We start from the raw sequence: 144,179 nt of genomic DNA, 5'->3' as shown, positions 1-144,179 counted from the left end.
CCCCCTCCCCCCAGCGCCTTGAGACCCTTGCGGGTAAGTAGCACGCTTTACAAGTTGATTGATTGATTGATTGATTGACCACAGCTAATGAATATCTGCCCAACAGCAGGACATTTACCTTCATGTGGAAACAACAGTCCACATTTGTACCACGTTTTCTTTTTCTATGGCGGCATCACCTTGTATTCCTTAGCCTTGAATTTTTACAAATGTTTCATGCTCATGACAGACGCACTTTGGGTGCCTCTGTCCTCCATCCCAGTTGCTTGATGATCAGCATGCTCTTCTACAGCAGCCTTGAGGACTTGTTCTGAGCTCAGAGATTTTTACAGCATTCCTCGCCAAAAGGAATCTGACAGTAATCCATCAATTACTCTGAGGCGGGTAGCTGACCATCATTAAATTAATTGACTTTACAGTGCTTCACCAGAACATCCAGTTTCTCAAAAAACTAATTGATGGTTTCGGCTCCTCTCTGATGTTCTTGACTAATTATGTATATTTCATAATCTACATTTGCTCCACTAGCACAAACCGACCCTCTTTCTGGAGCCACTCTGCAGCACATTGTGGCATGATGATTATTTAATTTTTTCACTAAGTAGATAAACTTTGTATTCTACTTGTCCATGAAACCAGAAAATTATGTGCTATTTGGTCGACATTGTGCTTAAATGTTTCTTCACAACCACCTAGCTAATCTGCTTCACAGCACATGAATTTCCGTTTGGCTAGTACTGAACCATGGCTGTGCGCTGCTTTCGTAACCTGGTTGCATCAGTAGTTAGTGTTCTTAATCCGTATAGCATATGGCATTAATTTGCGTAATGGCACAGTACCTTTTGTTTGCACCCATTTCGTTCAGTTCCAGGCCATCAACAAGTAGATATTCACCATTTGCTTTGTTTATTTTCAAGCGTTTTACACAGGCTTTGTACTGAGACTCCACCGATACCGGCGTTGATTCTGCACTTTGACTACGGCACATGTGGTATGAACAAGCCCTTTGCTGTACCATGGCAAACTCTCTGGAAAAGTGCTTTCATGTATGGGTTTCATATTCACTATCTCAACACCAGTTGTAGCATCCTACCAGCCCAGGTTCAAACCAATAAACTCTCCACATGGGAGGAGAGTTGTTGCAAACTTCTTTATTCTGCTGCCTGTAAGTCAGAACTGTAGTTTCTAACCCTACCTTCAACTCATCCCTCCAACGCTTATGTCACAGGCCTACAGTGTACAGTAGAAACTAAAAGAGTTCCAGGGTTGAACAATTGTTACTTACCTGTAAACAGGTTGTTCTCCAGTATTGGTGTCTTTCATAGATTCACATGCTTGAATATTCCCCGTCGTCGAAGTGGAAGTCCCACAGTAAATAAAATAGCAATAATGCTAAATATAATAATATATATAATAAATATATGTACATATAATACATGGTAAAGAATAGAAAACATATTAGGAATCTCAAAAAAAAAAACATTCTTACATAGGAATGCATGGTAAAGAGAAAAAACTACTGTAACACATTAGTGTCATTATGTTAGTCCAAATTACAGCCAATCAGGCGTCAGCACCCTCTAGAACCTTCTCCTCAGAAGCTCAAGCCCTCAGATTTTCGTAGCATAAGTAATAAAGAGCGCATTAGGAGAAGAGAGCCTCTGAGGGGAGGAGGGTGGGTCGCATGTGAATCTATGAAAAACACCAATACTGGAGAACCACCTGTTTACAGGTAAGTAATAATTGTTCTTCTCCAGTATTAGGGGTGTCTTTCATAGATTCACATGCTTGAATAGAATAGAAAGCAGTAACCTCCGAGAACTGAGATTGCAAGGTAAATAAATGGAAGAAACTAAGACAGTATCAGAATAATACAGTCATGTAACATCATAGCAATCACAGTAAAACATCAAGGAGGGGGGAACAGAGGCTCACCTTATTGAAACAGACGGCGAAGCACTGCCTGTCCCACAGCGGTATCTGCTTTATTGATGGCCTCCAAACAGTAATGCTTGGTGAAAGTGTGCCTGCTGGACCATGTCGCTGCACGGCAAATCTGATGAAGAGGCACGCCAGCAAACAAGGTGGTGGATGAAGACATCACCCTCGTAGAATGAGCCCTCACTGAAGACTGCAATGGTTTACCAGCTCGTTGGTGGCAGAAGGCAATGGCTGAGGAAAGCCATCGAGCAATGGTTGGCTTGAAAACAGGATGTCCCTTACAGAAACGTCCGTAGGCGATGAACAGCTGGTCGGAATTGCGGAAGGAGGCAGTTCTGGCGACATAAAATTTAAGGCATCGTTTGATGTCCAAAGAAGGCAAGCGCTGCTTCGCCGGAGACTTTGAGTCCGGAAAGAAAGTTTTAAGGAACACAGGCTCATTCAAATGAAAGTCTGTCGGTACTTTAGGTAGGAAAGAGGGGTTGGTGCAGAGTGCCACTCTGTTAGGCCTGATCTGAAGGTAAGGAGGCTTGATAGTGAAAGCGTGCAGGTCGCTCACGCGACGAGATGAGGTCAAAGCCAAAAGAAGCGCAACCTTCCAAGTGAGGAATTTGATATCTGATTTATGGATATGCTCAAATGGTGACTTCATAAGTTGGGATAGTACAACATTGAGGTGCCACGATGGAGGAGGGCGCCGAACAGGTGGGAACTTGCGGAAAAGACCTTTGAAGAATTGTCGTATGATTCTGGACGAGCAGAGGGAAGAAGAGCCATCATGTCTGAAGCGAGATATAGCAGCTTAGAAGACTCTCAGGGTAGAATGAGAGAGTCCTGACTGAGCAAGGCTTAAGAAGAATGGAAGAAGCTGCTCTGGAGTGGAATGAATGGGATGGACATTGGCTGAGACACACAAATGGCAGAATCTCTTCCACTTCAGTTTATAAGTTTTGATGGTAGATGGAGCCCTAGCTTGAGCCAGGATGTCTCTGCATTCCTGAGATAAGTTCAAATCTGCTAATTCAAGGTATTCAGGTTCCATGCCCACAATTGCAGCGTGGAGGGGTCCGGATGGCACACTAGGCCTCTGTCCATTGATAGTAGGTCTGGACGAGGGCGCAGAGGAATGGGCTCGCACTGGGACAAAAGAAGCAGTTCTGAAAACCATGCCTGCCTGGGCCAATGAGGTGCGATCAGCAGGATGTGGCAAGGTTGCCTCCGCATCTTCCACAGCACCCGCGGTATTAATGGAATCGGCGGAAAAGCGTAAGCGAATAGATCGCACCAGTCTATCAAAAGGGCATTCCCGCACGACCCGGGGTGGGGATGCCAACTTGCATAAGATGGGCATTTCCGATTCTCCGGTGTTGCAAAGAGGTCTAGATCTGGGTGACCCCACTGGTGAAAGACAAGATCTAGAGTGGGCTGATGTAGTTCCCATTCATGCATTGAGGAAGTGGACCTGCTTAGAGAGTCCGCCAAAATGTTGGACACGCCCGGAAGGTGGACGGCTGTCAGGGTGATCTGGTGGCGGAGAGCCCAATCCTAGATCGCCTGGGCCAAGTGAGACAGATGAGGAGACTTGGTTCCCCCCTGTTTGTTCACGTAGTGCATACTTTTGGTATTGTCCGTTTGGATTAGCACTGACTCCCAGTGAACTACCGGGAGGAATGACTTGAGCGCTAGGAAGATCGCCATCAACTCCAGCCTGTTGATATGCCACTTGCGCTGGGGCGGAGTCCACTTGCCCTTGATGGATAGGCCCTGGAGATGAGCGCCCCACCCCTCCAGGGAGGGGTCTGTCGTCAGCGTGAGATCTGGTGCATGAACGAGAAAGGACGTTCCCATTTCCAGATTTGAAAGTTGCGCCCACCAAAGCAAGCTCTTTCTCATGCGGGGTGTCACTGCGACAAGGTCGTTGAAGGACCCGGAGACCTGACGCCATTGTAAGTCCAGTTCTTCCTGAATGAGACGGGCGCGCAACCTGTAATTTGGGATCAGTGCGATGCATGATGAAGCCATTCCCAAGAATGACTTTAACGTCCGAACAGAAATGGACTGTTTTCTTCGAATGAGGGTGACCAGACGAAGGATCTTGTGACGTCGCTCGTGGGAGACGAACGCTTTGGAGAGCTTCGTATCTAGGATCGCTCCCAGGAAGGATCTGGTCTGCAGAGGTGCAAACTGCGACTTTTCGACGTCATGTAATCCTCGTTGGATAGAAGACGAAGGATTTCCTGTAGCGTCAGCATGAGGAACGATTGGGACTTTAGGAACTGGTTGAGAGCCCTCTGATCCAGAATGGCTCACCAATCCCCGGTCTTCTTGAGTATGAGGAAGAATCGAGAGTAAAACCCCTCTCCTCTTTGATGTTTCGGAACCACTTCGAAAGCACCTTTTAACACAAGAAGACGAACCTTATGGTAAAGCTCCTCGAGGTGCATAGGAGGCGGGCCACGAGGAGGCGTGCACGGAGGAATCTCTACAAACTCTAGGGTATGACCCCATCGTACAATGTCCAACACCCAGTGGTCCGAGGTGATCGAAGACCACTGAGAGTAAAACAGAGAGATTCGACCTCCAACATTTTGATGGGAAAAGTCATTGGCGTTTAGAGGTGGATCCCCGGTAAGAGGACTTTCCTCTGTAAGGCCTCTGTAAGGCCTGGAGGACTGCTGGCGAGATTGCTGAGTGGGCGTGTAACGTTGGCCGCTCTGATTGTATGAGCGGTATTGCTGCCCACCTCGAACGTTGGAAGAAGTGCCGCGTCCGCGCGCACCTCGAAAGGACTGCTTCCGAAATTGCAACGTGCCCAAAGACTTTGCCGTGTCGGTGTCCTTCTCAATGGACTCCAGGGCCTCATCAATATGAGAACCGAATAGTGACTCCCCATCATAGGGCATTTCCAGTATTCTGGATTGGACTTCCTGCCGGAAGGATGTGGATTTTAGCCAACCTTGTCGTCGGAGTGGAGCCGCACTTGCAAGCAGACGGAATCCTGTATTAGCCACATCGACTGCACAGTCGATCATTTTTTCTGATGTTCTCTGTCCATCTCGAAGGATCTGTAGAGCGTCCGCCTTGGAAGCATCAGGTATGAGTTCTCTGAGATCTGAAATGTCTGACCACATTTGTCTGTCATAGCGTCCCAAGATGGCTAAGGCATTGGCTGCCCGGACAGATGTGGAAGCCATCGTTGAGAACTTGCGGCAAATAGCATCCAGACGTCAACCCTCTCTATCCGGAGGGGCTGTGGTAGGAGCCGCTGGGTTTCGGGCTCAACGCTGTGCGGCCTGAGTCACTACCGAGTCCGGTTTGGGGTGAGAAAGCAGGCAAGCCGGAGACCCAATCGGGGCCTTCTACTTTTTCTCAAGGCGCAGTATTTGTGCAGGCAAGGAGTTTGGAGCAGTCATGAGCTTAATTCCTTCCTTCCAAACAAAATCGATGATGGGAATCGTGTGGGTTTGTTTATAAGGTTTGTCTTTAAAATTATAAAGAAAACAATCCTCCTCACGTTGTGATCTTGGTAATTTAAAGTGCAGAGCTGCTTTATCCATTAAAAGATGGAAACTGGCGATATCCACAGGAGGTGAATCTCCAAAGTTTCATGGCTGACGTGAGGGCGTCTGTGCCCGATAATCATCCCAGTCCGCCATATCCGGGTCACCTGCCTCATCCGAATTGTCGGGGACTTCTCCGTCCTCACGCTCCGGAACCGCCTCATCATCCGCATCCTGTGGATAGACTGTGGTATGGATCCTTACAGAAGTTTGGATCTGAGATGAAGTTGCAGGTGGTAACACAAGTGGCCGAGAAGGTGGAGGCAGTGCCACGGCAGCTGGCTATGGCGCCGGTGTACTCTGCAGCGTAGCTGGGAAATGGCGGTTATAATCATCCAGCATATGTTGGAGATTTGAGATCAAAGTTAAAGGAATGGTGGCATAGGGACTTGAACCAGCTGTTCCTCAGACTGAGACTGTTGATCACCGTCACCTTCGTCTGAATCCGAGTCTTGACACTTAATTATTAAGTGAGATGGAATTTGTGCCGCTCCAAAAGTATCCCCTTCTTGTTCTGAGTCAGTGTCAGGCTCAGATGTAGTGGCAAACAATGGAGAAGGTGGTTGCGGATCAGGATCAGAGAGCTGGTGAAAGGGAATCTTGTCGCGACGATGAGAAGATTCTGAAGTCTTCATAGGTACTAACGGCAGCGAGGCAAAGGAAGTCGGTGCCGCCGTCGATAACGCCGATGATACTGGCTTGCTCGTCGACGAAGATGGTTTTGGAGAAATCATAGTTGACGGTACGGCCGTCGACGGAACCGTCGTTGGGGCCACCGTCGACGGTCGATCAGCTGAAGACGAGGCCGTCGACGAAGCAATCGTCGACGGGATGGTCGTCGACGCCAGTGTAGCCTCCGTAGATGGAGTCTTCGTCGATGAGGCTTTGTTTGACGTTGTCTTCGTCGACGAGTCTTTGGTCGACGGTATCTTCGTAGACGAGTTCTTAGTCGACGGAGTCGTCGTCAACGACGAGGACTTCTTGAAGACTTTCATCAACAAAGATTCTTTCTTCTTCGTTGACGAGGAAATGGGAATCGTCGACGGAACTGGCTTGGAAGGCAAGGCTACCCTCGTCGACGTGGAAGCTGTCGACGAGATCGTTGTCGAAGAAGAAAAAGCTGATGTGGTAGTCAGCGTCGTCGTCAAGGATGTAGCCAATGCTGTTCTCGTCGTCGGAGCACTCGTCGTCGCTCCCGTCGACGGCGGAACTTTAAGAGGCATGGAAACACCTCGAGAGGCAGCTGAAGACGCCTGAGAGCCAGGTCTCGTGGGCGTAAAAGTGGTAGGAGTGGCTGAAGACGCCACTGAAGCTAGAGGCAAGGCCAACTTCATCTTTTTGAGGAAAAGAGATGGAACATCCTGTAAATTACCACGTTTAGATGATGCTGAAGAAAGTCCAGAATGAAAACTTTCTGCGTCTGACAGGGCTGAATCCTTGTCTTTTAGATGTTGAAGCCAAAGGAAGAGGCGGCCTTCCCTGTCCTTCTGAGTCTTAGTAGAAAAAGTTCTACAGAACTTGCAGCCGCTAGCCTCATGATCAGGGAATAAACAGTATATACACTTCTGATGGGGGTCCTTTTCAAAAAGGCGCAGCTTCCCACAAGAAGAGAAGGGTCTAAATAAAGACTTCTTACTTTACATGGTGTGAAAAAACACTGGAAATAGATGAGTAGAAGTGAAAACTGAGCAGAGCTCAGGGAGACTCCCTTCCCACGACGTGCGGTAGAAAATCTAAGGGCTTGAGCTTCTGAGGAGAAGGTTCTAGAGGGTGCTGACGCCTGATTGGCTGTAATTTGGACTAACATAATGACACTAATGTGTTACAGTAGTTTTTTCTCTTTACCATGCATTCCTATGTAAGAATGTTATTTTTTTTAGATTCCTATTATGTTTTCTATTCTTTACCATGTATTATATGTACATATATTTATTATATATATTATTATATTTAGCATTATTGCTATATTATTTTACCGTGGGACTCCCACTTCGACAACGGGGAATAGTCAAGCATGTGAATCTATAAAAGACACCCCTAATACTGGAGAACTTTTAGTAACAAGACACTAAACAGGTCACTTGTTTCTCAGAACTAATTCTCAAACTGTGTTTCTTCACTTGAGGTCACTGCTGAATCTTTTCCACTCACACCTGAACTTGTGCTTTGATCGACATCAGCAACTTGTCTTACTACGAACCACCTCCCTTTGAGAGTCCTTGAGACCTGTATTTTCAGCTTGACTTTTTCAAGAACTGGAACTTCAGTCTCTATTTCTTATTGTTGCTCTTGACTCCGCAGCAGTGTTTTTGTATTAATTTTCAATTTTCTAATTTTCAATCTGCATATTTTCAATCTGATGACTTGAACTTTCACCAGAATCTTCTTCTGCCCCACTCGTGATCCTCACTGCAAACTTGAGATCGTCACTTTGTATCTGTGGTTGTTGTCACCAATTCTTCATCTGCAATCTTCACTTTCTTTGTGTGGGCTGAATGGATCCATGGTATGATACCAGCATAGTTGACAGAAGGGTTAGTCATAAGTATGACTTAATATGTCCCTTTCCACTGTGGGTCCAAGCAGTTTTTGCAGACATGTTCCTTCACCAGGACTCAGTCACTTGGTTGGAGACTTGGCATTGAACTTCTGTTGCTGATGGTGTAGCCAAATTCAGCTGATGAGAGTCAGATTTCACCACAATAGTCAGACCTCTACAGTAAGCGAATATGATTTCATGAATTATTGTAATAGGTGCTGCTGATTGAATGTACCATCAGCAGCTCCTTTTTGTTTGGAGTACTTCTAATGATCATGAGAACAAGAGAAAGAATATAGTGCTGTGTGTAAAGTTTTTGAGACACACACCATGGCAAGCCTTAACTGAATAGTGTCATTCATCTTATTAACTACACCTGATGCTTCTGGTCAATAATGGCAGTAGAACCTCGCTCAATTTGTAAGGTTATTAATAGTAATATTAGGACCTCATTTTTAAAGTGAGTTCCTTGATTTGTCTCAGTAGAAGTAGACATGCCAACCCTCAGTTTTAATTCCCTCAACAAGATTTTGTCTACAGTCATACTGTTGCTTCTTCTGGTTGAATAGGCCTCAACCCATTTAGGAAACAAACAAAACAATCACAAGAATATATCTGAGTCCATTGTAGATAGGTATCTCAATGAAAGCTGCTTGAAGTCTAATAAATGGTCCATCTGATTTGCCTATGTGATTCATAATAATGAATGTGTGTTTGCCTTGGTTAACCCTCTCACAAGTAATGCATCTTTTTACACAAATGTTCTGCTAAACTTCTGATGTTTGAGTTTTATCAGTAATTTTGAAAGATCCTCAACATATTGTCTCTCCCTATGTTAGTTTGTATGTGAATGAATATGGCCATGCTCTGCAGCATTGCATCTATAAGAGCATATTGATAATCTGAACTTACTCAAACATCATTATAATCTTTCTTTCAACCTGCAGTTTCCCATTTTTTCGTTTTATCTTCTGGCCCCTCCTTTTGCAACTTTCTGAGTTAACATTGCCTAGATTGGTTTCAACAAAATACAATTCATATTATCTTCATCACCAACTTTTGTATCAGCATCACACTGTTCTAGTTCTTGTTGTAAGGGCACGGTATTTCACAACCTGATTGGTATAGTGGTTACCAATGGAGACCATTGATATCACTTGATTTATGAGAAATACACTTTACAACAAATATTGCTCTAGTTTGGTGTATGCCTTCTAACTAATTTAGAATGTATTCTCCATTGCATATAGGAGTAGCGGAGGACGCCATGAAGGCCCTTTGTGAATACAATTGCCCAAAGTCCTTGTCTCACTCCAAATCCATATTGGCTTTCTGTGTAAATCGTCATACTATGCTGAAATTATGATTCATCAATTTCATAAATGGAAGCAACGCGTAGGTGGCTCTTAGTATTTATTGATGGTCTCAGACACAAACCATTCCCAGAGTCAGATCAGCCATTACAAGAAAAACATATGTAATGTGTGGTCTTGGTTTTGTACAGATCTCTGCTGCATTGATAAAATTGTGATCAGAATTTTCATCATAATCTTTATCATTGTTTGGGATCTTTTGCAATGTTGCAGGGTTTAATGTGTTGCACCTTCTTATTAGGATATTCTCAGGTACCAGTATTGTTTGTTCATACTTTGTAATGTGGAAGTTTGTCAGATGCAGGGTCTGTGTACAAATCAGGGAAAAACTGATTGAATGAGGAGCTAACTCAATTATTGTATAGCCCATAACAATTCCTTCACTTTGTTCTATTGCCAGGCAAACAGCCACTACATACTTTAGTCAAGCAGGGAGAGCTACTGCTACTGGATCTAATGTAACAGAGAATTGAGCACCAGTCTGCTTTACCTCACCATGCTTTTGAAATAGGACTGAGAGCAAACCCTTCTTTTTCGTAGCAGAGGATGTGGGTCTTGTTAAAACTTTCTGTCACTGGTGCCATTGCATTGTGACATAAGCCTGTTCTATTATATGCCATTTTTCACATGCGATATTTGGCTTGCAATGCAGATATATGTGCTATTCTAAACCCTGCTTACCTCTTTAACACACTCTGTTCATGTGACAATATTCACAATCAGTAGGTAGCCCATACTTTCTCTGAGCAGAATTGCCAGAGTTGTTCTCCAGGAATGATCTTTTGGATGATGTACAATAGCAGCCATTAAAACTTTGTATTGGGTTCTTTTGGAACACTAGATGCTGCCAACTCTATTTCTGCCCCACTTGTAAATTAATCAAGCTGGGCAACTGGGATAAAGAAGTCTTATGTCACTATCTTCCTGCTGCTTGTCTCTGGTATCCTAGCACAATATTGACTTTTAAGTATAAACTTGCCAACATATGGTGTCTAGAATATGACTTATCACAATTGTGTGAATGTAAGTATGTATACGTAAGTATAAATATATCATTTTTAATTCGACTTTGAAATACCTTGATAGCATATATCATCAAAGTATGTAGATACAGAGTTACGGATAGTAAATATATACTCACCTATATGCAAGATGGTATTGTGACATACATTAATTTCGCTGCATTCATAATGGAAAGGACTGTGCTCCAGAATGTTATGTTTGCTCCCATTATGATTTCTGTAAGGGCTCACGAGGGCAACATTTATAGTGTTCGTATTGAAGTAACTTACAAAGCAGGACCAATGCCGGTACACTAGATGGTGTTTCATAGTAATTTAGGCTTTGCATTCTTTATTGCAGCATTCGTTTGTTTGCTTGTTGCATGTTTCATATCTCAGAGTATTTTTGCTGTTTCGTTGGTCTGTATGATATACGTCTTTGTGAGTTCTTATCAAAGTACAAGCAAACACTGAAGGGTATGTGAAATGATCAAAATAATGTTAGTATCATCAAAATAATGTTAGTACATACATAAAGCAGATTAAGAGTTGGAGGCTAAGGAGATAGAAGTGAAGAGTGAAGTGGGCAAGGCACTGGGCCAGGAACTACTGCTTCAATGCAGAAAACCTTCACATTAGCCCTTGAACTAGCCCCTGGTGCATTTTATTTATTTTTGAATTATCCAGGGACTACAAATGACATATGCTCAGAGAATTCACATTTTTCTGATGCCTCCGATATGTAGCACTGAACCAACCTTCCTTTCTGAGAAGGTATGCTGCAGAAGAGAGGGAGACCCTAAGATACATTATATTTCAGCTGGAATGCTCCGTCCATCATCTCCTGAAGTAGTGTGGCTCACTGGTTAGAGGCGGCAGACCCGAGAGCAGAGGACGGCCCGGGACCAGGGTTCGATTCCCGGTGCGGCAGGTTTCTAGACCAGGGTCAGCGGACTCGATAATTCTCTCACCTCGGTGCCCACTCTGATCAGCGATCACACTCGGCAACTCTGGGCATTAGCTTGCCTCATCTTCACTAACGGCCCCACCAGACCGCCGGGGATGCCTGGTCTCACCCTGGAGATACCCATTAAGGGACCATCTCTCAGGGAAGCCAGGAAGGGTTTCTCAGCGGTCGAAGCGCCTTGGGACCCTACGGGTAAGTAGTGCGCTATATAAATGCCTATACATTTACATCCTTGTGTTTGCTCTGCTAAGATTATAACCATCAAGCAACATTGAGGCAAAATAGTCACACCCTCGGTTCGCTGCAGTACTTCAGAGGAGGACTGAAAAATGATGATGAAAGTGGATAATGTAAGGGCGGGCACTTATGGAGACCACATGTTAAAGTATTTATCCATAGTTTCACCAAAGTTATTCCAAAGCAAATACGTATTTAACATGAATAAATGTAATTACCAAATGCTGATGAGTGATGTGTAATTTATTGCAAAGTGTTTTAGGAATAAACTAAAAAATCAATTCTCAGACAGATAAGAAAAAAGTGTTGTAAGTTTATCTGTTACCAGGTGTGGTAAAGGAATATGTGTACTGTGTGATATAAATATAATGTCCTAAAAATTATCTACAAAACTATCCTCCCATTGGAGATAATAGCGTGCACATTTGTTTGCTGTACTACAATATGCACCACATGGTCAGCAAATATGTTTATACCCATCAGGCATTTTAGTTAGCATAAAAAGGTTGTCACCATGGGTCAAAATTGGGTCATTTCCTATAGTTCACTAGTATTCAGCTGTGCAATGAAAACTAATCAGGACTTTGCTGCACATCATCCACAGGCGAAACCAGGCAACCCAGTCAACTCCACCATCTCAATTCTCCCAAAAAATATTTGACTTTTTAGGAGGGTATATGTTAATTATTTATGTTTTCTTTGAATACATATCAACTGCTAATCCACATTATCGAATGGTTTGTTTTCTCGTGGGAGGAATCCAAGTGTGCAAGATTGCAAAGTGTTTATTCATCAGGGTAGCATTCAGCTTGTAAGAGCCCTCAGTGATTCTGTTCACGCTGTCTCTGCTGTGAGAACTCGCAGTGTCTGTCGGTTAAACCTCACACAGTGTTTTCCGGGGGACGTGATGTTTCTGCTGGTGTCAAGGTCAGACTGGCTACTTCTAGTAGCATGTTGTTTATGGTCGTTTAAGCAGCTCCTGCACCTGGAACTACAACCTGTTAATGCCATCCTTGAAGGCCCTAGCATGATGGTCCTCACATTCAGGTGCTTGCCCTCCACCCCAGGCATGACCAGATGGTATACCTCCTCTCTGACGTGACCACTGTACCCCACAGGGATGCTGCACTAAACTTCTGCTCGAGATTTAAGCAGATGCCCATTTCTGGAGTCCTGTCGTGGCCTTTGGCATTAACAAAATCCCATAGATTGAGGTACAATACTTCCTCCACCCAGTGCCTATCTCTCCGAACACCATGAAGTAATTCAGCCGCATTTATAACTTCCAAAGTCCCCCCTATGGCTAGAAACTGTTTTGAAAAAAGTCCAGTGCAAAGTGGTGGGTGGCAAAAGCAGAATTCCAATTTCACTACCGGTTGATGAGAGTCTGTTGCCACCCTAATTTAACTATCAACTAGGCTTCATAACAAGATTCTTAAAAATACGATGTGAAAGTTAGGTCAAATAAAGTTACTGTTGAATATATCACTTGTTTTATTAGCCCAAGAACAGTTTTGTTGGAAGAAAAGGGTCTCCATTTTAATTAATAAATGCTTACGACTATTTACCTGAAGCCTATTGGAAGGAAGCCATGCCATAAAATAGTGAAAGAGCTGCAGAAGTCTTTAAGAATTTTTGTCATCTGCTGAAATTCATAGAGCTACGGAAACCATGCCACTTAATGTACAAACTTGAATTCTGGAATCCAAGAAGCTCACTTTAATCGCTTGCAGCACAATAAATTGCAAAATCGCTAACTTATTTTAATAATCGGTTGCCTTTTTCATACTTCACTTATTAAAAGACGTGTTTTTGATTTTCTCTCATAGGCGGATGAAAACCGACACTCTTCACGTTTATGAAAGCTCTAACCTATATGGCTATATTTTTAGTTTTGATCAAATACTCATTTATAAATTGTCTCCTTTGCTTCTATGCGTGCTTTGGGATGTGATCGCAACTCAATGATTGGCAAAAGCAGCTCCCTAATTCCTGTTATAGGATTCTGTGATATATTTCACGATTACAATAAAAAAAAGCGATGGGGAACAGCAGGACAGTTTTGATCACTGGGACACAGAGAGCCAGAAGTGAAAATGGATTTGCTGCGCCTTCCTTTTGGGTGAACATCACTAGAAAATATAGCAATTTAGCCATTTTAAGTGGAACACACTTTTCTCGCCTGGTGAGTCTTTTAACACCCCATGGGGCATATTACCAACAACTAGCGATAATTTTTGTCTCTAACTTGTTTAGAGACAAAAATTATCGCCGCACATCGGCGATTTTTATCGCAGATAAACCTTGCTATTAACAAGGTTTATCGCAAATGCGATAAAAAACGGCCGAAATGCATGAATATCGCTGAAAAGTCAGCGATATTCATGCATTATCGAGCAAATGCTCTTAGCCATGTTATCCACCTCCCATTGGATAACATGGCTAAGAACTGCTCAGGGCAGGTGTTAGCTTTTGGAGATATTCCCGCTTAGCGCGAATATCTCCAAATGTTGGTAATAGGAGATAGCGATGTTAGCGACTGTTTTCAGTCTCTAACATCTCGGCACGCCCACTTTGCATCTCATTAGTGATAAATATCACTGACATGCAAAGTGGGGCCCAAGATGGTCGCTATCTCCTACTAGCTGTCGCTAACTGGTGTTAGCGACAGCTTGGTAATAGGGAGATAATTTTATCTCCGCTTTCTTGGCTTTTAAAGCCAAAAAAGCGGAGATAAACCCCCTTGATAATATGCCCCCATGTTCTTAGCAGCCAGCTTGCGAAGACAAAAAATAAAGCAAGTGTGTGCCCAGGCCTTGCCCATGGTGCACTAAAACAGACATGAGTCTTTGATTAAGCTATTCCCAATGCAATGTTGATTGGCTCATCATCAGCCTCACACTTCCACTAGACTGAACTCATTGGTGCAGTGTCATGGGACGTGGGGAAGACCTGCTGTGATCAGAAGATGTGACGGTCATTAGCGAAACAAGGAACATTATACAGGGCAATTTAAAGAAGGAACATTATGCAGGACAATTCAAATATGCATTATTAGATTGCAAGGTTGGTCTTTTATGTTTTTTCATCGAAATATGTAGCCCTGTTATGGTTTGTGCTGTGATTTAAAAGGAAAAATCAAGAGCAATGTGAGCAATGTAGGTATTCATTTTTAGGTTTCGACTAGGCAGAGCTCCGAGACATCAAGTAATCCGTATAGCGAGAGTAATCTAGCCTGCTGCTTGCCTGCAGCTTGCAATAGGATTTTTTATGCGTCACTCAGATTTCACTCAGTATCCGGCCTCCCTATTGGTTGCTGCTCTGATTCATCACTTCCGTTTTCTTCCTTTTTTATCGAAAGCAGCACCCACCAACTACAGTTTTATTGCGCTTTATGTGTTTATGTCTATGTGCGGGGACTACTTTCCTTCATCATGTGTTTCGCTGCCTAAGAGCCACACATGCTTATCATCCTCTCCCATCCTTTCCCCAGTGATGTTTTCTGCGCCTTTTGTGCTCCAGTCCTCCCAGCACATTGCACGCGCGCGCACACACACACACCCACACACACACACACACACACACACACACACACACACACAGTAAGCAGCACTGCAGGTGCCGCTGCTTTGCCCAGTAATCATGTGCACAGGAACTAATCAAATATTCAGTGTACGTGACAATGTGCAGCAGTCCTATTTACGGACTTCCAAACAATATACATAGCGAGCATGGGTAAATATTTAACGTTACAAAAACAAAAAACAAAAGCAGTACATGCACTAGTACAGTTTGTGACAACGTGATCATTCAACTACTGGACCCTTGGTTAACCAATGTGTTTTTATGTTTATACAACCCATGTGAAAGTGGTAAGTAAATGTGCATCCAGGTTGATGCCGGTACCTCTAATTTCTCTCTGGTATTGATTCCTGATGGGGTAGAGAAGAGTCTCTTAGTGCTTACAAGTCACGCGAGGCAAGGCTTCATAATTATTAATATCATATACTGCGTATCATCTAAAGAAACATACGTGTATAAGAACTAGTCCTACCTCGTGGAAGTTTGCTTAGTGCTGTGTATGTCCACACAATCCTCACAATGAGTGTTTCAAATTTCAGTTTCTAATAATAGAGAATTCATATGCAATCCAATATCCAAATGACGAGTTTTGTGTAAAAATAAAATGCATATTGTTGTAATCACAGTCGCTTCCCATAAGCAATCTCATATCCAAATGACGAGTTTATTCTAAAATTAAATGCACAGGGTTGTAATAGTTCAACATGAGTAAATATTCAGGCCTCATGATCTGGACAGGCCAGGAATACTTACTCAAAGAGTTTTTTGACTACCTGAATGAGAATGATTTGAACATTAGATTCGCCACTAACTATAGCTCAACTACAATAGTCTTCTTGGACGTTGAACTATACACAAAAGAAGATAGGATCTTAAGTAGGATGTATCGGAAGCCTACTTCATGCAATGCAGTTTTGCATGCTAAAAGTGCCCACCCAAGACGCCAGATCAGAGCTTTCCCCTTTGGGGAAATGATTAGGGCAAGAAGAAACTGCAGTGAGAATCAACATTTTGTGGACTGCCTCAAAGATATGGAAGGAAGATTCCTCCTGAGAGGATACTGCAAACGAGTTGTTCAAGCTGCCTTAGAATGAGCATTGAGCATAGACCGTACATCCACCTTGAAACCGATGAGAAGAAAAGCTGTAAGCACAGAGCAAATTAGAGTCATTGCTAGCTATATCCCAGTGAGCAATGTACTACGTCAAAGTCTAAATAAACATTGGCACATCCTAAGATTGGATAAGGCTCTAGAGAGTTCCATTGGAGTGCAGCCTCAGATCACATATCGCAGCGGAAAAACACTAGGCACATTATTAAACCCAAGTTATCCTGTGAAGAAACCAGAAACATGGCTAGATCAACACTCTAGGGGCTTCTTTAAATGTGGGCATTGTGTGGTCTGCAAATGTGCCAAGGACAAGACAAGAAATTTTCAAATGGTTAATGGCAAAAATATGGCATATTGACCAACATTACTTGCAGTACCAAATACGTTGTATATGTGATTGAATGCAAATGTTGTAAGATATATGTGGGAAGTGCAATACGAATGCTCCAAGAATGTATTGGTGAAAATTTGAGGGCTGTAAAGCAAAATGATATCAGGTACCCAAATAGTGGAGCATGTGCATAACTGCACTGCCCAACATTACAGTAAGAGCTTTAAGTTCTTTGGGATTGAACATGTTAAAATTGATCCATGAGGAGGTAATAGGGAACTCATGCTGAGGAGGTGCGAGGCAAGGTGGATTATGCGTCTGAGAGCCATAGAGAACGGCATTCATTTTGACCAGGAGTTACAATATTTCTTAGGAGACTGAAATATGTACATGTTACTATATGAAGGGTGACTGTGCAAGTTGAGAGTATGTGATCGTGCACCCCTTATGGATGAGGAATTTACCAATTTATGGTTTTTTTACTTCCTTTTTCCTTTTAATATTGGACCGCATGTAGTTAACTCTAATATGGAGATTGAAATAATACATAGTGGTAGTATAGTTTTCCGTATGCATATTAGATCTAGGACAGTTTCCATGTCGTCATTTGAGCACACAGCCGTTAGGATGGACTAAGTATTAATCCTTTCATAAATAGTTCTATTTCATCAATCTTTTTCGACGGTGCACTTATATGGTGGCAATTATGTTATTATTAACTAAGTATTAATCCTTTAAAAAATAGTTCTATTATAGTAATCTGTATCGCCTATGCGCTCATACGGAGACACTTATTTATTCATTTAAAATCTAATGATATGTGGTCAAATATGCTTTGGGCTCAGCAATGGCGAAAGGATCGCTTAAATAAGTGGATTGTTGGGTACACAACTATCAGAGGCTTATAACCTTATTAGCACAACAGTTATACACTTTACTAGTCTAAAATGGCACCCAAACTCAGGTTGGTTAGTCAGTCTTCTAGTAATCTGCGGCTTACTTCATTACCACGAACCCAGAAGACTAAGGTGCATGCCTGTACTCGGGTGCATGGTAGAGAGATACGACCGAAAGGTGTTTTTCTCAGAATCGGTTGAGGTAAGAGGGCTGCAGGTTCTCGATTCGGCACTAACTCTACGCTAGCTCAATAAGGGTTATTTTCTAATTCCCTCTTTGCCCTTACTTTAACAGCTAGCCAAGGCTACTTAATAACGCTGCGATATTGACATAAATAAATCTGTGGAGAGTCTGGTTTGACTTAGACGAGTTGGACATGGAGAGGAGTGAATTATTTTGGGATTATTGACTTCATTGTCTTTTGGAGGTAAGAGGAGATTCTGACTTGTTATATCAGTTTTGTCTTGGACTGCTCCTGAACTTTACTTTGGTCGGTTGACTATATTATAAACACTTATGGGATGTGACTGTGATTACAACACTGTGCTTTTAATTTTAGAATAAACTCGTCATTTGGATAAAATATTGCTTATGGGAAGCAACTGTGATTACAACATTATGCATTTTATTTTTAGACAAAACTCTTCATTTGGATATTGGATTGAATATGAATGCTATATTATTAGAAGCTGAAATTTGAACTACTCATTGTGAGGATTGTGTGGACATACACAGCACTAAGCCAGCCTCCACAATGTAGGACTAGTTCTTATACACATATGTTTATTCAGATGATAAGCAGTATATGATATTAATAATTATGAAGCCTTGTCTCGCGTGACTTGTGAGCACTAAGAGACTCTCCTCTACCCCCTCAGGAATCAATACCAGAGAGAAATTTGAGGTACAGACATCAACCTGGATGCACATTTACTTACCACTTTCACATGGGTTGTATAAACATAAAAACACATTGGTTAACCAAGGGTGCAGTAGTTGAATGACCACGCTCTCACAAACTGTACTACATGTTAAAGGACCGCATATTCTGCTTTTGTTTTTTGTTTTTGTAACATTAACTATTTACCCATGCTTGGCAATATATATTGTTTGGAAGTCCGTAAATAGGACTGCTGCACTTTGGAACGTACACTGATTATTCGATTAGTTCCTTTGCACATGGTTGCAATATTGTGGGCTCTATTGGCACTACAGTGCCATTGTGTGTAACTAAAGTGTACAATCTGTATTATTTCCAGCCCTGACGAAGCCGTAGGGAAACCCTACCACGGCGAAACGCGTTGGCACTAGGGGATTGGAGTGTGGTGAAAATAAAGAAAAGAACAACAAGAGCCCCTCAGATATTCTTTGCGGATTTCTTCCTATATTAATGAAATAAGACATTGACTGTTCTTTGTGTGCTCCAAGGAGTAGTGTGCAAATGTTTTCAATCCCTGATTGAATTTAGGGTTGAAGGGTGTTCTCTTCCCTGCTTTTTTCCTGGATGCACCAAACTGATCTATTTTTCTAGAATTATATTAGGTGATATCGACTATATGAGCACCCTTGTATCCCATACACCCAAAAGCTCTGCTCATGACCATCAAGACTTTTTTGATTTTCTTTTTGGCACCACACTGTTTATTGCGAGCCTCCAGTCAGGGTTGGTCCCGGGCTATGGCGTGGCATCCAGTTGCTGATACTTGCATATTCTGTTTATTGTCTTCCCTCCACCTCTGATCTTCTCACACCAGCGAGAGTGTGAGGCTCGCCTGGCTGGTGTGACACAGGCTCCGGGTCACAAGTTCTTGGCTGTGCTGGCTTACAGTGGTAATAATATTAGTAATGTGGTGTTGTGTCATTTGCAACATATCCCACAAACTGACTGACTTTATGGCTACAGAGTGGCAACCGAGCTGGAGGGAACCCAGAAGGATGTAAAATTGGGCACGCCACGATCGACACAAAGCTCTGATCTACAAGCTACACAGATCTGTGCTACGTGCTCTTAACTCCCTAAGTTATCTAATCAGAATGCACCATTCAATATGTTATCTGCCATTGTGCCCGATACAGTGCCAATCAAATAAATGTTGAGGGGGCAGGGACATGTGCACACAGTCGCTGCCCTTATTCCCTTCCCCCCTTTCTTTGTCCCTCTATCCTCCTTCCCTAAACCTGCGTCGGACAAACATCTTGCCACATTTTCAACTCTGTCCCACAGCAGCTTTGGGGAAAGCAACTGTCTGCAGCTATTTCCCTGGAAGCTAAACCTTTGCATCCAAAATACAATAAGGGCTGGTAAATAGTGACCTGTCCCCTCTCAGCCCAAACCAATCTCCTGGCTTGCGCACAGTCACACATAGTGCCTGCGGCAGAGGGGGCTGTCCTCCTACATCACATTCATCACATTGCATATCCGCTTTGTAATTGGAGTTGTGTGCTCTCCTCTAATGGGGAGTGTATAAGCTTTCCATCTGACTCCGTGAACCATGCACTCAGCGTGTGAAAATGTGACAATATGTTAAGTGTGTACTCAGACCACCACAACGTAGAAATGTGTATTCACTTTGTCGTAATACATAGTTTGTGTTTTCCCCTGCCCATAACATGACCAAGCATTTGCAATGCAATAGGTCTCGCATTTACACGAGTTTGAGCTATTGACATTGTATGCCTTTTCTTTTTATTTTAGGCATTGTCATGTACAATGTCAATAGCTCAAACTCGCGTAAATGCGAGACCTATTGCATTGCAAATGCTTGTTATCTTTCCAGTTGCCTGTTTCTTAAATACAAATTGCCACAGGATGGGCGTGAAACAGTCTGATGCGATGGACAGCACCATGCCTGGTGAGGATTGTGCCCTGTCCAACAGCCAGCATGTTTTTTGGCACCAACACATTTGACATCACATAAACAGTGCATAATTTGAGCAGGTGCTTTCAGGTGCTCAGCACCGGCGCTTCTTTCAAAGGGCTGGGGCTACAATTTCTGGTCCTGCAGGTGGTGGTCTCAAAATTAAGTGCCCAATTTAAAATAAAAAGAACCACATACCTTGCATGGTGACGGGCTGCTATGTTTTCATAGGGAGGCATACATCTGTTCAGGCAGGCATGATTGTGTATCATCACTTCAGTGGTTATGTCATCACGCCTGTCATGAATCTGAGAAGTCATCACTAACGAATGGCTTGCATTCTATTCCCCGAGTCTGCTGCACCCTGCCACTGCCACTGCCTGGGCCTAAGCCTCCCATTGGATAATTGTAGTGGGGGCCTGCAGCCCTGCATTGCTACTATCCTCTATGTGCTTGATGTGGCTGTGGCCCACCACAACTTTTGTGCTCTATGGTGTCACCTGCAGTTTCTGTGCGCTGCCTCCAAGCATGCTAATTGCTGAGTGTGCTTTTGCCCAGTAGGTACAACAGCCATACTCACGTCTCACAGGCATTGCAGCATTGCGGCTGGGGGCAGTACTTGTGCTGTAGCAGGCAGGGTCACAGCAAGCTGAGCAGTGGATGCCTATGCCGTTGTCATAACTGGACCAAACTAATTACAGGCACCACTAGCAGTGCCATGACCTGCTGTGCTCAAGCAGCCTCCTGACCTGCAACAAATCCAGTCAGACCGCACTGATTAATAGGTTCAAAAAAATCATTTTAATTTGGTGTACATTTTGTTTTCGCACTCATCTGTTGGTGTTGGTAAAGAAGTAAAACGCATGTCTTATGGGACAGACAGCACACACAGCATGGTTACAGGATAGAGACTGAGGTAGTGCGGGTGTTGAAAGTTGGACACACTAGAGGTAGAAGTGAGCTGTAGCCACCTTGGCAGCATTTTCAGCCCCGGCACTTCATTTTTTACAAATTAAACACTGCACATAAACGATTCATATCTTTCATTACAGGTGCCACTTAAACACTAACAAAAAAAATCAGGAGTTAAAATTGTTACAGCACATTTGCCACCTAAACTCAAACAAAAAAAACCTTGAGAGAAAACAGAAAGGAACAAGAAAACAACCGATTTCATATACAACCATTTAACTCACAGCTACCCAACCAAACAAAACTTTGTTTTTTTTATCATCACACCTTTGTAAAATTACAGGACAATCATTTCCCTTTGTATGCTTCATTGGAACAATTAAAGTTATGATCAAATGTCTGTGTCATAACTCTGGATTTGTCATTCTGATCGACCATTTATTCATCACAGACTAATATCAACCTTTCCATCCAGTCAGACCACCCACACACACTATCAGATTCCTTTAATTACATGTTTTCAATCAAGACTTTTCATCTTTTATTTACACTTCATCGTCCTGCACTTGAGTTGCATCATTATGGCTTAAAAACTCTAAGCCTCTCACTCTCACCAGCCTAACCAGTGCACTTCTCTTTCATTGACCCACGTGAAACTTAAATTGCATTGGATTCACAATATATGCTGTTTTTCATCAGCACACATATTAAGTTCTCATAGACTTACTTTTCACATCTATCTTCTGTGAAGTTCTAATTTTCAAGCCCAGGGCTTGTATTACAGGTATGGCTTGATGCCCTGTTCTGCGGCAACAACCTTTATCTAAGTGTACTTGGTGCAGACCATGATAGTACACCATATCACAAACAAATGAGCTGTTCCCAACACAGGTATGAATGTATGCCTTCACTGGCCATAGCACATTATTGAATAGCTGCCCTTCTCTTTGAAGTCATAAGTGTAGCTTTCAATATGCAGGCCGCAACACAACATGCAATATAAAGAGTGTCAGATATCCCATGTCAGGCAGGTTCAATGAGTGACTGCATCCACCTACCAGGGGTCCCTGGCGCCCCCTTTTACACCTTTGGTACATAGTCAGTACTCCTTATGTCTCCTTCTTTTTCAATGCACCTGTGCCTGTAATATGGCATGAGCGCAAAGGCAAAGGATTCACTCATTTGGATGGAGCCACATCTCTACAAATGAGAGAATGTCTTCTTAAGGTTGCTCTGATTACACATTTAACACCAGCATGAACTGTATTTCCGAAGAGGCCATGCTTAATACCAATATCATCAAGGAGTTTATCAGATCCAAACATGAGATCACGGACATCCCACCCTACCAAGACCTCTGCAACAACCTCAGTGTCTTTTTCCACCACAAGAGCAGGCAGATCTATGACAGCTTCAACAACCAAGACCCTCCCACCAAGCCCGACACCACCGCCCCCAACCGCTCTGCACCCCAACAAATCTTCCTCAACGGGACCCCACTCACCACAAACAACACTCGCAAGACCATAAAGAGCATCCTATCTGGAGCCCCCGCGGATCCATGAAAACTCCACCACCATTGCCCCTGAACTCTACTGCACAATCATCTTCTCCATCAATGCTGCCACCTTCCCCGATGACTGAAAACAAGCAGAGATGAACCATCTACTGAAGAAACCACCCGCCGACCCGATTGACCTCATGAACTTCAGACGCATCTCCATGCTCCACTTCCCAGCCAAGGTCATTGAGAAGGCAATCATCGCGAGAAGTGTGGCTCAAGTGGTTGGAGCGGCAGACCCTGATGCAGAGGTCTGGTCTGGACCAGGGTTCAATTCCCCGCCTCGGCGGGTCTTGGGCTCAAATTTCCCCAGACCTGACAATTCTCGCCTCGGTGCCTATTCCAATCATGGAGTCCCACTCTGTAACTCTGGGCAATAGCTTGCTTAATCTCCACAACGGCCCCTCGCAGCGGGATGCCTGGCTTTCACCTTGGGGATGCCCAGTAATGGGTTATCTCGCAGGGGAATACCAGGACGGGTTCCCTAAGCAAGCGCTGGGACGCTTTCGGGCAGCCATGCGCTCTACAAATCAAATTTCATTTCATTTCATCGCACAACTCTCCGAGTTCATTGAAGCAAACCAAGTCCTGGACATCTCCCAATCTGGTTTAAAAAGCAACCACAGCACAGAGACCGCAATTCTGGCCACCACCAACGACATCTGCTCTCTCCGCCATCAGAGCAAACCTACAGGCCTCATCCTTTTGGACCTCTCGGCCACTTCAGACAGCATCTCCCACCGCACCCTAACCTGACTCCACAGTGCCGGCATCCGTGACAAGGCCCTGGACTGGATACACTCCTTCCTCAACCTGTCGAACACAGCAAGTCAGACTACCTCTGTTCCTCGCTGAACCCATGGAGATCAGGTGCAGAGTACACCAGGGCTTCTATCTGAGCCCCACCCTCTTCAACATCTACATGGCCCCTCCCATAGCCATCAGCAGGAACTATGGACTCAACATCATTTCCTACGCCAACAACACACAACTGATCCTCTCCCTCACCAATGAACCCACAACTGCCAGAAACAACTTCCACAGTGGAATGAAGGCCTTTGCCACCAGGATGAAAAACAGTTGCCTCAAACTTAACTCAGACAAGACCGAAGTCCTCAACCCGGGACCCACCCCCTCAGAATGGGACGACTCCTGGTGGCCGTCCGCATGGAGAACCCCATCCAGCCCCACGGACCACGCTTGAGGCCCTAATTTGGATGTCGGGTGGATTTGCCTTCGACCAACATTGCTGCCATTTCGGAACCGACTGACCTTTGGTCGGTAGTCCAAAACAGCAATTACGATGCAACCACACATGGCGCGATTGCAAACCCCATTTCCCTATGAGCGGTTGTGTGGCAGTCGGATATCGTCCGCAGCAAAATCTTACATTGAGAAATCGGAGTCACTGTAAATCACTGAACCGTGTGGAAGGCACCTCACCATAGGCGCCCTCCTGGCCCCCAAGTGGAAGGCTAGGGGCCCCCAAAGTCGCTGTCTGACAGGCCTTCCATGTCGGAAAGCCCAATATGGAAAGCCTGTCAGAAACTAACATCATAATCCCAATGGCAGAAACGCCGTCCCTAAGGGATTATGTTGCGGTTCCGACTAACTGGCGGGCTATTTGATCCCATCGGAAGCCAGCTAGATTAAATAGCCGGATTAAATTCTGACTGCTGTAATCATAATACAGCAGTCGGAATTCAAACCAAGGATGTTGTTCAGAATGTCTCTGACCTGCAGTTGAAGGCTTTCCGACCAAAATCAAAATTAGGGGTTAAGGGTCAATTAATAATGAAAGAAGTTGAAGCACTTGCCCTGAGAATTTTAATCAGCTGGTTCTATTCTAACCAGACCCCTGGCATGGACCTATCACTCATCAACTATAGGTTCCAATACCGAGATCACAATGGCATCTCTTTGATTTAATATATACATTTTTTATTGAAGATAAGTTTCAAAGCGACCACTGTCAACATGTTGTCAAGCTCACTATTAATTGCTTCACGTACAAGGTCACACATAATCTGCCTGGCAATTTGGAGCTAGTCAATCTCAAGAGGAACCGATGGATCAAATATACAATTGACTACATTGAAAGAACTGCAGTACACATCTTACAATGGTCAAACAAGTTTGATCAATCCACGATTGCTAACTGGAACATTTTGTGACCACTCTTCTAGATTTTTATTCTTAGAGCAGCCGCCTCAAGCAATATAAGACATGACTTTGCTCCAGCATGCAAAAAATGAATTGCCTCTCCCTGACTACTATGGCCACTAAAATAAGCTGAACAGAGCCATGACTTTATTGAGACAAGCCGAAAATGATCATTCTAGGTTGGAAAAATTACAACACTTAAAAAAGATGTATAAAAAGCATCTGTGGAAGGTCAGAAATTTCTCAGAACAGGCGTTTTGGGTGATGTCTCTTTTCCTCAGTAGGAAAACAAATTCTAGGGACTATTGGAGAATGTTAAATGGCTTAAACGGAGCCCCAAATATGACAACTCAACTATATCAGAATAAAGCTGGACACATCCTTTAAACACTGTTTTTTGTCCTACGAAAGATAATAACTCACTAATAGTAACAGGAATCAAAGGGGTTTCTTCTGCACTTATAAATTCTTAAGCTTCAGAACCCGCCATTTTGAATGACAGGCTATTTTTCACTGAAGAGCAAGTTCTAAAAGAGATACAAGAGGGTTGGCGCAAGGGCGTTTCAGGTCCAAATGGCATCCTGCAGGCACAGGCTAACGCAAAGTCCTCAGTTTTCAACAGTGTCATAGAGCTCCAAGCAATCCCCAACTCCTGGAGAGGATTATTGATTACCACTATTTACAAAGGAGACAACAGGCAGCAAACAGAAAGTATATACTAATTACCTGCTTTAATAATAATATGCAGCAACAATTGGTTCTGTGGGGTAGGTTATATTTCTTTAACTAAAGCATTAGTTACTAACAAACATTCTTTGTAGGCATCGCAAATCAATCAGCCTTGGTACAGACAAAATATTGTAGGACACCAACGAGATAGAGTTTAGAATTACGGTATATTATCAATCATATATAGTAAAGTGATGTCCAAATTAACAGATCACAGAACCACACAGGACTGTTAAGAGACATATACAATAATTAAAAGAAAAAAACACTGCCAAAAAATAGGGGTACATAAAATTGCAGACTTAAACACAGTTTACATATACAATTATACGACGACTACATAAACGATTCTTTGTGAGGGTATTCCAAAGAAACAGATGACTGTACAAGCAGATGTCCTTTTTACTTTAGAAATGGAAATAGCTTGGCAGGTTAAGGGAGTACCGGTAACTTTCATCAACGTTTCAACCCTTTATGTGTGTAATTCACAAACATCACTCCAGGTCTTCATCAGGACTGAGCCAATAAAACAGACTGTATGTAACAAAACATGTTGGTGTCAGTTGGCGAAAACTAGTCAAAAAAGGAGTTGCACAGTAACTCCATGTGTGTCTCACCTGTGATAATGGTGAGAAGTAGCCCCTACTGTTGATATCTATATCTGACAATTATTGTGGTGTCGGGAAATACTAATAGGGCTCAAGTTATTCTGGCCTAAATGCGGAGAAAAGGGGAAAAAGAGGGAGGAGATCACTCAATCCGGAGTGGATTAGCAATATATCATTACAAGTGCTCAGTCCAGCAATCTACCAGGGTTGTGTAATAAATGCACTCATGAATTAGCTCTTAGTAGGCATTGACTCCTCTGAAATCCAGCTAGGATTCGCTGTGGGAAAATGGTTACATAGTCATTGTAATGGCCATGCAGGCCACACATCGATAAGGCACTGACCAGAAGATTAAAAACACTAGTGGTTAAAAATGCAGGTGCAAAAGCTATATTTATACGAATAATAATTATTATTTTAGTGCAATGCTGAAAGAGTAAAGTCAATCAACAAAAACATCAAAAAGCTCTCCAAGCCGGGAGTGAGAGAATCGCCGCTCCTGCAACACCAAAGAAACTGCAAGCTGCCAGGTGAAGGAGATGCGTAGTACATAAAGAATGTGCAGTATCCGCATGCACATCTCAAGCGTGGATCGCGAGGCAGGCGTCCATTGCCCTGGAAACCACACGGCAGCTTCAACCACGTAGGAAACTGAGGTGCTCAGCAAAGGTGTAAACTTGTAACACCTATGCCGATGGTTTGACGTCTGTTTGCTGAAATATGTGGTTATAGTGTAAGTATATTCTAAGCATAACAGGCTAGTTGGCAGCTTGCTTTGAAATAAAATCGAGGGCAAAATCTAGGATAAAGCACTCACCAATTACATGGATGCTAAATGCGCACTTCAAATGATTACCATTGTGTTATTTCATAGTTAAATACACGATAATCCAAATAGTGTTATTAGGATAATAGTTGACCACACGCGTAACATGTCTACAGCTGAGCAACCAATAGGTATAACAATGTGCGTCAACACCTGTATTGTACAAAACATATGTCAAAAGAAGTGTTAAGGGTATAGTCCCACGTTGGAATACAAGTCTACATTCTGCACTAATGTTGGCTGAATTCAAACTGTGTTATTTACATATTAACTACTGGTGGTCGCCAGTAGGTAGTTATAGTTAGGACCTAGTTTACATAGGAAATCCACAACATTCTATTTGGAATAACTTTGGCGCCGGTGGACAGAATCTTCATGAATTTCTCCAAGAAAATGGCCTGCTCGGTTCCGCTCCTTCCCTGAAAGTTTGGGGATGATTCGTCAAGCGGGGGCTGATATAAAAGGGGGGTCCATAAATGTGTTTTCCCATTGCAATTTTCCATAGGACCTTTAGCCAGGGCTACAGCCTGAACGGCTTAACGGAATTACACGAAATTTGACAGAGAGGTAGAGTTTGGTTTGCAGATTGTGATTTTTGTTAAATGGTGTAAATGTGTTCAGTAGTTTCTGAGAAAAATCATAGCAATATCTAGAGACGGGGTGCAGCACGCGTACGGAAATTCGTTCAATTACGAGCGCGAGCTGCATGCTGATTGGCTGTGAACTGTCTGTCAACACTCGAAACCAGGAAGTGTTGGTGGCCATCTTGTGCTTCGGTAGAACCGAGTAAGACGAAAACAGAAAAGAAAGTTGAGAAATAAGGGAAGGGGGTAGGCTACAAACATTTTGATCCTTTACGCTTGCTCCGGGGGGTTGTACATGGATGTTTCGGCTCTATTTTTCTTTTTTTTTTAAAGATAAATCGCGGAGTACGCGTACGGAAATACGTAGAATTACGAGCAGGAGCTGCATGCTGATTGGTTGTGTACTGTCTGTAAACACTCGATACCAGGAAGTGTTGGCAGCCATCTTGTTCATCGCTAGAAGCGAGTCTCAAGAAAACAGTAAACAAAGTTGAGAAATAAGTAAAGGGGCAGGGTTGAACCATCCTGACCCTGTAGACTTTGTTAGGAGTTAGGTTTAGAATTTTTAGGTTATTTTTTTTAATTTTATTTTGAATAGAAAAATTGCGGAGTACGTGTATTTATGTGCACGAGCGTCATGCTGATTGGTTGTCGATACTGCAAACCAGGAAGTGTTGGCAGCCGTGTTGTTGGTCGCTAGAACCGAGTCAGAAGAAAACAGTTTTAAAAAAAACAAAAGGCGAGAAATAAGGAAAGGGGGCATGGTAGAAACATCCTGATGCTGTAGGCTTGCTCAGGGGTCGTTCATGGATTTTTATGCTCTACATATTTTTTTTATTTGCAATGGAAAAATTGCGGTGTACGTGGACATGCAATCACGAGTTGCATGTTGATTGGCTGTCAACGCTTCAAAGTAGGACGTGTTAGCAGGCATGTTTTAATAAGTGTGGCCGAGGGAGAGTATGCCCCGGGGTCCGGCACCTTCCTGGGGCAGTAATCTTTAAAATAGGGTGGCTGTGAGGGCACGGATCTCCTAGCTCCAGGGGTTACCACTTTTCGGGGCTTTTTAATGTAGGGAGGGGGTAGCGCTGATTCCGTCCTGGAGCTCTTGATTGTTCTGGGGACCACCATGTCTCAGGGCCGACTCCTGCAGTGTCCCGGGGTGTGTACCCCCGGGACACTGCTGTTTGGTATGGTAGGGCGGGAGCATCGCGTTTCCCACTTTAGCACAGGAAACCAGTTTCCTATTTGAAAGGGAGAGCAAGTTAAGCTGCTGTGTCTTTCAAGTAGGAATTACATTGCATTTCGTTAGAGTGCAGCATATAAACAGCTCTCTCTGAGAAAGCAATGCCGGCTCTCGAAGGATGCGGGGAGAAGGCTGGGACCGAGTGGGCATTGGTGTTCCCCACATGGTTCCTAATGATATTTTTTGAATCCCGGGGAATGGGTTCATTTGCAGCTCCTTAAACATTTGTTATATAGATTTTGCTAAATTCTTTTTTGTGTTGAGGAACAGAGTATTCGTCCAGTGACTTTTTCATGTAGGTATGTTTTTTCTTTTTCTTTACTTGTATTCCGTTTTATTTAGAGTATGTTTCTACGTCTCTTTAGAATGAGTTCCACAGCGTACCGTCTGTGGCAGTGTTGTTTGTTGTTTGCCTCCCTCCACCCTAATTGACAATGTAATGGGGGCACTGCTGTTGTCTCTGTTTTAATTTTGCAAAACAGTAGGTAGGATAAATAAAGCACTTGACACAATGTAGAGTGACAGTATTTATTGTATTTAATTTTGCAATGTTTTTCAAATAGAATATACTCATGTACAAAATATTGTTTTATTTGAAAAATAAATATTTCATATAATTTTTTTTATCACCACATGAGCTGATATTATAGTTAAGATAAAAAGAAGTGTTTATGTACAAGGAGCTACAACAGAAGGAATTCAGTATGGAAAATCAACAACAGAATTTGAGCACATTTTCGAAATTAATAACAGTGTCATAGAAGAGCTGAACATACTTTTAACAAGTAGCAAGAATGAAGAGGAAGATATAAATGCTGGAGGTATTAGCTGTGTTTTCCTAGATTAAAGGTTAGATGTTGATTTTCTGGAAGAATTACATGACATTAAGTATGATCATATGAGTTTTGAAATTGATAATGAGGTATATGAAATACATGCTGAAATTATTTTAGGTCTATTAAGTTATGAGATGTTATAAGAATACATTTATTAAAATGGCTGCAAGTGTGCAAATTACCCAGTGCCTTTAGCCGGGGAAGTAGTTACAACAAAGAGGCTCGATGCAGGTCCTTGACGTTCAATCAGACTGTGATATTGAAGAATAATTGATATTACCAGTCAAGAAAGGCAGAAAGTGTTCAATTTAAGCATTGCTTTCGGCTGAGGTAGTTTATACTAATTAGAAGATAATGTGAAGAAAGTAATGTTGAGCATAGTGATGCTCCTGATCCATGCATTTTATTAGGTTGATAGACTGTTCCTCGTAAGAGAAAACTTCATCACAATAAATGCAAAGAATGTTAATTTAACCGAAATGGGGATTAATTTGTGGGTGTGGATTGCTTGCTGAATATGCTGCTGCAGCAATTGCTGCGCTTGGTGCCGCAGTAGGTGGGTTCTCTCTGTAAATGAAAAGGACATTTTTCAGTGTTAGGCTCCATACGAATATTAGCCTGAAATGGATGGACACATTTAATAAGAATGGACTCATAGGTATTTAAATCCATCAGTTCAGAAGGAATTATTACGAAGTCTACATTATTATGCACAGCACTAGGAGGCATTTTGTTCTTCTCTAATTTGTGATAAAAATATTTAGACATATGCTGATTAGAATGCAATTCGAAACAATTCTGTGACAAATATGTTGCGAAATGTGTTGTCATTATTGTTTTCCTTTTTAAATACAGATGAACAGTACTGGTTTGATTTTTATAACGAGTTTGTTGAAAACAAATGGAAGAATAATTTGGTGTTTTGGTGTTAGTGAAATTACCTACAACTTTGTAGTATGTTGCTCACAATTATCTACAGTACAACATTGTACATTCTGTTCCACATTTTCTTTTAATAATATCTCAGTTTCTACACGGTTTTCCTGAGGACCAAAGTAACTAAGCTGAATTTCTTCAGAGACATTTGTTACATCTGATACAGATGCACTGGAAAAGAGTACTGTTCAATTTTTTTTAACATTAATGCTGGCATTTTTGCGTAATACAATGTTCTGTTTAATTTTCTGATTTGAGTATGATGAACTGGTAACATTCTGAATTGGTGAAAAACACTTTGGCATACTTTTTTTTAGAAAGATAAGGCAGGGAATGACTTTGCAAACCAGAATTTTCTCTCTCTCTGCAAGAGTCTAGTGCGTGCCATATCTTAATCTTTTGTTTAACACTTTTGTTATACTTAGGTAAAAAGTTGCAATAAATTTTTTTATAGATTCTTCACATAAATACTACTACAATTGGAAGTGTTCCCTGGAGTTTTAAAATATGTCCCTAAAAGATCCTCAGGTAACACTTCTTTTGCATTTCTAGTAACTATTTTGTGTTTCACAATAGCACAACCATTTCTAACTTCATAGGTACGAATACTAGTGTCATCTGTATGCAAATCATTACTCTGAAGATAACTTGTCATTAAAAAAAGGCTTAGAACTTGATCTATTGTTCCATTCTCCTAAGAAAAATGCCTAAAAATGATGTGTTAGTTTCTCTTTTCAATTTACTTTTGGCCTTCATCAAAGGGATCGATGAATGCAATTTTGTCACAGTTAATAGATTGTGTGGACACAGTACAATTGTCTGTCTTAAATAAAGCAAAGCTACATTCAATGTTGTCGTTAGTGTACATGGAAAGGTGGATTGAAGTTTTTAATCCTCTTGTCCGTAGTGCAGGTCGAAGGCAGTAGTTGACACAGAAATGGAGGAATGCTTTTTGTCTCTTTTTTAATACCAAATCTGAAGACATACAGTAGAAACATCTATAATTTTAAGAAATGAAGGCTGAATTTCCTAATGTACAAACTATAAGGAAATGTGATGACATTGTGAAATTGTCTGTTTTAAATAAATCAAGATTGTATTGAATGTTTTCTGTACTACTGGCGGTATTGGTATCTAGTTGTGAACTCTAGTGAGCGCAGAATGTTTTGAATGCTCTTTGTAGACATAAGAGAAATTTACATGCAAAAGTGAATTTAAGTTGTGAATCCTGCTGTTTATATTGTACATCAAGGTACTAATTGATACAAATATTGATGAATGCTATTTTTACAGTTAACAGAATGTGAGGACATAGTAAAATTGTCTCTGCCTTAAGGAAAGTAAGACTGAATACAATGCTGTCCTTCATGTAGAAGGAAAGCTGAATGCAAGTTGTGTACCCTGTTGTCTGCATTTTAGATTGAAGGTAGATGTTGATACAAAGATTGAAGAATGCTATTCAGTTGCAGATAATAGAATTTGAGGTCACAGCTGAATTGTGTTTGGGTTAAGGAAAGCAAGGTTGAATACAATGCTGTCTTTAATGTAGAAATAAAGCTCAATTGATGTTGTGAACTGAGCTGTCCGTAGTGTAGATTGAAGGCAGTTGTTGACACAAAGGTTGATGAATGCCATTTAGTCACAGATAATAGAATCTCAAGATACAGTATAATTGTATGTGCCTTAAGGAAAGCAAGGCTAAATGCATTGTGGTTCTTAATGTAGAAGGAAAGTTGAATTGAAGTTTTGAACCCTGCTGTCTGCAGTGTAGATCGAAGGTAGTTGTTGACAGAAAGATCGGTGAATGCAAGTTGTCAACCCAGTTGTCCGCAGTGTAGATTGAAGGTAGTTGTTGACAGAAAGATTGAAGAATGCTATTTAGTTATAGATAACAGAATCCGACGACATAGAATTGTATTTGTGATAAGGAAAACAGTGTTGAATTTAATGCGGTCCTTAATGTAGAAGGAAATCTCAATTGAAATTGTTAACTCAGCTGTCCGCAGTGTAGATTGAAGGCAGCTGTTGAGACAAAGATTGAAGAATGCGATTTAGTTACAGATAACAGAATCTGAGGACATAGAAATGTATTTGTGATAAGGAAAACAATGTTGAATGTACTGTGGTCCTTAATGTAGAAGGAAAGCTCAATTGAAGTTGTGAACTATGCTGTCTGCAGTGTAGTTTGAAGGCAGTTGTTGAGACAAAGATTGAAGATTGCTATTTAGTTACTGATAACAGAATCTGAGGAGAATGGAAAGGGGCGACCATTCGGTCCCCCCGAACGTATGGTGGAGTACCACGATCCCCCCGGGAAGCCATCTTGGGCGGGAGGCGAGTCTCGGCTGGTATGCCCGAAGCGGCGTAGCCGGGGCGCGCCTTTTCCCGCCCTGGAGTGGGTTGTCCTAGGCACTGACGCGGCCGGCCACGCCCTCGGAGGCAGGCGGGGGCGGGTTTACGCCCGCCCGAAGACGGATAAAAGGAGCAACAAGCCAAGAAAGCATCCTCTTGTTCCTGTGCTCTGAAGCTGCACCTCCCCGCTGCACGTGAGCTCGAGACGGAACGAAGAGCCAATTTTGAGCGTTGTAATCTTTCTTTTTGTTTTACAGATATCTTCGTTTGAGAATGCCAGGCAAGAAGGTCGGAAAGCGGGTCGGTACCTATCAGATGCTCCGCATGCTCATGAAGGAGGTAGCCGATTTGAAAAAACAGATGGCGGCTAAGAACGGGGAGGGAGGACCGAAGCGAGTCATCGGACCAGCTTTACCAGGAGTAATCCCTGGTGGAAGAGGCAAGAGGTCCAAAAGGGGGGCACTTGGGGGGGAAACCCCGGTTCCCGATACCCCACTCGAGGAGCCAACCCCGGTTCCGAAGGAGGGGCATCCGATCCCCGTAGTGGTCACCCCCGTGACCGGGGAAGATATGCCTCCCGAGTTAGCGGCACAATTGGCAGCATGGTTGGGAAAGGATAGTGAGGGCGCCACGGCTGACGACGCCCGGGCAGTGATGAGACAACTGCGGGAATCTAGAGAGGCTGCGAAGGCACCATCTTCGGTTACCCCGCCAGTTCCGGCGGCGGAAAATGCAACAGGCCCAAGTCCGGCGGCAAATGCAGCTTCTGGTTCAGGTAAGCGGCCATTGCCGATCGCGGGGGAGGGGTCTGTACCTTCACGAAGGGAGAAGGTGGCTCAGCATGTTCCACTGGAAATTAAGGAAAAGATTTGGGCGAATATGTATGTGAACATTTTTTCTTTGCTTACCGACCATTACGAGATGGAGCATGTTAAGAGTCAAAAGGAGCTCATGCATCCGAGTGTTTGGCGCGCAAAAATGGCCGCCTTTAAGGTTGATGAAAACATTGGTACTTGGGGCAGAGCGTGGGGCATTTTTACCTCCATCATGGGCGAGCGCAGGCCCGAGTTACTGACCGAGTTGCCTATTTATCAGTCACGTATCATGGAGTATTCCGTATCGTACGGGGGCAATCAGTGGTTCTGTTATGACAATATTTTTAGAAAAGCTAAGGAACACGACCCAGTTCTGACTTGGGATTGTTTCGACTCCGTTTCATGGCAAAAAATGGAGAGTTCAGGAATGTTAAAAGTGCCATTGTCAGGGAGTAACGGGGGTGAATCTTCCCGCCAATTCTCTGGGACACCCTTTCGGACGGGTGCAGGTAACGAGCACCACTCGAAGGCGAGTGGCAACGCAGGTAAAAGGGGGATTTGTTGGAATTTTAACAGAGGGAAATGTACGAGGCCCCAGGGGTCATGCAAGTTCAGACATGAATGTGGGGGGTGTGGGCAGCCATCTCATCCTGAGTCCATGTGCAGAGCCAAAACGGGTGATAACGGTGGTAGGGGAAGCGCCAAACAGGTCTGAAATAGTCCGAGGGGCGCCTTTACCTACTCCGATTGATACCATGGCAATGATTCCTTGGCTCAACGAATACCCGGATCATGCTTCCGCTGGGGTGTTGCGAAACGGGTTTTCATATGGTTTCCGCATCCCAGTGGGGGATTTTCAGGGTGTAGCAAACTGTAAGAATCAACTGTCGGTCTTGCAGCATACGTCGGTGGTACAGGTAAAGATTGGGAAGGAGGTGACTCGAGGTCGTGTCGCCGGTCCATTTGATTTGCCACCGGTTGCTAACTTTGTTTGTTCCCCTCTAGGGGTGGTCCCCAAGAAGGACCCGGGTGAGTTTCGGCTGATACATAACTTGTCAGCCCCACGTGGTCTTTCCGTGAATGAAGCGATAGACCCAGAAGTGTGTTCGGTGCGGTACGCATCTTTCGATGGGGCCGTTGCCATGTTGAATAGCCTGGGGCCCGGGGCGCTGATGGCAAAATCAGACATCGAGTCAGCGTTCCGGCTGCTCCCGGTGCACCCAGACGATCAGCGTCTCCTTGGTTTTATGTTTCAGGGTCGCTATTACATGGATAGATGTATGCCAATGGGGTGCTCGATATCCTGTGCCTATTTCGAAAAATTCAGTTGTTTTCTGCAATGGGTATTCACAAGGAGGACAGGTTTTCAGCATGTTATGCATTATCTCGATGACTTTCTGTTTTTGGGGGCAGCCGGGGATCCTGAGTGTGGACAGGCTTTACATGAATTTTGTGTCTTAATGAATCAATTCGGTGTGCCATTGGCGCCAGGTAAGACTGTGGGTCCCTCGACTTTGCTCGAGTTTCTGGGTATCGAGCTCGACTCAGAAGAAGGTTGTTTTAGATTACCCAAGGAAAAAGTGTTAAAATTCAGGTTATCCCTTGAAACATGTATTCGTGCAACGAAAGTTAACCTGCATCAATTGCAACAAGTGGTGGGTCAGTTGAATTTTGCCCTGAGAGTGATGCCAATGGCGCGCCCCTTTTCCCGCTCGATTGCACAAGCCATGGTCGGCCTGAAGGAGGGTCATCATCGCACGAGGCTCTCGGCAGAGGTTCGCCAGGACATGCGCATTTGGTTGGCATTTTTGGCGGATTTCAATGGTCGAATTGTCTGGAACAAACCGGCGGTGTCCTCCGAGGAGCTGGGGCTTTGGACAGATTCGGCGGGGAGTATAGGTTTTGGTGCCATATTTGGTACACAGTGGTGGGCTCAAAAATGGCCGTCATGGTGGCACGAGTGTGGGCTGACGAGTAACATTGCTTTTCTCGAACTTTTCCCTATTTTGGTGGCCCTGAAAACTTGGCCTGGGGGGTTCCGGGATCACTCTGTGGTGTTCTGGTCTGATAACATGACCGTGGTGGAGTGTATCAATAGTCAGGCAGCACGATGCAAATGGATTCTGAGATTGCTCAAAGAAATTGTGTTATTGTGTATGCAATTGAATGTGCTATTTAGGGCGAGACATGTGCCGGGGGTACTGAACCAAGCGGCTGATGCGCTTTCTCGTTTCCGTATGCAGGCCTTCTGGGGTTTTCTGCCCACAGCGGACCCGGTGGCGGCACCCTTTCCCGAAGCTCTCTGGTCTCTCGGTGCCCCGAACTACAAAACCTCGTGGGAGAGAGTTTAGCACCCAGGACGAGGAAGGCATATGAAGGGGCGTTCCGTTCCTATTGGTCCTTTTTGGGTGCTGCTAAGGGGGAGCGTTGGGGCCAGGAAGAGTTTGTAGTAAAATTTTTGCTGTCTTTACATCAGGCAGGCAAATCAGTAGCTACGGCCCAGAGGCATCGGGCTGCCATTTCCTTTATGGCAAGGGCTCATGGGATCCAGGACCCGACAGCGTCTTTCGTTGTGCAGAAAGCGCTACGTGGGTGGCAACGCCTTGAGGGTCGCAGAGTAGATGAGAGGCACCCGATAGGTCTGGATAGGTTGACCCTGTTATTGTCCGTGCTCCCGGCAACGTGTTCATCCCAGTACGAAGCAGTGTTATTCCGAGCTGCATTTGCGCTAGCATTCCATGGGGCTATGCGGGTAAGCGAATTAGTGGCAAAGAACAAGCAGGATACGATGGGGGGACTGTGCCGGGAGCACATTCAGGTCAGGGAGGAGATGATGACGGTCTCGTTTGTTAGGTCCAAAACCGATCAGGGTGCAATAGGGGACTGCATAATCATTCAGAGGATCCCCGGGTCTTCCATGTGCCCTGTGGTGTGCGTAGAGGAATATTTAGCGCAGAGGGTGGCATCATGGGGGGGGACCTTGTTGAGACACGCTGACGCCACCCCACTGACGAGATTTCAGTTCCAGCGGGTGCTTGCGATGTCGATTTCGGCCGCGGGTCTAAACCCCGGTGTGTTCGGGACCCATTCCTTTCGGATAGGGGCTGCTACTGAGGCTACAGCCAGGGGTCTGAGTGTAGAAAAAGTAAAACGTTTGGGGCGTTGGTCCTCGAACTGTTATAAAAGGTATGTGCGGTTGCACATGTTGTGAAGCTGTAATAATGTACTCACGCTTCTTGTTTTTGTTTGGTTTTCAGTTGCGCAAGCTTACGAGGCGGGGCGGACTGTGCAGTCGACCCAACACCTGGGGAACAGCGGTCAGACATCACCGGCTGCGAGAAAGGAGGTGTGGGTCGTGGGCCACTCATACGTGCGGCGTGCCGCGGACGTATTCAAAGCAGGTGACATGATTCACGTGGCTGGGGAATACGGGTACAGGGTGTCCTTCTACGGAAGGGGCGGGCTCTGTATTGACCAGTTTCAATCCTTTTTCGAGGGTCTGTTAGGGCGGACAAGGTCACCGCCGTCTATAATCATAGTCCATCTTGGGGGCAACGATTTGGTGGCCACTGGTAGACGACTTCTTCTTGAGGCAATGCTTTCCACAGTAAGTTGGTTGGCAAGAAGAGTTCCAGGGTGCACAATTGCATGGTCCCATATGATCCCACGGAAAGTGTGGCGGGGGGCTATTTCGGTTTCTGCTTTGAATCATTCAGTAAAGAAAATAAATAACAAGTTGAGGAGATTGTTTCGTTCAAATACACTGCATTCTGTTTCGCATGGTTGTATCAAAGGGGACAGTATGTATTTGGGAGATGGGGTTCATTTGTCCCGGGTGGTGAATGAGTTACTCATAGGAGACCTCATGGCTTGGCTAAAGAGTTTAAAACATGACCTTTAGGCAGGAGTTGTTGTGGGGGGTCCGGATAGCCGGTCAACTATCCGGCCTGTGGCGGTAAGGTCATGATCGGTGAGCAGTAATTGGAAGATCCCTATGGGGGGGCGTCACCCATTACGGATGGGAGCGCTCGGGGGAGGTGGCCATTGGCCCCTCAACGGGGAGGCGGTCCCTTCTAAGGATAGGCCGCCGGAAGGAAAGGAAAGGTGGTCAAGGCCCCTTCCTGGATAGGAGGGGCTACGGGCCCTCCTGGGGAATTTCCCGGGGCCAGGACATCTGCGACGGCAGATGGGGTAAGTTGTGTGGGGTTCGGGAGGGGGTTTACGCTACCTTTTAGACACCTCACACGAGTCCTCGGACGACCGTTAAATGGCATCGAGTTCATTGGGGCCCCCGTCAAGTCCAAGGGAAATTGGTAGATGCACTTGAGGTACGCCTCTGTGCGGTCGCTCCCCTCACAAGTGAGGGGGGTATTTCTGGTTTAGGGATCTGACACCGGTTACGACCTTGCCGTTGGCCCTTAACGTTAGGTACAATTTCAAGTCAAATGTTTGTAGGATGTTAGTTCGGCTAGGAGAACCTTTGTATTAGAGATCTGTTAAGGTTAGCCAAACATCGTAATGTGGAAATGAAATTGTACGTAATATGAAACTGTTATTTTAATGTTTTGATTTTGTTTCATATTTTAATAAATACGGCCGGGAGGGTCACTCCCTCCCGCCTTCCAAAAGTTCAGAACCGTTTCCGGTTTCCCATCCTTGGGGATTGTGTTGAGAGGGGGTGGCGGGTATCTCAGCCATATGGAAAGGGGCGACCATTCGGTCCCCCCGAACGTATGGTGGAGTACCACGATCCCCCCGGGAAGCCATCTTGGGCGGGAGGCGAGTCTCGGCTGGTATGCCCGAAGCGGCGTAGCCGGGGCGCGCCTTTTCCCGCCCTGGAGTGGGTTGTCCTAGGCACTGACGCGGCCGGCCACGCCCTCGGAGGCAGGCGGGGGCGGGTTTACGCCCGCCCGAAGACGGATAAAAGGAGCAACAAGCCAAGAAAGCATCCTCTTGTTCCTGTGCTCTGAAGCTGCACCTCCCCGCTGCACGTGAGCTCGAGACGGAACGAAGAGCCAATTTTGACCCACCCACCAGCCCCTGAGGACAGCTAGTTGTTTGGAATAAAGTTTGATCTGGTAACTCTATTTCTTGCAGGTTGTGATGATTGTCGTGATATTTTGAGTATGCAATAAAGAATGATCATTTTCAGTATGTTTTTCTTTTGCAAATAAAGTAATTCTGCACTAGTGTTGATCAGTAATCATGCTTGTAATAGTTATGGTTGTTTTGTAATTCAGTAATTTAGGTAAATTGTCGTATTTATTTTGGTCGGGCGGTAAGGTCATGATCGGTGAGCAGTAATTGGAAGATCCCTATGGGGGGGCGTCACCCATTACGGATGGGAGCGCTCGGGGGAGGTGGCCATTGGCCCCTCAACGGGGAGGCGGTCCCTTCTAAGGATAGGCCGCCGGAAGGAAAGGAAAGGTGGTCAAGTCCCCTTCCTGGATAGGAGGGGCTACGGGCCCTCCTGGGGAATTTCCCGGGGCCAGGACATCTGCGACGGCAGATGGGGTAAGTTGTGTGGGGTTCGGGAGGGGGTTTACGCTACCTTTTAGACACCTCACACGAGTCCTCGGACGACCGTTAAATGGCGTCGAGTTCATTGGGGCCCCCGTCAAGTCCAAGGGAAATTGGTAGATGCACTTGAGGTACGCCTCTGTGCGGTCGCTCCCCTCACAAGTGAGGGGGGTATTTCTGGTTTAGGGATCTGACACCGGTTACGACCTTGCCGTTGGCCCTTAACGTTAGGTACAATTTCAAGTCAAATGTTTGTAGGATGTTAGTTCGGCTAGGAGAACCTTTGTATTAGAGATCTGTTAAGGTTAGCCAAACATCGTAATGTGGAAATGAAATTGTACGTAATATGAAACTGTTATTTTAATGTTTTGATTTTGTTTCATATTTTAATAAATACGGCCGGGAGGGTCACTCCCTCCCGCCTTCCAAAAGTTCAGAACCGTTTCCGGTTTCCCATCCTTGGGGATTGTGTTGAGAGGGGGTGGCGGGTATCTCAGCCATATTGAATTGTATCTGTGATAAGGAAAACAATGTTGAATGTAATGCAGTCCTTAATGTAGAAGGAAAGGTGAATTGAAGTTGTGAACCATGCTTTCTGTAGTGTAGATCGAAGGTAGTTGTTGACAGAAAGATCGGTCAATGCAAGTTTTCAACCCAGTTGTCCGCAGTGTAGATTGAAGGTAGTTGTTGACAGAAAGATTGAAGAATGCTATTTAGTTACAGATAACAGAATCTGATGACATAAAATTGTATTTGTGATAAGGAAAACAGTGTTGAATGTAATGCGGTCCTTAATGTAGAAGAAAATCTCAATTGAAGTTGTGAAGTGTGCTGTCTGCAGTGCAGCTTGAAGGCAGTTGTTGAAACAAAGTTTGAAGACTGCTATTTAGTTACAGATAACAGAATGTGAGGACTGTGTAGAATTGTATCTGTGATAAGGAAAACAATGTTAAAAGTCATGCGGTCCTTAATGTAGAAGGAAAGCTGGATTGAAGTTGTGAACCCTGCTGTCTGCAATGTAGATTGAAGGCAGTTGTTGAGACAAAGATTGAAGATTGCTATTAGGTTACTGATAACAGAATCTGAGGAGAGTAGAATTGTATGTGTGATAAGGAAAAAGTGTTGAATGCAATGCGGTCCTTATTGTAGAAGGAAAGCTCAATCGAAGTTGTGAACTCTGCTGTCTGCAGTGTAGATTGAAGGCAGTTGTTGACAGAAAGATTGATGTATGCTATTTAGTTACAGATAACAGAATGTGAGGACTGAGTAGAATTGTATCTGTGATAAGGAAAACAATGTTAAATATAATGAGGTCCTTAATGTAGAAGGAAAGCTCAATTGAAGTTGTGAAGTCTGCTGTCAGCAGTGTATATTGAAGGCAGTTGTTGACACAAAGATTTAAGAATGCTATTTAGTTACAGATAACAGAATTTTAGGTCACAGTAGAGTTGGTTCTGCATTGAGGAAAGCAAGGCTGAATGCAATGCTGTCCTTAATATAGAAGGAAAGCTGAATTCAAGTTGTGAACCCAGCTGTTCGTAGTGTAGATTGAAGGCAGCAGTTTCTGATTTGATTTGTACTAAAATATCAACATAATTTAAAGTTTGCATCAAAGCTTTCGTCTTCAAAATCACAATTCATGTGTGCAGCAGTAATTTCTCCTTCTTCACTCTCATTGCCTGTGACAGATACGATTAGTTCTTCAAATATATTCAAAGTAATATCCAAAATCTCATGAGTATGAGGCTCATTAAAGGGCCTGTAGTTTGAATTTCAATAAGTAACAGAAGATTTGATATCTATAAACTACACTGGCTCTTTTTTAATATTGTTAGAATTTTAAGCTTTTGTTTATACATGAACGGCAGGAAGTGTGCAAATTACCCACTGCCATTCACGATTAATAGTTACCAAGAAGGCTCTATAAAGGGCCTGCACTTTGAATTTGTATTAAGAAGGACAATTGACAACCCCAGCCAAGAAAGGCAGCAAGTGTGCAAATTTCTCACCAACTTTGGACGGGATAGTTCTTCGAATAAAAAAGCTTGATACATGTGTAGGGAGTGATGTTGAGGAGAGTGATGTTCTTTTTGTTATTTTTGATGAGGTTGATAGAGTATTTGATGTAACAGAAAAGTTTGTCGCAATAAATGCATAGAAATTTAAGTTGACCAAAATCAAGATCAATATGTGAGTATGGACTGCTTGCCGAAGATGCTGTTGCCGCAGTTGATGTGGTTGGTGCAGTAGCAAGTGGGTTGTCATGCAATCTCTGTGTTGCAGCTTAAGTGAAGTTGTTTAGTTGCAAGTTTTCACATGTCGCACCATAATTGGTGTGCCAAAGGAGTATTTTTTGGATGAATCATCCCTTGAAAGAGTTGTTTGCTAAATTTTACAGATTAGTTTGGGAGTATTAACCTTCTTCTGGCGTAGTAGAAATTAGACAAAGGTTCGATAAAGGGTCTTGACGTTCAATTAGAATATGAAACTGGGGAATAATTGGTCTAGTATATTACATTGCAAACTCATTGTTGAGTTAATCTAGAGAAATGCCAGTTGACAGTGATTGCGCTGTAAACAAGAACAAGAATTATTTAATCATACATCTTACCCTTTAGGAGGGAACGATTTGCCCCATGGGAGGCGAGGGTTAGGGAATACCCCGTAATCACACTGCGCTGGAGAAAGAAAGCAAAATAATGAATGTAAACCATATTGGTATCCTAAGTAATCAGATACATGGTTCAGGCGATTACAGGACTGTACACTAGAGACAGAGACTTACTGACTGTACGGTTGTTCCCCGTAGGATCACCTATGGTGTACGTCTCTCTACTCCTCCCCGACGACATCAAATGGTGTGGAAAGGGAATTTTTATAGTGTGGCCCATCCTTCAATTATGCGCAGGTGAAGTGATTACCGTTAACAAGGACCAGCACGGTAAAGCGCACTGTTATCACGTTGCATTTCCTGTGTCTGAAGGGAATTTGTTATAGGATGAACCCGATAGGGTAATATGCCTGGGCGAGGGCGTATACAAGATCTAAACCATACCTTGGACTCCAGCGTACCGCCGGAAGCTGTAAGGTATCCGGTGTACCAGGTGGGTGTGTCTCTTATGCCTGGACATAGCCCGCTCCAAACTAGATTGGTTAGTGCGAGCAACCATCAGTGTGCGCGTCAGGGCAGTTCTAGTCCAATAGTCGATGGGGCCAGAACTTACTTCCGAGGTGTAGCGAGCGGGCTTGCCTTTCTCGCCTGGGCATGGCCAGCTCCAGTCTGGATTGGTTAGGACAAGCACGTGATGAGACACGTAGACGCCCGAGAGCGGGCGTTCGTGTCTGGTAGTCATGGAAACGAAAGGCGCTCTGTGCAAGCGCGAGATAAAGCATATCCAGTTCAGGAATAGCTAAAAAGGTGTAAAACTGGCAAGACAGTGGTTGACAGCAGTTCTAATTATAACGTCTTTTTAAGAAGTCTTTTTAAACGTGGAGGGAAGTGCGTGCGAGATAATGCATAGTGTCACAAATTTAGAAAATTTTGGCCAGCTCAGTTCTGCTCCTTCCCCAAAAGTTTTGGGGGGAATCGTCAAGCGGGGGCTGAGAAAAAAGGGGGGTCCCAAAACGTGTTTTCCCCATGTTAATTTCCATAGGACGTTTAGACACGGCTATAGCCCGAACCGCTGAACGGAATTACACCAAACTTGGCAAAATTGTAGGACTGGTACGCAGAAATGCCTTTTGTTTAAATGGTGTTAATCCCTCCAGTAGTTCCTGAAAAAATCAAAAGAGAAAAAATATATATATCTATAGCAGCTTACTGTAAGCTTACTGTAAGCTTACTGTACTCTGTACCATTCCGAGCACGAGCTGCATGCTGATTGGCTGCCAATGTCTGTCAACACTCCAAACCAGAAAGTGTTGGCAGCCATCTTGTGCCTCGGTAGACTGATACAAAAGGGGGTGGTGATGGACGGAGCATCTGAATCAATCAAACACTCACACCCAGTCAAAAGATCTGGGTTTAATCCATCACCGTTCTTTAGCCCACTCTGCCACCCCAGTTCAGACATGGCTATATGCAAATCAGTCTGACCCTGTGCCTCATGGGAACAGTCCAGCCCGAACTGCCAAGCCATGTCTTCCAGTTCGGGCTGGACTGTTCCCATGAGGCACAGGGTCAGACTGATTTGCATATAGCCATGTCTGAACTGGGGTGGCAGAGTGGGCTAAAGAACGGTAATGGATTAAACCCAGATCTTTTGACTGGGTGTGAGTGTTTGATTGATTCAGATGCTCCGTCCATCACCACCCCCTTTTGTACCGCTTTTGGCCGCCATAAGTGTGGCAGGGTATGCTCAGACGTGAGTCCCTTGCTCACTTTGCCACTGGATGCAAGCAAGCCAGGCTGAAGACGGCTGGAATGCCAGAAACCGATCCTCGGAAGCTTGTTTCCGGTCCAGGGAAGACATGGCTTGGCAGTTCGGGCTGGACTGTTCCCATGAGGCACAGGGTCAGACTGATTTGCATATAGCCATGTCTGAACTGGGGTGGCAGAGTGGGCTAAATAACAGTGATGGATTAAACCCAGATCTTTTGACTGGGTGTGAGTGTTTGATTGATTCTGATGCTCCGTCCATCACCACCCCCTTTTGTACCGCTTTCGGTAGACTGAGGCACAGGAAAGCAGAAAAACAAAGGTTCAAAACACGCAAAGGGAGCAGGGTAGAAGCATCCAAACCCCCTAGGCCTGCTCAAATCACGAGTAAGGGTACCGTGCGCGTACATACTCGTACGGTGCGGGTACCCCGTGATTTTTCAAAAAAGAATACAAAATTTTGGGAGGCCTGGGGGGTCCTTGTGGGACCCCTTGAGCAGGCCTAGGGGGCCAGGGTGCTTCTACCCTGCTCCCTTTGCGTGTTTTGCACCTTTGTTTCTCTGCTTTCTTGTGCCTTGGTTAAACCGAGGAACAAGATGGCTGCCAACACTTCCTGGTTTGGAGTGTTGACAGACAGTGGCAGCCAATCAGCATAGCATACCTTCCCAAGACAGTTGCATGCTCATTGGCTGTCATACTTCTAACCAGGAAGTGTTGGCATCCAACTTGTGCTCGATAGACAAAGGCAAAAGAAAGCAAAAAAACAAATGTGAAGAACACAAAAAGGGGGAGGGTAGATACACCCTGACACCCTAGGCCTGCCCAGGTGGTCCCACAAGGACGAAAAAGGACCAAATTATTTTTTTTATAGCCTGGTCTGTTTTTAAAAAAATTACCCCCCGGGGGGACCACATCGCGGGGGCATATTGTAGGTTTCAGGTGGGCTAGTAGGCCCCCAGAGACCCCCAGTATGCAAGGGGAATTAGTCCCCCCTCTGCAAACACGCCCCGGGGGCTGAGTTGCATAGAGGTGTAAAAAAGGGTGTGGCCTCATTACACCCTTCTGCAATGCAGCCCACTGGCGCATACTGGAGGTTCTAGGTGGGCTTGTTGTCCCGCAGGGACCCCAGTATGCAAGGGGACTTAGTTTCCCCTCTGCAAACGCACCAGGGGGCTGCGTTGCAGAGAGGTGTAAAAACAAAAAGGGGGCAGAGTAGAAACATATATAAGTAAGTATCCATAAGACTCAATGATTGTGTGAGTGACTGTATGGATAACTATATTCTTGTAATAATGATTTTATAATTCACTAAGTATGACTTACTATCTAAATGAATAGATGAAGTGGTGTTTGTATAAGTGTATAGTTAAGTAAGTATGTAAGTATGTAAGTATGATCCATTGTTGAGTAGGATGACCTCATATGTGAATAAGATGTGTGCTGCTGTGTAATGTTGATATTGGTGTATAAGTATTTTTGATAGTGTTCTATCGTTCATTGACAGCATGTATGAGTGAATCTACAGGTAAGTGATTAGATGTGTGCATAAATCTATGAATCACTGAGTGGGTTTTTTGATACTTGTATTGATGTGACAATGCATTCAAATATGATACTCTGTATTTTACAAAGAGTGATGAAAGATTTTACTTGTGTATGAAAAGGTGTATGTGATTGTCACATGGATGATGTCATCAGTGATGTCATTTGAGATGTCATCAGTGATGTCACTGACCATGTCATGAATGATCTAATATGTGACATCATCAGCAGTGCATTGCGGGTGAGCGAAATATAGTTAGTCCAAATAACTATATAGGAGCAATTTCAATGGTTTTGTATGAGTGAAATGTCCAGCAAAATATAACACCCCTAAAACTTTTTTTGAGTGAATTTCAAAGTTTTTTTAAAGCTAATTCCTAACTATATAAGGCCTGAAACCTATGGTTTTTTCAGTGAATTTCAAAGGTTTTTTAAATGCTAATTCCTAACTATATAAGGCCTGAAACCTATGGTTTTTTAAGTGAATTTGCAAGGTTTTTTAAATGCTAATTCCTAACTATATAAGGCCTGAAACCTATGGTTTTTTAAGTGAATTTGCAAGATTTTTTAAATGCTAATTCCTAACTATATAAGGCCTGAAACCTATGGTTTTTTAAGTGAATTTGCAAGGTTTTTTTAAATGCTGATTCCTAACTAAATATGGCCTGAAACCTATGGTTTTTGTCAGTGAATTTGCAAGGTTTTTAAAATGCTAATTCCTAACTATATGTGATGTGAAACCTATATTTTTTTCAAAAAACTTCAAAGGTTTTGTAAATGCAAATTCTATTAGCGAATAACGTTTTTATATGTTAATATCCTTCTGGTACCACCTGAGCAGCCATCTCATTTCTTCGTATATTTTTTTTTAATAAAATCGCGGGGTCGCACACGGTACGCACACGGTACGCATACGTACGCGCGCCTATACGTGTACCGTGCGCGTACCCCGCAATTTTTCTATCTATTTATTTTTTGGGCCCTTGGGGATCCTTCTGGGACCCCCTGAGAAGGGCTAGGGGGTTGGGGGGTCTCTACCCTGCCCCCTTTTCGTGTTTTCCACTCTTGTTTTGGGCTCTCTTGTGCCTCAGTACCCCTGAGAAACAAGATGGTGGCCAACTCTTCCTGGTTTGGACAGTTTGGAATGTTGACAGTCGACTGCCAGCCAATCAGGATCGCGCTCGCGCACGTGAGGGTACGCGCAAGTACACGTACGGTATGCGTACGGTGCGCGGACCCGTAAGCTCATATAGATATATTTGTGTTTTTGAACCTAATTTTCATAAAAACCACTGGAGTAATTTTCACCAAACATAGCAAAGGCACATCTGCGTACAAGGCCCAACAATTTTGCAAAGTTTGGCGTTATTCCATTCAGCGGTTCGGGCTGTAGACTTGTCAGACCGTCCTATGGAAATTAACATGGGGAAAACACGTTTTGGGACCCCCCTTTTTTCTCTGCCCCCACTTCACGAATCCCCCTGGAGCTGGCCAAAATTTTGGAAAATTACACGCAAATTCCTCAACTGGTGCCAAAGTTATTCCCAATAGAATATTGCAGATTTCCTATGGTAGCCAATCCTAACTATATATAGGTAATATATATATATATATATTCACTGAAAAAACCATAGGTTATAGACCATATATAGTTAGGAATTCGCATTTACAAAACCTTATTTTACTCACACAAAACCATTGAAATTCCATATATAGTTAGTTGCACTAACTATATATTGCGCACCCGCAATCCACTGCTGATGATGTCACATATTACATCATTCATGACATGGTCAGTGACATCACTGATGACATCCCAAATGACATCACTGATGACATCTCAAATGACATCACTGATGACATCACTGATGACATCTCATTTGACATTAGTGATCACATCACTGATGATATCATTCATGTGATAATACGATGAACCTCTTCAGACTCTAATATAACCTTAGATACAATCAGTGTAAACAGACACTCACAGACTGTCACTCATCCATGGAGTTACTCACACACCTAGTCAGTCATGCAAAGAATCAATCACACCTCCATTTCCTCAACTATACAGTTATACAAACTTTACTTATTCAAACATATACTAACACATATTTACTCTCTTATACAATCCCTGATACAAGTTCACAATGATCCATACAGCCACTCACACATTCACTGGCTCTTATGCACAGTTATTTATATATGTCAACTCTCACATGTACTGTGTTTTACATATGTACTTACTTTGACATGTAGCACTGAGATATCCATTCACTCACCAATACACTCATGCACACAGTCAACCGCCCATACAGCTGTTTCCACATGCACTTTTGAAACCATACATCTAGTGAATCAACTGCTCACACATCTATGCACAGAGTCATACACCTCCCAGCCACCCACACACACACTCAGTCTCCCATACAAATACTTGGGCAACCAATCAATAACCCATATAGTTACTCATATAGCTACTTATCAACACATGCAACAGTTTACAGAACAACAGACATAATGATGCACAAATTAAGACAGTTTAGTCACTAACCCATGCACTCAGTGAGACACATTTAATCACTCACTCATACAGTCAGTCATGCACCTACTAAATCCTTCATCCAGACACTTATAAATCCACTCATTCTTCAATATGTAAGACATATTTTAACTTTACAGAAACATACAGTCACTGGATGTTGTCATCAGTGATGTCATCAGTGATGTCATTTGAGATGTCATCAGTGATGTCATCAGTGATGTCACTGACCATGTCATGAATGATGTAATATGTGACATCATCAGCAGTGGATTGCGGGTGCGCGATATATAGTTAGTGCAACTAACTATATATGGAATTTCAATGGTTTTGTGTGAGTAAAATAAGGTTTTGTAAATGCGAATTCCTAACTATATATGGTCTATAACCTATGGTTTTTTCAGTGAATTTTCAAGGTTTTGTAAATGCTAATTCCTAACTATATATGGTCTATAACCTATGGTTTTTTCAGTGAATTTTCAAGGTTTTGTAAATGCTAATTCCTAACTATATATGGTCTATAACCTATGGCTTTATCAGTGAATATATATATATACATACATATATAAACATATATCATCTGTATATCTATATAAATACAAACATAAATGCATGCATACATATACTTATATGCATACAGATGCATGTTATTTACATGAAAGTTGAAAAAACACTAATAAAAGCAAAGCTAAAAAGCCACCTCATTACAAACAGAATGGCTTTAACTTAAACGAGGGCGAGATCTATTGCATTTTCAATGCTTGTTTACTTTGGTTCCATCAAGAAGGCATTCAGATGTGTCACACATTTGCCATAAATTCTGAATGTTAGCACTCTAGTTGCACATTAGATCACTGTAGTAAAGCTACTGCTCACCAGGGACGTCTGCTGCTGGTATTCAAAGTGCATGTTTCAGTCTGCATGTCAGAATTTTTTTAATGAAATAGAAGAGGATTTGAGAAGTCACTCAAAATGATCCCTAATTTTTCTTTCTGGGCCAGTAATCATACTTTCTATGGCAAAATTAACCCCCTCATGTTGTTCCTTTTTAAATTGAGTGTTTTCAGACTTACCACTTCATTCCAATCAAGATGGCTTCTGGTGTGCCATACTTTTGTCATAAGTAAGACTGTTAGCGCTCTAGTTGTTCTTTAGAACACTCTGGGACATTCTGTCATTGGGCTATACTTGGGGTACATCTGGGGGATATTTGGGCTACATTTAGGCTCTTTTGTCTCTGGTGGCCATCTTGGGAGACTGTATGTCAGAATTTTTTAATGAAATTGAAGAGGGTTTGAGAAGTCACTCAAAATGTGCCCTAATTTTTCTTTCTGCAGCACTAATCATAATTCATATGGCAAAATATACCCCCTCATTTTGTTCCTTTTTAAATTAAATGTTTTAAGAGTTACCACTTTATTCCAATCAAGATGGCTTCAGGTGTGCCATACCTTTGTAATAAGTAGGACTGTTAGCGCTCTGGTTGTTCTTTAGAACACTCTGGGACATTCTGTCATTGGGCTATACTTGGGCTACATCTGGGTGGTAGTTGGGCTACATTTGGGCTCTTTTGTCTCTGGTGGCCATTTTGGGAGACTGCATGTCAGAATTGTTTAATGAAATAGAAGAGGATTTGAAAAGTCACTCAAAATGTGCCCTAATTTTTCTTTCTGCAGCACTAATAATACCTTCTATTGCATAATATACCCCCTCATTTTGTTCCTTTTTAAATTAAATGTTTTAAGAGTTACCACTTTATTCCCATCACGATGGCTCCAGGTGTGCTATACCTTTGTAATAAGTAGGACTGTTAGCGCTCTAGTTGTTCTTTAGAACACTCTGGGACATTCTGTCATTGGGCTATACTTGGGCTACATCTGGGTGATATTTGGGCTACATTTGGGCTCTTTTGTCTCTGGTGGCCATTTTGGGAGACTGCATGTCAGAATGTTTTAATGAAATAGAAAAGGATTTGAGAAGTCACTCAAAATGTGCCCTAATTTTTCATTCTGCAACACTAATCATACTTTCTATGGCAAAATATACCCCCTCATGTTGTTTCTTTTTAAATTAAATGTTTTAAGAGTTACCACTTTATTCCAATCAAGATGGCTTCAGGTGTGCCATACCTTTGTAATAAGTAGGACTGTTAGCGCTCTAGTTGTTCTTTAGAACACTCTGGGACATTCTGTCATTGGGCTATACTTGGGCTACATCTGGGTGATATTTGGGCTACATTTGGGCTCTTTTGTCTCTGGTGGCCATTTTGGGAGACTGCATGTCAGAATGTTTTAATGAAATAGAAAAGGATTTGAGAAGTCACTCAAAATGTGCCCTAATTTTTCACTCTGCAGCACTAATCATACTTTCTATGGCAAAATATACCCCCTCATGTTGTTTCTTTTTAAATTAAATGTTTTAAGAGTTACCACTTTATTCCAATCAAGATGGCTTCAGGTGTGCCATACCTTTGTAATAAGTAGGACTGTTAGCGCTCTAGTTGTTCTTTAGAACACTCTAGGAGGCTGCAGTAGAACACAAAGGAATCAACTGACAGTCTCTGTCCTTGTTGGATGTACATGTTTTACTGAGAATGTCAGACTTCATTTTCACATGACTGAGAAAGATAATGTGAATTTACAGAAAATATGTTTTCAGTTTAGCTTATAGATCCCCTTCCAAACCACTGTGGGAAAATCATGAGATATTAGTTTTCTTTCAAACAATATTCATGATATCACAGCAGAAGGTTTTTTCACATGGTAAAATCACCTTAGAACCCACCACAATTCCTAAAACGAGTATGGTACCATCAACAAATGATTTATAATGTAACTAAAGTCCTAAAACCCTCTATTAACTACAATGCTTTTTAATGAGGTGCTATCATGTATATTGGTCCCAAGATGGCTGCCAACACTTCTTGGATGAAGTGCTGACGGCCAATCAGATCAGATGTGTGGTTAGGCTCCGCCCAGATATATATCTTTTTTTGAACCTAAATTACTCAAAATCCACTGGAGCACATATATTGAGACCTAGCAAAGGCACATCGGGCTAACAGCCCCTACAATTTTGCCAAGTTTCGTGCAAATCCATTCAGCCGTTCGAGCTAAAAGTGAGGCCAACCGCCCTACGGAAATTAACATGGGAAAAACGCGTTTTGGGACCCCCTTTTTTCTCGGCCCCCCCTTGATGAAACCCCCCCAAATTGTCAGGGGCTGCTCAGAAACAAAATGTTCCATTTTCCTGAAAATTTCAGCCAATTCCGTCCACAAACGCCAAAGTTATTAGACATAGAAATTTCAAAAATCCCATATAGAAAAACTCCTAACTATATATACCTACTGGCGACCGCCAGTAGGTAATATATATATATATATATATATATATATATATATCAAGTCTTGCCAAACTTATCCGATAAGAAGAAGGCGCTGACACCATGAATCTGAATCCAAACTCGATTTATTCACTCAATGTCTGCTTAGACGCGTTTCGGCGTTGCCGCCTTGTTCACTACATCTGCATTCAAAATGAGCTCATACATATATACTGTAGAGATATGGGCGTGTCTAACAATTAACACACAGGTTAGAACCGGGTGTTACCATGGTTACATTGTGGTACACCTTGTATGTTGCGAAGAGTCTTTTCTCCATTATTGCCATTATTAACGAGTATTCATTGCAGAAATATTTTTACAAAAGAATAAAGATGCGTAAATCACCTAAACAAGTGTTAGAACTAATAATAACAACCTTTTCATCAAATAGCATGTTACAATTTACAGCTGTTGAAAAGGTGATATAAAAAAACATTTGCTGCCATTTCCGTTTTTAAATAATAAGTTGACACTTATTGCCGCTCTTTTACCCCGAGTGCTTGCCATGGATGTGCCCTTTATAAGGTCCTTACTTGGTAGGCCATCTGGTTTGCCTGTGCATCCCAGTCTCCCATGTGTCATGATGGCGTGTGTACCAAGTCAGCGTGTCTGTGTAGGGGTGGGCCGGTTCGCCTTCTATGAGCCCCGTTGGTGCCGCAGACCAAAGAATATCCCAGGGTAAGTGCTGCTGCGCGTGTAAACATTAGTGTGTTTCCTACGGCTACAATGTTGCTGACACATTAACGCCGCCGGCTATGAAGGCAGCTCTCGGGTTTGAAGGCTTAAACTAATGCCTCGCGCTGAAACGCGTACAAGGTTAATGTGCGCGTTTGTCATAATTGGTGTCATGATCGGCTAAAATAATACTAATGCATTTTCGCCGCCGCCATTGTGGCAACATTGTTTCTTAATGCCTGACACTGACACTCGCGCTTGCTCGCGTTTTAGAGTTAATTGTTGTATTGCTGCCCTAGTGGGCTTGACGGCTTGCTTAGTCAATTATGACCATCGCAAACACTGATAAAAGACATTAGTGGAATCTCTACGTTAATATAGATTGCGTCCTACCATAGTTGAATTGTGTTATATTATCACATCAACCTACAAGGGCATGGGCATAAGAATGGTCATACTCTAAGTAGAGCTAGTGATTACAGGATAACCAGGGCAAATTGTGTCTAATGGTGCAATAAAGTGTATAATTAAAAGCTGAGAAATGTGCCGTGTGTTCAGACATTCTACTGTGTCTGAAAAGTGCTCTTATGTGCCCATAAGTATCCCGTGAAAAGTGTGGTAGTTGAACTGCAGATGTTCATCGAATGGTACTTGGGGGAAAGGAAGCGCTGAGGGTGTATTTTAATTTCCTTATTATAGGTGGACACTTAAGGCTTCGTCCGCATTCAGGCCGAATGGGATCTTTGAGTTCAGTAGTATGATATACCTGGACTCCAGGCGGCGTAGCGCCAAAGGGCGATTGCCTCCCCTAACATTTTTGGGAATGCTGTCAATTACAAAATATTTAATGTTTTTAGCATTGCCATTGTGGGTTTCATGAATGTGTCTCGCTACGGGGTACGTAGGATCATTGTTGGAAATTGCTCGCAAATGTTGCAAGATCCGTACGTGGGCTGGGTGAATGGTGGAGCCTACATATCTTTTACCGCACGAACATGCTAGCACATACACTGCGAAGTCAGTCTTGCAAGTGAATGCATCCCTCAAAATGTAAGGTTTAATCCTGAAAGGGACTTGCACTTTCGTTGTGTTCACACCATAGGTGCAGGCTTTACATTTTGAACACTTTTTGAAGCCCCTCTGGGAATCTAACCAATTTTTGGTCTTTCTAAGAGTAGGCGCATTGCAGACCAATTCTTCTCTCATAGATTTTGCCTTTTTAAATGTTATTAAGGGACTAGTGCCCACCAATTCACCTATGTTTGGGTCTCCCCGGACTAAGGGCCAGTGTCTTCTCAGGATTTTTCTCAGGTTACTATGGTATCTGTTGTAACCCGTTATTAATCTGGGAGGGTCCTTACTATTGGAAATTATTGTGTTCTTGTTGGTGGTCTTAGGGAAGATCAGATCTTTCCTATTCTTTCCTTTACATTTTTCCTCAGCTCTTTTGCAACTGCTGCTGGTATACCCTCTATTCCTGAGTCTTTCAAACAACTCTTGTTTGGCATTGGAGAGCCCTTCTTCCGTACTACAATTGCGTGTCATTCTGAGGCACTCAGCATAGGGAATCGATTGTTTCAGTGGTGTGGGATGGAAACTGTGTGAGTGCAGAAGGGCATTCCCTGCGGTAGGCTTTCTGTATGTACGTGTCTGTATTTTGTTATCCTGTACATATAATTCTAAATCAAGGAATTGGATAATGGCATCATTGGTGTTACATGTAAACTTTAGGTTCAGAGCATTTTCATTTAGAGCCAACACAAATCTTTCTGCTTCTTCGACACTGCCCTGCCATAAGATAAAAATATCGTCAATGTACCTTTTGTACATCACCACATTGTTTTGCATGATATCTTTATGCTGCACTCTCAGAACCTGCTCCACCCACCAGCCCATATGCAGATTCGCATAGCTGGGGGAGAAGCAAGTACCCATGGCTGAGCCCTGGAGCTGTTTATAATGGAGTCTGTCAAAGATAAATACATTATTTGTCAAACACCACTCAGCCATTTCCAATAACATTTGTGTGTGGTGGTATAGTTCAATGGGTCTGTTTCCAAGGTAGTATTTCATGGCATTGAGGCCATCTCGGTGTCTGATACTGGTGTAAAGTGATTGGACATCTAATGTCATGAACCTGTAGTTATTGTGCCAATCAATGTCAAAGATTTTTGCCAAGAAATCACTGGTGTCTCTGATGTAGGCAGGGAGTTTTTTGACTTCTGGTTGAAGGAAAGAGTCAATAAAGATACTTGTTTTCTCAAATAAACTACCAATCGCTGATATTATCGGCCTCCCTGGGGGTGTTTTCTCATTTTTGTGGACCTTGGGTAATAAATACAGTTGAGGCGTGATCGGGTAGTCATTCTTCAAGTAATTGAACTCGTCTTTGCTGATGAGACCCATTCCCTTCCATCTATACAATTCATTGTGGAACTTTTCCTGGATACCGACATTGTGGGTGGGGCTCACCCTTACGTAGCAATCCTTATCTTGTAGTTGAGTCTGAGCTTCTTGATTGTACATTTGGAGGGGCCATAGTACCACGTTGCCCCCCTTGTCTGACCATCTAACTACTATGTCTGACCTGGATTTTATTTTTGTCATTAAGTTGTTGTATTTCCTTCTGTGGTCTTGATTCTCTTTCCAATATTCTTTTGTGCTTTGCAGAGACAAGTCTTTTAATTCTTTAATAACGTTATCAGAAAATAAATCTAGATTGTCTTTACCCATTATTGGCATGAATTGGGACTTGGGTTTAAAATCCGTTTTGATTGAGGCGTAGATGTTAATTTCTGATGCGGAGGCTGCCCCACTGAGAGTTATTCCTTCGCCTGTGTTTTCTTGTTCTAGGTCTATTAGATCTCGTAGAGCATCCATGTTAGCCACTGATAGTTGCTGTGCCTGATCATCCATTTGTGTTGTTGCAATTGGGCGTTTTTTGGCGTTGATGAAATACTTTTGTAATTTTAATTTGCGGATATATTGAAACAGATCAATTCGGGTTTGAGCATAGTCAAAGTTAGTATTGGAGCAATACGATAACCCCAGGGATAAAATTTCAAGTTCTTGCGTGTTCAGTTCCATATCTGTCAGATTGATGACTGTGTTATCTTTTGTAGTTTGTGCTTCCATTAACGGCGTCTGTAACGTCTGTTTTGTGTTTTGTTCTGTTTTTGACTTGGTTTTTCTCCACCGTCTGTTTTTCCTTCTCCTGCTTTTTGTTGTTGTGTTTGTTTTTTGTTGTTCGTTCTTCCTGTGTCTGCTCCCAAATCCTGTTTTGGAGGGAATCGTGGCCTCAGAGTTCTGAGGCGTTGTAGTCTTAAAAAAGTCAGTTCTTGTGCTGGAGTTGGCGGTGGGCCTGTGCCTGCTTTTCCATCCGTTTCGTATTCTGAACTGAGTTCATTTTCACTTGGTTCCGCTGTTACGTTTGCCCCACTTTGTTGTGGCTTGGGGGGCGATTGTCTCCTTATTTGGTCGTATTTTTTTGCAAAAGTATAAATTCTTCCGCTTAGATAGTCGTTGCGGTCTCGCTGGAATTTAATCGCTTTTCGTTCTTTTATTTCTGTTTCTTGTTTGGTCACTTTATCTTTGATCTCATTCAGACTTTTGGTGATGTCCTCCTGATTTGGTTTTTGCTCCAGGAGTTGCATTATTTCATTAATCCGAATTATCATTTTTTGTCTGTCGCTGTTTGCAAATTGGATCAGGATTTTCAGCATATTCTCTGATGATTTAGCGCTATTATCTGCCCACATTTGTAACATTTCGGGGTCTGGATCCTCATACGTGGGAGCTACTAAAATTCTGAGTCCTCTTGGGATTCTACCCACCTCCAAGTATCTTGTCAATGATTTAACTTCCCACCATTTGGCAGTCTCTTTTTTGCGCAATTTTTCCAATTCAAGGAGTAGTTTCCATGTTTCATCCAATACAGTAGGTTGTGCTTGAGCGCTAGTCGTTTTTTTGCCGCTAATGCCTTTGTCAGTGTCCGTGAATACATCGACAGCTGCTTCCTCTCTCTCCCTTTCCCATTCGTCAGACATACTGAGTTTTGTATTTGTTCTATATCTTTAGTTTGCATAGATTCACTGCCCGCGTGTATCTTGACTCACACACCGGGTCTACCTCTCCCATGAACCGAACACTTTATGTATGTACATTTGCAATCCTGAGTTTCTCTGTACCACTGAAGCAGACAGTACCAGCAGATTTCACTTTTTTGATTTATTCAAACTTTGTCCACCATCAAGGGTTTCAACCGCCTCATCATCCTTGTTTTGACCGCCTCATCATCCTTGATCACTTGACATGCTCATGTTACAAATTGTACTAATATGGACTGATGTTACATGCAGAATAAACATAGAAAACAGCTCAACAGTTGGCACCCTACCTCTTGAACATGTTCCTAGAGGCCAGGCAGGGTGGGAGGTTTCCTGATGACCAAAGAACTGTCACCATAGTGGTAATCCCCAAAAAAGGCAAACCGTTTCCCTGCTCAACATGGAACCCAAGGTCCTGGCTAAAGTCCTTGCAAACAGACTAGCAAATGTGATAACATTGGTGATGCACCCTGACCAATCCGGCTTTATGCCTAAGTAAAGTATGTGTTTACATTTGAGACAACTATATGGAGTGCTCCACCTGATGGAGGCGTATGGTGTAGAGAATGCAGCGGTTATCTCCCTCGAGGCCTGAATGGCCTTTGACAGTGTGCATTGGAATTACATATTTGCTATGCTACCTAGGCTGGGCGTTGGCCCTAATTTCTTTTGCGAGAATGAATAATACCTGTATTTGATCCCGTTCTCCTAGACCATCGTTTGGACTGCTGCTGTCGGAAGTGTCGTTGCTGGGCTCCTTTTGGCTTGCTGCGCCGAGAGACAGGAGAGCCCCCAGGACTGGAATATTTCCTTGGACCGAAGACGTCGTTCTTCTGCGTCATGGGATTTGTCATCTACTTTCTGGACGTCTCTAGCCCGGAGACTAACTAACTGTAATCACTTCTGTTTGACCCCTATGCATTCAGTAACTGATATTCTAGCGACCTGCTTGGTTGCTGTCCCAACTTCTATGGAGACACTTGCCCATATTTTTAATTTATCGAATGCTCATCCCAATGTAATTTTTAGTGATTTTGCGGCCTATGATTACTGTGCTCTATGCACGGTTTTGCCTGATTTACAGCCCCCTTTGAATTCTCAAATAATGACCTACAATATTACCGAGGGTGATCTTTGCTTTTTCATGACCTGTGATCCTAAAATCATAGGCAAGTGCATTCAATTGAGACAGACAAATGTTACTTCATTTACTACCCATGAAAGAACTCTATGTTTCTAAAGACCATCTAAATCCTGTACTTCTGTTAGAAATAATATGACTTGTAGGCGTCTTGTAGTTACCCCTAGTCACTATCATATGGTGCTATTACCTTCTGGATGGCTATTTTCATGTGGCAATTCATCCTGGCCCTATATTCCTGCTAATATTACTGGAGGTCCTTATGCTATTACTAGATTAAGTTTATTAATGTTTTATTCACATCCTGATGTTATTTCCCGAACTACACGTGATGCCCTGTCTTTGAAAGTCAATTGTGATTCCTCATGACATTTATTTTCTCCATCTGAGTATCTTGGTTTAGCGTTTTCTATTTTAGGTGTTCCTGCATTATCTGTATACAATGCTAAATCAATCGGAAAATTGGCTTGCTGGATGGTCAAATCTATTAACCATACTTCTATTGTTTTATCTGACCTCTTATTAGATGCTCAAGGTGAGCGTAGAGCCATTTTACAAAATAGAGCTGCAATAGATTACCTTTTACTTAAACATGGTCATGGCTGCTCAGATTTTGAGGGCCTTTGTTGTTTTAATCTGTCGGACCATTCCAAATCCATCCAGTCCCACATTAATAAAATTCATGAATTAACTGAAGAAGTTGGGCAACATATAGATCAAGGGTGGTTTGATTGGCTTTTCAATTGGTTGCCTGATTTGCACTCCCTACATCAAGTGTTGGGGAGTGTCTTGATTGCTGTTTCTATTTTAGTTGCTCTTTGTTGTTGCATTCAATGTGTCCTTTCCTTGATTCAAATTTTTAAACCACACACTATGTCTAGATCTGTCAGTTGTGTTTCTTATTATTCTTCATCAGATGTTCGCTCAGTTTGACAGATGTTAGTCGACGAAAGTCAAGGGTGAAGTGCAGTGACCGGATATTTTGTCATATTTCCGAGTGATGGTGACTTTAGTCTACTACCATCTTAGTATAGTGGATAGATCCCTATCTTCAGCCTATTCTTAGGATTAGCCTATTGACTTTGGCATAAGCATATGTCCTTTCATCATTTTAGGGCCTGAGGGCCTATATTAGAGGGTAGATCATTTATTCCTGATACTATATTACCTATTGGTAGGGTTTGTTTATGTATTTAGATAGAGATATGCGTCTCTTTCATCATTTGTGGGCCTACAGGGCCCAAACGAGAGAGACTCCATTTTCTTTCCTGCCTCGGCTGCTCGAGGCGCTTGTAGGTCAAGAGTGATGTTTTAGTTATGAGCTGTTGTTCACTGGAGAGGAACCGGTCAGAGCTGGCCCTTATCGGAGAAATATAAACAGAGCTCGGGTTTTAGACGAAACAGCAGTTGGCCACTGTGGGAGCGTCAGAGGCCCGGAGTCTAGCACAGGAATCTGGTCGGCGGCAGGTTACTGTCTGGAAGTTTCCATGAACGAGGAGCTCTTTATATTATCGAGGTGTAGAGAGGAGATGCAGGCAGAAAGCAGTCAACAGTTGACAGTTGCAGATGACAATTGGAGTTTGGACCAATCGAAGGCTGGTGATCCTTTGGAGAGACTGGAGTTACATCATGAGTCAGTCTATTGGAGCAGTTGGAGATAGTTAAACGTCGGAGTTAGAATAATCAGAGTGAAGAAGTTATTTGAACAGATGGTTTCCAGAGCGGCTGAAACTATATCATTAGATTGAAGTCTGGAGGTGAAGACAGTCGGTGAGAGAGAGAAAGCAGAGCTGAGGCACAGAGAAGAAGAAGACGGGAGACGGGTTCCAGTGCTTTGAAGGGGCATAGCGGTGCAGACGTGTATCCGTGGGTGCAGAGTAGAATCTGAGATGAGCCAAGGCACAGACGAGAGAGGGACCCAGATGACAGCTAGAACCGGACTTTGTAATTATAAGGTGAAGTCTGTCCTGCTATTATAGTGTATTTATGCTAATTCTTTCCTTTACTTTTCAGGCTATGCTTAGATTGTTAGGTAGTATTGTGACTTTATATTATAATGTTTTCTTTGTATGTTATTGCGTAATAAAGGGACCCCAGTTTGTAACAAACACATACTTGATTAATATTGTTATGACAAGACTAACCTTTCTTTACAGCCAGGTGCTAGCGTATGGAAGGATGGGTGATTCCCTTCCTACAGGTAACTGATGCGGGAGATTGATGTAAGTTATATGTCAATGAATAATTCTTAAGTGTAACAATTTGGCAGTTCTTGTGTGAGAGGATCGGATATCCTGCTGCCTATCACATGAAGGATAACAATTTATATAAGATAGACCCCCAGTAAATGTTAGTTATAAAGAAACTTTCCCAATAGAGAGAGAGAGATAGAGGAAGGTATTAATAGGACAGTGAGATGGCTCAAGATAGAACGTTAATGAGAACATCAATTGGGATTGGTGTATAATGAGATTGCTCAAGATAGGGCATTAGTGAGAGTACCGATTGGGGAAGGTATGTAATGAGATCGCTCAAGATAGGGCATTATTGAGAACACCAAATGTGGTTGCTGTGATAGAGTGAGCTGCTCTCCACCATGAGAAGGAGGGTAGAATAGTCCAGGCCAGATTGTCGCAGGGCTATAAGGTAAGATCATAGGATGGGACATGGAATTCCGTAGTTATTAGTGACTATTGTTAGTAACCCCTTAGATCTAGCAGTGTTTTTGATGATATAAGCTTGTATATTGCTAGTGCCCCATTCGGGTAAGTATTCAGGAACCATTGTATATAGGGTCCAGGAAGGGATGGTGTTACTTTTTGGCTGGGTTGGCTGTATCTAGGTGAGTGGGTGATTCTTGGTCTGAGAATCCGGTCATTACAGGTCCCTGGGGTTGAAATCGGCCCAGGAGGGGTGCTGCGTAGCCCCCACATATTAAAAAAAATGAATTAATAAATAAAGAACGGGCAAGCCCCGGGGATGGGGCCCCTGGGGCTGAAACTACCTCTCCTGTTACCCCAATTAAGTCCCACACAACAGGATTGCTAAGAGGTCTTCTGAGCCCACGCCCCCTTTCTCCACCACCTTGCAAACGTGCATCCTGACTTCCTGTAAGTCCTACACAGTGGGATTATTGAGAGCTGGTCGGAGGCCCATGAGTGCAACTTAAAAAAACATTGAAATTCACTGAAAAAAACAAAGGTTACAAGGAAGCTATTGTTAGGAATTACCATTAAAAAAACCTGAGAAATCCACTGAAAAAAATGAAGGTTCAAATGAAGTTATAGGTAAAAATTAGCATTTTAAAAACCTTAGAAATTAACAGAAAAAACAAAAGGTTACAGGGACATTATAGTTAGGATCAGATTTTACTGATATTCAGTAGTTATAGTTATCTCAGGTAACTATAAATATTGTGTCTGCAACTCACTGTTTATGACCTCACATATACATCACTCATGACATGGTCTGTCACATCACTGATGACATCTTAAATGGCATCACTACAAAAGTTACATTTGTATACTTTGTGTAGCACTAATGAGTAAATTATTTTCTAATATATATTATGTGTGTGGTTGTGTGACTGTGTGCACCTGCATGTGATTGGGTGTGTGAATGGCTGTATGGGTGAATACGTGGGTGTGAGTAGCTGTATGGGTGGGTTAGTGCCTGTGTGAGTGGCTGTATTAGTGAGTGAGTGGCTGTGTGATTGGCTACAATGTTGTATCTGAGTGGCTATATGAGTGGCTTTATGGGTGAATTTGTGGCTGTTTCAGTGGGTGTTTGATTAGCTGAATCAGTGTGGGTGTGGCTGCATTGGCTAGTAAATGTATGTGTGGCTGTATGGGAGAGTGAGCACTAGTAAATGTGTGAGTGGTTGCATGGATGTGTGAAAGGGTATGTAAGTGGTCGTGTGGATTTATGAGTGGCTCTTTTGGAGGCTGTATGGGTGAATGACTGGGTGTGTGAGTAGCTATATTACCGAGTGATTGGGTGTGTGAGTGGCTGAATGAAGGAGTGAGTGGCTTTGTGAGTGACTTTATCAGTGAGTGAACAGGTGTATGGGTAAGTGAGTGGCTGTTTAGGTGAATGATTGGGCATGTGAGTGACTCTGTGGATGAGTATGTAGGTGTGTGAGCAGTGGCTGCTCCTTGAGGGAGTGCTGTGGGGCAGTCAGGTAGGGCGGGGAGGGTCAAGGTGGGGGGCAGTAAACTCCGGCTTATGGCCGAATGGAGTTAAGTAACTAAATAAATAAATAAAACAAATTACATTGCAAGCGCTGGAACGTAATTCGTTTTATTTATTTATTTATTTAGTTACTTAACTGTTCGGCCAAATGCCAGGGTTTTTGCTACCCCCCACCCTGTCCCTCGCAAGCCATGCCCACAGCACTCCCTCGAAGAGCTGCCACTGTGTGTGAATGGTTCTATGGGTATGTCAGTGGGTGCAGGAGAGGTGTGGAGGTGTGAGTGGTTCTGTGGATGATGTCATCAGTGATGTGACCTGAGATATCATCGGTGATGTATCCAGTGATGGCACTGACCATGTTATGAGTGATGTAATATGACTTTGTCACTGAATTTCTACATTTAAAAACATTTATTTCCTAACTATAAGGTCCCTGTAACCTTTGATTTTATTTCACTGAATTTCTACATTTTTAAAAATGTTATTTCCTAACTGTAACCTGTAACATTTGAGAGTCGGTGTGTGAGTGGCTAAACAGGTAGTTGAGTGTGTGTGTGAATAGCTGATTGGATCTCTGAGTAGTTGTGAGAAGGTTTTTGTGGGTAAGTGAGTGTCTGTATGGGTCTGTGAGTGGGTGTGTGAGTGACAGTATGGATGTGCACATGGCTGTGTGAGTGGGTGTGAGAGTACCTGTGTAGATCTGTGAGCATGTGCATGAGTAGACACTGAGTGGGCCTGTGAGTCAAAGCATGAGTCTGTCATTGGGTGCATGAGTGTCTGAGAGGATCTGTGAGTTGTTTGATTAGTCTCTATGTGTGTGAATGAGTTGGTATGTAAGTGCTGGATTGGATCTGTGAGTAGTTGTGTGAGTCTCTGAGTAGGTCTGTGAGTATATGTGAATGAGTGTCTGAGTGGGTCTGTCAGTGGGTTCATGAGTCCTTGAGTGGGTCTGTGAGTGCATGCATGAGTCTCTGAGTGGGCCTGTGAGTAGGAACTAGAGTGTGTGACTAGGTCTGTGAATGGGTGCATGGGTGCTTGAATGTATCTTTGAGTGGGTGCATGAGTGTTTTCCATGGGTCCTTTGCCGGGTGCTTGAGTGTGTGAGTGGGTCTGGAAGTAGGTTTTTGAATGTCTGGGTGGGTCTGTCAGTGGGTGTGTAACTCTGAATGGGTCTGTGAGAGGGTGCTTGAGTAGGTCTGTGAGTGGGTGCATAAGTATATGAGTGGGTCTGTGAGAGGGGGCATGACTGTATGAGTAGGCCTGTGAGTGTGTGTGTGCATATAAAAGGAGGGAGACACTCAGGGTACCTCATCTGCTCATTTTCTGCCTGCTTTTCTGCCTCTTTGCTGCTACTGCTCTCTACTCTGCCTTTTTCTGCTCATTCTGCCTATTATTTTGCCTCTTTCTGCTTGTTTCTGACAATGCAAAGACTGATGTCAGTGAGGGTATGGTGAAAGGGCTCCCTTTACAAATCCAATGAACACTTTTGTAAGCAAATTGCTTCTGATTAGACTTCATGAAGCTCTGTCCATATGTAGATGCTATGGTTGAGTAGGGATGGAGCTGCAGGTTGAAGGGTACCCTTTAGGTGAGGCCAAACATTTGTCTACCTTAATCACACTTCAGTGCAGACCCCCTCACACCTCTTTGTGCCTTTAATGTGGGTCCTCCAGGCTTGAATCAGCCATTCTGTGAGGGGCATCACTACACAAAGACAGTGTCTGGAGCGCAGCTTGGAAGACATTCGAAATGTGAACATAATGAAGTCGTCCTTGTGTTTTTGCAAATATGGGCAATTTTGAAGGCAGGAGAACGGTGTAAAAAAAACCTCCCCTCGCAGAGATAAACGGATTCAAACTGAGCCGACCAAAGGAGACAGAGTATGTAACATTAGCTTTGACTTAATGTTTCTTTCTATCACTCGCCTTTGTTTGCTACATTTTTACCAGCAGGTACGCTGAAACAGGACTTCCCTTGTTTCTTGGCGCGCAGTGTTTCTTCTCCATCATCAAGTAACAGTAGCACCTATTAGTTAGAGGAGACATAAATAGAAGAAGTAAATAAAAAAATATTATTGTGCTTTAAACTACACTGGATAAGTGTGGTGATGAGAGACACCTGAGGGAGATAAGAATCATATTCAGCACAGCTTAGGGAAAGAACAGTTGGCCCCGAAACCTTCCGAGTTGTTTATCAGTGTGAACTGAACAACAGAGTGTTCCTTAAAATGATGCCACTGCCAAGTTCAGAAAGTGTTTGGCCCGCCCTATACATCGACATTGAATGCTTTGTAGGATTTTCTGATGTGATTGAAAATGTCCCCAAAATATAATTCATTTCCGATCCACAGTAGAAATGAAGAGTGTAACAGGAATTGAGGAGTTCACTGGGTCTCCTTACTATCGGAGGTGACGACTTTTCCTTTAGCCTGAGGCCATGGGAGGAGGGGATGGCAGCACTGTGACTGTGCGCTCACATGCAAATTGGCCATTGTCTCATTGGGTGTTCTTTACCTCTCCTGGCTGTCAGTATTTATGCATGGGAATAGCCTGGAATGCTTCGCTGTGAACTTAGGATCGACCTATAGACGCCTTAATGAGAGGAAGAATACCTTCTGATGTGTTTCAGAAAATCCATTTTATTAATTGAATTAAGTTAAAAACAATTCTACTAAGATACAAAAGTGAAACACTTTCAGCTCTGAAACACTTTCTCAGGTTCAGATAGCAAAATGTTTTTCCTATCAAAGCTGGTGCTCATTTCAGTTGTATTTTGAGACAGAAAAAAATGAACCGTAGCTTAGATTGGACACAAATTGTTGAACAATATATTTCCTGTGTATTTTTCAGCTATGGCAAACCCATGCTGAAAACAGCTGACTTAACCACATATTTGCTTTAGCCTCAATCCATAATTGTGTATGGGGCGGTAGCTCTCGTAAACTGATGAAAGGGGTGGCTGGATAGAAAGGGCTATTTCACTGTGCACTGCATACATATGTTATGTTATGTTATGTTAAAGAGAGTTTTATATAGCGCTCAGCTACTCCATGGAGTGTCCCGGCATATTAATAGCTCATCGTGGTGAGTAGGGGCAAATTCCTTTTCAGTGACAACTGTCTGGTATGGCTGTGCCCTGCTCGTGAACCCTCACACTGTGGCTGGGTCTGCACCCTCAGACCCTGCACACCTTTCTATGCTCCTTGAGGACAGCGCTTCCCTGCGGGGTGCACATTCCCCTTCCATGATGTGGAGTGACAGTCCTGGTACCAGTAAGCAGCAGGCACCGCTTCCCTCTAGCAAGAACACACATGCCAGCATTTGAAAACACCCGAATGGGAGAGCTTGCAACAAAGAAAGGGGTATTTTATATACCTGCTACTTGCCGAGCAAAGAAAAGTATGCTTAAGAAAGAGAAAGTAGAATACAAAAAGTGCAGTACATTCAGGAGCAACACAATGAGTCCACTTTGTCATGGGGGTTGGCATGCTTGCTAAGCCCCCCTGACTGGTATGCCTAGTCCACCCACATCAACATGACATTTTCTGGTAGCGAGGGGCACTGTCCTCTGACTGCAGGTGCTGGAGGGGTGCAGTGCATTCAGCCCCAACCCTGCCAGCACACCTCACTCACCCACAGACTCTACAGATGTTGAGGTTACAATTACAATTACACACACCCATCTGCATAGGGCTGCAAAGGTTTCCAGAGGGAGTATGGTCAACCGACCTGGAAAACAATACATAATCTGTTGGCACGGGTGACCCAGGGAGTGTGGTGCACAGCTGGAGGGGCCAAGGATGGGCAGGGAGTCAGGTGTGCATGGTGGGAGTGGCTAAGGTTGGGCAGGGAACACAATGTGCACAAGACTCACTGACAGAATATCGACGTTGAAAATATCGACGTAAAAAATATCGGAGGTGGAATATCGACATCAAAATATCGAAGTCCTATCTATATTAGGTAAGTACAAAAATATTGAGAAAAAAATATCGTTTAAAAAATATTGTTGTAAAAAATATTGTTTTTATAAATGTTTAAAAATAATATAAAATTAATTAAAAAATACATATCATTAAAATAAACATAGTTAAAAATATATTTAAAATTATAAGCAATAGATATAATGTAAACATTTTTTTAACATATACATAAAAAATATAATTTATATACTTACTTGATAATATTTGGAATTTAGAAGTGGATTTGTAGAGCGCATAGCTACCCTTGGGCATCCCAGCGCTAAGAGGACCTAGTTTATTCCAAAAGGGGTCAGTGCAGGAAGATGTTTAGGGAAAGAGCCAGGTTTTTAATTTTTTTCGAAAGGATAGTAGATTCTGATCACTCCTCTTGGCTAGTGGGAGGGAGTTCCAGTGCTTAGGCTCGTTATAGGCGAACCTGCGGCCGCCAGATCTTGCCTTTTTTATTCTAGGGATGGAGGCCAGGGCAAGTGAATCAGATCTTAAGTGTCTGTTAGATTTGTGTGGTTTCATCAGGGATCTGAGTATTGGGGGGCCCTTATCATGCAGGATTTTGTGCGCTATGCAGAGCGTCTTGAATGTGATGCGCTCTTTCACTGGGAGCCAGTGTAGGCTTTTGAGGGCAGGTTTCGCCGAGCTCCGTGCTTTGGTTCCCGTGAGGACTCTAGCTGCGGCGTTTTGGGCCACCTGAAGTTTTTGAATGACTGATGCAGGGGCTCCCAGGTACAGGATGTTACCGTAATCAAGTCTTGAGTCAATATTTACAATTAATTACTCTAATAACTTATAAATTGTTAGAATTTTTCATCAATTATTAATACACACATACACATACAACAATAATATAAATAAAAATATCAAAGCTATATATAACAAATTTTAAAATGTAATTTTAAATAAATATATCTTAAACAATAAATATTGGATAGCGTAGGGGTTACAATTACTATTCCAACTCTAGAGGTTGCAACAGTAGGGAAAGTGTTGGATAGCGTATGGGTAAAATTAATATTCCGACTCCAGAGGGTGCAACAGTAGGGAAAGTGTTAAATAGGGTACGGGTGAAAACTACTATTCCAACTCTAGAGGGTGCAACAGTAGGGAAAGTGTTGGATAGCATAGTGGTCAAAACAACTTACTAATAATTAAAATAATATATTTTTTTAAATAACAATTTAAATATTCAGTTACATTAAATTAGCTAACAATACCAATAAATAATTATTTAAAAATAAATACCAATTAATAAATAATTAGCAATTAAAATAAATATAAATAAATAATAATTATTAAACATTTCTTAACAAATTATGAAAACATACAAAATAAAAAAAAATCATTACCAATAAACAATAATTATTAAAAAACATTTAGCAATTATTGATAAATCAACAATACATTCTTTATAATACCAATAAATTATAAAAAATAAAATGTCATTACAAATTAATAATTAATAAACAATAAAAATAAAATTAGTAAACATTTATTACCAATTAATAATTGATTAACAACAAATTAATTGTCAATACTCAACACAATTTTTTTTGTACTTAATTACAAATAAATTACTTACACCCTATTGCCCTATAACCTTACAACACACTTCAAAGATAAATTAATACACTTAATATAATTATCAATTAATCAATTAATACAAATTAGTTACCAATTAATAAAATATAATTACCAAGTAATAATTAATTAACATAAAAGTATTTATCAATAACAATAGATACAAATTACATATTTACAATTAATTTAGTTCCCATCTTTTTCCCCAATAAACCCAAAACCTGCTTGGTCTTTTTTTGCATTTTCAAAACTGTATTTCAATGGTAAATTTATGGCTGTGGAGACTACGCTGTCAGGGAGGAGAACATTAAACATACAAATACAGGCATATCTTATCTTTCTATGTACTGTGTTCCACACTTCAAATGCGTACTCTCTGTAGTCATAAACTTACTAATAAAATACACATATTCAATACCAAAAAAGAGTAAAGTTACACAAGGGTGCACCTTTACATTTGTGAATCAGGACCCTAGTGGTTTTTAAAATGATTTTTTTAAAAATAGGTGTCTGCCATTCTTTAAGGGTTAATCAGGAGGTGCATTTTTGACAGAATATTCTCATTATTCACAGATATGGAGCCTCAAATACTCTGATGAAAATACATTTGAATCTCATTGAAAGATGGAACATTTTTTCCTTATGTTCAATGTAGAACCTTTTATTTCATCAGCGAACAGAAATCAAAGGCAACTCTTATTTATTGATATGGACCAGATATCTGAGAATACATACAAACCAAAGTGAAAAAGGGTACAAAGAAGAATATAATAAAGAACAGAGGTTAATTGAACAATTATGTTTAATCACACTTAAATAAAGAGTTCATAATACATTCCACAAGGATAACAATTCCATACTTGGACACCCACACTACATTTGTAGCTGCAATCTCACCAGGTACATCCAACCAATAAAAGCAAATTATACAAATTAGATTATTTGAAACATGCACCACATAATCTGATGCTTTTAGACAGTGGGTATCTATCAATTTCTATATGAAAAACACGTAGTTGCTCTAAGAACGATAGTCTTCGATCTTCATCCGAATTTCTATATTACAAGAATTTTGTGGCTTAAAGAATGATAGTCTTCGATCAATCATCATCAACTTGCGTTTCAGCACATGAGCACCTTCTTCATTAAAGCCACTTTTAAAGAAGTGAGTGGTACCTGCAAGAACATATCAAAATTAATTGTCCTATATAAAAATTATACATGATAAAAACAGACTACAACATTGTTTGTGTCTATCGGCCAACAACAGTTAAAAAATTGCAATAGCATCTTTGGGATGTTCCGGGCAGGTCTGGACGAAGGGACAAGAAAACTGCTGAGTTTTGTAAGTGACAGAGTGCAGTGCTAACTGCCGTTCACGCTGGTCTTCCTGTCACTCAGGTAGAAAATCTACCAAATCGGCAGCTCGTGCTCGCGAACTTACCATTTGCAAGTGAGGGAAAAATTCCACTGCACTACACGGAGTGGAGTTTCTGCACTCTGTGAGCTCCGCGGAGTGCGGATTGCAGAAAAGTCCACAAACTCTGCGTTTGGGGTGTAGTTCACTGCCTAGGCCTAGTCCTGGGTCTCTTTTCCTTTATCGTTTTATTTCCTTTATCATTTTATTTAATGCACATGTAACACATTCAATGCAATTTTTAAGGCACCCACAGACACTATTAGTCCACTTCTCTGTCCTAGGTATGAATGGATTACTGATGGAATACCGGTAACAAAAATATTGGGTGGATAGAACATTGTGTCAGACAATCGAGGACCAAAATATTGAGGAGGCAAGTTCAAATAGGGAAGTATAGATTTACCATTCTTAATTCCACATCTACTTACTTTGAAGATATATATATATATAAATCACCAAGGAGCATATATGTGGAGTTATGTATAGTAAAACTTTGCTTACCTATAGAAACTTACCTTCATGATTTTTTAGGCCTCAATATTCTTGAAACAATATTTTGTCCACACAATGCATTTTTCCTGATATTTTGTTTTAACAGCCCTAGATACAAGAGGGGCAGGTTCAATCCTTCAGGGCTCCTCAAAGGTCACAGATAGCAGGTACAGTCTTCTTCTGAACTTCCACAGGTTCACTACGTCTTCTAAGGAACGTTCCGTAGGGTTCCAAATATATGCCTGACACTAGATAGTGGGTGGGGGTGACCCCTGGGCACTCTCTAACCCATGATGCAAAAGTTTCTTTGGGCAATCCTACCTACATTTTTAGATTGTGCTTTTTGCTTCACTGCAGCCAATCCCATAGTGCACCTCACTCTTAAAATCCAAAATGGAGAAAACTCTTTACCCTTGTGCAGAGCCTATGGGGGTCATTAGGATGGCGGGTGGACTTTGTCTGCCCGCCATCCCGACATTAAAAGGGACCGCCCCATCATAATATGGATGACGGTGTCTAGCAGACCCCGACACCATATTAAAATCTTTTCCGCCCGCTCGACTTGTCGACCGGGCGGAAAAGCGGTGGACTGTCTTTCTGTCCGCTGTGGTCCCCCCGCCATAGTAATATGGCAGGGGGAAAATGGGTGGCAGGAGGGGACGGATGTCGGAAGGATCGCCTCCGCCATGCGGGCAGTGGCTATCCGCCCGACATCAGAATGGGGCCATATGTGTCGACCCAGAAGTATGCCCAGGCGAATCAGCAGTCCCTCCCTCTGTGGTCACTCAAAATGGTTCTGGGGATAGCTTTTCTCCCATTGGGTTTGGTGCAAGCCTAACTATAGGGACAAAGACTGTGACCTTCTCAGGTGTCACATTGTCACTTAATTGTGACAAGGCAGTCCGTTTTAAAGTAAATTAAGTTCCTGGGCCCACCATCACAAGTCTTCCTGCAAGGAAAAGAAAACACATGCCACATCCAGACCACAGTTTCTGCTATGGGAGCATTTTTCACACCTCTTTCAGGCGAAGGACAGGTTGGGCAGTGTCTGGAGAGCTAATACAAATTAGCCTCCTGCAGTTTCGAGCAGAGAAAAAGAATCTTTTTAAAAGTTGCATTTTCCGGATATTTAATATAAATCCAACATTACTATTAAAATGGATGTTTATTAAATATAAGAAAACGTATTTTAATTAAGTCTGCAGATAGTACATAAGGACTAAAGTGGATAATTAATGCGTTTCCTATGTGCCAGCTACATCCTGACCAGTGAAATGTTATTTTGGACCTAGTCACTCAGGTAACGTATCATTTTGAACATCACACATTTCATTCTCACATGTTGTGAATTCTACCTTGTGGTAAGGAAGGTGCTCGAAGGGGTGACTTATTGAATATTTAAAAGAAGGTTTTCCCACCTATCAAGTGGGTTATTTTGACAAATCTGTGAAGGAGGATTCAGGCTGCCTACTGCTCTCAAGTAACGGGGAGCAGGCATTAAGCCATGTTTTCAATGCCACTGTAATAGATGGCAAAATAGGTGCTTCAGTTGGCAGGTGGCATTTAACTTTCAGGCCGTGGGGGCATTTTGTCAGCAGTAAAGATTCCTGTTAACCTGTATTTCCTTTCTATAGAGTTAATCACTGAATTATTAGCTAACCCCCTTTTTTTCCCATATCTTCATTTAATTTCTCACTGTATAGGTCATCTTGTTAGCATAATACATTATGAGATACATCATATGCATATATAGCTAAACAAATTGTCACAATAATTTGCTCAGTTCATATATGGAGGACACATCGCTTAATCTCTTGCAAACCCTATTCCCAGTTCAATCCTTCTCATACACACCATGCATTCATGCATACGAATCAACAACACCCACTTCCCACACGAACTCGTATTGGCCTACATGGAGAATATTCCCTTTTTCTTCCACAGTAGTTGCGTCATAGCCAGGGGAGACTCACGAGCGATTAACATACGTTTTGGCGAGCGTATTGCTTTATAATTACTTTCTTCAGGACCTAAAATAAATTGTTTTCTATTTTTTCTACTGACTAGTGAGGTCTATTCTATACATAAACAAAATGTTATGTAAGTAAGGGGCAGTTATGCCAAAATTGCAATTAAAATCATTATTTACTCTAGTTATAACACACCATATGCACCAGACACCTACCATCACCAACAATATATGTGGCTAATATATGTTCTTCATCATCATGAACCAGTGGTGCATGCCAGTGCGGAGATTACAAATTGAAAACAGCTGCCTGTGATTCACTGTGGTGTAGCGCCTCACTAGAAATAGCTTCCACCTTTGAGCTTGACAGATATCCATGCATGTCACACATCCATACATATATTCATTGTATCTTCTGTGGTACACTTTGTTCTCTTCGTAAACCATTCAACTCTCACTATCACATATGAATAAAAACCTGTCGGGATACCAGTAAAAGTCCAGATTACAACTCTTATAACAAATATATTGTTAGCAGGGCAAGTTCAGAACACTGTACAGTGTACAAAAGCAAGTTACTACGGGCCAACCGGCCCATGTTGGATGGCAACCTCATCTACACTGCGCATCCCGAAATTAAAACCAGGTAGGAAAGTACGCTAAACTCAACACGCTCTAAATACAGAAGCCATCTTAGAGCTGTCAAACCATAATGTAAAAGGAACTGATATACCATAAAGATGCGCATAACATTGTCTTATCTTCCCAGAGATGGTGATTGGGTACTATATATCTGAAACTTGCTTGTGCTGCATCATACCCATATCACCATCCCAAGGTGCAGACAAAGATGTCCAGCACACCTAACACAACTTTCTTATAGGTCACATAAAGTTAATAGCACTGTTGGAGCTATCTTGAGGCTGGGAAAAGAGGAATAAAGAGAATTTCCAATACACAATAACTCTTGTTTCCCTTTATATCAACCCAGTGCAAAGCAATGAGCAGACAGGTGATTATCTATGCAAAACTAGGTGCTTTAATGGCTAATTATGGGGCACAGCTTTACATAAACATTGTACTCACTATCCAAATATGGATATGACAAATGAACATTCCTATGATAGGCCCAACGTCCATATAATGTACATAACTGATGATCAAGAATCCCTTGGTTCTATTCTAACTGCCACCTAACTTCTTCTAACAACACTAAGTAAAACTTAATATAAATTCAGGAGCTGTGTGCTCGCTATGAATATCACCTATAATCTCAAGTTAAAATGTCCATGGCAGTAAGGAGACAACATTATACAGATGGATCAACAAATCCAAGAAGTCCCTCACTCAAATTACACAAAATCTCAAATTACATTTCCATTGTCTTATTCCGTAGCTTTTTAAAGAGAAAATCCAAAATGTCTCTCTCTCCTGTTTTAATATTTTAGACCTGCCCTCCTGACAGTTAGCCCTCTCTATAATTAGCCATTTTGATTCCCATTTGTGTCCTACGCCTATCCAGTGCCAAACTAAAGGGGCCTGTACCCTTTTCATCTCGATTGCTGATTTGTGCTCTTGGAATATCATTCTAAACTTTCTTTCTGTCCCACCTATATATCCAAGACCACGCGAATATAGGATGACCTACACAACATTACTGCTTCTACAGTTCTTGATTTCATTCCATGTTTACTTGTAATCATTGAATTCCCATCTATTGAGGCTAAAGGCTGCCTCACAGGCATGACATGTGCCCCACAAATAGTTACCTTTAACTGACACGACACCTTATATGAACCTTTGACTCTGCCTATGATTTCGCTTCATGCGGCTATGAACCAACTTTTCTCTCAGATTTCAATTTCTCCTTATGCATACATTTGTTTTTCAATCGCTGGGTTCCACTCATTAGTATTGAGATTTTTCCAATTGGACTAACACATTCTTCTGATCTTATTATTAATTTTAGAGTGATTTCTCATGCTTAATTTTTTCTCTTTTTTCTTCTTTTTGCTCAACAATAGGGTTCCACAGTCATAATGTTTACCCCTTTTAAGTGTGTCTTTCACCAATCATTTGGAGTGTCCTCTCTGTATCAATCTCGTTTTGAACTCTTCCCTATTTCTATAATAATTCTCAATCAATCAATCAATCAGGGGGTTTGTAAAGCACGCTACTCACCAGTGAGGGTCTCAAGGCGCTGGAGGGAGGGAGGTGCAGCTCCGGTTCAGTCAAAATGCCAGTTCTTGAGATTCTTCCTGAACTTGTGCAGGGTCAGGGAGCATCTGCTGTTCACTGGAAGCTCGTTCCAGGTCTTGTCTGTAATGTAGGAGAAGGCTCTTCCTCCTACTCTGCATCTGCGTATGGGCGGGGTTTCTGCCAGGATGACGTAGGTGGAGCGGAGGTTCCTCTTGGGTACGTGGAAGGAGACTCTCTAGTTGAGGTATTTAGGTTGGATGCTGTGGAGGGATTTGTAAGCGTGGGAGAGAAGTTTGAAGGTGACTCTCTTCTCGATGGGGAGCCAGTGGAGGTCCCATAAGTGTCGGGTCATGTGTTTGTGTCGTATTGTCCCGAGGACGAGCCTGGCTGTGGTGTTCAGGATGGTTTGGAGCTTGTGTAGAAGAGTTCTGTTGGTTCTGGTGTAGAAGGCGTTGCCGTAGTTCAGCCTGCTGGTAATGAGTGCATGGGTGACAGTCCTCCTGCATTCGTAGGGGATTCCTTTGACGGTCTTACGGGGAGGGTGCAAAGGCAGTTGAAACTCGTGGAGGCGACGGAGTTGATCTGAATGGCCATGGTGAGGGATGAGTCGAGGATGATGCTGAGGTTCCATGTGTGGTCTGTAGAGGTGGGTTGGCTCCTGAGGGTGGAGGGCCATCAGGTGTTGTCCCAGGTGAGGCAGAGGGTCCGAGGATGAGAACCTCTGTCTCTGAACTGAGCTTCCGGCAGCTATCCTTCATTCAGGCTGCAATGTCCTTCAGTCCTTCCTGGAAGCAGAGTGTGGTGTCTTCGGGGTGCTTCATGAGGGAGAGGATGAGCTGGGTGTCATCGGCGTAGGATACTATGCTGTGTACATGCTGTCTGACAATGGTGGCGAGGGGGGACTGTAGATGTTGAAAAGTTTAGGGCTGAGCGATGCTCCTTGGGGTACTTCGCAGTTGATCTCTGTGGATTCGGAAAGAAAGGATTGGATCCAGTTGAGGGAGGCTATTTGTATCCCTGCGTCGTGAAGTCTGGCTGCAAGAGTGCAATGTGTTGAATCCTCCATTGTATTTCTCCTTATTCTGAGAAATAGTCCAAAGGGCACGGATTAATTTTGTCAAGACTGATAGACACTTGAGGAATACAGACACTAGAGGAGTACAGAAGGGTGTTTCTTGACAAATAAATCCACATACAGGTGACCATCAATATCTACTTCCCAAAAATCAAGAAATTTCAATTACTGTCTACTTACATTAGCTTTAAAACTTAAGTTTTGATTACTCTCATTAAGCCAGAGCAGGAATTATTTCAATATTTCATCCTTACCAACTCCGATGAAAAAAATATCAATGATCTGGTACCAATTCTTAATGTTCTCAAAAAATTGTGTGATCTTAATATATATGTGTTTCTCTTCATACACCCCCAGATAGATATGTGCTATGTTAGGGGGAAAAAGACACCACCATATGTGTACTTTTAATTTATTGACAGAACTCTCCATTGAACTCCCAAAAATGAGTAAGAAATATTAATTAAGTTGTTCATCTTTAGAAATCTCCATCAGGATTTCCTGGATTCGCTCTATTGCTTCTCTTCAGGTATATTACTATATAGCACTTCAACAGCCAAAGTCACTAATATTTTATGCTCATTACAGGAAGGCACATTCTCTATCTTTGTGATCATATACCCTGTATCTTTAATGCATAACTTGAACATTTTTACAAAGGGTCGTGGAAACATATCTGCATACTTAGAGAGGGGTTCTATCATGGAAATGATAGCAGAGACAATAAGACGTACAGGAGAGTCCTTCTCATTTTTTGTGTGTTTTGGAACACTGTAGAATGCGGGAGTTACCAGACTGATCTTATCCAGCTAATCACATTTTTTTTGCATATCCCTTCTTTTCGAAAGCCTCATATGCTTCATGCTCATCTTCAGGGTTACCATTGTATCTCTTTTTACCCTTCTGTAACGCTCAGTGATAGATACCATCTCATTCTCTTTATTTATATACTTATCTGTGTTCATAAGAATGAACCTGCCCTCTTTGTCATAGGGTTTACTGTTAGCTTAGTATTTTCTTACCATTACTAAAGAGAAACTATTTGCCCTCTAGTCAGGTTTGGTGTAACTGTAAGTATATATTTAGTAATCTTCTTAAGATCCTTGAATAGAGCCATTTCCAAAATTGCTCTTTAAGGTCCAAGCATGTCTAATGTAGGTGTTCACCATACAGTAGGAACTTATAGTTATCAGTCCAGAACAAATATGATCCAGGAAAAGGCAAAACATCTGGGGTGACTATGCGGAAAAGGTACATTTCCTACATTTTGTCTCTGCAGCAGAGGAACTGCCATATGGACTCTGCTCAAAGTAGACTGGCAACAGACCAAGTCATGAATGCAACTTCCACTACACATGGCAAAAAACCATGAGTTGTAGAAGGTTGCTCAAAAGCCTTGCCAAAGGCCCCTACTGCACATAGAAGAAGGTTGGTGGTTTTAACTCATAGGATTTTTTTGCTTTCTGCTACAGCAAAAACAGCAGACTGTCAAACATTCATTTCTTATTGGTACATCCTTATATAGGGAAAAAGGAAGCGATACCATAGGAAATTGAACAGCTCTGTCTTGGAATAAAACCTTCAGGCGGCAATCACTAAAATAAAACACCCATCTTAGGAAAGGTTAAATATTAGGCCAATTCCTCCTTCATCTTCAGACATATAACGTCTTACAATTATGAGAAAGAGAAAACAATTTCACATCATACTTCCCTCATGAGGATCCATAACACAACTACTGCACTTAAACGTGGGTGCTCCATGAAAGCAGCAGAACATCACTCTAGGTAAATGTGGCTGTAGAATCTACAATTCTCTGCTGCACTACATGCTGAGAGCAGATACCAAAAATGACCTGTCTTCTAATAACTGCATGTTGTTACCAATGGTAAGAGCACGGAAGAGATGTAACACCATCAATTCATGGACCCTGTGCAAGCTGGTATCTTTGGAAGATTTCATGATATAAAATTAACTCAAAATCTCCTAGTCTTGCTGTAGTGATTTCATCCTTTTTACGTCCTTTCTCTCTTTTAATCTTCTTTTCTATTTCTTCTCTCCGGCATTTCACAGGTTATTGGGCCTTGTTGAGCTGACTGTTGTTTGAGGGCTGGTTGCCTGTTTGTTAGAGATGTAGACTTCAGGGGCCTTGCTTTACTGCGGGTCCAGATGGCAATACACTATACACCATGTGACGTGGCCGGCTCGTCTGGGGTTATAGGCGACAACGCTGTGTACAAACTTACCCTGTGCATTGATCTCGAATGACGCTAGTGAAATGTCTATCCACGAGGCCGGCCCTGTATAGGGTTGTAGGCTTAACGCTGTGTATCAAATTGACCTGTGTTATGTGTATTTGTCTGGAAAATAAAACAGATTTGAAAATAAAAAAGACAACAATCATTATAGGTAGCCAGGCAGCCGGTGAAACATTTCCTAATACCTTGAGGGATGCAGGTGTCCCACAAATACAATTCAGGAGAGATGTATTATCTTTGCTGATCCAGAGGAAGAAGATGCTGTCAATGCCTTTAGGAGAGTGGAAAGCTGAAGAAACATTTAGACACAAAGGGGTTATTTTTCTATCCTATGGAGGAGAAGCAGCTCAACGTACGCGAAGTCAACTGCAATAAATGTGACCAAAAGCTCAGTATCAGGGGGAGAGGACACTACTCCTTTGGAAAATGCATTGACACCTGAAGTTGAATCATGCGAATGAGTATGGGAGGTTCCTGCAGAAGCAAAAAGAAACCAGACACCAGTAGTCTGACACTCGCACAATTTGGCACAAGAGGTGCTGCAGGAAGCAGAAGAAAATAATCCACATGTGCATCTTTGCACTCAACTGTAGGGAGTGGAAAAATAGCATCTGGTACTGAAAGAAAAATCCCCGGATTCAGAACAAGATGGTAAAAGAAACATTCTTGAAAATCCCATCAATAAAAAGAACAAAAGTAAAAGATTTGCCACCATAGTTAAAGAAAAAACAGCAAAAAACCAACAAACACACAAAACTCAAAACATAAACATCCACTCAAAAATGGTTCTTTGGAGAATAAGGTAAAAACACCAAAAAAGTAGCTTACCTCTACAAAACATTAACCCTGTGAGTTTCCTGCAAGGGCTGCCTATAGGCCAAGCTCTGGCCGCCAATCCCCACTGCAAATGGATGAAGGGTGTGCTCAGCGTGTGTTGGCCAGTAGTGGAGGGTTGGGAGAAGATCCTGGCTGTAGGTCAGGTATGGGGAAATTATCACTTGTCCTGCGTGAACCAAGGTCTGCAGGTAGGTAACTGGGTGTCTCCCAATAAAATGACCCTCATACACGTGTTTTTTGATTTTTTTGTAGCGGTATATGATGTGTCCCCGCTTCTCTTAACACGTGCGTGCGTAATCCTCGGGTCAATTCTTTTGTGTTCACCCTCCACCAGGAGGCGTTACCTTTGGTTAAGGCAGTAGTGATCGTGGAAAGGTGACAAGGTGAGAGGGAAAGTGGTGAGTTATTAAAAATAGTCCGGACAGCCAGTAAATGAATTTTAATAAATCTGGATTCGGACAATTATAAAATTTGTAATTCGTGCAGCTGTGGAATCAGTTATGGATTCTAGCGCACTTTGATAGTTTGGTAAAAAACGGTCGACATGTTTCAGCCTCAGTTGACAATTGGTCAGTAGGCTTTCTTCAGGACCAGGGAGTGAAAAAGTGAACAGTTGTGAAAGAATAGGTAGAATTATAACCTGATTCTTCGGGTGGAGGGTGTTCGTATTGTGTCCTTTGGCTTATTTGTTCAACCAATGAGCAGACATTGAGCACAGGATGTAGGACATCGCCTGTTTCAACAGGTAAACAAGTAAACAAGGGCATAGTCCTCGGATAGATGGAAAAAGAGAGAGAAAGAGAAAAAAGAAAGAGAACTTATTTGTATGGTACTTGAAATATGTGTTGATTTATTGATGAATTTATCTGCACCACTCTGAAAATATGTTTGCACTTTGGCTAATTGGGAAAATAACAGATTATCACTGAAACATTTTACACCTGTAAAAATATTTTATGATGCCCACAAATAATTGAGTTCCATGATAATATTTGCAAGGCTTGATTAAATTCAGGTTTTTAGTTTTTGCAGTGACACCGAATACTCTTTGCTTGTTTTGTGTAAGTGCTCGTGGTTTTCACCTATATGTGTGTTCTAAGCATAGGGAGTTGAAGCTATCAGGCTGTGACCAAACACTTTGCTTTTAATGGAATTCCCTGATACCTGGTTGTGATTGTCAGCACCTATCAAAGGCTTTGCTAAGCGACTGCAAGCACATGTTAATCAGTACTTCAACCACTGCACAGTACACCCACCGACACAACAAGAATGCCAGAATTGTGAGGTTGACCCTAGTGACTGTTGGCTTAGGCTACATACTTCTTGAAGCCGCAGGGCAGGCCTCTCACCGAGCATGGTGCTATAGCCTTCCCAAAATGTGTCTGGCAAAGCAAAGATGTGAACCTTATGTCTTCTTGTTGTAAGGAAGCGGACTACATCTCCAACCTGCCTTGCAGGTTCTTATTGTCAGCCTGCAAAATCTCACCCTATAGTCTCAATATCCCAATTGTTCATGATGTGAAGATGCAGTAGATATAAGATCTCTGCAAGGGCGTCAATTCACCAAACTGCCAGGGGTAGCGAAAGTGACATCACATCGAAAGAGGCCGGGCTGGGCCCCCCATTTGGCTCTTTGAACAGGGTCTAACGAATCACGGAAGAAGAATGTAATGTGAGACCTGTACAAAATGTAATTGATAAACGCATTTCTCCCAGCATAATAATGTATTGAGCGTCTTATAAGAAATCAACTGGCCCCACTGCAAAAATGAGTAAACGGAGGGGGGTAGTCATAACCCTAGACGATTTTCTTATAAGGGCCGAATCGGTGCTTGTGCATGAGATACAGGCAACCGAGAGAAGACTGTCCTTAGATCTTGTCCTGTTCCATTCACGTCTGTCACCTGGGGGTACTGTGGACTTAATTTCTAATGACATTTTAAGATCGTCCCCTGTGCCTTTAAGTCCTGGTATATTAGTTACACATACACCATCCTTATCCCCTTTTGCTATCCAGGATCTAAGCGCCCCTGCTAGCAATACACAGGGGATCTCCAACAAGACAGTCAGAGGGTGGAAACTGGCTACCTCAGCACTAGGGGAAAGAAAAATGTAGCCAAATTAAACTAGTCAAAGTCCAGGCAAAAAACAAAAGTCTCTAATACAGGCGAAATTCTGTAGACCAATTCGATTTCCACTCAGACTGAAGACCTCCTGGAAAATGCCTATAATGCAGGCGATATGGGCATTGAAATTTTAGATACTTTGATGGAAGGATTTGAGTCCAGACTGGATGATCTAATGGAGATTTTAGTTAAAAAACTTGATGGAATATGGGAGAAAATGCTTAAAACAAATACTGCGGCAGCTAGTACAATTGGGGTTGGGGTTGGGGTCGGGGAAATTGTTTTGCATCCAGTTTTGAATCCAGTAATGAACGGTGAATCAAATGGTCAAATTAATTGTAATGGTGGATCGCAATCCCGTAGCGCAGTTGACCTCATGGCGCCCCTCAAGCTGTTTTTTGTGAATCATGTGGGAACAGGGGGGCATTTCCTCCAACAAGTGATGACCCTATCAATAGAAGGAGTAGGATGATAATAGGGAAGGATGGTATGGGCAATCAGAAGGGGGGTATCAATCAAGATAGGCTGTCTGAGCAGGGCCTAATGCCAGTTAATGGTACCAATGATGTGAACAGAGATCTCAGTAAACCTGGTACTAATTTTAATTTGGACGTTTTACATCTTCCACCAGCCTCCGCCTCGTGTGTGCTTGTCCTAACTGGCGTCCCTGCGCTTAGTGAGGGACAGAGAGAGTTCTGGTCCGATCTCCAAAATAAGTCGGTGGACTGGCTCCACCTACATAAACATTTTGATCTGCGCAGGATGGAGGAAATAATTATGGCCAGGAGAGTAGGGTGGGTTGGACCATCAAATAAATGTATACATGGGGATTGTATTGTTTTAAACTTTAGAAGACCCCACCAGGTCCAACACCTACTATCTATTAGAGATCAATCATTTACCCGCCTGACTAACATTAGCACACTTCCCCTGGGTTATTTTTATAAGCCTACTTCAATCCCAAATAGGGGCATTGAAACAGCCATGCCCCAATCGAATAGATATCATGTCCTCTCTAGTCTGGACACAAAAGATTTACCATTAGACATGGTATCTAATGTAGAAGTTAATGATATGTCAATCCCAAACTTACCAATTAGATCTAATTGCTCCCCAGAGAGGATAAACACATCAAAAAGTGGCAATGTAGCAACTATGAGTGTTATGAGCTGGAATGTGGCAGGTCTATGTTCAAAACTTGTAATCTAGATTGCATAAATATGATTAGGGAATATGCCATTGTCATGTTCCAGGAAATCTGGGCCACAGAAGAACTATATATCGAAGGGTTCCATTGTTTTAGTGTGACATCTCGAACACCTAGGACGGGGAGACCATCTGGAGGATTTTTTATAGGGATTAATGTGGCTGCTGGGGGAAGCTTTAAGGTAATTCCATCGTATAGTTTAGATTATCAGGTAGTGCTCTATAAAAGAGGGATCTACTTCCATCTGTTAAATTTTTACAATAAAGATTTTCAGTCAGTTCCAAACAAGTGTTTTATTAAGCTCTTTGATATTATCTCAAACTTGGATACTCAGTCCAATAATGTGGACCTCTTGGGTATTTTACTGGGGGGCAATTTTAATGCCAAAATTCCCGACACACAATCTGAAAAGGGGACGGCCTATTATGGCCAATCTTTCAGTAGAGGCAGAGAACTCAGCCGGTTTATAAGATCCTATAATCTGTCCAACGTTATGGACATGGTCGTAGGGTCAACCATGACCAACCATCCAACTTATAGGGGAAGGTGCTGTAGTTCTATCATAGATTTTATCTTCGTATGTCCTCTGATAGAAAAACAGTTCTAACTTTGGAGTCCATAATCCTATTAAGATATCGATACACACTACCCATAGGCCGATTTTTCAGACTGAATGTGGGGCTACAAATCTAACGGTGTCTACATATTTAGGAAATTGGCAAGGGACAAAATGTCCCTTATTGATTCCTGCCTCTCATTACAATTACCATCAGTACAGATAATTGAGTATTTCAGTAAGCTTTGTCAGACAATTAAAATCCTCCTCTCTAGACCCTCCCCTCAAATGGCACCTACCCCTAGATGGTTCAACCATGAATGCGCACAAGCAAATAGGAATTTATGTAGGGTACTTTCAGCTGTTCCAAGGTGTATAATAGAAGTTAAACTGGCCATTAAGAAGTATAATGAGGTGATTAGAGATAGGAAGAAGGATCTCCTGAGTGAATGCTGAGACAAACTGTCTGAGGCTGCTAGCCAAAAAAAGGGCAACATCATTTGGGCAGCAGTAGGGGACCTTCGTTCTATGGGCCAGTCTTCGACACCGATTAGCTGTAATATCTCTAGTGATGCATGGAGTGAACATTTCTCAGGAATCTATGCCCCACCACTCCCAAGTGAGGCAACCTTTACTCCAGGTAGCCCGGTACCTATAGAAATAAGTATTTTAGAAGTTGTAGAAGCCATCAACCAGAGCCTAGGGAGTAAGGCGCCGGGTCCAGATGTGCTCCCTATTGATTTAATTAAGTGGAACCCAAATTTCTGGGCCCCTTTGCTTTTGAATGTTTTTAATAATTTAACTTTGACAAAAGTACCCGAGACTTGGGCTAGAAGTATAATAGTCCCGATTTTTGAGAGGGGTGATAGATCTCTTCCATGCAATTATAGACCTATTTCCCTAATAGACAATACCCTTAAAATTTTAGGAAGAGTCTTGTATAACAAAATTTTGGGATGGATAGAAGCGAATGCCATCTTAGATCCATGCCAGCTTGGTTTTAGGGGCAAGGTTGGAACCATCGAAGAATGTCTCAACCTAAATCTAATTGTCGGGAAATACACTATTGCACGGAGGACCCCCATCTACATGGCTTTTATGGATCTGTCCACAGCTTTTGACCTAGTTATTAACTCAAAGCTGTGGGCAATCCTTTTGGCAGGAGGGTTGGATGAAACACTGGTAGATTTCTTAGCGTATTTACATAGAGACCTCCAGGCTCAAGTAAGGATTGGCATGGGAGGTAAGGTTTCAGGGAACATTGATATTGGCAGGGGGGTCAGACAAGGTTGCTTGATGGCCCCCCTGCTTTTTATTATATATATATTAATGGGCTGTATAGCTCTTTGAAAATGGTTACTTGAGATGTCCCATACATTAATAAGAAGTCCATCCCCGTGCTCCTTTACGCAGATGATGCGGTCCTTATAGGCCACACTCCAAATTCCCTGTGTCTTCTTGTCCAAAATGTTAACAATTATATGAAGGAGTTAGATCTGCTGGTTAATTTTAAGAATTTTTTTTAATGTGTAGTGGCCCAGGGAAGCCTGAAATAGGCACAATAGATAGTCAAAAACTGACCTCTTTAAGATCTTTTGTTTACTTAGGGTTGGCCTTTGCTGCGAACGGCTCCTGGAGTGAGCATTTAGCTCACGCCAGGAGAAATTTCTCAAAGGCCACTAATTCGATCTTAAGAGTACCCCGCACTAAGACCACTGGGGCTCTTTTAGCAGTCCATAAAATACACAAACTCCAGTGCACCCCCATGGCTACATATGGCCCCAAGATTTGGGCAACAGTTTTGCAGGAAATTACTGAGCACTCCAATCTCAACCCCCCAATATATATGTCACAAGGAGCTCAATATCAATTTTATAACTAATTTTATTTGTGCACGACCAGCACTTTTTTGGGTATCTGTGTGGAAGAACAAAGCAGCATCCCTGACACAGCAGATTATTATAGACTGTTTACATTGCGATAAAGGCTTAGAAATCCCATGGCTAAGTGGTGTGTTTCAAAGTTTGCGCAGTGTAAAAAGAGAAAATGTTTTCCTGGACCCCTTATTAGCAGAATCACTCCCAAAAAAGGAACTGTGGAATGCTCTGTACTCCCTATATAACAACGAGCAGGATGTGGCGGAGTCTAGGAAAACAATTGTGCGCAACTACATGGCTATTGAACAGCACTGTTATCTGCTCCACATGTATTTGACCTTACCGATGAGTCGTTGGGAAATGACCCTTTTGCTTAGATTAAGAGCTGGCACAATCCGATTTGCACATGTTTTTTCCACTGGGTTATAGCCCAAATTTTACCCCAAATGTGTGCTCTTGTGATGGGAGGAGTGAGCAATCTATTATGCACTTTATATTCTTCTGTAAATATTATCTTAAATATTCTAAGCAGTTTTTTTATCCATATGTTAACAAGAGAAGACCAATCACCCTGGATGCAGTGTATCGGCGCATATTAGATTTAGATGATGTTGAATTGATTCTCCGCACTGGCACTCTTCTTAAGACTGCAATAAGGGCACGTAGGTCTATGATGGACCCTTGATTATATGTGACACAACTTGAGAATTGTTTTAACCATTATATGTTAAAATGGTTGCTGTCTCTGTACTAGGCACTTTGGATATATGAATATGGAATTGTAATTTTTGTACTAACTATTGTGATGTATTTATATTTTTGTGCTTTTACGGGTACTATTGTATCCGAATAAAGTTGAACTGACTGACTGACTGACATCACATCATTTCCATTTAACCCATCACATAACACAAAGGGAAATCATACGATCTGACACTGAATCCTGCCAGGAAGTGATATCTTCATTGGACCCCTGTATACTGATTAGCGTTACTGAGCTAAAAGTCCAATGCCTAAGTTCACAGAAGGAGCTGCAGAAATTAAATAGCGCACATCACAGCATCATCAAACGTATATTCTCTTCCTAGCATTACCTTTGTCAACCTTTGAGGCCAGGGGTCACAAAGGCATTGCCAGGTGTCGCAAGGATCATGCTAATGGTCTATGCTGCAACCCCTGGTGACCCCTAAACAACGTCCATGGGTCTCTATAGTTTAGGGCACCACAACTAGACGCCACACACTGCAATTGTTTCACCTTAAAATGCACCTATGATTACGCGACCAGGTGTCACTTCTATTGTCTTTAAATTGTCAATGGATTACACATCTTCAGGTCACAGGTTTGCCTTCAAGCATGATCGACTTAGCGTTTTATCCTTCGTACATTGATAAGCAGGCACGAAATCCGGCGTTCTATAAATGTTAAATCTTTAGTAGGAAACACTATTCCTAGATAAAAAGTTAAATGTAACATCATTGTGTAGTATCACCAGATCAAGGGTTTACGGCCTGATCACAGAGTAGTGTTATATTTGGTCTGTGAAATGGATGGAATGTGAAATGCATTCACATTCTCTCAACCAATGCCATATATTTACTTTAATTTGTGTATGTACATTAGTATGCTTGAATGTTTATTGTTATTGCTTTGTTTCTGTCACAAATCTTTTAGGTCTAGCGTTAGCCAAGACTTTTTGATTTTATTAAAATAACTTGTATACTTATACATTTTTTCTCTTTATCCATTGATCTATTATTGTGTCATTCACATTACATTTGTTTCTGACCACTACAGGGTACAGAATGGGGAAACGAGTCAACCACTTCAACCATTGACTTAATTCTCTGTGAGTGACCGCATTTGGACCTTTCACAAGGATTACATCACCACATAACATAGTTTCCGTAAGTGTCAGGGATTACTACGGCAATTTGTGCATCTTTACACCAAAAATATTTTTGTTTTTAGCTATTTTATTAACTAATGAGGCGCAGGAGCTTCCACAGGTTTGCAAAAACCACGACAAATCAGGCGTTGACAAAAGCCAAAAGGCTAGCAACCAACACTGTACCTATTGTATGTGCCAATGCCTATTTAGAATGCATGCATCATGTTTATCTCTACAATTCCATATGTAGCACCATTCCATGTATTCACTACCCTTGCTTGGAAATTTGAACATAAATGTAAAGGTGCAGCACAGTATCAAGTCCAGAGCCTGATAAATCTTGAGAGTTGAGGTTCCTCAATTAGGTTTCTTTATTTCATCAGAAAAAAATGCACATACAGCCGACGTGTTTCGTCCCCATGGGGGACTTCTTCAGGGCGCTAGAGAGATACTTCAAAATGCCCTCAGGAGTAAATAGGCGAGTGCAAAGTATACTGCGCACAAAAAGGAGAAAGGCTTGTCTGTCCAAATAAGTCACAAATAGTATGGGGGCCGTCTCAAAGTAAGTCTCTGCTGGTTTTAAAAGGAGGATTTAGGAAACCAGCCCACAAGTATAGTCTTTGAGCAAGATTCCGTCTGAGAGTTATACAAGGTTAGGTTTCCATCCGTCAATTATTCAGTCCAAGTATGCAATCCATTTGAGCGCATTCACTTAAAGCAAGTCCATTACAGACATAATGCCCGAATTTTAATTTGATAAAGACGTTTGGCAATCCAAGGTCCCAAAGCACAGCAACGGTGGAAAGTCCTCCAGCTATCAGACTCTGGACTTGATACTGTGGTGCACCTTTGCGTTTATGTTCAAATTGTTGAGTTCCTGCAGGAACAGGCACTGTAACTGTGGGTACCATTCGGTGTGCACACGGATCCCTGTGAAAATAGAGGGGAAATATTTATTATCTAGAGCTACTTTTTGTTAGGTGCTGACTCTGAGAAGGATCCACTGTTAGGTCTAGTTTTGTTTGACCCTTGCTTGAAAAACTTGTGTCTGACCGAGTCCTCAGACCACAGTCCATGTGCACAGTTTTGCATTACCTAAGCGTTTCAATGTCTGTTAAACAGACCACTCATGCCAGTGGTCACCCAATTTAAGTTAATTTTCATTTTAGAGCTGATCATCAACAGGTTGGCACCTCATCTTGGACTGCATACCATAATTCTCAAAATCGGGCACCATGGATGCTAAAGTGTTCCTGACGCTTGTGCGGAGATGAACTGCAGACATTGAATACATGGTCTCACAAACCATAGATGCCTAAAATCCCTGGTCACATAGATTGCAGGCTTGCATTTAGCTTCCTTATTACTAATTGTGGTAACACTGCTCACCTGCAATAAGACAGAAAACAACACTCATCTATGTACTAATTAATTGCAGTATAACGCTGATATCAAGTTTGCTTTCCTACAGGGCCAGCACACAGTTTGCAAATAACTTCTTCATGCGGAAAAAAATTACCAAAATAAATCATGGAGTGACCAGCTTTTCAGATCCAATCCATCTGATGTGTTTGTTTCCCGGAAAATCTACAGTCACAAGTTAAGAAGAACATATTTAAGGCAATGCTTCCATTATTATGACAATTCTGAAAGTCAGCAAAGAAAAAAGTGACACTAACTTCATGTTACTACACATTTCAAATTCAAATAGAATTGTTTTACAATCGGCTCATATTTAAGGGCCTAAATATATCTGCAACAAATAATAAAATGGAGGTTGTATAATTCGACTATATTGGCTCTTTATTTCCTCTAATTATCTGCAACCAGTATCAAAATTGGATGAGTGTTGTAGAGTCTTACCAGCCTGGGTATCCGTCAATGACCACGCCACACACAAAGCTTAGTATTACACATCTTTATTATGCTGCGGGTAACGGTGAACTCAACATTCTAAAATGAACTTTCATGGCATTGAAGTATGACACTTACGTCACAGCTCTACGGAGTCAGTTAGGAGCAAAAAGGGTTCTGTCATAATATATTGCAAGACAGTACAGCGGTGATGATGTGAAAATACATTACAAGAGAAAAATGCAACCTTTCAATGTTCTACATTTTTTTTAATTTACCTCAGATCTCGGTGACCTGAGTAAGGAACTATGCTTTTCGCCTAATTCCTTGATTTTGTCATGGTAGCCTTCAGTTACGTATACAATTATGTCAGAAAGCCCCTGGAGGATCAGCCAGAGGACCAGGTGATCCAATTTGTTTCCAAAAGGGAAACATTTTTATAGAAGTACTTACCCCTTTATGGTACATGGGCATGAGTAGCGGCATGCTGTCATTTGCAGTGCACTGTCCCTGCATTCATAGCTATTAACAGAAGGTTGCATATTGTGAACTGCCCAATTAATTTTCATTATGCTGGTGATTTTGTGACTACTTGTAAATATGTAAATTACATTCTGGCCAATTAGTACATAGGTCGCCTCTCAAAATGCATACCCATTTGCAATTCAGTAGGTGTGTAAATTGCACATCCTGGTTTAGAAATGGGCCTTAGTTTTCAGTTCCATTATCTTTACAGCAGTTTGATAGGTGACTTTCCCCAGCGTGTTACATGCTGCAACATTAAACTTTAAAAAAAAAGACAATTGAAGCGTGGCCATAAGACTTCCAAACTGACGGACAGATTTAGAAACCTAGGGCCAGATGCACGACTCGCAAATTGAGCACAATTACGAGTCACAATTTGCAAGTCGCAAAATACCATGTACTGCAGTGTCTGAGACACTGTTTGCAATTCCCAATGAGGTCACAAATTGAATGCTGCATCAATATTCATTACGTACTTGGAATTTGCGACCCCATTGGGAATGGCTACCCCTCCCAGGTATAGTGGACTGCTGGGCTCAGCGAACCGCCATGTCTGGGACTGCTTTTAAACAAAGCTGTTTTTTTTTAATGCAGCCCATTTTCCTTAAAGGAAAGAGGGGCGCATTTATTTAAAAAAAGTGTTTGTTTTAATTTTTTAAGGGCATGTAGTGATCCCTGGGACTACTGCCAGCCCCTAAAAAATATTTTCCCCCGCATTCACAAAGGGGAAGGTGTCCCCTGGGGACCCCTTCCCTTCTGCGAGTGCTTTACTACCCTCTTGAAGAGGGCAGTACATTTTGAGTGTTTTGAGACTGTATTTGCGGTCGCAAAACATTCTTACATAGGGTATTGAGTCGCTATTAGGAAGGGACGCCCTTGGAATACCCCTTCCGAATAGCGAGCCGCAAATCCTATTTAGCGAGATGCAAATAAATTGTGACTCGCTAAACACGTTTTGTACATGGCTCAATAGTATTTTGCATTCGCAAATGGGTCGCAAACCCTTTGCACATGCAAAATAAGGTCGTACATCTAGCCCCTAAGTCTGCAGCTTCATAGCTGTTGCCTTGCATGTTAACTTTTAAATCCTGAGGATATCTTGAAGATAGATTTAGAAAACATCCCTTATTTACTGATCAGGGTCAGCATTTTAGCGTTTATTTAATTCCACTACTGCGCCTGAACCCAAATTCCAAGATTGTTTAAGTGCAACCTGTAAAAGCTTCATTATGAGCAGCAGTAATTCTCCTGGTAACCTCAGCTCCCAGGAAAAAAGTTTCAGGTACCAGAAACTCCATAGGGCTTAAGGTACTGGGGATGAGGAAGTGATGCCCTAAGTATTGCCACAGAAATTAGGGATTACAGAGGAATCAGTAAATCTGGGTGTGATTCCGGCAGTAAGTGTTAATTTCTCCCAAACAATTTACACAGAAATGTAGGCTGTTTTCAGCAGCCCCAATCTCCAAGTCAAAATAAAAAGATTCCCAATGTTGCCACAGATCTCATAATTTTGATGCTGCTGATAACTACTATCTGCTATATTTTAGCTTCCAATACTGTCCTTTATCATATTTCACAAATGTTAGCAGGTTGAGAAATTGACATGTTGTAATAAAATATCCACGCATCTCTTTCTCTTGGATAGTCTGTATGCTTCACTATCAATCTATCTCCTTGCATAGTATTATTACATCCTAAAAAATATAAAGAAATTCACTGAAAAAACACAGTTAAAATCTAAGATATGGTTCTAGCTCAAATGCAGAACTGATTGGAATTCGTAAGTTATGGTTACCAATTCTGATGATACGCTATAGCTTGCGCCATGCACCATGTTGTCTTCTTGATAATTGTTTTTGTTTCCGTATTGTTAGCAAACTATTGCTTTAAACATGAAAGGTGGTGTTGGTTATGCCATGTGTTGTATGTATTGGTGGCTATATCTGATGAATGTCAGTGGTATTTGGCATTTGAGCCTGGATCATAATTCAGCTTTTATCTGTGTAATTCAGTGACTTTCATTGTACTTTATATGATGTACTTAATTTCCATCCCACTCTATGCCTAAAAGGAGTAGCAGTCCCTGTGCCAAACCTGCCGTGGGCAGCCAATCTCAGCTCTTCAGAATGATTGGGCCATAGTGCTTGGCATTTGCCCTTGCCTTAGGTATTATTATATTTGGGGGAGGGGGAATTCACAGTCCTAATTGGAACAAAACTTCCATGGAAACATCTCTGATTCTTACCATCCTTTCACATATTCGCAGTCTCAAATCCTATAGGCAAATCTACAATAGGCAAAGCATGGGTAGGAGAAACTTAGCCTGGGTTTACAGTAATGGGGCATGAAGATTGCCCTTATGGCTGAGATACCTGCCACCCCCTCTCAACACAATCCCCAAATGAGGGAAACCGGAAACGGTTCTTGAAGTTTTTGGAAGTGGGAGGGAGTGACCCTCCCGGCCGTATTTATTAAAAACAAAAAATTAGAACATTTAAACATTAATGTACAATTTCATACCACACTGCGATGTTTGGCTAACCTTAACAAATTCTCTAATACAGAGGTTCTCCTAGCCGATCTAACATCCTACAAAACATTTACTTGAAATATTGAAATTGTACATCCTAACGTTTAAGGGCCAACGGCAAGGTCGTAACCGGTGTCAAGATCCCTAACCAGACATACCCCCCCCACTTGGGAGGGGCGACAGCACTGAGGCGTACTCACGTGCAACTACTACAATTTCCCTTGTCTTGACGGGGGCACTTATCAACTCGACGCCAGTTAAAGGTCGTTCGAAGACTCGTGTGAGGTATCTAGAAGGTATCGTAGACCTCCCCCCAACCCCACACAACTTACCGCATCTGCCGTCGCAGATGTCACTGGCCCCGGGAAATTCCCCAGGAGGGGGCTGTAACCCCTCCTACACAGGAAGGGGCCTTGACCGCCTTTCCTCTTCTTCCGGCGACCCATCCTTAGAAGGGACCGCCTCCCCGTTGAGGGGCCAAAGGCCACCTCCCCCGAGCGCTCCCATCCGTGTTGGGTGACGCCCACTCATAGGGATCTTCCAATTAGTGCTCACCGATCATGACCTTACCGCCTACCGCCTGACCGAAATAAATACGACAAGTGCTAACTAAACGAAACTACATTGGCCACTATGACCGAAAAAACTGTGTCTAAATGGACCTTAAATCCGACATTTTTCAATCACCAACTTGTAACATTATACCAATCTTTATTACACATTAAATATCAACATAACACCAAAACAACCTGAAAACGAAAATAGAATAACTGATCAACTTTATTAAAACAACTAGCTGTCCTCAGGGGCTGGTGGGTGGGTCAAAATTGGCTCTTCGTTCCGTCTCGAGCTCACGTGCAGCGGGGAGGTGCAGCTTCAGAGCACAGGAACAAGAGGATGTCTTCTGGTCTTGCGTCTCTTTTTATCCATCTTCAGGGCGGGCGTAAACCCGCCCCTGCCTGCCCCGAGGGCGTGGCCGGCGGCGTCCGTGTCTAGGCCAGCCCACTCAAGGGCGGGAAAAAGCGCGCCCCGGCTACGCCGCTTTGGGCATACCAGCCGAGACGCGCCTCCCGCCCAAAAATGTCTTCCCGGGGGGATCGAGGCACTCTGCCATACGTTCGGGGGGACCGAGTGGTCGCCCCTTTCCATATGGCTGAGATACCTGCCACCCCCTCTCAACACAATCCCCAAATGAGGGAAACCGGAAACGGTTCTTGAAGTTTTTGGAAGTGGGAGGGAGTGACCCTCCCGGCCGTATTTATTAAAAACAAAAAATTAGAACATTTAAACATTAATGTACAATTTCATACCACACTGCGATGTTTGGCTAACCTTAACAAATTCTCTAATACAGAGGTTCTCCTAGCCGATCTAACATCCTACAAAACATTTACTTGAAATATTGAAATTGTACATCCTAACGTTTAAGGGCCAACGGCAAGGTCGTAACCGGTGTCAAGATCCCTAACCAGACATACCCCCCCCACTTGGGAGGGGCGACAGCACTGAGGCGTACTCACGTGCAACTACTACAATTTCCCTTGTCTTGACGGGGGCACTTATCAACTCGACGCCAGTTAAAGGTCGTTCGAAGACTCGTGTGAGGTATCTAGAAGGTATCGTAGACCTCCCCCCAACCCCACACAACTTACCGCATCTGCCGTCGCAGATGTCACTGGCCCCGGGAAATTCCCCAGGAGGGGGCTGTAACCCCTCCTACACAGGAAGGGGCCTTGACCGCCTTTCCTCTTCTTCCGGCGACCCATCCTTAGAAGGGACCGCCTCCCCGTTGAGGGGCCAAAGGCCACCTCCCCCGAGCGCTCCCATCCGTGTTGGGTGACGCCCACTCATAGGGATCTTCCAATTAGTGCTCACCGATCATGACCTTACCGCCACAGGCCGGATAGTTGACCGGCTATCCGGACCCCCCACAACACTCCTACCTAAAGGTCATGTTTCAAAGATTTCAACCATGCTAAGAAATCTCCTAAGAACAACTCATTCCCCTCCCAAGACAAATGCACACCATCCCCCGAATACATCATGTCATCATTAATACAGCTATGAGAAATAGAATGCAATGTCCTGGAACGGAACAACCTACTCACTTTATTGTTAAGCTTCCTAACAGAATGATTCAAAGCAGGTATAGAGATAGCCCCCCGCCACACCTTTCGTGGAATCAAATGGGACCATGCAATCGTGCACCCCGGAACTCTCCTCGCCAACCAACTTACAGTGGAAAGCATTGCCTCCAGGAGTAGTCGTCTACCGATGGTGACCAAATCATTGCCCCCAACATGCACTATAACTATAGACGGCGGTGACCTTGTCCGCCCTAACAAACCCTCAAAAAATGTTTGAAACTGGTCAATACAGAGACCGCCCCTTCCGTAGAAGGACATCCTGTACCCGTATTCCCCAGCTACGTGAATCATGTCACCTGCTTTGAATACGTCTGCGGCACGCCTCACGTATGAGTGGCCCACGACCCACACCTCCTTTTTCACAGCCGGTGATGTCTGACCGCTGGCCCGGTGTAAGGTCGACTGCATAGTCCGCCCCGCCTCGTAGGCTTGCGTAACTGAAACCAAACAAAAACAAGAAGCGTGAGTACAGAGTACATAATTACAGCTTCACAACATGTGCAACCGCACATATCTTTTATAACAATTGGAGGACCAACGCCCCATTCGTTTCACTTGCTCAACATTAGGACCCCTGGCTGTAGCTTCCGTAGCAGCCCCTATCCGAAAGGAATGGGTCCCAAATTCGCCCGGGTTCAAGCCCGCAGCGGCAACTGACATCGCAAGCACCCGCTGAAACTGAAATTTCGTCAGTGGGGTGGCGTCCGCGTGTCTTAACAAAGTCCCCCCCCATGATGCCACCCTTCGTGCTAGGTAATCCTCTAAACACTTTACCGGACATATGGAGGACCCAGGAATCCTGCGTATGATGACGCAGTCACCCATCCCATCCTGGTCAGTCTTAGACCTCACAAAGGAGACAGTCATTGTTTCTCCCCTGATCTGAACGTGTTCCCGGCACAACCCCCCCGCCACATCCAGTTTGTTCCTTGCAACTAGTTCGCCTACCCGCATTGCTCCGTGAAATGCCAGCGTAAATGCGGCTCGGAACAGTACTGCCTCAAACTGAGATGAACATGTGGCAGGAAGTGTAGCCAACAACTGGGACAATCTATCCAAACCTATCGGGCGCCTTTCATCTACTCTGCGACCCTCAAGGCGTTGCCACCCACGCAGCGCTTTCTGTACAACGAAGGACGTTGTTGGGTCCTGGATGGCGTGTGCTCTGGCAACAAAGGAAATGGCAGCACGATGCCTCTGGGCCGTAGCCACCGATTTCCCAGCCCTACGTAAAGACATCAGGAAATTCACCACCCATTCCTCATGACCCCAAAGTCGCTCTCTATCATTCCCCAAAAAGGCTAAATAGGCCCGAAACGCCCCTTCATATGCCTTCCTCGTCCTTGGTGCTAGACTCTCTCCCACGAGGTGACGAAGTTCGGGGCACCGAGAGACCAGAGAGCTTCGGTAAAGGGTGCCGGCTCCGGGTCCGCTGAGGGAAGGAAACCCGAAAAAGCCTGCATTTGAAAACGAGACAGTGCGTCAGCTGCCTGATTCATCACCCCTGGCACGTGTTTTGCTCTGAATAGCACGTTCAATTTCATACATAGTAAAACAATTTCTTTAAGCAGTCTTAAGATCAGTTTACAACGTGCTGCCTGACTATTGATGCACTCGACCACAGTCATATTGTCCGACCAAAATATGACCGAGTGATTTTTGAACCCATCGGGCCATGTTCTCAAGGCCACCAAGATGGGAAACAGTTCGAGGAAAGCAATATTACTCGTCAGACCCTTCTCATGCCACCAAGTCGGCCATCTTTGTGCCGACCATTTTGTGCCGAAAATGGCGCCAAAACCTAAGCTTCCCGCCGAATCTGTCCATAGCCCCAGCTCCTCAGAAGACACGGCTGGTTTGTTCCAGACGATTCTACCATTGAAATCCGCCAAGAATGCTAACCAAATACGCATGTCCTGGCGGATCTCGGCCGATAGTCTCGTGCGATGATGGCCTTCTTTAAGGCCGACCATCGCTTGGGCAATTGAACGGGAAAAGGGCCGGGCCATCGGTATCACCCTCAGGGCAAAATTCAACTGTCCCACCACTTGCTGTAATTGTTGCAGCGTAACTTTTGATGCATTTATACATAGTTGCAGCGTAGCCCTGAACTTCAACACTTTCTCGGCTGGCAAACGGAAACACCCCTCAATGGAGTCCAACTCGATCCCCAGAAACTCGAGGCAAGTCGTAGGACCCACTGTTTTACCCGGCGCCAATGGCACGCCTAACTGTTCCATCAACACACAAAAGTCGGCCAAGGCCCGGCCACATTCAAGACCCCCGGCTGCCCCAAGAAATAAGAAATCATCAAGGTAGTGCATTACATCTTGGAAACCCGTTTTCTTTGTGAAAACCCATTGTAGAAAACAACTGAATTTCTCGAAATAGGCACAGGATATAGAACACCCCATTGGCATACACCTATCCATGTAATAACAACCCTGAAACATGAAACCTAGGAGACGCTGGTCGTCTGGGTGTACCGGGAGCAAACGGAACGCTGACTCGATATCTGACTTCGCCATCAGCGCCCCGGGCCCCAGGCGATTCAAAATGGCTACGGCCTCATCGAAGGATGCGTACCGCACCGAACACACTTCTGGATCGATTGCCTCATTTACGGAAAGACCTCGTGGAGCTGATAAGTTATGAATTAGTCGGAACTCTCCAGGGTCTTTCTTGGGGACTACCCCTAAGGGAGAACACACAAAATTCTGGACTGGGGGTACACTAAACGGGTCAGCAACCCGACCTCGAGTCACCTCTTTTCGGATCTTTTCCTGTACTACGGTTGTATGCTGCAGGACGGAAAGTTGGTTTTTACACTTATCCACACCCTGAAAGTCCCCTACCGGGATGCGGAAACCATACGAAAAAACCGTTTCGCAGCACCCCAGCAGAAGTACGATCCGGGTAATCACTGAGCCAAGGGATCATTGCCAGGGTATCAATGGGAGTGGGTAAAGGCGCCCCTCGGACTATATTAGACCTGTTTGGCACCTCCTCTCCCCCCGTTATCACCCGTTCTGGCTCTGCACGAGGCCTCAGGATGGGATGACCCACAACCACTACATTCATGTTTGAATTTACACGATCCCTGCGGTCTCGTACATTTTCCTCTGTTGTAATTAAAACAGAAACCCTTTCTTCCGGTATTGCCGGTAGGTTTCGAGTGATCGTCGGCCCCCGAACCTGACCGAAAGGGCGTCCCCGCATATTGTCGGGAGGATTCACCCACATTACTTCCCACCAATGGCATTTTTAACATCCCTGACTCCTTCATTTTATCCCAGGTCAAGGCATCATAACAATCCCAGGTTAAACTTTTATTATGCTCCTTTTCTTTTCGGAACATATTATCGTAACAAAACCAATGATTCCCCTGATGCGATGTCGAGTACCCCATGATTCGTGATTGGTAGATTGGGAACTCGGAAAGCAACTCAGGCCTACGTTCGCCCAGGATTGATGTAAAGATTCCCCAGGCATTGCCCCAATTGGCGATATTCTCATTCACTTTAAAGGCGGCCATTTTTGTGCGCCAAACACTCGGATGCATTAAGTCCTTCTGACTCTTTACATGCTCCACCTCATAGTGATCAACAAGTAACGAAAAAATGTTCACATACTCCCCCGCCCAAATCTTTTCCTTAATTGCCAAAGGAACATGTTGCCCCAACTTTTCTCTCCGAGAGGGTGTTGACTCATCCCTCGCAATCGGCAATGGCCGCTTACCTGCACCTGACGCTGCCTCTGTGGTCGCAACCGTCCCTGGTGTCTTGTCCCCCACTGCAGCCGGCACGGGCACCTTGGCTGCTTCCCGCTTCTCACGCAATTGCTTAACCAGCTCCTGCGCTTCGACAGCCGTGGCGCCCTCGTTACCTTTTCCCAACCACGCTGCCAATTGTGCTGCCAACTCGGGCGGCATATCATCCTCGGACACGGGGGTGATCGGATTCCCCTCCTCTGGCACGGGCGTTGGAGCCTCGAGCGGGGCACTGGGACCGGGGATCTCCTCTCCCGCTGCCCCCCTCCTGGGCCTCTTGTTTTTCCCTCCCGGGGCTGCTCCCGCCAAAGGACGTTTTGGACCCCTTTCCTCATTCATATCCACCCGCTTCCTTAGCTCGGACATCTCCTTCATGAGAGCACGCAGCATCTGGTCGGTATTCATGCGCTTTCCAACCTTCTTCGGCATTCTCCAACAAAGTAACTGAAAAACAAACAAGAACGATTAAAACGCTCAAAATTGGCTCTTCGTTCCGTCTCGAGCTCACGTGCAGCGGGGAGGTGCAGCTTCAGAGCACAGGAACAAGAGGATGTCTTCTGGTCTTGCGTCTCTTTTTATCCATCTTCAGGGCGGGCGTAAACCCGCCCCTGCCTGCCCCGAGGGCGTGGCCGGCGGCGTCCGTGTCTAGGCCAGCCCACTCAAGGGCGGGAAAAAGCGCGCCCCGGCTACGCCGCTTTGGGCATACCAGCCGAGACGCGCCTCCCGCCCAAAAATGTCTTCCCGGGGGGATCGAGGCACTCTGCCATACGTTCGGGGGGACCGAGTGGTCGCCCCTTTCCACAATCCCCTTACCTTTTCTGAGATCTGTGAATCGAAACATCCTAAATTAGTGGAAGGGTCCATGTCTCAGCACTAAGGACTATGTCCATCATTTTAGGTGTATGAGAACTGCAAATCCTGAAAAGGATTAGCAAATCAGACTCATCATTTTATCAAAATATACATTTTCAATGCAAAGTGTGACTTAACCATTACTACACAGTGCAACTACCACTGTGTTATGTCTATATATATATATATATATATATATATATATATATATATATATATATATATATATATATATATATATATATATATATGTATGTATGTATGTATGTATGTATGTATATATATATATATATATATATATATATATATATAAATATATATATATATATATATATATATGTATATTCACTGAAAAAACCATAGGTTTCACACCAGTTATAGTTTGGAATTAGCATTTAAAAAACCTATTAAATTCACTGAAAAAACCATAGGTTTCACACCAGTTATACTTACCTGGAAATTTTACTGACATAAAACCATTGAAATTCCCACTTATAGTTAGTTGGACTCACTATAACTTGCGCGCCTGCAATGCACTGCTGATGACGTCACATAATATATCACTCATGACATGGTCAGTGACATCACTCATGACATCACTGATGACACCATCCAGTGAATGTGTGTCTTTTTGAAAAATAAATATGTTTTATATATGTATTTGTAAAGGTCGATGGACGAATAAATGTTTAAATAAGTGTGTAAATGGATGTTTTTTTAATAAAATATTGATTGGTTAACTGGCTTATAAAGTGTATCTTAGTGAATACATATATTAGCGAGTAATTTTTAAATATTTAAATATATGTATCAGTGTTTCACTTTGTGTATAAGTGGCTGCATGGGTTGGTGACTGACTCACTGTTTGTATGTGTTTTGAAGACAGCATATGTGCAGGACTGTATGGGTGGATGAGTGTGTATATGTGTGTGTTAGTGAGTGAATGCCTGCCTCACTAGTGTCTTTATGAGTAACTACATATGTTTTAATCTAGTATATGTGAGTATTGATGTATATAAGAGAGTATATGTGAGAGTGAGAGATTGAAAGAGTTCCTGTTTAAATAAGTATGTGTTTCTATAAGTGATTGTTTAAGAGAGTAAGTATGTGTAAGTTTCCTTAGAAGTAATGTGCTAGTTTGTGTATAGCTGTATATGCAAATAAATGGATGTTCAATAGTTTATTTGCATGTGTGAGTATGTGTGTGAGTAACTTTGGATGACTGTTGGTGCTTAACAGGATGTATATGTGTATCACTACATATGATGAATGAGTATATGTATGAGTGACTATATAGAACTGTTGCTGAAGGAGAGTATGTGTATATAGATGGTGGAATTACTGAATTGGTTGTTGTAACTGGTATGGGTATCTCCCTTTTTTTGAAAATGTTAGTTTCTATTTTTGAATATATGTTTCAAGGGTTACATTACACTGAAAGGAGGTCTGTCAGTCTGTCACAAGGATGGTGTCATCAGTGATGCCATGAGTGATGTCACTGACCATGTCATGAGTGATGTAATATGTGACGTCATCAGCAGTGCATTGCAGGCGCGCAAGTTATAGTGAGTCCAACTAACTATAACGTGGGAATTTCAATGGTTTTATGTCAGTAAAATTTCCAGCTAACTATAACTGGTGTGAAACCTATGTTTTTTCAGTGAATTTAATAGGTTTTTTAAATGCTAATTCCTAACTATAACTGGTGTGAAACCTATGGTTTGTCAGTGAATTTCATAGGTTTTTTAAATGCTAATTCCTAACTATAACTGGTGTGAAACCTATGGTTTTTTCAGTGAATTTCAAAGGTTTTTTAATAGCAAATTTCTATAGCTATGAAATGTAATATTTTTATAATGAATCCTATATTGTATATTTATGTAATACTATTTTTTCAATGTATATTGTTCATGGATTTTATTTTTTTGCCCTGGAGCGTTCCCGGTGCGCGTCCCGGTGAGCGCACCGGTAAGCACAGTCTTGCGGCGCGCCTCAGGGCACATACCGGTGAGCGTCCCGTTAGCGCTATTGCCGCAAACAAAAACATCATTGTGACGTATCGTGTAGCCGCGTCCGCGTGATACGTACGGCATAAACGCACCCGGAAGCACTCGAGCGCATACGAGCGCGCAACGTAAGCATCCGACGCGCTTACGCGACGGGCCCTGGGGCGTGTAGCGTAAGCGCGTTGGGTCATGTGACCTAAAAATAACACTTTTTATTGGCTCAGGACAGTTTTGGTTTCCAAATGATGAAAGCCCTGGTCATGTGACCTGAAAATAACACTTTTCATTGGTTCAGGACAGTTTTTTTTTCCTAATGATGAAAGCCCCCACCTTTTTTCCTCATTCTCACTTTGTACTTTGAGTGAAGAAGACCTGTTGAAAGACCTCTCTGTACCTTTTTGGACTGAAAAATGGCTTTAGTAGCAGCAGCAGCAGGAGCATCTCAGCCACCACCACCACTACCACCACCAAGAGGACCACCACAATACCACAGTGGTAGAGATGAAGAGGAGGAGGAGGAGGAGGAGGGGAGGAGGACGTTCCTGCCAGAAGATAATACCCCATATAGGCCAAAGCAGCACATTATCTGGGAGTTTTTTTCCATCCCAAAGGACCTCAAAAAAGTGAATGCGCCAAGGGTTACTTGCCTAATCTGTGGCACTGAACTTTGAAGGGGGAACCCTAACAAGAAGTACTCTTTTGGCAATAACACCATGATTCGCCACATGCAACGCCGGCATCCTAACAACTATGCTGCGGCAGAGGTCCGAGAACTGGCCAAAAACCCTCCCCAATCTTCACCCAGCACCTCCAAAAGAAAGCAACCCACTGCATTGGGTCCAGAGACAAGGGAGATGGTCCCAAACATACAACCCCTGTTTGGGCAATACAAGATCACTTGTATATTTTGTGGTAAAACAATTACCTATGGTGAGCAAAGCATAAAGCTCATCAACCGTGCTGGTGACAACCACAATTGCCCTAAAAAACCTTAATTTTTCCTGATTTTTTTTTGCTCCATTTGAGCCGTTTACAATTCCTTGTTTTTTGTTTCTCCCCATAAAAATAACAAAAAAAATATAAAATTGTTCATAAAAGCCAAAAAAAGTGCAAAATGTTCAAAAAAACAATAAAAAATACAAAATAAAAAGAATTAAAAAACAGTTCTTTTTAGAACTACCTCCAATTTATAAAAAAATGCTATATTTTTTTTAAAATCTGTCATTCTTTTTCCCCATGGTACGCTCCCCGGTACGCTCCCCGGTGCGCGTACCGGGCGCTCCCCCCGCGCAAATCGTAAAAAAAAACTATTTATTTTTGCCCCACGGGGCCCTTTTATGGCCCCCACATCAAACCTAGGGGGTCAGGGGGTCTACTCTGCCCCCTTTTGGTCATTTCCCCCTTTTTTTTGCCACCTCTTGTGTCTCGATCCTACCGAGACACAAAATGGCTGCCGCTCCAGACTGTTTGGAATGTTGACAGACACCCGAGAGCCAATCAGCTTTCCACACGCGAACTCGCGTAGCGCGCTGGTACGCGCCCCGGTGCGCGTACCTGGGCGCGCTTATAGGTATATATATTTTTTTGAACCTAAATTACTGAAAATCTACTGGAGCACATATCTTGACCTCACTTTTAGCCCGAACGGCTGAATGGATTTCCACCAAACTTGGTAAAATTGTAGAGACTGGTAGCCCAATGTGCCTTTGCTATGTCTCAAGATATATGCTCCAGTGGTTTTTACGAAAATTAACTTTGAAAAAATATATATTGGGCTACATTGGGCTATATATATGTTAGATCCCAAATGTAGCCCAATGTAGCCCAATTTAGCCCAATGTAGCCCAATGTAGCCCAAAGATGGCCACCAGAGACAAAAAAAACAAATAAAACAAATGTAGCCCAAATATTAGCCAGATGTTGCCCAACTATAGCCCAATGACAGAATGTCCCAGAGTGTTCTAAAGAACAACTAGAGCGCTAACAGTCTTACTTATGACAAAAGTATGGCACACCTGAAGTCATCTTGATTGGAATAAAGTGTTAACACTTAAAACATTTAATTTGAAAAGATACAAAATGAGGGGGTTCATTTTGCCATAGAAATTATGATTAGTGCTGAGAAAGAAAAATTAGGGCACATTTGGAGTGACTTCTCGAATCCTCTTATATTTCATTAAAATACATTTAATTTGAAAAGGAATAAAATGAGGGGTTTCATTTTACCATAGAAATTATATATATATATATATATATATATATATATATATATATATATATATATATATATATATATATATATATATATATATTCACTGAAAAAAACCATAGGTTTCACACCAGTTACAGTTAGGAATTAGCATTTAAAAAACCTATTAAATTCACTGAAAAAACCATAGGTTTCACACCAGTTATAGTTAGGTGGAAATTTTACTCGCATAAAACCATTGAAATACCCACGTTATAGTTAGTTGGACTCACTATAACTTGCACGTGCAATACACTGCTGTTGAAGTCACATATTACATCACTCATGACATGGTCAGTGACATCACTCATGACATCACTGATGACATCTCAAATGACATCACTGATGACATCATCCAGTGAATGTGTATCTTTCTGAAAAATAAATATTTTGTATATATGTATATCTAAAAGTTGATGGAAGAATAAATGGGTAAATAAATGTCTAAATGGATGTTTTTTTGTAAAATTGATTGATTAACTGACTTATTAAATGTATCTTAGTGAATACATATATTAGCGAGTAATGTTTAAATATTTAAATATCTGTATCTGTGCCTCACTTTGTGTATAAGTGGCTGCATGGGTTGGTGAGTAGCTACATGAGTGTGTATATGGGTTATTAGTTGTTTTTTGGAGTATCAGTATCAGTGTCTGTATGGTTCGGTGGGGGATATTACTTAGAGCACAGATGCATGAATGAGTGACTCACTATTTGTATGTATTTTGAAGACAGCATGTGTGCAAGACTGTATGGGTGGATGATTGTGTGTATGGGTGGGTTAGTGAGTATGTGTTTTTATAATTGATTGTTTAAGAGAGTAAATATGTTTCCGTTTCTGTAGAAGTATGTGTAGTGGTGTGTATATAGCAGTATAATCAAGTAAATGGTTTTTTGATAGTTTATTTGCATGTGTGAATTTGTGTGTGAGTAACTATATCGATGAGTATTAGTGTGTAACAGGATGTATAGGTGTATGAGTACATATGATGAGTAAGTACATGCATGAGTGACTATATAGAACTATTGGTGAATGAGTGGATGTGTATGTAGATGTTGGAATTACCTAATAAGTTGTTGTAACTGGTATTGGTTTCTCCTTTTTTAAGAAAATGTTAGTTTCTATTTTTGAATGTGTGTGTCAAAGGTTATTTTATGCTGATAGGAGGTCTGCCACTTTGTCACAAGAATGTTGTCATCAGTGATGTCATTTGAGATGTCATCAGTAATGTCATGAGTGATGTCACTGACCATGTCATGAGTGATGTAATATGTGACGTCATCAGCAGTGCATTGCATGCGCAAGTTATAGTGAGTCCAACTAACTATAACGTGGGAATTTCAATGGTTTTATGCGAGTACAATTTCCACCTAACTATAACTGGTGTGAAACCTATGGTTTTTTCAGTGAATATATATATATATATATATTTTTTTTAAGAACACAGGAGGACAACGCAAAATCCCACAGTCCTCAGGATTTTCACATGAAGAGCACTCAGAGCCAATACAGCATGGTTTCGCCAAGAGATTTATTGCAGAAACTTTTCGCTGTTAAAGTCAAGTTTACAAACGCGTTTCGGCGTTGCCGCCTTCGTCAGTGTAAACTGACACTTGTTTGTTCAGTAATTTAAATAAAACCATGGTGACCGCATGTCACGTGTTTCTAAAAAGTTAAACATAAAAAACGGCACATAGCTTGTAATTACATCATTACTTGTGGTGGCCATCTTATAATGGGTTGAATGCAATTGTACATTAATTATTTTCATAACATTTGATACCATCATGTTATTCATTTAACATAATTATTTGCGTGATATATACAGCAGTGAAAATCTGTTTCAAAATTCCATCATTCAAGTATTCGTGCTAACTTATGTTTCGTATTCACATTTTGAGGCGCCTATGCAGATAGTGCCATTCGATCGTAAGGCTCACTACGGTCCCGTTATGAGCCCTCACGAAGAGTTCACATTATTTTGCATAATAAGGAACAATTTACATTTTCTAAATTTCATGCAATCAAGCCCTGAATGGGCATTTTCATTTGTCATGTTGTAGATTTATACAGTAATCATTCAGGATTGTTCCTATACCTTTCCATAGCAAAAATATTGTTTGGTTTCTAGGGATAGGGCAGACATCATTCGTTTTAAAGCTTACATGTTGGTTTTGTCATTACTTTCCCAGGGTTAAGATAATGTCATAAGGGCCCGGATGATAACATTCTAGATATGAGTCCACATCTCCTCCTCATTGTTCATCCCGCCCGGGGTCTTAGTCTGAAGCTGGATAATGAATCTTGATTCTAAGGTTCATAGCTTTTTTACCCAGTTCCCCCCTCTCTCTGTTCTGACTAGTTGATCCAGTATGAAGTAAGTCAACAAATTGCTGTTACTATTGTGTACTTGGTCAAAATGGCGAGCTACTGGATAACTTGGATCCTTTGAGGTGATAGCCCTCATGTGTTCAAGGACCCTAAGTTTGGTGGGTTTCACTGTGCTCCCTATATACTTCTTCCCACAGGGGCATATCAAGCAGTATACAGTGTGGTCAGAATTGCAGTTGAGTAATTTTGTTATCTTAGTTTTGGTTTTCTTCCCTGGAATTTGATATTCTTTGACTTTTTTTGAGTTTCTACAGGCCTTACACTTCATACATGGGAAGAAGCCTGAAACAGTTGACTTATTCTTTTTCTTTTTCTCATAGTGACTGTTCACTAGATGATCTTTGAAGGAGTTTCCCTTTCTGTATGTGATGAGGGGATAGTTGGATAAGGATTTCCCAATTACAGAGTCTGTTTTCAAAATTTTCCAGTTTTTTCGCATGATATTGAAAACTTCTGGTGACTTCTCTGAGTAATGAGTGATCATTCTGATTTTTGATTCAGGGGATTTAGGTTTGTCTATTAGCAGGTCTTTCCTCCCCACTAAGTTGCTTCTAATTTCAGCTCGATCCAGAATCCCTTTTCCATATCCTCTCTGTAAGAATCTCCTTTTGGATTGCTCCTTTGCTTTTTCGAACTCCTGTTTGGTCGAGCAGTTGCGTTTCATCCGCAAAAACTCTCCCAGGGGGATATTATTGATGGCGCTGCGGGGGTGATAGCTGTGTGAGTGCAATATTGTGTTGCCTGCCGTCGGTTTTCTATAAACCGCAGTTTGAATCGAATCGTTCTCCACATAGACCCGAAGGTCCAAGTAGAAAACCTCACTCCTACTAATATTGCTAGTGAAACTGAGGTTCAGATTATTGTTGTTCAATTCAGCAATGTATTCCTCAGCCTCATTCTGTGAGCCCCGCCACACCAAAAACAAGTCATCGATGTAGCGGGTCCACAGGATGATGTTGTTCATCCACCGGTCATTGTCCCCGCCCAGGCCACGTGCTTCTCCCACCAGCCCACGAATAGGTTCGCGTAGCTGGGGGTGAAGCACGTGCCCATCGTGGTCCCCTGGAGTTGTAGGTACAATTTCCCTGCGAATAAGAAGATGTTATTTCTTAAACAGAAGTCTGTTAATTCCACCAACATTGCATTATGGCTTCAATATTTAAGAGGTCTATTGTCTAGGAAGCTCTTCATTGCCAGCAGGCCATCTTCATGCCTGATTGAAGTGTACAAACTGGCAATGTCCAATGTTATTAGGATCATGTCCTCTTCCCATTTAACGTCCTGTATAATTCTCGAAAAGTCCTTTGTATCTTTTAGATACGAACTGAGATCTTTAACGAACGGAGCAATGAAGCTGTCAATGTAGCTTGAGATTTTTTCGAGTAGACTGTCTTTTGCAGACACAATGGGTCTACCTGGAGGCCATATTTTACTCCTATGCACCTTAGGTAGGTGATAGAACGTGGCAATCTGGGGGAACTCACATTTTAGGTTGTTCCAGTCTTTGAAATCCAAAATTCCATTGTCCTTCCATTTTGCAATCAGGTCATTGAAGGCCTTAATGCTTTCTGAATGTTTCTCCCTTTTTATTTCCATGTAATGTTCTTTGTTGTTCAGTTGGGAAAGTGCCTCGTCCTCATATTGGCTGCGTTTCAGGATGACGATATTTCCGCCTTTATCGCTAGGTTTAATAATAATGTTCTCATCCTCTTTAAGATTTTTAATTACAGCCCATTCTTCCTTTTTTAAGTTTTTTCTTTTCCAATTGAATTTCTCTGCTTGTAGTCCTTTTAGTTCTTCAATGACTACTTCCTGAAATGTGTTGATTCCATCATGTGGCGTTCTTGGATTAATTTTGGATTTTGTTGTCATTCCACTCTTGCAGCTTTGTTGTGTGATCCCACATTCCTCCCATGTTTGTGTGGGTTGTATCTCCCAATCCTGGGAATGACTTGTTCCAATCATGGTTTGTGCCATGGCAATGGCATGTAGATCTTTTCCAGTTATTGCTGCTAATGGATCAGTCTCTTCCATTCTAGTTCTATCATTAATCTTGGGGTTTAGAGTATGTATTTTCTGTAATTTGATTTTCCTGATAAATCTAAATAGATCTATCCGTGTCTGCGTGTAATCGAACGCCGGAGTTGGACAGAAAGTCAGCCCAAGTTGCAGTAATTTTTCTTCATTTGTTGTCAATTTTCTATCCGATAGATTTATTATGGTGTTCTGTGTTGGCATCATTGTATTCATTTCCATGTTTTCCCTTGAGTGCTTCTCGTCACTACAGGCGTGGATCCCGCCTGCCCCTCCTCGTTTTCCTCTTGAGGGTTTTGGTGGGTGTGTGGTCGCCGCAGGTCGCTGTCTGAGTCCTCGTATGACCTCGTATTCCTCGAAAAAAGAATCAGACTCTGAAGTAGCTGGTTTTGCTTCTGAGTGGTTGCCACCACCTTCTGCACCTTTGGGTCCTCCTGTGTTCTTAAAAAAAAAAAAAAAATATATATATATATATATATATATATATATATATATATATATATATAAACCACACAGAATTTGGCTGGCTTAAGCCGCTTGCAACGGCGGGCTCCCGGCGGAATCGCCACTTCCTTGTTATTATACCTTTGACCCGTGAGCAAGAAGCTTGGCTTCGAAACGCGTTGGGTTTTGTTCGTGAGCCAAATAAATACTAACATCAAGCACCATTTGGGCCTCGGCACTGGTTTTTTGATGAAAAATCGTGATATACCAGGGAAAGGTATAATATATATATATATATATATATATATATATATATATATATATATATATATATATATATATATATATATATATATATATATATATATATATATATATATATATATATATATATATATATATATATATATATATATATATATATATATATATATATATATATATACTGAAAATAACATAGGTTTCACACGTTATAGTTAGCTGGACATTTCACTCATACAAAACCATTGAAATTCCCCCGTTATAGTTAGTTCAGCTAACTATAACTCGCCCGCCCGCAAGGCACTGCTGTTGATGTCACATATTACATCACTCATGACATGGTCAGTGACATCACTCATGACATCACTGATGACATCTCAAATGACATCAGTGATGACATCACTGATGACATTATCCAGTGAATGTGTGTCTTTCTGAAAAATAAATACTTTTTATATATGTGTATCTATAGGTCAATGGAAGAATAAATGGGTAAATAAGTGTCTAAATAGATGTTTTTTTGTAAAATTGATTGTTTAACTGACTTATTAAGTATATCTTAGTGAATACATATATTAGCAAGTAATGTTTAAATATGTAAATATGTAGGGGGTTGGGTCTTAGATGCCACAAAATGGCCCTACGAGTACTTTGCACAGATACGTCCTCCACCCTTATGGTATGCGGGGTAGCTAAATATCTGGGTAGTTCATGGCTGACACGTATGAGGAGGATGAAGCCCCGCCCCACCCCGCTTAACAGCCAGCCGGCCCTCTTGTAGGATACTTGATGGTATTTTTTGTATTGGTTAAAATGTATTCCACCAGTATGTAAGGGGACAGTTATGTGAGATCACAGGCATATTTGGTTGTTGGGCCCTACCATACTATGTGTACTGTACAATATGCACACTTCTTGATGGAATTTTATTGAATGAGGTACCTACTAATGTATTTTCAATTTTAAAAATGTATTGTATAATTTTATGGTGAAATTTTTACCGAATAAAGTTATTTCACATATGTAAATATCTGTATCAGTGTCTCACTTTGTGTATAAGTGGCTGCATGAGTTGGTGAGTAGATACATGAGTATCTATATGGGTTATTAGTTGGTTTTTTGAGTATCACAATGAGTGACTGTATGGATTGATGGGGGTATTACTTAGCGCATAGATGCATAAATGACTGACTCACTTTTTGTATGTGTTTTGAAGACAGCATTTGTGCAGGACGGTATGGGTGGGTGAGTGTGTGTATGGGTTTGTTAGTGAGTGAATGACTGTCTCAATAGTATCTTTATGAGTAATTACATATGTTTTAAACTAGTATATGTGAGTATTGATGTATATAAGTGAGTATAAGTGAAAGTGCGAGATTAGAAGAGTTCCTGTATAAATAAGTATGTGTTTCTATAAGTAATTGTTTAAGAGAGTAAGTATGTGTATATTTCTGTAGAAGTAAGTGTAGTGATGTGTGTATAGCTGTATATGCAAGTGAATGGATGTTTGATAGTTTATTTGCATGTGTTTGAGTAACTTTATGGATGATTATTGGTGTGTACAGGATGTATAAGTGAATGAGTACATATGATGAGTGAGTACATGTATGAGTGACTATATAGAACTGTTGGTGAATTAGTGGATGTGTATGTAGATGTTAGAATTACCTAATAAGTTGTTGTAACTGGTATTGGTATCTCAATTCTTTTGAAAATTTTAGTTTCTATTTTTGAATGTGTGTATCAAAGGTTACATTAGGGTGAGAGGAGGTCTGCCACTCTTTCACAAGGATGATGTCATCAGTGATGTCATCATTGATTTCATTTGAGATGTCATGAGTGATGTCATGAGTGATGTCACTGATCATGTCGTGAGTGATGTAATATGTGACGTCATCATCAGTGCATTGCGGGCACGCTAGTTATAGTTAGCTGAATTAACTATAACGGGGTAATTTCAATGGTTTTGTGTGAGTGAAATGTCCAGCTAACTATAACATGTGTGAAACCTATGTTTTTTCAGTAAATTTCTAAGGTTTTTTAAATGCTAATTCTTAACTATAACCTGGCTGAAACCTATAGTTTTTTCAGTGAATTTCTAAGGTTTGTTTAAATGCTAATTCCTAACTATAACGTGGCTGAAACCTATGGTTTTTTCAGTGAATTTCAAAGGTTTTGTAAATGATAATTTTTAAATGTATTAATTGTTATATTTTTTATACTAATTTACTGCATTGTCTTAAAGTATTTATTTTTAGATATTTTATTTTTTAAATTGCATTACACATTTTTAATATAAATTGAAAAAACATGTTTTTAAAAATATTGAAATTGTAATATTTATTTTATATTTTTTTAATTTATATATATTTTATATAGCAGGCAATGATATCCTATGGAAGGAAATTCTCATTACTGGTAAGTACAGTTAGAATTACTTTTCAGGATCAGTACTGGGTTGAAAGATGCAGCACTGAGGTCTCTCCTGATAACAGGTGAGCAATCGGAATTCGTAGTTCGGCTGATTTTAGAGGAATTTTTTTAAGTTCCCAAACTCCACATTTAGAAATCTTTCCAAGTGAAACTAGTCAATGTTAGCCTATGGAAGAAAATTCAACTTACTGTAAGTATGGCTAGAATTACTTTTAAGGATCAGTAGTGGGCTGAAAGATGCAGCACTGATGTCTCTCCTGATAACAGGTGAGTAAATCTGAATTGGTAGTTTGGCTGATTTTAGAGGAATTTTTTAAAGTTCCAAAACTCCACACTTAGAAATATTTCCAAGTGAAACTAGTCAATGTTAGCCTATGGAAGGAAATTCAAGTTACTGTAAGTAGGGTTATAATTACATTTCAGGATCAGTACTGGGCTGAAATATGCAGCAGTGAGGTCTCTCCTGATAACAGGTGAGTAAATCGGAATTCGTATTTCGGCTGATTTTAGAGGAATTTTTTAAAGTTACAAAACTCCACACTAAGAAAAATTTCCAAGTGAAACCAGTCAATGTTTGCATATGGAAGGAAATATAAGTTACTGGTAACTACACTTAGATTTACTTTTCAGGGTCCGTACTGGGGTACCTGTTGGGCTAGTTGGCCCCTGGGGGACCTCTGGATTGAAGAGGAATTATTTCTCCAACTTTAAACGTGCCCCAGGGCATGTTTGCACACATATCACCTCAAGCCCCACCTCCTACCTTCACCACTGTGCAAACGCGCCCCGTAGCGCGTTCTAAGTTGCAACACAGCCCCCTGGCGCGTTTCCAGAGTGGGAACTAAATCCCCTTGAATACTGGGGGTCCCTGGGGGCCAAGTAGCCCACCAGGAACCTCCAGTATGTGCCAGGGGCTGCGTTGTAGAGAGGTGTAATGTGGCCACGCCCCTTTTGACACCTCTCTGCAACGCAGCCCCCTGGTTGTCCCCTATCCCTGATTTCATCTCTTCTTGTGCTGTAAACTTTTCTTTCTCAGATAAAATAATTTGTTAATCACAGGTTTTCACTGTGGAGATACAAATTTTAAATTATCAGCTTTAACAGATGATATTCTTCTTTTTGTCTCCAATCCTCATCTCTCAATACTGTCCTTGATAATTTAATTCTTGTTGTTTGCATCCATTTTGGGTTATAAAATATAACACTATCAAACCTGAAATACTTCTTTTAAAATAATTATTTACCGAACACTCATTTGAGTCTATTGGTTTTCTCTAGAAGTCTTCTAAAATCAAATACTTAAGTCTTTGCTTCACTAACTCTATCAATGAGACAGTTCATATCAATTTTAAGGAAGTTTTATACAAATCCAAATCCCTGCTTTTAAGTTAGAATCCTTCATTCTTATCCTGGTGGGGTTGCATGGACTATTTTATATTGATGACCTTCTCCAGTATATTCTATACTATCGCTATGATGCAGTAATAATTTCCCTCATGAACTTTACAAAACTTGATTCACTTCGTTCTGTCTTCTTATAGAAGAAGAAGAGATCTTAAATTTCTTTGAGCAAACTCAAAAAAGTCAAAGGGGAGGGAGGGGTTAACTTCCTAGATATTCAACAGTATCCTAATAATTTTTGTCTCCCTTAAGTCTCTCCCTGGTTGCAAAAGATAGATTCCCCTTTTTCCAGTTATGACTTGATGTTGAGAAAATCTTATTCTCTACTATTTTTTTAAGAGGTTATTTTCTTTTCTTTGCAGCCCTCTAGTGTTACTCACTCAGATTTTAAGCAGACCTGTTCATTGTTATCCTCAATATTTCATTCAGAGACTTTTGGCAAGACTTTCCCGAAACTGCCTTTATGGCCTAATAAATGTATTAAACTTAATGATCCACCAATTTATTGTACGTCAAATAGGGACCGAGGCATTTTATGGGTATCAGGCCTATTTCCAGAATGTTTCTACCCCCTTCCCCAATTTCTGTCATGGTTTCAATGTCTCCTATTTGTTTCAGTCTAGGTTCTTCCTTTTATTGAATGTTCTCTTTGATGTTCTTTATTCTTTCTTTATTCTTTATATGATTCTCAAGACTCACTTACTACCATAAGATTGCCTCATGTCTTAATCTCTTGTCTTAAAACTTCCCTTCTTTATCAAATTCTTTCATCTCCACTATATTGAGTCCCAAAATCTAAAATCGAACTACTATGGAATGCAGATTTTGGTCTTACCTTTCCGGTCCATTTTTGGGACAAGATTTGGCTAAAAATTCATAAAACCTCTAGGACAGTCAATACCACTCAGACTGTGTTCTTTATTTATTATAGACTTTATATCACTCTCTCCAAGTCTGCTAAATGTTCTCAAGCTACCACTAACAATTGATCATCATGTGATCAACCCGATAGGGATTTATTACACATGTTATTTTGTTGTCTGGGGACTTTTGGCATAAAGTATGGAAACAAATCAAGGTAATTTTTTTATACTGCAGCTTCCTTTGAAATCCCTAGGGAATTTTTGGGTAGTCTCGCTGATCCCAATGATACAAATGTATTCCATAATAAGTTGTTAGACCTTTTACCAGCTGTTGCTTTTCAACAAATGACAATGAACTTGAAGCGTTATTCGAATATTTCCTGTAAAGCTTGGTGGTATGCAGTTTGCTACCATCACAGATTGGACGTTTGTGGGTTCCTCTGTTAGTCCTGTCAACTGAGAAATATTTTGTCTCCGCATACCAACATATTTAAATATTGTTTGCAACAATATTTTGCATATCTCTACTGTTACATCTGTGAATTTTAAACCAACTCGATCAGATGCTTTCTCCTTGTGTATTATTTAATTTCCAATTCAATTACTTCACTGAATCTTCTTTTTTCTACTTGATATTACAACCGCTCACAATTTTTGCTGTTCTTTTTACATTATACTTTTCTTCATGTTTCCTTATTTCTTTCTTCGTTTTCTTTTCCTTTCTGTGAATCTCTTACTAGTGTTATACGTCTAGCCTTACAAAAGTTAAAAAACTTTAGTTTATTATTGATATGGTTTTATTATCTTTTGTTCTCTTTAAGTTCTCGGTGTTTTAATATAGCTTTACTTAGATTGTACATTCCACACCCCATTGTTCTAATGCTTTAATACATTACTGTATGATGCAAATGTTTTCTCGTAACTTATCTTTCTTGTTCTACTAGTTAAATAAAGCTTTTTAACCTGAATAAGGAATGCCTTTCCAGCAAAGGCGTGTCTGTGCATGTACTGCCCCTCATACGATAAGGGGAAAGGGCATGCTTATGTGTCTCCTGGCAGCTCTCCTACTGTGGTAGGTAACGAATGTACACGTTTTTGTTTGGGATGCTGGTAGTAACAACAAGAGGAATGTTACCGTAACACAAATCAAAACATGAATCATACAACTACTGCAAAGAACCAAAGTACCTTTAGTAAAAACGTCTTTGCCACTACCAAAAACAATTCTGAAAGCAGCAAGGTAAAAGTAGTCAGAATGCAGTTGTGAGCATAAACGTAAAATTTAAATGGTGTACCCGGTACTTAATTTGAGCCGGTAGTTCCTGGTGGGGGCCACGAGCACTCATTTTTGGGCACTTATTTCTCATTATCAGACATTTACTGAGAGCAAGAAAGGAAAAAACTCACAAAGGAGAAAGACGGAGCAAGAGAAAGACGGGAAAAACGGATTAAAGGGAAAAAGCAGGAACCTGCATGAACCTGCATGAGTAAGATAAAGGGACAGGAAGCCTCTGGTAGTAGATTAAAGAGGCGTGAGGTGGATTCAAGACTACACAGCCTTGGTCTTCCACGCACTGACATTTAAATTGACTAGCCACAGACATCTGAGTGGAGCTTCGGCCACTGGCACTCATTCTATTACTTATTAATCAGTCTGTACCAAGCAGCATTGGGAGTCCGAACAATTGCTAATGTGGACAAGTTGCTGTAGTTTAGAACATAGTCCACTGCTATAGTGTGAATGTCTTTAGTATATTGGTAGTGTGGGCACATGCTTAAAACATTCTAGCCGAAGGAGGTTTTCTAGCATAATGGCTCCTACTAACATTGACAGTGCTTTAATGCGATCCTGATCACTTCTAGGCACATGCTCTGGTAGTACGCACTTTAAACGAACTGTACAAGTCGTAAGATCCAAATAAATATGATTAATCAAGATTCTGCAATTCTGGTGTCTGCCCTCTGTCAGAAACACACCGACATGCTTTATGCTTTTTTCGCAGCTCTGCCTTTCAAATTCTTATCTAATGATTTTCAGCAGGAGAAATGAAAGGAAAAAAAATCGAAACTCAAACATCCCAAATGTATATTAACACAATGCAGAAAACAACCTCCTGCATTCAAATTAAGAATTTGAGTAAATACAATAGAGTTCCCATTACATTCTCACTACCACAGGAGTAAGAAAATAGAGCAAAACATAAATCTTGAGGAACCGAAAAGGAGTGGTCACGGTCCCTGCATGGAGTCATAAATTCTTCATTCAGCTATTTATAGAAATATGCAGAAACAGCTGAGAAGGCAAGAGTGACTTCGCATTCGGAGATTTAAGGCTTTAAAGCTCGATAAAAAGCTGGAAGGCCTCGGCTCAAGTTCTCCACGAGGGCCCAAAAAATCATAATGGCGTAAACATGAACATTTTTGGACGCAAACGATCAATACTTCATCGATGGCTCTGCTGACCTTTAACCCCATCGGAATACTAATATCATGCGCCTGCATCATGCAGTCTGAACGGACCACCTATTCTAAGGCAACCATTCTTCAATAAAACAGGAGTTCTCTTAACGATATAAACTTGAAATTTCAGGCAATATTTTGGTCGGTCGATGGCTATTTTTTGCACGACCTGAGTTTTTTTTCCTGCTGCATTCCTCTCTTTACGCGACAAAAGTGGTAGAAACATTTCTAATGCTTTTTTCACGTATTTTTAGTAAGCCTTTGGGCATTTTCACTGTCCCTAAAAGAACATGGTTGCATGGCAACCTTTGCAGTTGCCATGGAGACACCATGTGGAAGCAGCTGCTGTAATCAGCATTAACTCCAGGCTTGCAGGTTTGTCATTCCAATACACGGGGAGAGGAAAACAAATAGGACAGCGCATTGCTGCAACGGGGAAGCCACCTAGATAACGCCAATCACAAACATATGTTCCACAATTATTCTTTCCACTGTTTTATTGCTGCAATTATATCTAAACTAAGATTACAAAATTATATGGTTTTAATTCGCCTCTGTTGACTATGTTTCACTTTCACTAAAATTAAGTCTAAACACGACCCATTTACTGAGTAAACTGTCGGCTTTCTGGGACAGTGTTGCCTTTATCTGACATTATCAGTTGCCCATCCCCCCTCTGACAAATCGTATTCCTGACTCAGTCCCTTTCCTGTAGTTACGCTATAAAACAAAAACGAACATTTGTAAAATAAGACCACGTTTTCCAATATTTTTGACAGGCGTTTGAAAAAAAAACATTTTGGGGAAATTGTATGTTTAAAAAAAAAATGTGATACTTATAAAAGCACACCATCAGCAGTATTCAATAATCATTCCAAACAGCTGGCTGTCCGAAAGTTCTCTGCAGCGCGTAGACATGGTGGTCGTGCATAACGTACCCTCTGCATGAGAAAATAGTTCATAGGAAAAAAAATTATCCGTTGATCCTTTTTTTTACAAGGAAAATGAAGCAGTGGCGTGTAATCTTTGGTTGTGCTTTGCACCTGGGGTGTGTGAATATATGTTGTCAATAAGAATATCAATTCACGGAGGTGTACAGAGGGAAGTTACAATATTTTTACTTGTTTGCACTTTGTGAACCAGCTACACGTGAGATAAAATGCCATGGTGTGTGGATGTAATAATAAATAAATATTATTTTTGTACTATTTCAAAATTCTTCAGGTACGCCAATGCCCATACATATATAACTAAATATAGACACATTTTTATAGGCTTATTTGTGAATAACCAGGAACACACACTCATAGACAGGAGAACGTGAGGACCAGGCACTCATATGCACATATATATGCACTTAGGCCTCCGTACGTACGTGATTGTATTTGCGCGTCTGTATATGTATATATACACATACCAAAAAAAACACATAGCATATGTTGAGTAACTCAAGGGGCCATGCTAAGCCAGGCGGATCTTTAAAACGGTTACCATGCCCCGTCGTTCAGTCTTGACTAAAAGTTGCGCTTTCTCTTGTCGAATCTGATATAAACATGCTGATTAGGTCCAGCATGCAAATTTTTAAAAAAATTTTTTACGAAACGTCTTTTAAGAAGTGTTGATAATGCCATCGTTTTAATGTGCTGACCTCCAGATTTTTACCTCGCAATAATTAATGTGGAATTGAGGGTCAACCAGCCTCTTCCTCCCACTGTGGGAAAGACATATTTCGATTGACTTAGCATCTGTATAGTGGAGAGGTTCCTATTTTTAAAATAGCATATATGCAGGTAGAATTCATTATAACTTTAACTTCAGAAAATCATAAGCATAAATAAAACAATTTCACGAGTGGTATCCTTGCTGTCAGTGAAAAACAAAGCGATGAGGATTTTCATCATTTCTTCAGGTGAAACCTGATAATTTTCGTCTTAATTCTGTTCTTCAGTCTTGTCCCTCCTCTCCTCTTTTATGTGTGCACTTCTCGTGTTAGACAGTGACCTTCCATCCTACTGAGTAAGGGGAATGAGAGGAAGCAGGAGGCGGAGGAAGGACAGGGAGGTAAAGAGGGCAGTATAGTGAGAGAGGTGTAGTAGCACGAGAAGTGATGTAGAGACAGAGATGAAATAGAGTGATAAGTGGGGTTGCGAGATGTAGGGTAAATATCGAATTTTGAAGTAGCCAGAAAAAATATACAGAGAGGAAGAAAAGGAAAGGCAGAGAGAGAAACATTGGTACACAGATAGGCAAGGTTTTGAAGTGTGGTACAGAGAGCTTGGGAGAAGGAAATGTAACGAGTGAGGGGGTGGATGGGCTACACCGAGGGTACAATGGGAAGTGAGTTAGAAATAGAGGACGAGAGAAGCAGAAGTAGACATGTGATATGGTGATATGTTTAGATAGATGTAAGCTAAAGAATGCAGGGAGGCTGGGAGAGAGATGAAATGGGAAGAGTGAAATGTAAAAAGAAAGGTGAGGTGGAGAGAGGCCATTAATAAATCACCGAGACAGAGCTGACGTAGAGAGAGGTGCTAGTGATGAATCAGTAAAGAGTGTGAGGTAGAGGAAGAGTTGAAGTCAGAGAGATAACTTATAAAGAAGTAAAAAGGGTGGGGCCCAGAGAGAGATGAGAGGTAAAGTAGATGAGCTAAAATAGAGAAAGGTGCGGAGAGTGTTGAAGAAAAATATAAAGAGAGAAGTTAATGAAAAGTGGAGGTAGAGTAAGAGTATTAATGATAAAGTATTGAGAGGTGAAGTAGAGGGCAAAGAGTTGCAAAGAGGGGGGAGTTGGCGAGGCGAAAAACTGGAGAAATTGGTAGGTGTAATAGCAAGAGAGAGAAAGAGGTGGTGTAAAGATAAGATAGTAAGAGAGATGGGCCGCAGAGAAAAAACTGAGGAAGAGATCGGGGTGAGGTAAAGAGTAGCGAGCTAGAGAAAGAGGCCAAGAACACTGTGGCATAGAGATGAGAGAAATGGAAAAGTGAGATCACGGGAAAGATGAGGTTGAGAGAAAGGTGATTTCGATGAAGGAGAGATACAATGAACGGAGATGGAAATAGAGCAGTGAGATGCAGGGAGAATGTTGTTGCAGAGAGAGTGTTGGGGTATTGAGAGGGTGGGGGGCTGAGGTAGTTATACTGAGTTGCAGCGATAGTACCTCAATGGCTCCATGGAAGAGGGTGCCCTGAACACTGGATGTTTTCCCCATGACTTAAAACAACTCTGTGCTCATAGGGCATTCTGTTCTGAGAGGAGCTCTTTAAAATCAGTCCCACAGGCAGTAGGCCACACATTGAAACCCCACCTAACATATAAATACAGTAGGACAAAAAGTTGACATGAACATCAACCAGCCAGGGTTTGGGTGAAAGAGCTGCCAATGCACGGCAAACAGATTCATTAGAGGTGCAAGGAAGATGTGAAAATGCAGGCCTGATGTATGTAGCTTCCCCATACACATCTCACACGTGCGCATGCTCGTGCAAACAGATTCATGCACCGCATATTCACACATGTTCATTCATGTATATGCTTATGCAGACATCTATGATTCTTCGCCAAATATTCCACTGCCCTTGTGCCTAGAAAGCTGCAGATGACGAAAAACTGTGTACCAGAAAATAAATAACCCAAAATCAGGAGACTACATCTCTCCATAGGGTTGACTCTGTAGGATTAGGGAAAAGCTGTGTAAAGGGTTAAAACATGCTGTAATAAAGCACTATTGCTTTTGATTAGTTTGGGAGGGCTACAATGGAAGTTGCAGATTTTAGCACCTGGAAAATTGCTCCTCCTACTAAAGCCCAGAGACAGAGCATGATTCTTATTGGTATCACACTCCATTGTTCTGCTGAGTTTTCATAGCTGCCAGGAACCATACTATAGCACACAATATGGTACATGGTTGTGACAAAAAAGTAAACATGCTATGCTTGGAATCTTACTCAGAAACTGGAAGGCAGACAAATACAAGAGTCAGACATACAGCTAGTTGACCCATCTCGAAAGCTCCTCTCATCAAAACTCAGACACTGAACATGAGCCTCAATACTGTCACGTTATCATCTGCAATTCTCCATGGTTCTGAGTGTTTACCTTTCCTAGCTGGTGAACATATCGATTACAGCCCACATACAGTGTAATATCTTTCAGAAAAAGAGAATAGACTGTCTGAGTGCTTGCACTTCACAATGCCCCCGCACACACTCATAATACATATTTATATAAAGTGCAAATGGCGCTTTACATCACTCCTGTCATGAAGCATGAGGCAAAGCTATGTGAGTTCGAAAATAGAAAAGCTCGAAAGGCAACTCACTTTACAACATGACAAGACATGATAAAACCATCGCAAATGAAAACAAAGTGAATGTTCGGCTGGCAGTTCAATACATGTTGAAAAGAAGGAGTAGCATCTGGTATGAAAAGGAATGGGTTGAAGGAGGTGTTTTCTTTCTCTGTGGTAGGCCGACCAAATGTCATGGCTCACTACATAAACCAAATAACTTCTAAGTCATGACTTTAAGTCATGGTGATGTCCACTGAGCAACATTTATATTTAGTGACTCTAAGTGTCTTAAGCGACCGAGATACTTTGAAAGTGGATGCAGGGCTGACTCCTCCGTTATGGATGAGGAGTATTACTCCACTGCTGGAACCAGCACATGTATGTAAAAAAATGCTAATAAAGCAGGTAATAAAACGGCTTTATTATCATTATATTTTACCCTGAGCTGAGTCGCAGCTGAATCTTGAAGGTGGGGCCTGCAGGAGGAATAGTGGGCTCAGGGCACTGCCAGTTGCTTGGAGATATCAGCTGGGCTCAGGAGCACAGGCAACCAATCCCTACAGGAGCATGGAACCAGCGTTCCCCACACAATCCCTACGCTTCGCTCATGCTGTAAAACACCAGTTTGAGAGTAGCGTCTGGATTGGCTCAAGGGACTCTGGGTGCCTGTATGAACATCGTCGAGCAGGAGAGGCGGCGAGATGGCAGACGTCAGGCAAGGTTTTATTTCTATATTTTTCCACTGAGCTCCACCACCGATTTCCCCTGCTAGCGGCCACCACTGAGCGGATGTGCAAATTGTGCACAAGAATATGCATTCACTTAATATGAGGTGAGCCAGAGGCTGAAGTGGGTTGACCCATTGTCCCACACTATATACTGTGGTGAGTGGAAGCAAAATGTGAATGACAGTTGAACAGACCAATGGAGGAAGAGGGCTAACTGAAAACCTTCCAAAATCCAAAAATGTATATTATCTATGAATATGGGAAAACAATAATCTAGAGAGACTGCTAAAGCTGTCTCAGGGCCAAACCCAAACAAAGATCTATATACATAGGTAGAAAGAGGAGCTTTCAGTCAGGTCAGCACTCTTTTTTCATTGGTCTGTTGTAGTATCATCCATATTTTGCTTGTGATGATCACATCATACACAAATGGCAAATGGTCAGCCAACTTTATAAATTATCTGTGTTCAGTCTGAGCGATGGTTGTCTCAAATGACCAGACATAAATATATATATATATATATATATATATATATATATATATATATATATATATATATATATATATATATATATATATATATATATATATATATATATATATATATATATATATATATATATATATATATATATATATTCACTGAAAAAACCATGGGTTATAGACCATATATAGTTAGGAATTAGCATTTACAAAACCTTATTTTACTCACACAAAACCATTGAAATTCCATATATAGTTAGTTGCACCCGCAATCCACTGCTGATGATGTCACATATTACATCATTCATGACATGGTCAGTGACATCACTGATGACATCACTGATGACAACTTAAATGACATCACTGACAACATCACTGATCACAAATAAAATGACATCACTGATGACATCATCCAGTGACTGTATGTTTCTGTAAAGTTAAAATATGTCTTACATATTGAAGAATGAGTGGATGTATAAGTGTCTGGATGAAGGATTTAGTAGATGCATGACAGACTGTATGAGAGAGTGATTAAATGTGTCTCACTGAGTGCATGGGTTAGTGACTAAACTGTCTTAATTTGTGCATCATTATGTCTGTTGTTCTGTAAACTGCTGCATGTGTTGATCAGTAGTTATATGAGTAACTATATGGGTTATTGATTGGTTGCCCAAGTATTTGTATGGGGAAGTGAGTGTGTGTGTTTGGGAGGCTGGGAGGTGTGTGACTCTGTGCATAGATGTGTGAACAGTTGATTCACTAAATGTATGGGTTCAAATCTGCATGTGGAAACAGCTGTATGGGTGGTTGACTGTGTGCATGAGTGTATTGGTGAGTGAATGGATATCTCAGTGCTTTATGTCAAAGTAAGTACATATGTAAAACACAGTACATGTGAGAGTTGACATATATAAATTACTGTGTATAATAGCTAGTGAATGTGTGAGTGGCTGCATGGATCATTGAAAACTTGTATCAGTGATTGTATAAGAGAGTAAATATGTGTTAGAATAAGTTTCAATAAGTAAGGTGTGTATAACTGTATAGTTGAGGAAATGGAGGTGTGATTGATTCTTTGCATGACTAACTAGGTGTATGAGTAACTCTATGGATGAGTGACAATCTCTGAGTGTCTGTTTACACTGAGTGTATCTAAGGTTATATTAGAGTCTGAACAGATTCATTGTTTTATCACATGAATGACGTCATCAGTGATGTTGTCAGTGATGTCATTTGAGTTGTCATCAGTGATGTCATCAGTGATGTCACTGACCATGTCATGAATGATGTAATATGTGACATTATCAGCAGTGGATTGCGGTTGCACGATATATAGTTAGTGCAACTAACTATATATGGAATTTCAATGGTTTTGTGTGAGTAAAATAAGGTTTTGTAAATGCTAATTCCTAACTATATATGGTCTATAACCCATGGTTTTTTCAGTGAATTTTCAAGGTTTTGTAAATGCTAATTTCTAACTATATATGGTCTATAACCTATGGTTTTTTCAGTGAATTTCAATGGTTTTTTAATAGCAAATATTAAAAGCTGTAAAATGTCAAGTACGTGGTAGGTAAAAACATTTTCGTGTCTATGCACGCTGATGTGCTTTGAACGCTGCCCCCCCCCCTCTTTTCTTTTAGGAGTATTCTCTCTTTGCAGATAGTGAAGGGTAGGTAACGCAGGCCTTTGCCCCCGTTGTAATCCGTCGTGCCTGCTTCCCTCTCCATTTGATTGATTGTTATCCAAGCATTTACTGTTTTGGAATTGGTTCTCTTTGGTTCATTCTCTATTTACAAACAAGCACAGAGTCGCAATATTCTGTTTAGTCTTTGCAGATAGTGAAAAATTGTTAGAAAAAACAAAAGGAAGCAAGCAAACTCAGTAGGCCACTAATGGGATCTCTATTTAACCTCGCTAAAATAGAAACATTAGGAACAACCCCTCATGAGAAATATGAAACTAGTGAGAGGAACTGAGCTCAACGCCATTATGGCTGCAAGACAGCTCGGCTCCGCCGCCCACCCCGCCCAAAACAACGACAAACCCTATGCAAATATTATAAATATATACAACACACCAGCAAAGTAACAGGGTAAAACGTTTTATTAAATAACTATTTACATGGCAGCCTGCTGCAACATCGATCCAAATGCATGCCGCCGTTCCCGGGATTTCTCCCCGACTACTCTGCGGCCTACGAGATGGAGAGGCCGGGGCGTTGACTAGGCGGGGCCTCCGGCCGCATTCACAGTGCCAACGATCGCTGCTGACGGAGGGGAGCCTTGACGGTGAGAGCCACTGATCTGAAGAACTGCTGCCTGTGGTGCCTCCCTGAGCCGCTTGACGGAGGCCCCCGAGGGGAGGTGTGCTGGCGCGAACTCGGAGGGGGCGCTTGGCTCCTGCCCCCTCCCCAAGTCTTGTTGCCCTGGTGTGGCCTGAGATCGCCCCCGACATAGGCGGTCGGCTCCCGGGGTCAGGCGGAACTTGTTGCATTTTGGTGACTCTTCCATTCTGGACCTTGTCCCACAATCCGTTTGACCTGAAGACACGTCCTGCGGTGCCCTGGTCCAACCATCACATATACCTGCGCCAGGAGACGGCGTGGGGTGCACTGGAAGGGAGAGGCGGCGCGAACGAGCCTCCCCCACCTTCCCAGGTGGAGGTTTCTCAGCTACACCCCAGCGCATCACTCGGCCACCTGAGTTGCGCCCGCTACTGCGGCACAGGGCCTCGCTCGGCCAGCTGAATTGCGCCTGCTCTTGTTATTACAGCATCTCACCCGCCATCCAACGGAATTGCACCCAATCTTGCGGTACAGCGACAGGCGGCTGCTACGGAGCTCACAAAATGGCGGTCGGCTCCACAGACTTGGGCCTGGCCTGCAAGGATGGCTCTGGGCAACCCTGGAACTCGAACGCTTGACTGCTAGGGCATGGGCCCCATTCCCAAAAGCGTCCCCTCAGCCTTGAAGATTCTACAAGAGTCACCGGGGCCCCCGACTTCCGCAGACTTTTGGTGGGGAGCGACTGCCATGATTGCTCGCGGAATGGCCACGACGTAGCCACGGAATGCTCTCATGCTGAAGCCAGCTTCAGTCTGAAACATCCAGAAACACTGTAGACAACCAATTCGATCAGTTCCGGTGGAGCCCCAACGTGACCCGGTAGAGAAGAACTTGCCCTCCCCTCTTTGACTGATGGTTCTTGTTGCCTGTCCCTTCTGTCATATGACGCGCCGCGTTAGCGCACCCGGAAGTGCTCCGGTGGGGGAGGCGCGAAGCGCAGCTTCCCGGAAGCGATCCGGGGCGCAGCGCGGAGCGCGTAACGTAAGCATAACAGGTCATGTGACTTGTTAATAAAACTTTTCATTGGTTCATTTCCCTTTTGGGTTCCTAATGATGTAAGGCTAGGTCATGTGACCTAAAAATAACACTTTTCATTGGTTGAGAACTATTTTTTGTCCCAAATGATGAAAACCCCTCCTTGTTTCCTCACTCTGACTTTCATCTTTGTGAGAGGAAGACCTTTTTTCATCACTTAGCAATATCAAGTGTTGTAGCCCACCACCACCTCCTAGTAAGAGAGTACCACCTCCTCAGGTGGTGGTTGAGCAAGAGGTGCCCCCCCCCCACACCTTCTTGTTGCCTGATTCGGCCAGCTCAATCGATCGGGCATGAGACTCTGTTGTGATCTGAAGAACCGCTGCCTGCGGTGCCTCACTGAGCCGCTTGACGGAGGCCCCCGAGGGGCGGTGTGGTGGCGCGGACTGGGAGGGGGCGCTTGGCTCCTGCCCCCTCCCCAAGTCTCGCTCGGCCAGCTGAGTTGCGACCACTCTTGCAGCCTACGACATGGAGAGGCCGGGGCGTTGACTAGGCGGGGCCTCCGGCCGCAACCACAGCGCCAACGATTGCTGCTGACGGAGGGGAGCCTTGCCGGTGAGAGCCACTGATCTGAAGAACGGCTGCCTGCAGTGCCTCCCTGAACCGCTTGACGGAGGCCCCCCAGGGGCGGTGTGGTGGCACGGACTGGGAGGGGGCGCTTAGCTCCTGCCCCCTCCCCAAGTCTCTCTCGGCCAGCTGAGTTGCGCCTGCTCTTGCTATTACAGCGTCTCACCCGCCATCCGGCTAAATTGCACCCACTCTTGCGGTACAGCAACTCTTCCATTCTGGACCTTGTCCCACAATCCGTTTGACCTGAAGACACGTCCTGCGGTGCCCTCGCAATGCGGCCTGGTCCCTGAATGTGTGCAGGGGGACGGTATTTCTAGCTCGGCCAGCAGAGTTGCGCCCATTCTTGCGGCCTACGACATGGGGAGGCCGGGGCGTTGACTAGGCGGGGCCTCCGGCCGCAACCACAGCACCAACGATCGCTGCTAAAGGAGGGGAGCCTTGCTGGTGAGAGCCATTGATCTGAAGAACCGCTGCCTGCGGTGCCTCCCTGAACCGCTTGACGGAAGCCCCCGAGGGGCGGTGTGGTAGCGCGGACTGGGAGGGGGCGCTTGGCTCCTGCCCCTCCCCAAGTCTTGTTGCCCTGATGTGGCCTGAGATCGCCCCCAACATAGGCGGCCGGCTCCCGGGGTCCAGCGGAACTTTTTGCCTTTTGGTGACTCTTCCATTCTGGACCTTGTCCCACAATCCGTTTGATCTGAAGACACGTCCTGCGGCCTGGTCCCTGAATGTGTGCAAGGGGACGGTATTAATTGGATCAAGATGGCGGCTTCACACAAAGCTGACTCAAGTGTTGCTGCTGATGCTATGCAGACAAAAACTGGTTTTCAGTTTGTACATTCTTCAGGATTTTTCCATCCAAGGCTGGTTGAGAGTTTGTAGAACGATGGCTTCAGATTTTCAACATACTACTCTTCAACATTCTTCATAAATGTAATTCTGGTCCTGCCGCTACTTATTGGAGACATTAAACTATACTCTGGACCAGCCTGGCCTCGACCAAAATGGCGCCAGTATGGGAGCGACTTGCAACTCCTTATGACGTTCTAGTTACTTAGCCTTGACGTTATGGGGGATGTATGCGGTCTTTGTGCACATGGTGGGCGGGGAAGGGTACTGACTGGGAATAGGACAACCCTATTGATGTCAATTTTTCATTATTGATTATTGTATTAATAAAGCTTCGAAGTAATGTAACCCATGATACTCGCCCATGGTGTGCGTATGGACGATAATATTGTAACTGATCCTGTTATACTTTCAATTAAAAAATCAACCTTCACTGATCCTACAACCGTTTATCACGTTTAGTTTTTTCATTATTGATTATTGTATTAATAAAGCTTCGAAGTAATGTTACCCATTATACTCGCCCATGGTGTGCGTTTGGACGATTTTATTATAACTGATCCTATTATACTTTCAATTAAAAAATCAACCTTCACTGATCCTGCAACAGTTTGTCACGTTTAGTTTTTTCAATTAAATGACTCGCTTGTTACATACTCCTATACCCCTGGCTTTTGAAAGACACCATCTTGTAGAATAAAGGGCTGCGTCAAGGGTGGGTTTGCCCAGAATGTCTTGTTTTTTAGTGCTCGTAATAACGAAGCCAGAACTGCCGAAAGGGATTCTGGTCCTGCCGCTACTTATTGGAGACATTAAACTATACTCTGGACCTGCCTGGCCTCGACCAAAATGGCGCCAGTATGGGAGCGACTTGCATCTCCTTATGATGTTCTAGTTACTTTGCCTTGACGTTATGGGGGATGTATGCGGTCTTTGTGCACATGGCGGGCGGGGAAGGGTACTGACTGTGAATACAGACAACCCTATTGATGTCAATTTTTCATTATTGATTATTGTATTAATAAAGCTTCGAAATAATGTTACCCATGATACTCGCCCATGGTGTGCGTATGGACGATTTTATTGTAACTGATTCTGTTATACTTTCAATTATAAAATCAACCTTCACTGATCCTGCAACCGTTTCTCACGTTTGGTTTTTTCAATTAAATGGCTTGCTTGTTACATACTCCTATACCCCTGGCTTTTGACCCTTTCCTACGCGCGGTCTGTACTACCGCCCTCGGGCGATCTATGTAATGAACAGACTACCATTGCCGAAACACAAGGGAATGCATCTCACAGAGATAAGTAAAATACGTGGTAGATAAAAACATTTTCGTGTTTATGCACGCTGATGTGCTTTGAAGGATGCCCCCCCCCTCCTCATCATTTAGATTGCCACCGCCCATTGCACAAAAGCGTACCGGGCGCTCCCCACGCAAAATAAAACGTTTTTTTTTTTTTTGCCCCACGGGGCCCTTTTAAAGCCTCCACATCAAACCTAGGTTTCACACCAGTTATAGTTAGGTGGAAATTTTACTCGCATAAAACCATTGAAATTCCCACGTTATAGTTAGTTGGACTCACTATAACGTGCGTGTGCAATGCACTGCTGATGACGTCACATATTACATCACTCATGACATGGTCAGTGACATCACTCATGACCATTAAATAAACAGATTCATAAACATTGACATAAACATAGGACTATACCCCTTTCACCACTGTGGGCGCCATATTGGAAAGGTGTTCTATCCAAGTGGGGGTCTTATCTGATTCATGCGTGTATGTACTCACGTTGAAATAAAGCCGTGGATCGGCTGGTGACCTATGGTTTTATGTACAGTGTCATATTTACAAGAGAACAAACAGTGCAAATCTTAAGGGAAGTCATCAGGCACATTGAAAGAGTAGTACCATCCTTCATATTGGAAAACGTCCAAAATTCATCATTGAAATTCTTCACAATAAATCAAAAAAGGTTTTTGTTCCATGGAATATAAAACAGAAGGATGCTCTTTCACAGCAATAAGCCAACAAAGGAAAAAATATATAAGAAGAGAAAAGAGAAGGCACCATCCGGTGTATATATATAAAAAGGTAATAAAACTAGGTTAGCCAAAGGGAGGCTCCAGGGACTTAAATTTCAGTTAATTCTAGATGAGAATATCTACATCAGAAATCATGGTTCAACTGTTATGAAATACAGTCCATTGTAGTGTAGAAGGGCCTCAGTTGATAAGTTATAATCACAGCAGGCCTCTCATATTTGGTCATGTTTCCACGCTGGCTAATTCTATTCACATAAGTACATACATTGCTATATACATATGTACATATTTACACACCTATGGTAGCCTGTCATAGTCTGCAAAGGGGTATCACAGTTGGGATTGTTATCAGATACAAAATCCAAATTAATATCCAAATCAGGAACAGGACCAAAATTGGAAACATATTAGGAAACATATTAGAAAAACATATTTTGAGAAATACGGTGTTACAGTGAGTCGATTAAAGTACTATAGGAGGAGTGTACATATTGTTGCTGGACTGACAGTTAATGTACCAGACTTCCTAAGAGAGAGTTTATCTTCCTCCTACAGTCTTATTTTCCCAGATGACATGCTAATTCCTCACCGCTATTAAGTCCCCCAGGGTGTTTAGTGGAGAAATCTACAATATATCTGGACTCAAGTCTGCGGAGTCTCCTTAACCTGTCCCCTCCTCTTATGTTGGATGGAACAATGTCCAATCCCAAAAATCGGAGTCGTTTGCGGTCTTTACTGCGCTCCTCCGCGAAATGCCGGGCAACCGGATATGTGGTGTCTACTTTCTCGATTGCCCGTTGGTGCTCCAGGATCCTCAGTTTGAGTTCCTTGATAGTACTGCCTATGTAGCGTAAGCCACACGGGCAGACTAAACAATAAACTACAAACTGGGAGCTGCACGTAATAAAGTGCTTGATCGGCACTTTTTTACCGGTGTCAGGTATATCAAATGATAACACCCGTCTGCTGCCACTGCAGGCCTTGCAGTGGCCGCAGGGAAAGAAGCCCGCCATCCGCTTCAAAGAGTTGGTTTTGGGTGTTGGTTTGTCTAGATGACTCGAGACAAGCATGTCGCTAAGTGACCTGGCCCTGCTAAAAGTGATTAAAGGATGAGCAGGTAGGTCATCCGCGAGTACACTGTCCGTTTTCAAGATGTGCCAGTTCTTATTAAGCATGGCTTTCAGATCTCTTGCTCCCTTGGAATATGGAGTGATGAGTCTGAATTTACCGTTTTTTTTGCTCGATTTTCTGTTCCTTCCCACTATAGGATCGTCAATTGCCAAGAGTTGAGATCTTTGCATCTTCCTTACCTTCTTTAGGGTATTTTTTAGTAAGGTGTTGCCATAACCCCTCATGGAAAATCTGGTTATACATTCTGAAGCGGCCGCCTCAAAATCGGAGTCCTTTGAGCAGTTCCTGCGAATTCTTAATAGCTCTCCGTAGGGAATGCTGTTCTTTAGCTGGGTGGGATGGCTGCTGCTGGCAAAGAGTGTCGAGTTGCCAGCAGTGTCCTTTCTGTGCAGGGTGGTATGCATCTGGTTATTCTCAATGTACACCTTCAGGTCTAGGTACTCCGCTCTCACCGGACTAACCGAACCCGAAAAATGTAGATTGAGGTCATTGCTCTTTAGAATTTTAATAAATTCTTCTGCTGAGTCCATTCCTCCATCCCAAACAATAAACAAATTGTCAATATAACGATGCCAGCATTTTACATGCCCTGTGTCTGTGCCTGCTGTGCAGCTCCTGGGTACCTGCTCCTCCCACCAGCCAACGAAAAGGTTCGCATAGCTGGGAGCGAAGCAGGTACCCATCGCCGTCCCTGATGTTTGTTTGTACAGCTGGTCCTCAAAGAGGAAAATATTGTTGGTTAAACAAAATTCTGTGAACTCCATGATCATTTCATTGTGGCATGCGTACTTCATTTGACGTTGACCCAGAGCATGTTTAATGGCTTCGAGACCCTGCCTGTGGTCTATACAGGTGTAAAGACTAGTAATGTCTAAAACCATTAGCAGGTACCCAGAGTCCCATGTTAATTCCTGGATGTTAGTCAGGAAGTCTTTTGTGTCCCTTATATAGGATTTCAACTTGATCACTAAGGGAAACAGAATGTTGTCAACGAAACTTGACATGTTCTCGGTCAGGCTGCCAATGGAAGATATTATTGGGCGGCCGGGCGGATTTTCCATGTTTTTATGAAGTTTGGGGAGATGGTAAAAAGTTGGTAACATGGGGGTGTGGTTCCTTAGAAATAGATTTTCGTCCTTTCCGAGCATGTTATGGTTGTACCATTTTTGTACTAGAGCGTCATATCTAGTTATGCTCGTTTGGTACACTGCATTCGTGCATTCCTTGTAGAAATTCCTATCCGCAAGTTGCCTCAGTGCTTCAGTTCTGTATAGGTCTCTACTCATAAGAACCATGTTTCCCCCCTTGTCCGAGGGCTTGATCACTATGGATTTGTCACCGCCAGTAGGTTATATATATATATATATATATATATATATATATATATATATATATATATATATATATATATATATATATATATATATATATATTGAACAGTTTTTTCCCGAGGGAAGAAAGTTGGTCACACCTTGAAAACTCCTTTAACGCTGCTTTATTCATTGGAACAACAAGCGACTTGAGGCTGAGTCCTAACATGTTTCGTTCCGCCTGGAACTTCCTCAAAGGGTAAGCCTCGCTCTTCGACCAGTTTCACAAGGCTCCACAATCCGATGTTACTGCTTCCATTTCGTTTGCCTCCAGTGGCCTTTATTTAGGGAATCACTTCCGTTTCGAAATGTGTTGTGGGACTTGTGGTTGCGCATCAATTCCAGACCATTTGAAAGTGCAGTCCGATGTTATTTTGATGACTAGCGTGTCCTACTCGGTGTTGTCTTGCGTGCTGTTGCTGATTTTTAGACACCCATCTAGAACTGCCTTTCAAACGGGCTGTTTAGTTTTGAAACCCTCCAGTGGGTAGAGCGCTTTGCCGCTTTGTGCACTGTAGGCGCTTGTCTTTGAAAATGCTCCTCCGTTGTGGCAGCGAGTTTTCGTGGGTCAGTTTACGCTTGAAACTGACATCCATACCAATGCCGAGATTCAGTTCTCGGTGGCGCCAATCCCCCTAATCGGCTTCCCGTTCAGCAAGATGGTTCAGGGCGGGAGATTCACGGCGCTCTTGTGGCGGTGCTTGACCTTCGGCAGAACCACGCCGATATTTATTTGAACAGTTTTTTCCCGAGGGAAGAAAGTTGGTCACACCTTGAAAAACTCCTTTAACGCTGCTTTATTCATTGGAACAACAAGCGACTTGAGGCTGAGTCCTAACATTTTTCGTTCCGCCTGGAACTTCCTCAAAGGGTAAGCCTTCGTCCTTTCCGAGCATGTTATGGTTGTACCATTTTTGTACAAGAGCGTCATATCTAGTTATGCTCGTTTGGTACACTGCATTCGTGCATTCCTTGTAGAAATTCCTATCCGCAAGTTGCCTCAGTGCTTCAGTTCTGTATAGGTCTCTACTCATAAGAACCACGTTTCCCCCCTTGTCCGAGGGCTTGATCACTATGGATTCGTCACCGCCAGTAGGTTATATATATATATATATATATATATATATATATATATATATATATATATCTATATATATCTACATATATATATATATATATATATATATATATATATATATATATATATATATATATATATATATATATATATATATATATATATATATATATATATATATATATATATATATATATATATATATATATATGAATCAACGCTCCAAAAGCACGCTGCTTGACATAGCACCTTCAAGGAGAAACGGACACAAAACTTCGGTATGCAGGTTGCAGAAGAATATTTATTGCATTTTTAAGTGAATCTGGAGTGCCAAGATCCGACGCATTTCGGCGAACTCAGTCACCTTGCTCACCAGATGAAAGTGATTAGAGCCAAACACATTTTCTAAATTACTAACCACCATTGAAAACCAGTAACAGATTGTCATGTGACCACTAGTCTCCAAAGATAAAAGACTTTTACCCATGGTCAAGCTCCAAAAAACAGACTAGCATTTTAACAAGTGTAAACTCAAAATTTAAGACTACACATGTCTGTTGGGCTATATACGTTACATTATCATTTGTCAATTTAAGGGTTCATATTAATGTACAAATACAAAGACAAAAGAAGTCAACCGAAGAGCAATTGCATTTATATTTCCAACATGTCACAATATAAATTAATCATGATTCTCAAATTTAATATAGTATGTTTAAACAAGAACAGAAAAAGAATAATTGAACTTTGTTTCTCCCTGCATACTACAGAATACTTTAAGTGCTCTTGACATACCAATTGCTCAACTTGATCCATTGACCTTTGATCCTAACAACCCCTAACACAAACATAACATTTTATTTTGTCTATTGTATATGCCTTATCCATGAATTTCGACAATCTTTAAAGTGCTTAAGTGTAAAGTGCTAAGAATTACTGCGCGATTTAAAAAAAAAATTGGGGCCTGTGGGGTCCTTGTGAGACCCCCTGAGCAGGCCTAAGGGGTCAGGGTGCTTCTACCCTGCTCCCTTTGCGTGTTTTGCACCTTTGTTTCACTGCTTTCTTGTGCCTTGATTCTACAGAGGCACAAGATGGCTGCCAACACTTCCTGGTTTGGAGTGTTGACAGACAGTGGCAGCCAATCAGCATGCCTTCCTGAGAAAGCTGCATGCTCATTGGCTGTCAACACTTCTAAGCAGGAATTGTTGGCATCCATCTTGTGCTAGTGTTGACAGACAGTGGCAGCCAATCAGCATGCCTTCCCGAGAAAGCTGCATGCTCATTGACTGTCAACAATTCTAACCAGGAAGTGTTGGCATCCATCTTATGCTCGAGAGACAAAGGCAAAAGAAAGCAAAAAAACAAACATGAAGAACACAAAAAGGGGGCAGGGTAGATACACCCTGACACCCTAGGCCTGCCCAGGTGGTCCCACAAGGACAAAAAAAGGACCAAATTAAAAAAAAAAAAAACAGGTCTGTTTTTAAAAAAATTACCCCCTGAGGGGACAAAATTGCGGGGCATAGTGATAAAGAAGTGTGGGGGGTCTACAATCCCCCCACACTTCCCTGGGGACTGCCCCCTTCCAGGCCAAAGAAAAGCAGCCCCTTGGCACATACTGAAGGCTCCTGGTGGGCTAGTTGGCCGCCAGGGACCCCCAGTATGCAAAGGGGAATAAGTTCCTACTCTGCAAACACGCCAGGGGTTGCAATGAAGAGAGGTGTAAAAAAGGGTGTGGTCTCATTACACCTCTCTGCAATGCAGCCCCCTGGCGCATACTGCAGGTTCCAGGTGGGCTATTTGGCCCCGAGGGACCCCCAGTATGCAAGCAGAATTAGTTCCCCCTCTGCAAACATGCCTGGGGGCTGCGCTGCAGAGAGGTGTAAAAAAGGGTGTGGCCTCATTACACCTATCTGCAATGCAGCCCCCTGGCTTATACTGGAGGCTCCTGGTGGGCTAGTTGCCCCCAGGGACCCCAGTATGCAAGGGGAATTAGTTCTTCCTTTGCAAACGCGCCAGCAGTTGCGCTCCAGAGTGTTGAAAAAAGGGGGCGAACCCTCTGAACACCTGCCTGCAAAAATGTAGTAAATCAGTATATTAAAAAAAAATTATACGTTTAAAAATTGTCATTTAAAAAACCGTCGAAATTCAATGAAAAAAACATAGGTTTCAGGCCTTATATAGTTAGGAATTAGCATTTAAAAAACCTTGCAAATTCAATTAAAAAAACTATAGGTTTCAGGCCTTACATAGTTAGGAATTAGCATTTAAAAAACCTTGCAAATTCACTGAAAAAACCATAGGTTTCAGGCCTTATATAGTTAGGAATTAGCATTTAAAAAACCTTGCAAATTCAATTAAAAAAACTATAGGTTTCAGGCCTTACATAGTTAGGAATTAGCATTAAAAAAACCTTGCAAATTCACTGAAAAAACCATAGGTTTCAGGCCTTATATAGTTAGGAATTACCATTTAAAAAACCTTGCAAATTCACTGAAAAAACCATAGGTTTCAGGCCTTATATAGTTAGGAATTAGCATTTAAAAAACCTTGCAAATTCACTGAAAAAAACATAGGTTTCAGGCCTTATATAGTTGGAATTAGCTTTTAAAAAACCTTTGAAATTCACTCCAAAAATGAAAGTTTTAGGGGTGTTATAGTTAGCTGGACATTTCACTCATACAAAACCATTGAAATTGCTCCTATATAGTTAGTTGTACTAACTATATTTCGCGCACCCGTAATCCACTGCTGATGATGTCACATATTACATCATTCATGACATGGTCAGTGACATCACTGATCACATCTCAAATGACATTAATGATGACATCTGTGAGTGTATAAGAGACAGTGGGTGATGTTGGCATGCATGGTTGCCTAGCGCAACATTGCCCAATTGTGGGGAGCTAGAAAGCCACCCGGGTCGGGAAATGGGCAGAGGATCTGTTTTGGTGCATGTTTAGGGAGAGGTCGGTCTAAGTATCCAGAAGTTGTCCCCAAAAGTGGGGGAAGGTGTGGGCAGACTGGAACAGTTACCAAGGTGACATCTATGTGCCACCGCCCTGTCTGGAAGGCATGGAAGCCCAGGAATCCTATGATCCCTTGATCAATATCTTGTATGTATTGTTTGATGTATGGATCTGTATAACTGACAAATGCGTAACTAACCATGTCACCTGATGTCTTTCTTTTGTTGAATTGTTAATAAAAAGAATATTTAAAAGCAAAAAATATATATATATATATTGATCGATTGATTGTGTAATGTCTCGGTATTTATGTACGTGCATGAGTAGTGCCTTGGTGATTGTATGATTGCATAGTTAGAGCCTCTATAATTCTATGAGTGCAATTGCCAAGTACACACTGCAAATACCGGCTGTTTTTGATAAAGTCTAAAACACATATATAGATATATTTTACCTAAGGTTTCAATGAAGCTATTTAGAAAGATATTAATTTAACTTTCCCCTTTGTGTACATTTGTCAAAATAACTACATCAAAATACATTTTCCTTCTTCACAGAAACACTGAAGGTCACAATGACATCAGGAGTCACAAATAAAAATGACAAAATGTAAAACCGATATTTAAACATATTTTACACAAAGGTTGAGTATAGCTGTTTAGTAACATAATTGTTTAATTTCAGTTTAACAATGCATTTAACAAAAACAACCGTTTCAAAAAATTACTTTCAACATCTGAACTCACAAATAGAACAGAACTACAAAACACCCATAAAACTATCCATTCTTACCCAGACTCAACAGTAATCAAAAACTGCTCCAAAACCAGTACAATGCACACTCTGTGAAAAGATCCACTCAAGAGAGACAAATTAAAAATATTCACGTGGGTTGACGTCCATGGTGTATCATCTTAAAACCTTATATGTAAAACATCTCTAACTTGCAATCAAGTAGAGGGAAGCTGGAGGACCATCAACATCAGTGGCACCAGCAACAAAAATTCCCAGCAAGAAAGTCCCTCAGAGGTGCAGACTACTGCAACAGTTAGGGTCTAGAGGTTTTAAGAATGGCCACGTATTGCATTGACTGTACTGTTGTTATAACTACTGGTGAGCAGTGTGTTACAGCTATTCACAATGCTGTAGAAAAAACATACATGTTAATTCTTTTACTCTTTTTTTTTTTTACACATTTCTCAATGCACATTTTTCAAATTCTTACTGTCTTATTTGCCATTTTTGTTACCATAAAATAGAACAAAAACATTTTACAACTTTACAAAACCACAAAAAATAAATTAAAAAACAACACAGAAAATTAGGTTACTGAAAAATAAAGGAATATCATTGGATAATTCACTTTTCAACAAAAAGAACACACCCATTTATCTATCTAGGACATTCTTTAAGAGGAGTTTATAGTGAGCAGCAAGAAGGAAACGCAGGGCTCAAGGACCCTCAACTTCAAAAGCAGCCACAACAACATGGAAACAGTGAGTCCATTCGAAAGACTAATCTCATCTTCAAGATTTGATTCCACAGTTTTCCCCGATGGCATCATACTGCATTGATTGTGGAGTTGTAGTGAGTGCTTGAGAGTAGTTCATAACGGCCCTTCGCGATGCTGAAATGAATAATAAATGTTGATTTATTCCTTTTATTTTTTTCCCTTCATAGTTTTTCTACATTAGCAGGTATTTTATTATCCTACAAAATGGGTAATTAATATCTATGTTTTGTTAATTTCATTATCCTCTAATTTATTGTAACACTACATACATTTAACTTGTATCCAAAAACGACTAGGATTACTGAAGTCTGTGGCCCATAGAAGGTGGTGAATCGCATTGGGCAGGTCTCCCGGCAAAATTATATTCCACACAAGCGTCTTCTTCAAAGAAGGACTCACTCTCAGAAGGTAAACCATGGTTTATTCGTGTAGGTGGCAAGCCAAACCATTCCTCTACAAATAAATACACAGCAAACTTTTGCTAGTTATCATTATTTACTATTTCACTGTTTTAATATGTCAACAGTCTGTTTCTAAATCTTATAGTGAGTGCATCAACAACATATAAAAACGTACTCTGGTTTTTTAGACAACGCTGTGCTAAGTTTTGTAATCTCTTCTTTAAAACTGTCAACTGTCATATATGTGTCCTGTTCTGCAACTCCTCCTCTTATCAAATCTTCATTTTCCATAGAATCCTGCTCAGGACCAAAGAAACGAAAGCGTTAAGCTCAGGGACCAAGGGCCCGAAGTAGGTCGGTCGGTAACGGCCGAAAATCGTTATTTTTGGCTGTTACCGACCGGTATACCTGAAATGGTATGTAGGGGCTCAATTTTACAGAATCGGTAATTTTACCGAATCGGTAAACTTACGATTCTGTAAAATACCGAATCGGTATTTGTACCGATTCGGTAATTCTCCGATGTAGGTGGGACTCTTCAGAGTCCCAGGAGCCTTAACGAATCGGTATTTTACCATCAAATCCAATTTGATGGTAAAATTCTGATTCAGGTGTGCATGCACATGTGTGCATGCACACCTATGCCATGTGACAGGCAGACCTGCCCTTAGGGCAGGTATGCCTGCCACATGGCACCCGTGCCTGTTATGGGGGTGCCAGAGGGTGTCAAAGTGACACCCCCTGCACCCTTGTGTGAATCGGTATTTACCGATTCGGTAAATACCGAATCGGTAATGCCCATTCATTCCTATGGGCTTTGAAGCCCATAGGAATGAATGGGCATTACCGATTCTGTATTTACAGAATCGGTAAATACCGATTGTTAAAGATTCGGTATTTCAACATCTGGATATACCTACATATCCACACTTTAGATTTACCGATTTTTAATTACCGAATCGGTAAAATTCGGTAATTAAAAATCTGTAAATCTAATTTACCTACATTTGGCCCCAAATCTTTACTTGTGGTTCCACGCTGTAAAAAAGCTTGGCTAGGTGATAAAGCCTTATTCCTTTTAGCCCCTACCTTTTTGAATCAACTTTGTATCCATCTGCGGGAGTGCTCTGACCATTTGCAGTTCCACATGCTCCTCAAGACAGTATTGTTTTAATATATTCCTTTCTCTGGCCGACGGAAGCAGTTCAGTACCATGGAGATACCCCTTTGGGGGTGATTCAGGTGCTTTATAATTTATAAGCTAAGCTAAACTAAACTAAACTTATCAACCACCCTCTCAAATTGTTCTTTCTGTTTTACTGCATCTCTCCTTCTTCTACACATTTTTAAATTTCCAGCTAAATTTACAACCACTCTACTACAAAACATCCTCGCTCTGATTTCCTTAAACTGCTTCTCTCTCCTGGTTACGTTGTGTCCATCTTTGTTACAATCTTTTCTCTTCTTCCAATGTACACATTGTCCACTCTTGATGTTTCTCATAGTCATAATTGTATTTACTTTGTTTTGTAATCTTTGCAAATGACCACATATATTTTTACGAAATGACTTTGTCCTTTTACCAGTAGCTTTATTTCTTTCAGCATTTTTTCTGCATTTTGCCCCTTTTGTAACTTATTTCTGCAGATATACAGTAGTTGCTTGTGTTGCTTTTTCATCTGAGCTTCTGTAGGCATTCTAACTGTGCATAGTTATGTATATATTGTTCCTTAAAATAAAAACAAGTATATTTTAATTTCTTGCCTAGCCAACGTGCAAACTACATACACTTTCTTTAAAATAGCAAACACAAAGCAAAACACAAAACCTTATTTATTAGTTACCTTTTAACATTTTAGCAACCTTTCCTACAACTCAGCTGCACCATATTTCACTACTAAGTTAAACCTGGTGATAGGCCAGTTTATCCCTTCTGTAGTAAATTTTAAAATGAACATCAAGCCAAGCGAGCATATTTACAAGCCTCATGCGCAAAAGCGTAACTTATTTGATACACCATTGGCACAGTGTGAGGCTCCATATTTACAAGGCCACTTGCATAGTTTTCGCAGCCTTGTAAATACAGGCCCTTTTCATGCAGCAGGTGGGAAGAGCAGTGTGCGACCAATTGGACTTTTGCTTATATTCAGGCTCCCTTGAGCCGGTGGGGCTGACGAGCCCATGGTTACACACCTGCATGCCACGAGCGGTACCGGACCTGAGAAAATTTTTCGGCAGCCTACGCAGCGACCCTACATACATGCCTATTCCCTGCTGATGAGAGGTAACAACCTCGAAACACGTGTCCAGGGATGGCCAACGCAAAAGTGATTTTTGCCCAAGACTCTGGCAGAGGCGCACCCGCTGATGCTTACTTCATGGACCACAATGATTTGGGGTAACACGCTGGTAGGACGAGCAGTGCGCGACCAATTGGATTTTTTTGCTTATATTCAGGCTCCCTTGAGCTGGTGGGGCTGACGAGCCCATGGTTACACACCTGCATGCCACGAGCGGTACCGGACCTGAGAAAATTTTTCGGCAGCCTACGCAGCGACCCTACATACATGCCTATTCCCTGCTGATGAGAGGTAACAACCTCGAAACACGTGTCCAGGGATGGCCAACGCAACAGTGATTTTTGCCCAAGACTCTGGCAGAGGCGCACCCGCTGATGCTCACTTCATGGGCCACAATGCTTTGGGGTAACACGCTGGTAGGACGAGCAGTGTGCGACCAATTGGACTTTTGTTTACATTCAGGCTCCCTTGGGCCGGTGGGGCTGACAAGCCCATGGTTACGCACCTGCGTGCCACGAGCGGTACCGGACCTGAGAACATTTTTCGGCAGCCTACGCAGCGACCCTAGATACATGCCTATTCCCTGCTGATGAGAGGTAACAATCTCGAAACACGTGTCCAGGGAAGGCCAACGCGACAGTGATTTTTGCTCAAGACTCTGGCAGAGGCGCACCCGCTGATGCTTACTTCATGGACCACAATGCTTTGGCGTAACACGCTGGTAGGACGAGCAGTGTGCGACCGATTGGACTTTTGTTTACATTCAGGCTCCCTTGAGCCGGTGGGGCTGACGAGCCCATGGTTACACACCTGCGTGCCACGAGCGGTACCGGACCTGAGAACATTTTTCGGCAGCCTACTCAGCGACCCTACATACATGCCTATTCCCTGCTGATGAGAGGTAACAACCTCGAAACACGTGTCCAGAGATGGCCAACGCGACAGTGATTTTTGCTCAAGACTCTGGCAGAGGCGCACCCACTGATGCTTACTTCATGGACCACAATGCTTTGGGGTAACACGCTGGTAGGACGAGCAGTGTGCGACCAATTGGACTTTCCTTTTCATGCAGCACTTTGAATAAAAGGAGTTTGCCAATGGTATTTGCAGCACACAGAGAAGTTAAAAAACATTATTTTTTAATTGATTGTTTATGTGCAGGATGGGTCACTTTCCTGCACATAAACAATCAATGGCCTTTTGCAGTTTCTATGTTTGCTGCACAAAGCAGCCCACATAGAAACAGCAAAAATGTGGAGAAATGAACATTTCTCCCCGTGCCTGTTTAAAACCAGATTTTCACTGGCCTTAATTTTGGTGCTGACCCATATTTATGCCACTCTTGTAAATATGGGTCAGCATCAAAGTCAATGGGTCTTGCGGTGGAACGCCCACAGCCACACTGTTACATCCTACTCTTCCTCCCTCTCTGTCCTTTTTTAGTGTTTGTTCTAAGCTGCTCAGTCTACATCTATGATGTCACCTAGAGTTCTTTTTGTGTATGCTTGAGATTATGGTCAGTCCCATCTTAGGCTGAGCAGCAGTGCAGCTGCTCCAGGTGGGGCTTTAACTGGGGGTTTTACTGAATAACATTCCTGCTTGTATCCTGTACATCAACCTTTGATTCCAAGATTAAACCCACATCTGGACCTGCCAACCAAAGGACTCATTATCATTATTTTTATGAATTTTACACTGGCGACGAGGTAAAGGAAGAAACCACATGTAAGAAAAGAAAAGAAGATGCTTTTAAAGAAAAGAAGATGCTTGTAAAGAAACTGGCTGAACCTCAAACCCAACTCTGCGTTGCCCCACCGGTGTCTTCTATAACAGACAGCCAAGACAAGACAGCCAAAAGTAAGTTGGGTTTGGAACATGTTAAAGTTGTATATGGACTTGATTTGATTTGATTAAATTGGAATCTGCCTGCTACATGTCTAAAAGGCTATATAGATATTTGAAGTCTGCACATTTATCCGTGCTACTGAAGGTGCTGTCATCAAACTGGTTAATATGCTACGAGTGCCACTTTTGGAGTGCTATGAGCAGTTGAAAATTCAGGAATATTGGCAATACAACTGAGGAGACTGATTGAATCTGCCTGGGAGTGTGTTTAAAATGGGATCTGCTTATCACAAAGTTCCACTGTTATATAAGGAGAAATGCAACTTCGCTGCTGAGAAAACAGTCTCCACATACCTGAGGATAAGTGCCTATGTGCCTATGTGCTTTCGGAAAAATTGGCTTTCTTTTAAGTGAATAAATAAATAAAAACAAAGGCAAATGAACATTTGCTATGTGGCGGTTTTAACTTTGTTGTGGTTCAAACTACTTGCTACGGAGCTCGTGCATGGTACCTGTTTCCTTTGACGTGCTGTGCCGGTGTGTTCTTCTGTGACGTTGAAGACTCTCTGTGAACCTGCGACATCTTGCGAAGTTCCCTCCAATGCCTATGGACGCTTGCTGGCTCCGGCGCTCTGCGAGCCACCCGGTTAAGCGTCAGAAAGCGTGCCTCCATCTTGCGATTGGTGGTGTAACACAGTGTTCTGTATTGTTAAGCCAAGCACTCTATTTCTGCCACAAGCAATAAAGTTTCAACAACGCCCGCCACCACCAACATGAACATGATGAATTTGAGTGGGATAATTTTCTTCTGGATCACCGGCGTCTCTGTTCATGCTTCCAACAACGTATCAAAGAAGTAGTTTTCTCCGCAATTCAGACAACGGTGACTACTTTTATTGTTTTGGTTTCTTATTTTGAATATTTCCTAATCTCATGTGTATTGGTGATGATATGTTTACGGTGGTTCATATGTTTGTGTTCAGAGAGACTGGATTCGTTTACATTTACTGCGTGGAACCGTTTATGTGCTGAAATCTTTGTTCAAGTGCTCCTTTACTGTCATTTTAATGGATTAATTTACGTTTACTGAATTGAGCTACTTATGTACTGAAACCTTTGTTCAGGTGCTCATTTGATTTCTTTAAGTGATGATTTTTAGTGGTCATGTATTGCTGTGCAGAGTAGTGGAAGTGCTAGATATTTCTTTTATTGTAGTGAACCACATATGTGCTCAATTTATTTGAGGTGTTCATTCCTATTTGTATTTGCTTGAATTGGTTGAGCCACAGAAGTGCTCAATTTGTGTTGGGGTGCTCAATTTAATTTATTGCTAGTGATTACTTGTAGGAGCGTTTGATACTGCCATACGTTTTCGAACCACTTTTGGAAATGCTCCATTCTTTTTGTACTTAAGGTGATGAGATTTGTTGAGGCTCCAAGTTTTTGATGAACCACGTTTTCTTAGTGCTCTATTCCAATAGAGGGGCTCACATTTTTACTATGAGGAGTCGTACAGGGACTACATTTTCTTTTATTGTATTGAACCACTTTTGTGCTCAAAATGTTTTTGAGGTGTACATTTCCATTTTGAATTTTCTGAAGATTAGTTTTCCAGTTTAGATTTTTTAGAGTGTACCTTAGCGGAGCCACATAGGTGCTCATTTTTGAGGCGCTCCTTCCGTTTCAGGTTTAAATATATGCGGCTGCAGAGTGCTCAGTTCTGTTCATGCTCAGTTTTTACATGATTTATATTGTTGGACCACGTCAGTGCTCTATTCAGTTAGAGGTGTTCAGTTATACAGAGAGCCGCTGTAGTGCTCAGTGTTATGTAGAGCCTTGTTGTGCTCAGTTTTATGTGAGGGGTCCTAGCGCTTCACAATTTTGGATTTCTTTGGAGGGATTCAGTTTTATGAAGAGCTGTGTAAGTGTTCAATCGCTTAGAGGTGTTGTTATAGAGGAGTTCATAATCCATTAATTCTTGTATCTGAACCTTTATTGCCCTACATCTTTTGGAGTGTTCAGTTTCTTTTGTTAGATTGGGATGAATCCATCCACTTCCATCATTGTGGATTTTATTACGTGATGGGCCTTTACCATATTTATTTATTTTCCATTTTCTTCATGTTCAGGTGACAGTACTGCCTTTCATACTTTCACCACTTCCTTTCATACTTTCACCACTTCCTTTCATACTTTCACCACTTGTTGTTTTATCCCCTTCCAATTACTTAGCGAAGAGGGTTTACTTGGTATGTGCTGTATGTTCTATTTCTCATCTGGATTTTATTTCTGTCAAGGGGGGAGATGTGTTACATCCTACTTTTCCTCCCTCTCTGTCCTTTTTTAGTGTTTGTTCTAAGCTGCTCAGTCTACATCTATGATGTCACCTAGAGTTCTTTTTGTGTATGCTTGAGTTGATGGTCTGTTACATCTTAGGCTGGGCATCAGTGCAGCTGCTCCCGGTGGGGCTTTAACTGGGGGTTTTACTGAATAACATCCCTGCTTGTATCCTGTACATCAACCTTTGATTCCAAGATTAAACCCATATCTGGACCTACCAACCCAAGGACTCATTATCATTATTTTTATGAATTTTACACACACCCATGGCCCACCCCTTTCACGCCAAGTATAGCATCAAAGGGGTCCTTATTTACAAGGCAGTATCAAGCCACGTTAAGTGGCTTAACACTGCCCTGTAAATAAGGTGAAGCTCATATCGCCACAGGAATGTGACGTTCGTGTGGCGATAGGGACTTGTGAATATACCCCTAGTTATCACAGTTGATATATAATTGCAGACGTGCCTCTCTAGAAACATACATTGCTTTCTTACTGAGCGTGCACATACATCAGTAAGTTTCAAGAACGGAAAACAACATTTTGAAATTTTTCAAAGCACAAAACATTTTTGTGAATGGCATACCTACATAATTTAAAGCTAGCACAAGAACTCTCAAGTTATTCTGCACTATCAATCCTCCTCAATTTTAAACAAACCCTGTTCAAAGAAAAAACACTACCCTCACCATATACATGTAATTTTCATCAGCTTTACTGATCATAGATCACTATGTAAACATATATTCGATTTCTTAATAGATGTACACCTTCAGCCATCTTTCCAAAAATATATACATCTCTGCATGTCTAAGCAAATTCAAAGGTACCACTGTTTTTATAGCTATGTGCAAGCGCAAAAAACATATATCATCATATAAACATATGTAAATCGGTCATATAAGTTAAAAACCACATTGACAAACATTTCCCAATACATACCTAACAAGTATTTGTTCTCTCTAATTCAGTAACAACATGTTCTCATCTTTTATTTCTCACTACACTATAACTGTTTAACAATGTTACTAAAAGTCCTACAACTCCCAGAATGCAAATAAATGTATGTATTTTGCCCATATTTAGACATTTAAAACATTCTTAGTTCCTCTTTGCTAGTTTCCACAAGATTATACTGTTATTTCTGAATAAAATACACAATGTAATAAAGAGGCACTGATTCATTTTTCGCTTACTTTCTAGAACATTCACCACTAACCTCTTAAACAGATACCCTCTGTGATACTCTTTTTGTATGCTATAATTCTTTATTGACATTTTTTAAAAGGTTACAAATTGTAGACATAAGCATCAGCCACACAATAACAATGACCAAATACACATTTTAGATAGAAAATGTATGCAACATATACTTTTTAGAAGCTGAGAGAACATATATTGATAAAGTTTGGAGGGAAAGGGGAAAAAAGAGAAGTGAGTGATGAATGAGAGATACAACGACCTGAGAAATGACACAATAGCAATGGGTATAGCGTTAATCAAGTGTAATCGCGTGTCTTTATTGATGATGGTTTTGTTCAATTAATTGAATTCAGTGTACAAGTCTGGTGATGTCTAGAAATCGAGAATGATGACTTGTAACATTGGTTAAGTGTTGATTAGTGTCCTGATATTAACTACCTGTTGCGGAAATTCTTCTGAACAGTTGCTTTGTAACTTTGCGGTACAAGGGAGAAAAAGAATGAGAGGAAAAAAATGGGGGGGGGGGGTAGGGTTAAGGCGAGTGTGGGGGATCAAGAAAGATTATCATGGTGCACATCTAAGAATGCAAATGTCCTTGGGTGTTGAGGAAGCAAGATGAGAGCTATAAGGCATACTAGACTTGTTCTAATGAGAGATAAAGAGGAGTGGGGCAATTAAAATATGTATAAGAATACATGAGAGTGAAGGGAACATATTTTAAATCAAGGAACCACTGCTTTTGGTGTAATTTAGCGAGTTCAACTGACATCATCAGTAACACTGAATGAGTAGGGCTAACTGGTAAGGGTTTTTTGTCATTATCGCTGTACTCACATATGAAGGGTGATGGCATTGTGGCTTTGAAAGTTCTTGGGATGAAGCAAATCATGCAGGAGGAAAGCAGCTGCAGGTGTAAGTGGAAGGTGTAATGGCATTGTAGTGCATATGGTCTAACCCATGTAAACCCAGAAAGATTGAATCAAAGGACATTCGCATACAATGTGAGTTATGTCAGAACAAGTGTTGGTGCATCTCCAACAGTAGTTGTGTGGAAGAAGTCTTGCTCTATGTAGTTTGATGGCGACCAGTGCCAATTGTGGAAGATTTTTAATCCCCTCAAAATGTTTTAGTGCAGGGAAGGACTTTGACGGCATGCCCTTAGACCTGTATGGGAAGCCGCTACCTCCGTCCGGAGCCCGTCCTGCAGCAGAGCCCACAGTTCAGGTGGCCTTCGCTGTCCTCGGCCAGACCAAGCCCTTGTGATATACGCTTTTTTATCCAACTCCCATGTACATCTTCATTTCTAATGCATCTTTTTAAAGGATTGAGATGTTATGTACATACCAGTAAATTGGGTTGTAGATTATATTGTTGTTTGGGCTCTCTGTGGATAATTTTGAAACTTTTAGAATTTGTAACATCTAAGCACAAGAATGTTACATAACTCTCATAAAAAGCAACTCTCAAATGGCAACCTCTTCAACTTTCCACTCTATAATCATGAGAAAGGCAGCAAATGAAACCATGTCTTTCATTTTAGACTACTGTATCTCCACTTGTGAATGGTTATCATCTGTTAACCCTTTTCTTGTCTTTCAAAATGCGGTTACTGTCAGCGCGTTCTCGCAATGTCTTCACAATGATCGCAGACTAATTGTGAAAAAGGGAGTTCAAACTTATATTTAGGTTCATTTTCCTGAAATTTAAATACTACACATAGGTTATTACATAGTCCTGAGTTGGAAATTAGACTTGCCATTACTTAAATTGTGTCATCACTCCTCAACTTAAAAAAAAGCATCTGCCTTTTTAACACGCTCCCCCAATACACTCTTAGCTTGTTGTATCAAGCAACCCAGTGGAACCAGCGGGTCACACAATCAAAGCACATTCTAAAAGCAACATGCTGCTTCCAAATAAGATACATCAGGTGTGCTTTACTCCACTGATTCAAAAGCATATCCATGTCTGTATTACATTTCTTTTTTCAAACAACCAATAATGAGACTTCTTGCTAACGCATCCAACACACTACCTAATGTCATTCACTTTCATGCTGACAGTATCTAGCAAAATATATCATATATATAATTTTTTTAAACACCTCCATTTAAAATGCTTTTTTTTTTAAAACTACCTCATTCAGCTCTTACCTTTTCCTGACTACTATTGCTCCTTCACTTCAAAATGCTTAGAGTATAGATTGTGGGTCAGCTATATCTATTGGGCAAAAGGGGCTGCAAAAAAGAGAGGTATTAACAGGGACTTGGGTTTGCCAAATGTGCAAATTACTTGGTTTGGCCAGAGAGGGTTAAAGTTTCATTAGTTCCTACTTTGGGTAAATCCAATGTGGATTCCCAAGACCCTCAACTCATGATTGTGCACTCTGGTGCCAATGACTTAGGCACATTGACTGAGGTAGGGATAGAAATCGTAATGAAAGAAACCTTTGCAGAACTGATGTTGCTTTTCCCTCACACTGTCTGTACTCTAATATATGCCAAATACAGAAATGGAAGTGCTAAAATCAATTCTGTCCGAAG

Source organism: Lissotriton vulgaris, chromosome 4_1 (genome assembly GCF_964263255.1).
Source record: "Lissotriton vulgaris chromosome 4_1, aLisVul1.2, whole genome shotgun sequence".
NCBI classification, from domain to species: Eukaryota; Metazoa; Chordata; class Amphibia; order Caudata; family Salamandridae; genus Lissotriton; species Lissotriton vulgaris.
Note: the sequence above shows the minus strand (reverse complement) of the source record.